General features: G+C 47.3%; 2 protein-coding genes across 2 annotated transcripts; both read right to left on the bottom strand.

The window, feature by feature from the left end:
• Nucleotides 1–33369: 33369 nt before the first annotated feature.
• LOC140410293 (leupaxin-like) lies at nucleotides 33370–89573 on the bottom strand. The gene is made up of 9 exons (XM_072498271.1): nucleotides 89165–89573; nucleotides 74519–74718; nucleotides 64674–64762; nucleotides 59714–59810; nucleotides 57917–58099; nucleotides 50064–50237; nucleotides 45826–45907; nucleotides 40153–40301; nucleotides 33370–34672 (listed from the first exon to the last, which is right to left on the bottom strand). Exons 1-9 carry the CDS (start codon nucleotides 89175–89177, stop codon nucleotides 34400–34402), a joined length of 1260 nt encoding a protein of 419 aa, XP_072354372.1. The 5' UTR covers nucleotides 89178–89573; the 3' UTR covers nucleotides 33370–34399.
• A 29065-nt stretch (nucleotides 89574–118638) lies between these two features.
• On the bottom strand, nucleotides 118639–124635 carry LOC140410294 (beta-1,3-galactosyl-O-glycosyl-glycoprotein beta-1,6-N-acetylglucosaminyltransferase 3-like). Its single transcript, XM_072498272.1, has 2 exons — nucleotides 123614–124635; nucleotides 118639–120599 (listed from the first exon to the last, which is right to left on the bottom strand). Exons 1-2 carry the CDS (start codon nucleotides 124373–124375, stop codon nucleotides 120078–120080), a joined length of 1284 nt encoding a protein of 427 aa, XP_072354373.1. The 5' UTR covers nucleotides 124376–124635; the 3' UTR covers nucleotides 118639–120077.
• Between the last annotated feature and the right edge of the window lie 19544 nt (nucleotides 124636–144179).

A 144179-nucleotide genomic window follows, 5' to 3' on the forward strand; every position in this document is an offset into this window, starting at 1 on the left:
AATATATTCAACAGGCGGATGGATATAGCACTTGGAAGAATGGGATCAAAGGCTATGGGGAGAAAGCAGGATTAGAATATTGAGTTGGATGATCAGCCATGATCGCGATGAATGGCGGAGCAGGCTCAAAGGGCAAAAAGGCCTCCGCCTGCTCCTATCTTCTATGTATCTCTGTATCTATGTGGACAGCTAACATCGAACATCAGGCGATTGCTCAACATGGTCATGACCCCATCTGGGGAGGGAACACCGGAGGTGATCGTCTCCCTGTCACAAAAAAGGCTTTTGACAGAGTCGAGTGGAAGTGCCTCATAGAGGTACTGGAGCAGTTCGGGCTCAAGCAAGATTCACCTCCTGGTGTAGCTCCTCTACAACCCTCCCATGGCGAGCGTACGGACAAAGAGCACCAGCTCCTAGTACTTCAAGTGGCACAGGGGCACAAGGAAGGTATGCCTTAATCCCTGCAGCTGTTCACCCTTGCGATTGAACTACTAGAGATCGCACACAGAACAGCAAAGAACTGGAAGGGGATCTGAAGAAGAGGCAGAGAGCATAAAGTCTCGCTCTATGTTGATGAGCTTTTCCTCTACATCTCGACCCACAAAGCAGCATGGAAGGAATCATCGCGCTCCTGAAAGGGGTTGGTGCCTTCTTGGGTTACAAACAAAAACGAGAGCTTCCCTGTGAACCCGCAAGGGGGAGGGGCAGCGCTGGTGGGACTGCATTTAAACAAACCCAACACAATTTCCACTACCTGTGGTTCCAAACCTCTCACGGCTGGGTAGGGGTCGGCAAATGCAACTTGACCAGCCTGTGGGAGGAGTTAAAAAAGACGTGCAGAGATGGACTACACTCCCACTCTCAGGTGGTCAAAATGAACGTACTGACCAGGTACCTCTTCCTACTTATGTCTATCCTAATCTATATCCCCAAGGCCTTTTTCTACTCACCGAACAAACTAATTGTGGCGTTCTTATGGGGGCGGGGGAGGGGGAGAGTATGCTAGGATTCCAAAGAATGTCCTCCCGAAAACAAGATCCAGGGGGCATCCCAAACCTTCAATACTAGCACTGAGCAGCAACGGCAGACAGAGTAATGTGATGGATAAAGGAGCCAGAAACCAAGTGGGTGCGTGCAGAGGAGGCCTCTTGCAAGGGGAGCTCCCTCCGGGCCAGCTGCGGAATGGCTGTCCGACCTCTCGGAAATTGTGCAAATTGAAAGAATGAAATTCGCCATTTGTGGGTTCGGAAGAGGGCTTCCACGAAACAAGGGAGCCATTCACCCGATTGTTCCAGGGTCTGCTTGCGGCCAGCAACTAAGTAGCCAGATGCTAGGATAAGGTAGCTAAGACGCAATGGGAGAGAGTGGGAGGGGGGGGGGTGAAGACTCGGGGAAACAAGAATGCGTAGCCATTGAGATAGAATGGGGCTGTAGGGACGGAGGGGGGAAGGGAGGGGAAGGGGGAACAATGGAGGAGACCAGAATGGAGAAAAGAGAGGGGACTAAGTGGGGTAGGAAACACATGAGAAGCCAACGGCCAGAAAGTATCCACCAAGACGAAAGGAGGACACAAGAACGAGAAGGATGAACGGTCCAAAGTCGAATCTCATGCAAATAAATAACAAAAACCGACCGAAATGTAAATACCATCAGGGGCACCACGCACGTGCACCCCCCCCCCCCCCACACACACACACACATACCCACACACACACACCCCCACGCCCCCCCCCCCCCCACCAATCCCCCATTCCCCTGTAAAAAAAAAAAATAATTCTGTATGTGTTTATACTATGTACAACAAAACCCAATAAAACATTGTTTTTAAAACTATGCTTCCTACTCTCCATGTCTGGTTCAACACGTGAAAGCCCGCTGGCCAGTTACTATTTGCTAGCACTTATCCTAAATCTGCACCCTCGCATTAATGAAAGACTCAGCAGATGGACAACGTATATTGAGGGCAATGTCGGCCTTCGTATTCAACAGAAGACCATAAGACAGACACGCCTTCATCGCGAACCTGGCCGAAAGCTGTAAATTGTTCCCTCAATTCACAATATGCTCCGTTCTGACATTGGAAAGACCTGAATGCATCCCACATAAGGTTGGGGGTTTCAGAGGTGAGCTGAGGCTCCTGGAGGAATGTCCGGAGGTAAGTCGCAGCATTTTCTGTCCTCCAAACCAATGATTTACAAATTAACTTCCAAAGAAATGAGGTGGAAATGCCTGTAGCCCAAGTAAGTGTGCACATTGCGCACAGTCTTTAGAGTCAGCGTCGGAAACATAATAAATAATATCGAGTGAGCAACCCACTGGACAAAGAGGGAGAAAATTCCGCACTCGCGAAAGAAATTTGATGCTCCCATTGTTTGTGATTTATGGACCTGGGTGGCTTCTGCCCTGTTACACGCACTATTCCAGTACTGCTGGCATGCATAAGTTCATTCCAGCTCAATGAGATCTCAAAAGTGGTGCAATATTCAACAGGTAGCAAAGCAGGTAGGTAGTCTCACAGTTATGGACTTACCAGGAACACCAAAGGCAGCAAGGAGAGGGTAGTAAATGTCTTTTATCTGCAGGATTGCCGGTTGTACCATTTCATCAGAAGCAGGCGTACTCTGTCAGGAATTTAATGTTCCAAATGAAGTGCGTCTCAGACGAATCAAGGGACACCCTTTTTATGGAGCATTCGAGTCCCCTCTGGGCAAATCGGGTGACCTAATGTTGCACAATTGTCACTTTCAGTGATTGAAGAGATAATGTCAGAATTTCTGCTGCAACGCACACGGCGGCTGTCATTGGGCAATGGTGCACCTCAGCAACAAGCTTTGAAGTCACTGAACGGAATGCACACTAATCTCACAGGGAATGCGCTCCCGGCACAGCCCCAATCCCTCATACTAAAGTCTCTCCTGGGTACTTGATAGGTATTTTGAGGATTGGTTGTAGCACAGTCAGAATAGTTTTAAAGTGTATGTATTGATTTCACAATGAAAATTATATTCTACCGTTATTGGTGCTAAACCTGCCCTGCTGTTCGAACCCAACTCCAACTTGACTGACGGCAACGCTGCTCTAATATTATTGTTGTGACGTTATCCTGATAGTGGTGTCATCTGTTTTTTACAGCACGGAAAGAGGCCCTTCGGCCCATCGTGTCCGTGACGGTCATCAAGCTGAATTTACTCTAATCCCATTTCCAGCACTTGGTCTGTAGTTTTCATCCTATGACATTTCAAGCGCTCATCTAAATATTTAAATGTTGTGTGGGCTCCCGCCCGTACCACCCTTTCAGGTAGTGAGTTCCAGATACCCGCCATACTGTTGGAGAATTCCATCTAAATTTCCTGTCCCTTTCCTTAAATCTATGCCCCCTGTTGTGGACCCCTCCCCTCAGGGGAAAATGCCGTTCCTATACACCGTCATAATTTTGAACACCTCAATCAGGTGCCATCCCAGCCTTCTCTGTTCCAAGGAACACAACCACAGCCTATCCAACCTCTCTTTATGAGCTGAAACGTTCACCCCAGGCAACATCCTGGTGAATCATCTCTGCAACCTTTTTAGAGCAATCAGATATTTTCTATTGTGTGGCAATCAGAATTGCACAGGGTACTCTAGCTGTGACCTGACCGACGTTTTCTACAGCTTCATCACAACCTGCCTGCTCTTATAGTCTATGGCCCGGCTAATGCAAGCATCATACACCATCTGAACCATGTTTACCTGTCCTGCTGCTTTCACAGATCTATGGGCGTGCACTCCAAGATCCCTCTGGTCCTCTGTACTTCCTAGCATCCAACCATTCTTTGTATATTCCTTTCCAGTTAGTGCTCCCAAAATGTATCACCTCACACTTTTCAGGGTTAAGTTCCATTTGTCACTGTTCTGCCCATCTGACCAACCCGTCTATATCGCCCTGTAACTTAAGGCTTTCTTCCTTACTATTAACCACAGCACCCAATTTTGTGTAATCTGCAAATTTACTGATCATACCTCCTCCATTCACATCCAGTTCATTAATGGACACTACAAACAAAAAAGACCCACATGTCTCAACATCCGTAGGCCTTGACGTCTTTCATCATGAAGTGCTTCGAGAGGTTGGCCATGAGACACATCGACTCCAGACTCCCAGAATACCTTGATCCACTGCAATTCGCATACTGCCACAACCAGTCCACAGCAGTAACCATCTCTCTAGCCCTACATTTATCTTTGGAGCGTCTCGACAACGTGGACTCCGATGTCAGACTCCGATTAATTTTTTAAAAATATTTTCATTGAGGCATTTATATGTGTCAATTAAATACAACTGAAACCAAAAAGAGAACGGGCAGGAAAGCTCAAAACAAATATATTTCACCCCACCGGCCCACTGTCCCGGCCGTTACCCACCACCCATCCTGCCTTTGTCATTTTTACCCCCTCCATTCCCTTCCCTTCCGCCAACCCCCACCCCTCCCCACTGCTGACGTCTTAACTATCCTTGAAGAAGTCGATAAATGGCGTCCATCTCCAGGCATCACCCTCCCCCATCCCCCCCCCACCCCCTCCTCCACTGACCCTCTCAAGGCGAACTTGATATTTTCCAGCCTCCTAAATTCCATGAGGTTGCTTATCCTAGCCTAATAAATTCCATGAGGTTGCTTATCGACACCCGGCTTCGGCGACCCCGAAACCCTCCATTCCAACAAAATCCATCTCCGGACAACCAGGGAGGCAAAGGCAATAACGTCGGCATCTCGCGTGCCCTGGACTCACGAGTCTTCCGACACTTCGAAAATCACCACTTCTGTACTTGGGACAACCTGCACCTTCAGAACCACGGACATTACGTCAGCGAAGCCCTGTGCGAACCCCTTCAGCTTCGGGCGAGCCCAAAACATGTTGACATGGTTCCTGGGCCTCCCCGTGCACCACCCACACCTATACTCCACCCGCTTGAGGGGCCTGCTCATTCTGGCCATTATCATATGCCCCCTATGAACTATTTTGAATTTGATAAGGCTAAGCTAAGCCTAGTACATCAACAGGGTGCATTTACTCTCCTCAAAGCCACGTCCCATAACCCAGCCCCCAGTTCCCTCCCCAGTTCATCCTCCCATTTACGTTTATCTTCTCCAATCGGGGCTCCCTCCCAATCCTTTAATCCCTTATAAATACCCTGTTTTGACACCATCTTGTCCTGCAGCCCCGGAGGCGGCAGGCCGGGATAAGGACGGCACATACTTCCTAACATAATCCCGTACATATAAGTACCGGGACACATTTTCTCTGGGCACCTCATCCCCCTCTTCCGATTCCTCTCGGCTAGAAAAGCTGCCCCCCACAAATAGGTCCCCAAACCATTCTATCGCCGTCCGCTGCCACCTCCGGAACCCTGCATCCAGCACCACCCCACCCCTCACTATGATTTGCACAAATCGGTGCCCAGACCGAGGCACCCTCGAGCCTTGGATGCTGCAGCCACTGTCCCATGGCAGCCACCACCACCACCGAGCTCGTGGAGTACCTGCCCAGCGAGAATGTCAGAGGCGTCGTCAACAGTGCCACTAAGCTTGTTCCCTGACACGAGACTGCCTCCATCCACTCCAATACTGAACCCAACCTGACTACGCACTACGTGTCCATGGCTATATTCGGGACAGAGTAATAGTTCATTATGTTTGGCAAAGCCAGCTCCCCTCCCACCACCACCACCCTCTCCCCTCCCGCATCTGCGTCCCAACAGCACCTTCTTTGCCCAAAGGGATTTCTCTGCCCACTTGACCTCCGCGGTCAAAGCATAAATTTACTGAAAAAAGGCCTTTGGAATAACGATCGGAAGGTTCTGAAAATAAATAGGAACCTCGGGAGTTGCATCATTTCCACAGTCTGCATCCGCCCTGCCAACGACTGCGGGAGCATGTATCATCTCTTCAACCCACCACCCCCACCCCCACCCCCACCTGCACCTGCTCTACCAACCATGCCAGATACAATTTATGGAGCTGTTCCCATCCCCGCGCCGCCTGGATGCCCAAGTACCTGAATTTCTTCCCCACCACTATAAACGGCAGCTCGCCCAACCTCCTCTAATGCCCTTAACCGGATCGGAACAACCTCACTCTTCCCCATGTTTAACTTATATCCGGAAAACCAGCCTAATTCCTCTAAAATGTTCAGAACCACCCCCCCCCCTCATACATCCCAGAGGGCCCGATATGGAAAGAAGAAGATTGTCTACATATAGCGAAACCCTGAACTCCGCCCCTTCCCCTTTACCCATGCAGTATCCCTTTCTAACTCCTGTACAGTCTAAGAGCCATTGCCAATGGCTCTTCCGCCAAAACAAAGAGCAACCCCTGCTCTTATTGGCACCCCTGCCTTGTCCCACTATGTCATGCAAATACCCCAAATTCATCACATTCGTCCTTACACTCACTATCGGTGCCCTATACAACAACTGGAATCAACCCACAAACCCCAGCCCAAACCCGAGCCATCCCAGTACTTGCACAGATATTCACATTCTACCTGATCAAAGGCCTTTTCAGCGTCCATAGTGACCGCCACCTCCACATTTTGTCTCCCTGAGAGCATCATTATCACATTCAATAAACGTTTAATATTCACCAACGGATGCCTCCCATGTACAAACCCCGCCTGGTCTTCCCCTATCACCACAAAACACTGGCCTCAATCCACGAGTCCAAGACATTTCGCAACAGCTTGGCATCCACATTTAGCAACGATATCGGCGGTAGGACCTAAACTGCTCCGGATCCCTATCCTTCTTCAAAATAAAGGCTATTGACTCTTGCGATTATGTGACGGGATGCTCCCCCTTCTCCCTAACCTCATTGTATGTCCTTTCCAGCAGGGGCCACAGACCCCCCGAAAACCTTGTATAAAATTCTACGAGGAACCCATCTGGCCTCGGGACTTTCCCTAACTGCATCGCCAGCATACCCTCCAAAACCTCCACCAGTCCAATGGACTCCCCAGCCCCTGGACCTGGTCCTCCTACACCTTGGGGTACTCCAGCCCGTCCAGAAATCGCCGCATTCCCTTTCCCCAGCCAACGGCTCCTATTCATATAACCTCTTATAAATTCCTCAGAAACTCCATTCACCCGGACCGGGTTCAAGACTACTCTTCCCCTCTCATCCTTCACATCTCCGATCTCCCTTGTCGTCTCATGCTACCTGATTTGGTGACCGAGCATTCTACTTACTATCTCCCGATATTCATTCACTGCCCCACCCCCCGGCCCTCCGTAACTGCCGGAACTCCCCACTGCCGTCCCCGTAGACATCAACCTGAACTCCATCTGGTGTATCTGACGTTCCTTCAAACACCAGCCTCAGGAACCTCCGAGTGCCTCCTTTCCAGCCGCGGGATCACATGCACCAACCTAGCCATCCCTGCCCATTTCATCCTATCCCTCTGCACCGAAATCGATATAAACTCCCCCCCTGCCCACTGTCTTAAGCACCTCCCATAACACGGCGATCGAAACCTCAACCATGTCACCAGCTCCATATACCCTGAATAGCGCCCCTCAACCACTCGCAAACCTCCTAATTTGCGAGGCAACAGACGTCTAATCTCCGTTGCGGGTGCTGTCCCCATCTGCCCCGCCCGCCCATTTGCAAGTCAACCCAATGTGGCGTGTGGTCTGAGACCATACTCGCCGAATACCTCGACTCGTCCACCCCGCCAGCAGTCTTATCTATCATTAAATAATCGATCTGTGAGCACACCCTGTGCACATGGGAGAAGTATGAAAATTCCTTCACCCTCAGCCTCCCAAACCTCCATGTGTCAAACCCCAGCCCCCCCCCCCCCCCCACCCCATCCCCTTCCGCCATGAACTTAATGAACCGCTTCAGCTCCTTCGCCAACTTTCACACCCTCCCAGACCCGTGACTGGACCGTTCCAGTCTCGGCTCGATAATCATAAGTCCCCCCGAGCCCGCATAATCAGTCGGTGCGAGTCTAGGTCCGGAATCTTACACAACACCGCTTCATGAATTCGACACCGTCCCAGATTGCGGCATAAACATTGAACAGGACTCCTGGCAACTTCTCCAATTTCCCACTCAGCATTACGAACCTTCCTCCCGAGTCTGCTGATATATTACCCAACTCAAATATTTCCCGCTTATTTATCAGCAACACCCCACCCCCGTCTTCATATCCAATCCTTCGTGAAAAACATGCCCTACCCACCCATTCCTTTGCCGAGTCTGGGCCCGATATTGAAATGCCTTTCCTGTACAAATGCTACACCCACCTTTAAGCCCATCAGGTGCACAAACATGCATGACCACTTGACTGGCCAATTCAGCCCTCTCACGTTCCATGTAACCAGCTTGGTAGATGGCTGCCCTACTCCCCTCCGCTGCCGATCAACTATAACCCTTCTTGGCCCAGTCCCGCCCGCGTCACGCGACCCTCCTGGCCCGCCCGCATTCACCAACTGCCTCTTTATTGCACATCAACAGCCTCACCCTCGTCAGCAATCCCGCTCCCACAAACTAAACAACAACCCCATCCCCCTAAAACATCTGCTCATCCCCCAACGCGCTCCCGTGAACTACCTCACCCAGCTAGCCCGGTAGCACCTGCCCATGGTGCCAAGATTTCTATCCCTCCAGCACCGCCCCCCACCTCCGCCCCGCCCACCCCATTGATTCCGGGCTGGGTTCAGCATCCGAACCTTCACTCCCTTCTTAAAGAGGACAGCCTTGACACAGTTGAACCCAACTCACCTCCTCGCCAGCTCCGCACACAGGTGCTGGTATACCCGGAGTTCTATACCCTCCCAGATACCTCTGCACGTCTTCCCGGCCCTCCATAACATCTCTTTATCTAAAAACCGGTGTAACCTCGCCACCATCGCTCTCGGCGATGCGTTCGCCTGCAGCCTCCTCATCAGCGCCCTATGGGCCCAATGGACCTCCAGGGGCCGATCGAAGGCCCCTCCCCCATTTGCTGCTCCAACATTTTGGCTACGAAAGAGCCTGCGGCCACTCTGTCGATGCCCTCTGGCCTCACAAATATTCTCAAAGTTTGACTCCGGAAGCGGTTCTCGAAATCCTCCACTTTCTCCTTGAGCCACTTCTGTGTCTCCATCAGCATCCCAATTTCAACCGCCAAGGAGATAGGCCGCTCCTCATGCTCCCCGCTGCCTCCTCCACCTTCTGGAATGCCAGCCTCAGATCCACACGGTAGATCCCCGCCTTCAGCGGGTCCGCCATCTTTGCCAGGTCCTCCTGAGCCTCCCTCTTCTGCTGACTGACGTTTTCGTTCGGGAAGTCCACCAAATGCTCTGTCAACCATTGGGCTAGGGGGGCTGATCCCTCGCTGTCCACCCTCATTCCGTGAGTTCATGAAGAGATTCTTGTTCTTGCAGCTCCTTTCTTCTGAATCTACTTCTGGTCCACGGGTCCATTCACCGACCTCCTCAGTGGAGTGTAACCTTCCTCTACTACCTCTACACCTGTTCTCCTCCAAAGCATCCAACCGGCAACCAAGGAAAAGGATCAAAAATACTACCTTGAGCGGGATGTGTGAACCCTCACTCCATGGCCGCCAGCGGATTTTCCACACTCCGATTAATTGACGACAGACCCGCGTTTAACACCATATTAACGTTCCAAACCAAGGATTTGGCTCCTCACTCTGCAAATGGAGCTTCTACTGATTGACCCATAGGCCACAATCGGTAACGTAAACAACAACACATCTTCTAGGTTGGTCCTCTGTACCGGGGCCCCGTGAGGCTGCATACTTAGCCTCCTACTATACTTCCTATACACACACGACTGTGTGACAAAGTTTTGCTCCAATTCCAGCAACAACATTTCTGATGACACGATTGGAATGGGTCGGATCTCGAACAATGGTGAGTCAGAGCGCAGGAGGTAAATAGAGAACCTAGTGGAGTGGTTCAACGACAACAATCTCTGCCTTAATGTCAGCAAAACTAAGGAGATAGTCATTGACTTAATGAAACAAAGTATCATACACACACATTTCTGCATCAATGGTGCCGAGGTGGAGATGGCTGACAGCTTCAAATTCCTTGGTGAGCACAACACCAACAATCTGGTTTGGTCCACCCATGTTGACGCGACAACCACAAAAGCACAACAGCGCCTATACTTCCTCGGGATTCTAAGGGAGTTCAGCAGGTCCACATTGACTCTTACCAATTTTTACAGATACCCCATAGAAAGCGTCCGATCTGGCCGCATCAAAGCCTAGTATGGCAACTGCTCGGCCCAAGACGGTGCGGAACTACAGAGAGTCGTGAACACAGCCCAGTCCATCATGCGAAACTGACTGCTATCCATTGACTCTGTCTCCACCTCCCACTGCCTTAGGAAAGCGGGAAGCCCAATCAAAGACACCTCTCAATCGGCTTATTCTCTATTCCAACCTCTTCCACAGACAGGCGATACAAAAGTCTGAGAACGCACACTAACGGGATCCAAAACAACTTCATTCCCATTGTTGCCAGACTCCTAAATGACCCTCATATAGACTGAACTGATCTCTCCACGCAGCTTCTCTGCTGAGTAGTACTACACTACTGTCTTCTTCACCCGATGTCTGTGTCAATGCATTTACATTGAGCATTTATCGTATGTCCTTGTGTTGACATGTATTGAATGTTCTGTCTGGACTGTGCGCAGAACAATCCTTTTCACTGTAGTTCAGTACACGGGATAATAAATCAGATCCAATCCAAATCAACAGGAAAGGACACAGCACCAATCCGTGGGGAACACCAATGGACTCAGGCTTCCAGTCACAAAAACAACATTAGACCATCACCCTCTGCCTCCTGTCAAGAAGTTAGTTTTTCGTCCATGTTACCAAATTTTCCTGGATTCCTTGTGCTCTAGATCAGCATACTGTAATATCGCTGGGAGTGGCCAGACTCTCCCATTATTCCATGTGAAGTTACACAAACATTACTAGCCACCATCCTGCATTATTGAACGAAAATGGTTAGTCTCATAGATGGAAAAGATTCACGGTCGTGGTCATACAGTGAGTTTGCAATTAGATAGGTTCAAGATATGATGCAAGAAATGCCTGTGCGTTAAAGCATGGGAATAGATCGCCAGCGATTATTTAATAATTAACCAATGATTATTGAATGTCAGGTATATCTGCGGTCTCTTACTCATTGGGAACATTAATTTTAAATGCAATGGAGAGAATACATTGTGGAGGAGAGCTGCAGTGATGCTGAGGGTCATGTCCTTGGCTCGACATATATTAAAGCAGGAACATTTGGATATTTTATCAATCATAATAAAAGTGATAATTTAACATGGCTTTTCAACTTCGGGAATAGGGTCACATTATTGTATTTTGTTTGTTAGTCAGTGACACTGGCGATCGACAGAGAAACCTTACACGTAGATGTGCAGAAATGTTAGCAGAAACCTCTTTGTGCTAAGAGTTGCTTTGAGCATGGAATATTTTGTCTCACAGTATGGTCAAGGGAAGAATAGGAGAGCTTTTGAAGCCGGCATATGAAATGTGTATGGAGAATGAGGAACGCAAGTTTGGAATATTTTGATTGATTTCTCAAAAATTCGAGAACTGATCTAGTGGATGAAATGGCCTGCAGTGATTCAATACACTTCTATTCGTTTCGTATGGCCCTTCAATTCCGACATTATTTCTCTTTATAACTTTCCAGATTAGCAACATGCCGACGGGACATCTACTAAACAGTGTATGAAAGACAAGCGTGCAGCAATTTAGATCGCCAGGGATGCAACAGTCACCCATGCCGTACAAGTTAACCCTGTCTGCATGGCCTCTTCCATCGCATAATTATTCACCGTTGTTTGATGTGGAACGTTGCCCACGACCATAAGTCTGGAACACGTGGAAGAATAAGTAGGCTATTTGGCACGTCGTGGTGCTCCTCCATTCAGAGGGATCGTGGACATTTGCTGGCACGGAATTCTCTTGTCCCATCGGACGAGACCCCTCCACCCCTTCATCACCCTCATATCCGCGGCTTTCGCGACGGTGTGGTATGTCTTCAATGGGAAAACCCATTCCTCGCGGGAGGAGCAGCGAATGCCTCTGGCAACAAACAGATGCTGCCACCCGCCACCCAGAAACGGCGGGAGGCTGGAAGATCCCATCCAATGACTGACCTCAAAAAGGACTGGATTCTCTGATCACCCAGCCGCGTAGTTCTCTGCATCACTGAATGTTTTTCCGAATGAAATAGAGAGGTTTCCAGACTCTCAATATGTCAAGGGGAATGGACAGAGCGTGGGAATATGACGTTAAAATAGGGAATCAGCCATGGTCACATTAAATAGCGAAATAGGCTCCAAGGGCCAAGTGGCCTATTCCTGCTTCTATTTTCGGTGTCTCTATTTTGAAAATTTTGCATTGGTTGTAAACTTCATATTCTCATGACTATTTTGGGAAAAAGGATACTTTTAATTAGATCCTCGCTAACAATCTTATATTGATACTCTCTAATAGTGTTCTGCTGGAGGAAGAATCCTTCCCAAAAATCGACTGAAATGAAAGGCTGGTACTAGTTTCTACAATTGGTAAATATTTATAAGGTGTTGGCACTGGTAATGTATGAGTACCTAGAAAATTTAGGACCAAAGGGCACAATGTCAGAGTAAGGGCCACACATCTGAGACAGAGATGAGATGGCATTTCTTCCAGCAGAGGCCAATGAGTCTGTGGAATCGTTTACCGCAGAGAGCTGTGGAGGATGAGTTATTTATTAACTTTGTTCAAGGCAGAGATACATTTATTTTGAATCAGTAACGGAATCAAAGGATAGGGGATAAGGCAGGAAAGTGGAATTTAGGATTATGGTTGGGATTCTCTGTTCCGCCCGGCAGCCCGCCCCTTCCCGTGGGTGTCCAGGCAGCATGGGATAGCTTAATTGGGAATTTCCACTGACGACGACGGCCTTCATTGGTAGGAAGTTCCATGGGTGAGATTCTCTGTCCCAACAGCACCATTTTCCGGCGCGGCATGCCCCGCCATCAGCAGGATGTTCTGTTCCCACAGCCGGCCAATGGGGTTTCTCTGAAGTGGAGGATCCCGCCGACGGAGAATTACACAGGTTTACAACTCTCTGAGTCAAAGGCGACACGGTAGCACAATGGTTAGCACAGTTGCTTCACAGCTCCATGGTTCCAGTTTCGATTCCTGGCCTGGGTCACTGTCTGTGTGCAGTCTGCACGTTCTCCCTGTGTCTGCGTGGGATTCATCCGGGTGCTCTGGTTTCCTCCCACAGTCTAAAGTTGTGCAGTTTACGTAGATTGGCCATGATAAATTGGCCTCAGTGTCCAAAAATGTTAGGTAGGTTTCTTGGGTTCCGGGGATAGGGTGGAGGTGTGAGCTTGAGTAGGGTGCTCTTTTTAAGGGCCGGTGCAGATCCGATGGACCGAATGGCCTCCTGCACTGTAAATTATATGATTCTAAATGTATCCAGCTCGGTCCTAAATGGTCCACGCCCAATTCTGAGACTCTGACCCCTTATCTGGAACCCTGCCCCGTCCCCTAGCCATAGGAAACAACATCTCTGCATTTACTCTGTCCAGTCCTCTGAAAATGTATATGATTCAATGACATCACCTCCCATTCTTCCAAATTTCAGTGAATACATGCCCAGTCGACCCAAACTCTCCTCAGATGGAAATCCTTCCATCCCAAAAATCATTCTGATGAAGCTTTGCTGTGCTCCGGCTGTGTCAAGTATGTCGTTCCTTTGTTCAGGGTCTAAAACTGCAGACAGTACTCCAGGTTTGATCTCACCAAAGCCCCGAAAATCTGCATTGACATATTCCGTACTCAAGCCCTCTTGCAATGAAGGTCAACCTATCATTTCCCTTATTAACTGCTTGCTCTAGCTTCTCGCTTGCTTTGAATGACTGGTGTACTCGGACACCCAGGTCCATTTTACCTCAACATATCCCAATCTATTACCATTTAAATAACGCTCTACCATTCTGCTTTCCGTCCAAGTGGATAATTTCACCTTTCTCCACACGGTACTGCATCCGTAATGTATTTGCCACTCACACAACTTGTCTCAATCACCTTGAAGCCTCTTAACATCCTCCACAGCTCTCACATTCCCACAAATGTTCGTGTTGACAACAAACTTGGAAATCTAGTTTTTCCTTCCCACATCCAATTCATTGATGCATCTTGTGAATAGTTGGGATCCAAGTACATATCCCTGTTGGACTCCATTGATCACTGCCAGTTACTTCAAAAAATTCCAGTTTATTCCTGCACTTTGTTTCATATCTGTTAAACAATTTGCACCCCATGCCAAGTTAAAGTGAATAATATAGAGGCATGGAAGGGGGAACGAGAGAAGCATGTGAGGGAGAAGCAAAATAAGTAACACGGTAATAAATTCAGGTAAGGAAAGCTGGGAGAAAGCTCGATTGACTTATAATTAGGTGAGACTGATGCGTCCACAAGATGATAGCATATGGTGGAGGAATGATACAGAATCGTATATTTTGCCCTTAACAAATGTATTCGTCAAACAGCTCAGTGGACACAAATATTGGTTATCTCTGCACCGAATACTCTATGTGATGCCACAAAGTGTTAGGAAATCGCCACTTATGTCAGTTCTCATTTGTTTGCCGCCTGGAATCTATGACCCTGAATTACTGTTCCCAATTTTATGTGGTTTAACACTACAACTACATTTAAACACACTTGGTCGCCGCCGTACGCGTGAGCACGCACTCCATAAGTCTCTCTTTTCTACTCAGAGTATTTAGTGAACTGCCTTTCACTAGTTTTTGCTACCGCCCTGCTGGAAAGTCAAACACTTGATATTGACCCTTAGCATCGAACCCAGATAATATTTTGAATCTATCGTGTTTCCTATTTTCATTCAAATGCACGAACACACTTTTCTTCCACAGTACCAAAACGTTATAAACGCCTTTTGTTTGTCAACGCCAGCACTGCGATTTTTCAGAGTTGATCTTTCTAGCGGCATACTGGTGGTTACTGGAACATTATGAAGGCACTTGCATAGGAACACAAAATGCACAATGCTTTGACCCTGCGTGGCTGATCGGATTGTGATAACAAATACAGTTTCCTCCAATTAAACTGGTACTGGGGAGATATACGTATTATGTTACATTTATAGAATAACTGGGTTCGGTACAGAATAAAAATATAGATAATCATTGAGTTACAATCCAGATGTGAAACCTAATTAGTTCAACACAAAAATAATTAAGATGACAGGGCATGTGATGCATTGAGGATGTAGCATGTTGGAATTGATGGATACAGTGTGATCAATGGAAACATAAATGTAGTGATGTTGAGTTCGATTATAGTACATGGTGGAGGAATGAGACAGCAGCGTACAGTTTTCCTTTTACAAGTTTGTTCTTCAAACATGTCAGTGCAGTTACAACCTAGCCTGGACGAGGGAAGTGGATGTATCATTGCCAGGTTTGCGATAACAATAATATTGGAAGCAAGTGGTGAGGATGACAGTCTACAGAGCGTGAGTGGGCAAAACTTGGCAGATCGAATGTAACATAGGAAAATGGGAGCTATGCACTTTTGTCGGAATATTAAAGTAGTTGAATATTATTTAAATAGAGAAATGCTGCAGAAAGCTGCAGTACAGAGACATTTGGGGATTCACATGCATAAGTCACACAAAGCTGGCATAGACATTCAGCAGGCAACTGGGAAGGAAAGTTGTATGTTTGTATTTATTTCAAAGGGATTGGAGCATAGAAATAGTTAATTCTTGCTATAAGGAAACAAGGCACTAATTAGACCGTAACTGGAATATTGTGTATAATTTTGCTTCCCTCATCTAAGGAAAGATACCCTGGCATTGGAGGCCGTCCAGAGAAATGTCACTGGGTTGATCCCGCATACAGAGGGATTTTCTTATGAGGAGACGTTCAGTAGATAGGGCCTTTACGCATTGGTGTTTAGAAGAATGAGAGGCAACCTTATTGAGACAAATGGGATTCTCAGTGGGCTTGACAGGATAGATGTTAAAAGGATGTTTCTTATTGAGAGAGAGTCTAGGACCAGAGGTAATGATCGCAGAGCAAGGGGTCTTCCCTTCAAGAGAAAAAATGAGGACAACTTTCTTCTGTAAGAGGGTTGAGAATCTGCATAATTCTTTCCCGCATAGAGCTGCAGAGGCTGGGTTGTTAAGTATATTAAAGGCTGAGCTAGACCAATGTTTAATCAGTAATGCGATAAGGTGGTACAGCGGGTTTGAGGGTTATCCCATCATATCATTAATGATCTCATTGAATCGTGGAGCTAACTCAATGGGCCGAATGGTCTATGTCTGCTCTCATGCTATATGGCTACCATCAGTTCAGCAATGACATTTCAGTTCAGCAAACAATTGCAGCGAAGCATGATTAATGGTTTAGTTTGGATCCACATTCCTGGATAATTAGTTTTCAAAAACGTTGGCTGTTTGGGGGGCGAACGTTTTTGGCTGGGAGATGCACGAGTTGGAGAAGCTTGATCGGTTACATTTATTGTAAAAGGAAGACTTTGTTATAGCAAGCGTTGCTGTAACGCTTGTCCTTGTTCTGCTTGAATACACCGTGAGTGAGCAGCTTTAGGCAGAAGACGCAGACAAAGTGCTCCAAGTGGAATCTCATCCCATGGCTGTAATGCAGGGTCCATTGATGGGCTTTTGACATCCATTGCACAACGACCCCTGCCGCTGGTGATAGTTCAACTCGCAGTAGGGCATTCCACCGACCTGAAATAAACTGCCGCTCAAAAACGGGGTGAGGCAATCCTAGGTTGGCAACAAAACAAGGGAAACGTTATCATTTGTCCTTGAAAGGCATTACCATCACTAAATTCGACATCCTACGGGTTGGGTAGGGGTACCATTTAGCAGCAACTGAACCAGTCTAGTCATATGAAGACCATGTCTGCCAGAGTATATCATGGGGTAGGAAACCTGCGGAGAGTAACTCACCTCCTGACTCTGCAAGACCTATCATCTATAAGACACAAGTCAAGAGTGCGATGGAATACTCTCCACTTGCCTGGATGTGTGCAGCTCCAAGAATACCAGAGAAGGTCAACACCATCCAGGACAACACAGCCCCGCTTGGTTTCACCCCTTCCAGAAATATTCTGCCACCACCGTCCTACAGTACCAGCCGTGTGTACCATCTACATAATCTACAAGAGTCCTCAACAGTGCTTTCAGGTAGCACTTCCACAGCAATAACCTGCTCACAGTAGCTCAGTTTGGGTTCCGGCAGGATCACTCACCTCCGGACCTCGTCATAGTCTTTCTTCAAACATGGAGAAAGAGCTGAATGTCAGAGGTATAGTGAGGCTGACTGACCTTGACATCAAGGCAGCATTTGACCGAGGTTGGCATCAAGGAGCCCTTTCTAAACTGGAGTCATTGGCGATCAGGTGGAAAGCTCTCCATTGGTGAGAGTCATACCTGGCACAAAGGAAGCTGGTTGTACAGTTGGAGGTCAATCATCTCAGCTGCAGGACATCACTGCAGGAGTTTCTCAGGGTAGTGTCCTGGACCCAACCATCTTCAGCTGCTTCAATAATGACCTCCCTTCCATCATAGGGTCTGAAGTGGGAGTGTTTGCGGATGACTGCACAATGTTCAACACCATTGGGGCGTGGACGTCGCTGATTAGGCCAGGATTTATTGCCCGTCTCTTGTTACCCTTTAGAAGGTGGTGCTGAGTTGCCGTCTTGAATCGCTGCAGTCCTTAAGTTGTAGATCCATCCACCATACTAGGAGTGCGGGAGTCACATGTAGGCCAGACCAGCTAACGACGGCAGATTTCCTTCATTAAAAGACGTCAGCGAACAAGATGGTTCTTATGACAATGAGCAATGGTTTCGTGGTCTTCGTTAGACTTTTAATTACCGATTTTTTAATGGAATTCCAATATCACCATCTGCTGTGACAGGATTGTTCTAATGCTCTCGGGTCTGGGGACAATTCCCATCACGACAGATGGTGGGATTGGATTTCAATACATCTGTAGAATTAATGATGATCATAAAACAATTTAAAATAACCATCTGGTTCACTATTGTTCTTTCGGGAAGGGAATCTCCTCTCCTTGTCTGTGAGTCCAACTCCACAGCAATGTAGTCGACTCTTAAACGGCCCAGCAAGCCATTCCATTCAAGCGCAACGCAGGTATGGGAAATAAAGATTGTATCAGCCAGTGGTGCTCATCCCATGAAGGAATACATAGAAACGTAGAAAACAGGAGATGGGGATGCCATTCGGCCCTTCGAGAGTTCTTCGATTTTCATTACGATCATAGTTGATCATCCAACTCACGAGGCTAATCCCGCGTTCCCCCACATTCTTTGATCCCCTTCGCCCAAAGGGCTATATCCAACTGCTGCTTGAAAATATACTATTGGCCTGTGGTAACGAATTCCACAGGTCGACCACTCCCTGGCTAAATAGGTTTCTCCTCATCTCTGTCCCAAATGGGCTACCCCGTATCCTCAGACTGTGACCCCTCGTTCTGGACATACGCACCATCGGGGACATCCTTCCTGCACCGACCGCATCTAGACCTGTTGGAATTCAATAGGTTTCTAAGATCCCACCCCTCATTCTGCTCAACTCCATCGAATACAATCCTAACTGATTCAAGCTCTCCTCGTGTCAGTCCCACCATCCCAGGAATCAGTCTGGTAAACATTCGCAGCACTCCCTATATGTCAAGAACATCCATCCTCAGATAAGGAAACAAAAACTTCACACAATATTCCAGGTGTGGCCTTCCCAAGGTCCCCTATAAACGCAGCAAGATATCCCTGCTCCTGTACTCGATTCCTCCTGCTATTAACGTCAACATACAATTCGCCTTCTTTGCCGCCTGTTGTGCTTACCTTCAGTGACTGGGATGCAAAAGTAATCAATCTTTCTGGAAAAAAACTCAAATTAACATCCGTATCCAGAGCATTCAATCCATTTTGGAACGCTGTCCATGTCAAATTTCACATTACAAGTTACGTGGGCCGACTACCCGCACTGATTCTAATAGCTTCTCTTTAACTACTCAGTGGTTAGCACGTCTTTTCTTTAGAAAGCCCGGATCCAATTCCGGCCTTGGGAGACTTTGTGGAATTTTCACTTGCTCTGGGCATTCTGCATAATTTCCTCCAATTGCTCCGGTTTCCTCTCATAGTCCAACAATGGGGTTAGGTGGATTGGCCACTCTAAATTGCCCCTAGTGTCTAAATATGTGCCTGTTTGGATTAAAGAGTGGGTCAGGGTAGTGTGCCCTTTCGGATATTCGTTACAGACCTGATGGGCCGAATGGCCTCCTTCTACGTTGTTGGGATTCTGTGATCTATAATTATATTCTGTATCTATCAATTTCATCACATATTTTATTAGGCGCAAAATGTAACATCTCGGCGAATTCATGTCTGGACAGAAATTTGAGAAAACGAAATTCAAATTTTTAATCACGAGCTAATCCTTCATCAGGTGAGTGAAGAGGTACGTTACACAACATACATAGACAAAGCCAATGATGCAAGATGATACTTTGAAAGCAAATATTTGCAGGTAACTAACTCTTTAGAGGTCCAGCCGGTGCAACTGGAGAGGGGGCTTATCACCGGTTAAAGATGTGTGAATTATCTCAAGCCAGGACAGTTGATAGGATTTCGCAAGCCAGATGGGTGAAAGGTAGTGAGGCATGAATCACACTCGTGGGACGCGGCCAACGTTTTCTACCTCATATGCAGCAGGAAAGGATGTCCCGAGGCGTGGTACATTGGCGAAACCATGCAGATGCTCCGACAATGAATGGACGGACATGAATCATAGAATTTACAGTGCAGAAGGAGGCCATTCGGCCCATCTAGTCTGCACCGGCTCATGGAAAGAGCACCCTACCCAAGCCCACCCCCAACCTATCCCCAGAGCCCAGTAACCCCACCCAACACTAAGGGCAATTTTGGACACTAAGGGCAATTTAGCATGGCCAATCCACCTAACCTGCACATCTTTGGACTGTGGGAGGAAACCGGAGCACCCGGAGGAAACCCACGCAGACACAGGGAGAACATGCAGACTCTGCACAGACAGTGACCCAAGTCGGGAATCGAACCTGGGACCCTGGAGCTGTGAAGCAATTGTGCTAACCACTATGCTAACGAGCGACAATTACCAGGCAAGAATGTTCCCTTCCAGTCGGAGAACATTTCACCAGTCAAGGGCATTCAGCCTCTGTTCTTTAGTTAAGCGTTCTCCCAGGAGGCCATCAGGGCGCATGATAACGCAGAATCGCCGAGCAGAAACTGATAAGCAAGTTCTGCACTCAAGAGTACATCCTCAACCGGAATCTTGGATTCATGTCTCACTATTCTTGTCTCAGGTGGTAGTCGGGGGGGGGGGGGGGGGGGGTTAAATGTAGTGAGACATGAATCCACGATGCAGGTTGAGGCCGTACTCAGCAACCAAGCAAGAGTCCTCCAGCAACACGTCACAAAAAAGCTATTTTTAACACCAAGAAAAACAGGGTAACATGCTTGGTAAATGCCATTGCATGCAATTTCTCCTCTAAGGTGCACTCTATCCAGATTCGCTGGCTCGAACATCTAGATGTCCCTACCTGACTTTATGTTTACTTCAACCATTATAACCTTTCAAAAATAAATATCGAAAATGCGAGATAAACTCAGCAGGTCCAGCAGCATCTGTGGAGAGAGAAATAGAGTGACGGTTTCGAGTATGCGTCACCCTCTGAGAAGACCAGCTTAACAATGACTACTCGAGATCATCAATAAATGTCACTCTACCATTCCATAAAAACATTTAAAAAGGGAAATCGCATGGATTGATTTCAACAAATCTCGTTGCATTCACAGAGAGAATGGAATGGGTGGATTTCTGATTTTTTGATGGGGGGGGGGGGGGGGGCGGGGAGGAGGCTTACGTTCAACCTAAACATTAGTATGGACTAAATAGCAGCTTCTGCGCTGTAGGCTCTATCTAGTACTGAGCTGAGAGCAGTTTTCATCGCCAGTTCGTGCAAATAAACCTGTACAATGTGGTTCAGAATAGGAACATCTGCCCCTGGAGCATCCTAATATGCTACGCTAATGCCACCAACAATGATATCTATGCTACAAAGGACAGCGACATATATAATAGCGCAAATTCTGATCAGGCACATTACAGCCTCAACATCAGGCCCAACATTGAGTTCAACAACTTTAGACGATGACCTTTTTTCTTCATCTTGACCACTTTTTATTTATTTATTTTGATTTTCCTTTCGTAATTTACCCACTCCTCCCCCAGAAGACGGTCTGTCACTTATTTCTTTGTTTTGCTTCCACGTACCACTGATCTTTCTTCTCCCATTAACACATTTTGCAATCATTTCTTCCTTCCACTATCAGCACCTCCTTTAGTCTTTAACGCTGCCATTAACACTCCCGTTATCTTGTGTCCGTGACATCTTTGCCAATCTCTCCTTAGCTCCGTCGTATCCCTGACCCCCTCACCGCCCCATCCCACCTCTCCCACTATACAATCTATCACATTTCTATCCCTCTTCTGCTCTGAGGAAGTCCCATGGATTCAAATCGTTAACTCTGATTCCATCTCCACAGGTGCTGTCAGACGTACTGAGTATATCGAGAATTTTCTGTGTTAAGTCGCCATTCCTGATCGATTTTCGACACAGGTCAAAAATATGAAATAGAGATTTGAAGCTAAACACTTTTGCAGACACAGCAGTACCACCTTGGTGACTTGCTGAATACGCCATGCGGTATTCACGTCCATTGACTTCAGCAGTTGTATAACAGCCAATTACAAGAAATCCTTCTATTTTGTGCTCCTCCCTAAATACAATTTCACTTTAATTCGGAATCCGATGTGTATTTCCATCTGGCGTGCATTCCGCACTCGTTAAATATTTAATAGGCCCGTGCTGATGATACACAAAAGGTATTGCCCTGGCGCACGTGCCACCCTTAGGGTCGCATATCAACCTGAAACCCAATCTGCCCTCCCGGGTGGATGCAAGGAATAGGGCACAGATCAGGTCAGAGGAGAACGCAGTCCCTCAGCTCACCGTCAGTGATGCAAACAATAAAGTGGCGATCGGATTGCTGCTTGTGATATCTCTCAATGCGATATGTGGCACGTATTCACCTGTCTGCACCCCCCAATCTCCCTCCCCCCAAAACCATCATCGATCATAACATCAAAAGCATTCTTCATAAAGCGGACTGGGGCGTGATAAGATTGTGCTTGCAACATAATTGCAAATCAATTTTTCTTCTTTGGGAACGCAGCAAGATATGCAAAATCTAAACGTGTTTCTTTTGATCAACGAGAACTTAACCTGCAGACAAAGCATTCTGGGTGCCAGACGTTATTAAGCGCCGAAAGGTAGTTGTCCAAACCTGGGCGATCACACCTGCCACACTTGGGAGAAAACTTGTTGGAAGTTGTCTTTCCGGCAATTGGCCTTCACGTTTTTCTCTTGGTATCCTAAGGGAAAGAGAAAAAAGCGCGTGATGCACGTTCTGAATAGCATAGATAACGAGGGAGAAAGTGGGCATGATAGAGATAAAGGCGGGAAATTCCGAAATACCAGATCGTTAACCAGTTACGAATTATAGCCAGCATTCAGCTCCATGAGCATGAAGAGAATTCTGTATCAGTTATGTTTTGTATGGCTGGTCCAATGAGAGCTTACTTCCGTGGCGTGCCTGTCCCAGGTTCAAATTTAACCCAGAAACGTGAACTGCCGCAATCCACATCAACATTTCGGGTTAACCTCGGCAACCATCAAGTGAAAAGCATACATAATATCGGAGGTACTTACAATTAATCTATTTCATATCCAACACAACATGCATTACTCAAAATATTTCGGCCAACTGAGGAAAAGCTAGTCAGCCAAATATAGAATTACAACTTTTGTTCCGTAACCTGTGAGTCACGAACAGACCAGTTAGGAGCAGGAATAGACCATTTGGCACATTCAATAAGATCATTCATGGTCTGATTGGAACCTCAACCCCACGTTCCAGCTGAGCCCGATAACCTTTCGCCCCCTTGTTAATCAAGACTCTATCCATCTCTACCTTAAAATTATGAAAATATTCTGCTTCCACTGAGTTGAGGAAGAGAGTTCCAGAGACTCACGAACGTCTGAGAGAAAAACGTTCTCCTCATCGCTGCCTTAAATGGGCTACACGTTATTTTGACCCCTAGTTCTCGATTCTCTGTCAAGAGGAAACATCCTCTCCACATCCACCAATACCCAAGATCTTAAAGGTTTCAGGCACATCTGGAGCATATCCAAGTTTTTTTTTTCCCCCTGTTCGGTACACTTCCAATTCCTCCACAAGACATTTTAAATTTGTGCATTATTGGTGTTGCTGCTCAGGGAAATACGTATTTCTTATACATGCCGTAAGGTGGCTTGTGCAGCCCTCGGTGGCCCTTCTACCTTCCAGCTCGGGTTAGAACTCAACTAAAGAACTTGATAGCCAAGGAAGGTGCACTGCTCTGGAAACGAAACATGTGGATTATCAAACTGTCTGTTTGATCGATGATAGATGGCAGATCCTTCTGTCATGTGCGAATAGCAGGCAGTGAGAATGGGACAGATAACTGCCAGCCAAGTGCTTTAAACAATCATTTTGCCTGAAGGAAATTACATCCGCGCCCAGTCCACGACCAGCACGGTTGGTGACTGTGAACTACAATAACTCATGCAAAAGTTGCATGTCGCCTCAGCAAGTCAGACTCCACAAGGGTCCACTTGCCTCAGTGGTTTGGTGGGTCAGTGTGGATTAGATTGGTGCACAAAATTCCATTCTAGTACTGGAATTCATACATTCTAGATGCATTTGGAATCCTTGCGCCTTGACATTCAATGGCACGATCATCGCTGAATCGCCCACCATCAACATCTCAGGGACAACAATTGACCTGAAACTCGATTGGAGAATCCATATAAACAGAATGGCTACAAGAGCAATTTAGAGGCTGATACCTTGCAACGATAACTCTCCTCCTGACGCCCAATAGTGACGGTGACTAGGGCCCGCGTTGGGTCCTGTCTGATCGGCGGGGGCCTGGGAGGATGGTCATGGCGGTTAGGAGGGGCATGGGCGTGAATGACACCCGCTCAGAGTGGAACGTGCTAGGGTTGAGGGGACGGGTGAAGGTAGCGCGAGTTTACTCGCATTTAATGAGCCTCAAAGCAGACGTGGTGCTGTTACAGGAGACCCAGCTGAGGGTAAAGGATCAGATGAGGCTAAGGAAGGGCTGGATGAGCCAGGTGTTTGATTCAGCCTTGGAGAGTAGTGCACGGGGGTGACGACACTGGTGGGTAAACGAGTGAGGTTCCAGATGGAGATGGTTGTGGCGGACCAGGGGGGCAGTACCCGATAGTGACTGGTGCATTGGAAGGGTTAGTCAGTGGTGTTGGTTTCCATATTATTCCCCAAACTTGAATGACACTGGTTTTGTGAGGAAGATATTAGCGGCCATACCGGGCGTGGATACTCATCAATTGATATTGGGGGGGCGGGTTTGGAATATGAAGTTTGGCCCGAAGGTGGACAGGTCCCATCCATAATTTCTGGTCCCTTCGGGGGGGTGGGGAGGGTGCCGAAGGTGTAAGCTGTGTTCATAAAGGGGATGTGAGGGATGGACCCATGGAGGCATCTGTACCCGCAATGTAGGGAGTATTCCTTTTTTGTCACTGGTCCATGAGGTGTACTCGAGGATGAACTATTTTGTGGTAGTGAAGGCGTTGCTAACTGGGATGAAGAAGAAAGAGTATTCGGCGACCGTGATATCGGGCCATGCTACAGTCTGGATGTGGCCTTGAAGTTGGGGCCGGCCCAGAGGTTGGCGTGAAGACTGGATGTGGGCTTGGTGAAGACCCAGATTTGTGATCAAGATGCGGAAGGTGATTGAGGAGTATGTCGAGTTTAGCCAAAATGGGGAGCTCTCGTCGTCGGTGGTTTGGGAGGCGTTGGAGGCGGTAGTGAGGGGTGAGGTCACCTCATTCAAGGCGAAGATGGGTAGGGAGGCGCTGGAGGAGCGGTAGAGCTAGTAGAGGAGATTTTGGAGGTTGGTGGAAGATTTGCGGAGGGTCCAGATTCGGGGCTACTGGGTTAAAGGAAGGAGTTGTAGGTGAAGTTTGTTCTCCTGTCCAAGGGGAGGTTGGTTAGGCAGCTGAGGCGAGCACCGAGAGTTCTGTATGAGTCTGGTGAAAAGGCCAGTCGATTGCTGGAGGGCCAGGTCGGTCGGCATGCAGCAGCGAAGGAGATGGTGTGGATTAGGGAAGGAACGGGTGGGGTGGTGGTGATGTCGGTACAGATGAATAATGTGCTTGTTTTTTTTTATAGGGGCTTGCATACGTCGGAACTACTGGAGGAAGAGTCGGAGATGTGATGGTTTCTAGAGTGAACGGAGTGTCTTCGGGTCGGAGAGGCAGAGAGGGACGGGTTGGAGGAACGATTGGGATGGAGGAAGTGCAGGCAACAATAGGGAAGATGCAATCTGGAAATGTACCGGGGCCGGATGGGTTCCAGGTGCAGTTTTATCAGAAGTTTAAGGATACCTTGGTGCCGCTGATGGTGGAAATGTTTGAGGATGCGATGGGAAAAGAGGGGTTGCTGGAGACAATGAGGCAGGCATCCATTTCATTATTACTCCAAAAGGAGAACGATCCGGTGGAGTGTGGGTCGGAAAGCCCAATTTCTCTACTGAACGTGGATGCCAAGATACTGGTGAAGGTGTTGGCGGTGAGGCAGGAGTGTCTTCCGAAGACAGTGGGAAGACTGAGTGTTTTGCTGTGCCTTCCCCAGGTGCAGGGGCGGGAGAAGAAAAGTTGTCATTTCGGATTGTGGCAGCTCACTTGAGGTATTTTGGGGTGCAGGTGGCGCGGGACTGGGCATGACTCCGTAAGCTATACTTCTTGAGCCCGGTTGAAAGGGGTAAGCAGGATGTGGGGCGATGTGGCAGTCTTCCTTTGTCCTTAGCTGACCGGGAGCAGGCAGTCAAAATGAATATTTTTTCAGGTTTTTTTCCAGTGCCAAATTCACTCATCCGAGGGGTGGACAGGCTGGCGTCGTGTGGGCAGGGAAGATAGAGAGGACACGGAAGGCCGTGCTCTAAAGATGGCGGCAGTCGTGGGGCTTGGCCCTTCCAAGCCTGTTGCACTAATACAATTACACTCACTCTTCCCTAAGTTCAATTTACACCCGAAAACGCCACAAACTTCCTCAGCAACCCCATTATAGCTCTCCCCGGTTAGCCCGGGTCTGAAATGTACAGCAGCAGGTTATCTGCGCACAGAGGCACGTTGTGCACCATACCCCTCACTATCCTGCTCCATTAGTCCCAACCGCTCAGCGCAATAGCCAAGGGCTCAATTGCCAATTCGTACAAAGGGGGAGATGGGGAATGCTTGCTTCATTCCCCACAATATTGCGAAGTAACAGGAATTCAAGTAATTTCCCCCGCACACGTGCTTTCAGATCCTTGTAAAACAATTCCCTTGGGCAGCCGGTGTCGAGAAGGTGCGGGGTTAGAGTAAGGAGACGGAGGCTCTTTGTGTGCGGATGGAGCCAGGTCATTTTCGGGCGCCGGTAACGGCACCTCTGCCATCCGGCACGGGGATCTATTTGGATAATCCTGTCGTGGTAGCCACGCCGGAGGTTTTGGGGCAATTTTGGCAGCACTTCAAATTGAGGGTTTGGTCGAGGTGATGTCAATAAGAGGTAATCATGTGTTTGAGCCTGCGAGGATGGATGAGAGGTTCCGGGGATGGGAGGAGAAAAGGGTACAAGAGATGAAGGATTTGTTTCTGCTGGGATGATTTGCAAGTTTGAACAAGTTGGGGTGGATTATGCGCTCCAGCGTGAGGAAGCCGTCAACTATATTCAGGTGCAGAATTTTGCAAGAACGGTTCTCCTGAGCTTCTTCCTCGTTGTTGGAGGAGGTGCTGTCAGTAAGGGGGCGGTTGGAGAGTGGGGTTGTTTCAGCGAACTGCAGCTGGATTATGGAGGAGGATAAGGAGTCCATGGAGGAGATTAAGGCCAAGTGGGCGAAAGAGTTGGAGGTGGGACTGGAGGAAGAATTATGGTACGAAGTGCTGTGAAGGCTCAATACCTTGGTCTCGTGTGGGACGCTGGGGTTGATTCTGTTCAAAGTGGCACAAAAGACACACTTAACGAAAGCAAGAATGAGCCGACTATCTGAGGGGTGGGGGGTAGTGCTGTATCGTTAAGATAGGTGTGGGAGGTGCCCCACCAAGCATGCCCATATGTTCTGGTCCTGCCCGAAGTTGAATAAATATTTGGGGTCGTTTTTCAGCATCATATCCGAGGTTGTGCAGGTGGAACTGGAGCCAGGGCCACTGAAGGCCATTTTCGGGCTGTCATACCTGTCTGTTCGACAGACGGGAGCGGGAGCAGACATTTTAGCCTTCGCTTAATTGATTGCTCACAGGCAGGTTCTGTTGGGGTGGAGGTGAACTTCTCCCCCCTGAGCCTCGGCCTGGCTGGGGGAACTACTGGAGTTCCTGTATTTTGGAAAAGGTAACATTTGCTCTGAGAGGGGCGGATGAGGGGTTCCACTAGAGATGTGGATTGTTTGTTTTACATTTTGGTGACCTGGTTTCTGTCAAGGAGCAATTGGGGGGGGGGGGGGGGCTTGAGGGGGACGGTTGAGCGGTGGAGTATTGTTGTAAAAATGTCAAAATGTTGAAAGTATTGTGAAAAAAATAAACCTGTTAAAACTGTGCAAGTGTACATTTCTAGGCTGTGTGAAAGGTTGGAGATTGATATTGTCCACGAAATGAATCCACATTTGGACGGAGCACGCCCAACGGTTTGGGGGTAACCCATGAGGTAGCTCTGAGAAACCTACCCTCGTTTTCAAACACGTCATCGCATTGCACACAGAAGAAATGTTCCGGATGCCAGGTTTTATCCGGGCTGTGATCACTTTCTGCAAAGTGAACGAAAACAGTATTTGATCCTTTGACATATGAAGTAAGGTCAGAGAGTCATTGAGTCATACAGCACAGAAACGTCCCTTTGGCCCATCGCGTCTTTACTGCTTAAAAACAAATACCTAAGCATTCTAATCCCATTTTACAGCACTTGGCCTATAGTCGTGTATGACAGATCACCAGTGCACATCTAAATCCTTCGTAAATGTTATGAGGGTCGCTGCTTCAACCACTCTTTGAGGCAGCGAATTGCAAACTCCCACCATCATCTGGATAAAGAGTTTTTCCTCTGATCCTTTCTAAACATCCTGCCCCTTACCTTCAATCTATGTCCCCCTGCTCATTGACCCTTCCACCATCCTCTCTACTCCATCTCTGCCACTCACAACTGTATGCATCTCAATCATGTCACCCTCAGTCTCCTCTGTTCCAAAGAAAACAATCTAAATCTATCCAATCTCTTCATAACTAATACTCTCTAGTCAATAGCCTGCTAAATCGCTGTACCCTAACCAGCGCGACCACATCCATCCTATAATGTGGATTCCAGAACTGAACACAATACTCTAGATGTGGCCTAACCAACGTTTTATAGAGTTCCAACATGACCTCCATGCTCTTAAACTCCATGCCTCGGCTAACAAAGACAAGCATACCATATGCCTTATTTACCACTGTATCCACCTGCTCTGCTATCTTAACAGGCCGGTGTACATGCACACAGAATTCCCCTGATCCTCGGTGCATCCCAGGATCCTGATGTTTAATATATATTCCCTTTGTCTGCTTTGTCCTGTCGAAATTCATCACCTCGCACTTATCCGGATTGAATTACATTTGTCACTGATCAGCCCATCTGACATGCTCGTCTCTATCCTCCTGTAATCGAAGAATATCCTCCTCACTATTTACCACCCCACCAATTTTCTTATCATCGCAAACTTATTAATCAATCCTCTTAAATTCATATCTAAACTATTTAATTAAACCACAAACAGCTTCATCCCCAACTGATATCCGTGGCACCCCACAAGACACAGTCTTCCAGACAGAAACATGAACCTCAACCATCACTCTCTGCTTCCTGCCACTCGCCAATATTGGGTCCAATTTGCCAAACCTCCTTGAATCCCATGGGTTCTTGCCTTCACTATGAGTCTCTCATGTCGGCCTTATCAAAGTCCTTGCTGACGTTCAAGTAGACTTTGTCAAATGCATTTCCCTCAACTACACACCTGGTCACCTCTTCGAAAATTTCAATTAAGGGAAGCACGGCTGCACGGTGGTTAGCACAGTTGCGTCACAGCTCTCGGGTCCCAGGTTCGATTCCTAACTTGGGTCACTGTCTGTACGGAGTCTGCACATTCTCCCCGTATCTGAGTGGGTTTCCTCCGGGTACTCCGGTTTCCTCCCGAAGTGCAAAGATGTGCAGGTTAGGTGCATTCGCTATGCTAAATTGCCCTTAGTGTCCAAAAAAGGTTAGTTGGCGATACGGGGGTAGGGTGGAAGTGTGGGGATGCGGTGGAGGTGTGGGCTTGGGTAGGGTGCTCTGTCCAAGGGCCGTTACAGACTCGATGGGCCGAATGGTCTCCTTCTGCACTGTAAATTCTCTGATCAAATTGGTCATACATGATCTCCCCTGAACGAAACCATGGTGACTGTTCTTGATTAGTACCTGCCGCTCCAAATGCAGATTATTTATGACTCCAAAGTTCTTGTATAATGATACCACACTAGCTATCACCCAGTCCTCTGGCCCCTCTCCTATGGCCAGAGAGGATTTAAAATAATTGCCAGCGCCCCTACTATTTCTTCCCTGTCCTCAATCATCAGCGGGGGATACATTTCATCTGGTCCTGGAAATGTGTCTATTTCTAACCCTGCCAGACCACTCAGACTCGCCTCCCTGACTATGTAAATTTTTTTGATATCATTACAGTCCTTCTCCCTCATTTCTAAAACCATACTGTCTTTCTCATGATTGAACACTGACACGAAGTATTCATTCAGAACCCGACCTAGATCCTCCATCTCCAGACACAAGTTACTATTGTGGTCTTTAATGGGCTCTATTATTTCCCTCATTATCATTTTATCCCTAAGATACTTTTAAAACAACTCAAGATTTTCCTCTATGTTACCTACAAGTATTCTTTCAAGTCGACTTTTTACTCTCCTAATTTCCATTTTACACATCCTCTTGCACATTCTGTATGCCACTATCTGCTGTTTTGAGCCCTCAATATTTACCATAAGCCTCCATTTTTCTCCTTATCCAATGCAACATATCCCTCAATATCAGCGTCAGTGGTCTCACCCGTTTTCTTGCTTGGAACATATTGGCCCTACACTCTCCGGATTACCTTCTTGAATGCATCCCACTGTTCTGTCACAGATTTACCTGAAAGTGTCTGCTCCAAGCCTGCTCTGGTGAAATCATATGTGATCTTATTGAAATCGGCCTCAGACCAGTTTACAACTTAGGTGAGGCAACTGCTTCATAATTAACAGTGTCAAGTCGTTAATTGCTGTTGCTACTGGCAGAACAATTCGTTCATTTCATTCTCTTTGTGGTGCACTGGAGCAGATTGTCATCTGTCTCTTGCTAGTTCATCATGGAATGTCATGCCAACCTGTCGCCAGAGGGAGACACTCCGCATTAAACATGGCTGAACAGGAATCTTTCCCGCTCTTTGAATATCGTATTACTACAGCCCGTCGTGTCTGCACTGATCCTCTGAAAGAGCACACTATGTAGACTCAGTCCCCTGTCCCATCACCGTAATGCCACCCAGCAGCATACACATCTTTGGACACTCGCGGACAATTTAGCATGGCAAATCCACCTAACCTGCACACCTTTGGACTATGGGAGGAGACCGGAGCTTCACGTCTACCTGTGCAGATACGGAAAGAAAGTGTAAGCTCCACACAGACAGACACGGAAGACCGAAATTGAACACGGATGTCTTTTAATTAATTTTGCTAGCTAGGCCAGCATTTATTGCCCATCCCCAGTTACCCATCGGAGGGTGGTGGTGAATTGGTCCTTGAATCGCTGTAGTTCCTGAGGCGCACATACACCTGCTGTTAGGGCCCAGTTCAATATTTTGCACCAGCGTCAGTGAATGAATGGCGGTAATATATAACCAAGTCAGGGTGGTGGATGACTTGGAGGGGAACCTCCAGGTGGTGGGGTTCCAAGATATTTTCCTCCGGGTTCTCCCCACAGTCCAAAGATGTGCAGGTTAGGTAGATTGGACATGATAAATTCTTCTTAGTGTCCAAAAATGTTAGGTGGGGTTACTGGGTTACGGGGATAGTGTGGAGGTGTGTGCCTGGTAGGGTGCTCTTTCCAAGGGCTGGTGCAGACGCGATGGGTCGAATGGTCACCTTCTGCACTGTGAATTCCATGATTGTAAATTTCTCCAGCTCGGTCCTAAATGGTCCACTCCCTATCCTGAGACTCTGACTCCTTGTTTGGAACCCTACCCCGTCCGCCAGCCAGAGGAAACAACATCTCTGCATCCAGTCTGTCCAGCCCTCTCACAATGTTATATCTTTCAATGAATTCACCTCTCGTTCTTCCAAAGTTCAGTAAATCCAGGCGCAGTCGACCCAAACTGTCCTCTGACGGAAATCCTGCCATCCCCAAAATCAGTCTGATGAACCTTTGCTCTGCTCCGGCTGTGTGAAGTATATATTTTCTGAGGTAAAGAGTCTAAAGCTGCACACAGTACTCAAGCTCTCGTCTCACCAAATCCCCGTAAAGCTGCATTAATATATTCTGTACTCAAATTCTGTTGCAATGTAGGTCAACATTACATTCCCCTTATTAACTGCTTGCTCCAGCTGCTCGCTTGTTTGGAGCGACTGGTGTACTCGGACACCCAGGTCCATTTTACCTCAACACATCCCAATCTATCACCATTGAAATCACCATTGTTCTCCGTCCAAAGTGGATAACTTCACATTTCGCCACACTATACTGCATCTGCAAAGTATTTCCCATCCACTCAACTTGTTTAATTTACTTCTAAGCTTCTTAACATCCTCCACAGCACTCAAATTCCCACAAATATTCGTGTTGACAATAAACTTGGAAATCTAGATTTTGGTTCCCTCATCCAATTCATTGATGCATATTGTGAATAGTTGGGACCCCACTGATCATTGCCAGTATCTTATAAAAAGGCCAGTTTATTCCTATTCTGTTCCCTATCTGCTAAACAATTCGTAGACTATGCTAAGTTAACGTGCACAGTACAGAGGCATGTAAAGGGGAAGTAGTGAAGCATATGAGGGAGAAGGAAAATGAGGAACACGGTAATAAATTTAGGTAACGAAGGCTGGGAGAACGCTCGGTTGACTAAAAATCAGTTGGGTCTGCTGCGTCCACAAGATGATGGCATATGGTGGAGGAATCATACAGAAGCGTACCGTTTACCCTTAGCAATTTTATTCGCGAAACAGCTTAGTGGACACAAAGAATAGATATTTCTGCGCCAAATAGCCTATGTGATACCACATAGTGTTAGGACACCGTCACTTATGTCAGTTCACATTTGTTTGCCGCCTGGGATCTATGATCCTGAATTGCTGCTACCGATATTATGTTTAACACTACAACTACGTGAAAACACGCCTTGGTCGCCGCCATTTGTGTAATCATGCACTCCATAATTCTCTCTTTTATACTTAGAATATTTACTAAACTGCCTTTCACTAGTTTTTGCTACCGCCCTGCTAGACATGCTGGAAAGTCAAACACTTGATATTAACCCTTAGCATCGCACCCATATAATTTTTGAATCTATCTTGTTTCCTATTTTCTTTCAAATGTACGAGCACACTTTTCTTCCACATTCCCAAAACGTTATCAACATCCTTCCGTTTGTCAACGCCAGCAATGTTTTATTTCAGAGTTGATATCTCTGGCGACATACTGGGTGGTTCTTGGAATATGATAAAGGCAATTACATGGGAACAAAAGATGAAGAATCCTCTGACCCTGCGTGGTTGATATTATTGTGATCTCAATTCCAATTTCCTTGATACTATATTTATAGAATAACTGGGTACGGTCCAGAATACAAATATAGATAATCATTGAGTTACAATCCAGATGTGAAACCTAATTAGTTAAACACAAAAATAATTATGATAACAGGGTATGTGATGTATTGAGGCAGTGACATGTTGGAATTGCTGGATACCAGTTTGATCAATTGGAAACATAAGTGTAGTAATGTTCAGTTCAATTATCGCACATTGTGGAGGAATGATACAGAAATATGTATTTATCGTTTCGCAAGTTTATTCTTCAAACAGCTCAGTGGACTTACAACCTGATGTGGACGAGGGAAGTGGATGTACCATTGCCAAGTTTGCGATGACAAAAATATTGGAAGGCAAGTGGTGAGGATGACAGTCGACAGAGGTTAGGTGACTGGGCAAACATGTGGCAGATCGAATGTAACGTAGGAAAATGGAAGGTAAGCACGTTTGTAGGAATAATAAAGGAGCTGAATATTATTTAAATAGAGAAATGCTGCAGAAAACTGCAGAGCAGATGTATTTGGGAGTTCTCATGCATAAATCGCACAAAGCTGGCATGCACATTCAGCAGGAAACTGGGGAGGAAAATGGTGTGTTTGTCTTTATTTCAAAGGGAATGGAGCATAGAAATAGGGAAGTCGTGCTATAAGGAATATTGTGAATAGGTGTGTTCCCCTTATCTAACGAAAGGTATACTGGCATTGGAGGCAGTCCAGAGAAGGTCCACTAGGTTGATCCTGCATACGGAGGGATTTTCTTATGAGGAGACGTTCAGTAGATTGAGAGCTTTAGAGGGAATGATCTCAGAGCAAAGAGTCTTTCATGCAAGACTCAAAATGAGGAGTACTTTCTTCTCTTTGAGCATCGTGAATCAGTCTAAGTCTTTATCGCAGAGAGCTGGAGAGGCTGGGTCGTTAAGTACCTTAAAGGCTGCGATAGACAGATTTTTAATCAGTAATGGAATCAAGGGTTATGGGATAAGTTGGGACAGCGGATTTGAGGGTTATCATATCAAATCATTCATGATCTCATTGAATCGTTCAGCTAACTCAATGGGCCGAATGGTGCACGTCGGCTCTCATGTTCCATGGCGACCATCAGTTCAGCAAAAACATTTCAGTTAAGCAAGCAATTGCAGCGAAGCATGATTAATTGTTTAGTTTGGATCCATATTCCTTGATAATTAGTTTTCAAAACCTTTGGCAGTTTGAGCGGGGGCGAACGTTTTTGGCTGGGAGATGCATGAGTTGGAGAAGCTTGATCGGTTACATTTATTGCAAAAGGAAGAGTTTGTTATAGCAAGCGTTGCAGTAAGGCTTGTCCTTGTTCTCCTTGAAGACACCTTGACTGAGCTGCTTTAGGCAGAAGGCGCAGACAAAGTGCTCTGGGTGGAACCTCGTCCCCATGGCTGCAATGCAACGTCCATTGATGGGTTTTTGACATCCATTGCACAACGAGCCCTGCCGCTGGTGATAGTGCAACTCGCAGTAGGGCATTCCACCGACTTCAAAGAAACTGCCGCTCAAAAACGGAGTGAGGCAATCCTATATTGGAAACGAAACAAGGGAAACTTTATCATTTGACCTTCAAAGGCATTACCATCTCTGAGTTCAACATCCTAAGGCTGGGGGCGGGAACGTACCAGAAACTTAACCAGGTTAGTCTTGTGAATATCATGTCTACAAGAGCGCATCAGGGGGCAGGAATCCTGCGGAGAGTAACTCACCTCCTGACTCTCCAAGACCTACCATCTAAGACACAAGTCACGAGTGTGATGGAATACTTACCACTTGCCTGGATGAGTGCAGCTCCAAGAACACCAGTGAAGCTCAACACCATCCAGGACAACGCAGCCCCGCGTGATTTCACCCCTTCCATAAACATTCTGTCACCACAGTCATACGGTACCTGCCGTGTGTACCATCTACATTATCTACAAGAGTCCTCAACAGTGCTATAAAGTAGCACTTACACAGCAATAACCTGCTCACGGATGCTCAGTTTGGGTTCCGCCAGGATCACTCAGCTCCTGACCTCATTACAGCCTTGCTTCAAACATGGAAAAATTAGCTGAATGCCAGAGGTGTAGTGTGAGTGACTGCCCTTAACATCAAGGCAGTATTTGACCGAGGGTGGAATCAAGGAGCCCTTTCTAAACTGGAGTGGATGGCAATCAGGGGGAAAGCTCTCCATTGCTGAGAGTCATAACTGGCACAAAGGAAGATGGTTTTCGGGTTGGAGGTCAATCATCTCAGCTGCAGGACATCACTGCAGGGCTTCCTCAGGGTAGTGTCCTCGGCCTAACCATCTTCAGCTGCTTCAAAAATGACCTTCCTTCAATCATAAGGTCAGAAGTGGGAATGTTTTGGATGACTGCACAATGTTCAGCACCATTGGGATGTGGGTGTCGCTGATTAGGTCAGCATTTATTGCCGATCACTTGTTACTCTTCAGAAGGTGGTACTGAGTTGCCCACTTGAACCGTTGCAGCCCTTAAGTTGTAGGTCAATCCACTGTGCTGTTAGGGTGGGAGTCACATGTCGGCCAGACCAGGTACGGACGGCGGAGTTCATTCACTAAAAGACATCAGCGAACCAGATGGTTTTTCTGACAATGAACAATGGTTTCGTGGTCATCTTTAGACTTTTAATTGCCGATTTTTTATGGAATTCAAATGTCACCATCTGTTGTGGCAGGATGGCCTTGGTCTATGGATTGCTGATCCAATGACAATACCACTACACCATCGCCTCCCCCAAGATGAAACTTCATAGCCTGTTGCATTGCCTATCACTGATGTTTACGTATCTGCTTCTTGGAGAAAAGGATGGTACAATAATATTTTCACTGGGCTGGGTAATGCTCTCGGGTCTGGGGTCAATTCCCACCACTACAGATGGTGGAATTGGAATTCAATACAAATGTGGAATTATGATGACCATAAAACAATTCTAAATTGCCCATGTGGTTCACTATTGTTCTTTAGGGCAGGAAATCTGCTCTCCTTCTGTGTGAGTCCAACTCCACAGCAATGTGACCCAGCTAGCCATTCCGTTCCAGCGCAACACAGGTTTGGGCAATAAAGGCTGGACCCAGCCAGTGGTGCTCGTCCCATGAAGGAATACTTAGAAACATAGAAAACAGGAGCAGGGGAGGCCATTCGGCCCTTCGAGCCTGCTTCGACTTTCATTACGATCATAGCTGATCATTCAACTCACGAGCCTAATCCCTCTTTCCCCCACTTCCTTTGATCCCCGTCGCCCTGTGTGCTATATTTAACTGCTACTTGAAAATAGACAATGTTTTGGCCTCAACTGTTTCCTGTGGTAACGAATTCCACAGGTCCACCATTCCCTGGGAAAATAGATTCTTCCTCATCTGTGTCCTAAATGGTCTACCCCGCATCCTCAGACTGTGACCCCTGGTTCTGGACACACTCACCATCGGGAACATCCTTCCTGCACCTCCAACGTCTAGTCCTGGTGGAATTCTGCAGGTTTCGAAGAGATTCCCACCCCCCTCATTCTTCACAACTCCATTGAAAACAATCCTAACTGATTCAAGCTCTCCTCATGTCAGTCGTACCATCCCAAGAATCCGTCTCGTAAACATTCGCTCCACTGCCTGTAGAGCAAGCACATCCATCCTCAGAGAAGGAAACCAAAACTGCACACAATGTTCCAGGTGTGGCCTTCCCAAGGTCCCCTATAATCCCTGCAAGATATCCCTGCTCCTGTACTCGAATCCTCCTGCTATGAACGTCAACACACCATTTGCCTTCTTTGCCACTTTTTGTACCTGCATGCTTACCTTCAGCGACTGGTATGCAAAAATGATTTTTTTTTTAATGCAAAAAACCTCAACTCAACATCCGTATCCAGAGCACTCAATCTATTTTATAACGCTGTCCACGTCAAGATTCACATTACAAGTTCCATGTCCTGACTACCCGCACTGATTCTAATAGCTTCTCCTTCACTACCCACTGCTTAGCATGGATGTCTTACACAGGCCCGGGTTCAATTCCAGCCTTGGGAAACTTTGTGGATTTGTGACTTTCTCTGGGAAATCTGTATTTCCTCCGTCTGCTCCGGTTTCCTCCCATAGTCCAACAATTTGGTTAGATGGATTAGCCCCTAGTGTCTCAATATGTGCATGTTTAGGGTGGGGAGTGGCGTAGCCCTGGGTAGTGTGCCCTTTCGGATAGTCGTTACAGAACTAATGGGCCGAATGGCCTCCTTCCACACTGTAGGGATTCTGTGAGCTGTGATTATATTCTGTAATTCTGGGATCTATCATTTCCAACACATTTTATTTAGATGCAAAATCTAACATCTTGTAGTATTCATCTTTGAACAGAAATTTCAGAAAACGAAATTCACATTTTCAACCACGAGGTTTCGGAGCGTAGCTCCTTCGTCAGGTGAGTGAAGAGGTAGGTTACACATACACATCATATATAGACAAAGCCTATGATGCAAGATGATACTTGAATCCAAATCTTTTCGGGTAATTAACTCTTTAGAAGTCCAGACGGTGCGACTGGAGAGAGGGTTCATCACTAGTTGAAGAGGTGTGAATTGTCTCAAGCCAGGACAGTTGGTAGGATTTCGCCAGCTCTGGCCAAATGGGTTAAATGTAGTGAGACATGCATCATACTCGTGCGACTCGGCCAACGTTTTCTACCTCATACGAGGCACAAAAGGATGTCACGAAGCATGGTACATTGGTGACACCATGCAGACGCTGCAACAAGGAATGGACGGGCATCACGTGACAATCACCAGGCAAGAATGCTCCCTTCCAGTCGGGGAACATTTCAGCAGTCAAGAGCATTCAGCCTCTGTTCTTTGGTTAAGCGTTCTCCTCGGCAGCCATCAGGACGCTCGCCAATGCAGAATCGCCAAGCAGATAGGCAAGTTCTGCACGCATGAGTACAGCCTCACCCGGAATCCTGGATTCACGTTTCACTACATTTTACACCCCGCACCCCACCACGACCATCTGATTTATGCCTCAGATGGTCGTGGTGGGGTGGGGTGGGGGGGGGGGGGGGTAAAATGCAGTGAAACATGAATCCAGGATCTAGGGTTGAGGCTGTACTCAGCAACCAAACAAGAGTCCTCCAGCAGCACCTCACAAACCAGGCACTTTTAACACCACGAAAACAGGGTAACATGCATGGTAAATTCTATTGCATGCAATTTCTCCTCTAAGGTGCACTCTATCCAGGTTTGCTGGCACGAACACCGATAAATCCGTTCCTGACTTTATGTTTACTTAAACCAATATAGCCTTTCAAAAATAAGAATCGAAAATGCAAGATAAACTCAGCAGTTCTAGCAGAATCTGTGGAGAGAGAAATAGAGTGAGGTTTCGAGTACGCGTCACCCTCTGAGAAGACCAGCTTTCCAATGACTATTCGAGATCATCAATAAATGTAACTCTCCCATTCCATAAAAATATTTAAAAAGGGAAATAGCATGGATTGATTTTTCACAAATCTCGTTGAATTCACAGAGAGAATGGAATGGATGGATTTCTGATTGTTTTGGTGGGTGGGAAGGAGGCTTGTGTTCAACCTAAATGTTCGTATGGACTAAATGGCAGTTTCTGGGCTGTCGGCTTTATCTAGTTCTGAGTAAATTACTGATCTTCGAGCAGTTTACATCGTCAGTTCGCGCCAATAGATCTGTACAATGTGGTGCAGAATAGGATCATCTGCCCCTGGAGCATCCTAAAGTTCTACTCTAATGTCACCAACAATGATATCTATGCTACAAAAGACAGCGACATACATAAAAGCACAGATTCTGATTCGGCACATTACAGCCTAAACATCACAGCCTAAACATCGGGCTCAACATTGAGTTCAGCAACTTTAGACCATGACCTTTCTCACTCATCTTGATCACTTTTTATTTATGTTTTTTGTTCTCCTTTCGTAATTCACCCCCTCCTCCCCCAAAAGACGGATTGTCGCTTGTTCTTTAGTTTTTCTTCCACTTACCACTGATCTTTCTTCTCAAATTTAACACATTCTGCAATCGTTCCTTCATGCCATTGTCAGCACCTCTTTTAGTCTTTAATGCTACCGTTAACACCCCCGTTATCTTGTGTCCTTGACATCTTTGCCAATCTCTCCTTAGCTCCTGACTCCCTCACCTCCCCACCCCACCTCTCCCACTATAAAACCTATCACATTTCTGCCCCGCTTCTGCTCTGGAGATGTTCCACAGATTCGAATCGTTAAATCTGTTTCTCTTTCCACAGATACTGTCAGACCTGCTGAGTACATGGAGAAATTTCTGTGTATAGTAGCCATTTCTAATCGATTTTGACACATGTAGAATAATATGAAATAGAGATTAGAAGATAAACACTGTTGCAGCCACAGCAGGACCATCTTGGTCACCTGCTGAATACACCATGCGGTATTCGCGTCCATTGACTTCAGCAGTTGTGATCCACCGTGTTGTATAACGGCCAATAATAAGAAATTCGTCTATTTTGTGCTTCCCCCCCTAAATACAATTTCCGTTAATTCAGAATCTGGTGTGTTTTTCCAGCTGGCGTGCATTCCGCACTCGTCAACTATTTAATATACTTCGTGCTGATGATACTGTCATACACAAAGAGCACTGCCCTGGCGCAGCTGCCACCCTTAGGATCGCATATCAACCTGATACCCAATCAAGGAATAGGGCCCAAAGTAGGTCAGAGAAAACGTAATCCCTCAGCTCACCGCCAGTGATGCAAACAATAAAGTGGCGATCGGATTGCTGCTTGTGGTATCTCTCAATGTGATAAGTGGCTCATTTTACCCTATGCTCCCTCCAACCCCCTCCCCCAAAACCATCAGCGATCATCACATCAAAAGCATTCCTTATAAAGCGGACTGGGGCATGATAAGATTGTGCATGCAATATAATTGCAATATAATTGCAAATCAGTTTCTCTCCTTTGGGAACGCAGCAAGACATGCAAAATCTAAACGTGTTTATTTTGATCAATGACTACTTACCCTGCAGACAAAGCATTCTGGGTGCCAGACGTTATTAAGCGCCGAAAGGTAGTTGTCCAAAACGGGGCGATCACAGCTGCCACACTTGGGAGCAAACATGTTGAAGTAGTCTTTGCGGCAATAGGCCTTCCCGTTTTTCTCGTGGTACCCTAAAGAGGAAGGGAGAAAGGCGCGTGACACACGTTCTTAATGGCATAGAGAACTAGGAAGAGAGTGGGCATGATAGCGATCAAGGCTGAAAGTTCCACAATACCAGATCGATGACCAGCTACGAATTCTACCCAGTATTCAGTTCCAATAGCATGAATATAATTCTGTATCAGTTATGTTTTGTAAGGCTGGTCCAATGAGAGCTTACTTCCGTGGCGTGGCTGTGCCAGGTTCAAAGTCAAGCCAGAAACGTAAAGTGCCGCATCCCACATCAACATTTCGGATTAACCGCGGCAAACATCAAGTGAAATGCATACATAATATCGGAGGTATTTAAAATTAATCTAGTTCATATCCAATATATTTTACATTACTCAAAATATTTTGGCCAACTAAGGAAAAGCAATGCTGCCAAATATAAATTTGCAACTTTTGTTTCGTGCCTTGTGGGTCACAAACATATCATTTAGTAGCAGGAGTAGACCATTCGACTCATTCAAAAAGATCATCTCTGATCTGATTGTAACCTCAATACCACATTCCAGCTGACCCAATAACCTTTCACCCCCTTGTTAATCAAGACTCTATCCACCTCTGCCTTAAAAATATGAAAATATTCTGCTTCCACTGACTGTTGAGGAAGAGAGTTCCAGAGTCTCACGAACGTCTGAGAGAAAAATGTTCTCCTCGTCGCTGTGTTAAATGACCGACCCCTTATTTTTAAACAAGGACCCCTAGTTCTATATTCTCTGTCAAGAGAGAACATCCTCTCCACATCCACCAATACCCAAGATATTAAAAGTTTCAGGCATATCTACAGCATATCCAAGTTTGTTTTTCCTCTCCTCTGTACACCTCCAATTCCTCCGCACGAGATTTCTAATCTGTCTGTTATTGGTGTTGCTGCTCAGCGAAATACATATTTCTTATATATGCCATAAGATGGCTTGTGCATCCCTCGACGGCTTCTGTACCCCATCTCGGGTCAGAACTCCACTATAGAGCTTGATAGCCAAGGCTGCTCAGGCAGCCAAACATGTGGATTATCAAACTGTCTGTTTGATAGATGATAGATGGCAGATCCTTCTGTCATGTGCCAATGGCAGGCGGTGAGAACGAGAGAGATGACTGGCCAACCACGTGCTTTAAAGAATCACCTGGTGCTTTAAGAAAATTGCTTCCGCACAGTTCGTGGCTATGAACTACAATAACTCATGCAAAAGTTGCATGTAGCCGCAGCAAGTCAGACTCCACAAGGGGCTACTTGCCTCAATGGGCTGGTGGATCGGATTGGTGCACAACATTTCATTCCCGTGCTGGCTGGGATGCATTTGGAATCGGCGTCCTTGACCCTTCACATTCAATGGCATTATCACCGCGGAATCACCAACGATCAACACCTCAGGGTCAACGATTGACCGCAAACCCAACTGGATAATCCATACACATAGAATGGCTACAACGGCAAGTCAGAGGCTGGGAATCTTGCAAAGAATAACTCTCCTCCTGACGCTGCACTGGTGACGATGACTAAGGCCAGGGCTGGGTCCTGTCTGGTAGGCTGGGATCTGCGAGGATGTTCATGGCGGGTAGGCGGGGCATGGGCGTGAATGACATCCGCTCACTGTGGAACGTGCATAGGTTGACGGGACAGATGAAGGAAGCAGGAGTTTTCTCGCATTTAAAGGGCCTGAAAGAAGACGTGGTGCTGTTACAGGAGACCCATCTGAGGATAAAGGATCAGATAAGGCTAAGGAAGGGCTGGGTGAGCCAGATTTTCGATTGAGGCTTCGACAGTAGGGCCCGTGGGCGATGATACTGATGGGTAAACGGGTGAGGTTCCAGATGGAGAAGGTGGTGGCTGACCCGGGGAGCAGATACATGATAGTGACTGGTGCATTGGGCGGGTTGGTCAGTCGTGTTGGTTAAGCGTATATTTCCCAAACTGGAATGACACTGGCTGGGTTAGGAAGATGTTAACGGCCAGACCGGACCTGGATACTCAGACGTTGATATTGGGTGGGGAGGGGATGGATTGGAATATGAAGTTGGGCCCAAAGGTGGACAGCACCTAGCCGCGATCGTTGGTCCCTTCAATGGATGGCGGGGGGCGGGTGGTCAAGCTGTCAGCTGGGTACCTAAAGGAGATGGGAGCGTTGGATCCCTATAGGATTCTGTATCCTCAGGGTAGGGAGTACTCCTTCCTGTCACTGGTGCATAAGATGTACGCGAGGATGAACACTTTTGTGGTAGTGAAGGTGCTGCTAGTTGGGGTGAAGATGCAAGAGTATTCGGCGACCGTGATATCGGGCCATGCTACAGACTACGTGGATGTGGGCTTGGAGAAGGCTCCGGCCCCGAGGTTGGCGTGGAGACCAGAAGTGGGCTTGATGAAATTTGTGGTCAAAATGAGGATGGTGATTGTGGAGTATGTGGACTTTAACCAAAATGGGGAGCTCTCGTCGGCGGTGGTTTGGGAGGTATTGAAAGCGGTAGTAAGGGGTGAGATCATCTCATTCAAGGTGAAGGTGGGTAGGGAGGCGCTGGAGGAGCGGTAGCGCAAGTAGAGGAGATTTTGGAGGTTGATGGAAGATATGCGGAGGATCCAGATTCGGTGCTATTGGGGAAAAGGAAGGCGTTGCAGGCGAGGTTTGTTCTCCTGTCCAAGGGGAGGTTGGTTATGCAGTTGTGGCGAGCACGGAGAGTTGTGTATGAGTCTGGTGAAAAGGCCAGTCGATTGCTGGAGGGCCAGGTCGGTCGGCAGGCAGCAGCGAAGGAGATGGTGCGAATTAAGGATGGAATGTGGGGGTTGGTAGTGAAGTAGGTTTGATGAATAAGGTGTTTAAGGACTTTTATAGGGGCTTGTATGCGTAGGAACAACTGGAGGAGGAGTCAGTGATGAGGGAGTTTCTAGAGCGACAGAGATGGCGAGAGGCGGAGAGGGCCGGGTTGCAGGAACGATTGGGGGTGGAGGAAGTGCAGGCAACGATAGGGAAGACGCAATCGGGCAAGTTACCGGGGCCGGATGGTTTCCAGGAGGGGTTTTATCAGATGTTTAAGGATACTTTGGTGCGATTGATGGTGGAAATGTTTAAGGATGCGATGGGAAAAGGGGGGTTGCTGGAGACAAGGAGGCAGGCATCCATTTCATTATTCCTTCAAAAGGAGAAGGATCCGATAGTGTGTGCGTCATATGTACTAATTTCTCGACTGAAATTGGATGCCAAGACACTGGTGAAGGTGTTGGCGGTGAGGCTGGAGGGGTGTATTCCGAAGGTGGTGGGATGCGCAAAGGATTTCTGGTGCCTCCCCCAGGTGCGTGGGCGGAAATGGAAGGGTTGTCATTTCGGGTTGTGGCAGCTCACTTTAGGTATTTGAAGGTGTAGGTAGCAAGGGACTGGGCACGACTCCTTAAGCTAAACTTCACGAGCGCGGTTGAAAGGTTGGACAACTATTTGGCATCGTTTTTCAGCACCATTCCCGAGGTTGTGCATGTGGAACTGGAGCCGGGACCCCTGAAGACCATTTTCGGGTGTTAGACCTGTCGGAGCTACAGACGGGAGCGGGAGCAGACATATTAGCCTTCGCTTCATTGATTGCTCGCAGAATTTGGGGAGATGTGGCAGTCTTCCTTTGTCCTTGGTCGACCCGGTGCAGGCAGTAAAAATGAATCTTTTTCCACAGTTACTGTATTTTTTTCCAGTTTCTGCTGGTATTCTTGCCAAAGTCACTCTTTCGAGGGATGGACAGGTTCGTCTCTTGTGGGCAGGGAAGGTAGAGAGGATAAGGAACGTCGTGTTCTAAAGAGGGTGGCAGTCTTGGGGCTTGGTCCTTCGAAACCTGTTGCACTATTACTATTACACTCACTATTCCCTAATTTCAGTGCATACCCGAAACACCCCAAATTTCCTTTGCAAACACGTTATATCCCTCCCCGATTATCCAGGGGCCGAAATGTACAGGACCAAATCATCTGCGTACAGAGACACGCTATGCACCAACCCCCTCACTATCCTCCTCTATTTGGCCGAACCCATCAGCACAATGGCCAAGGGTTCAATTGCCAATGCAAAGGGAAGGGGGGAGATGGGGCATCCCTGCCTCCTTCCCGGAATAGTGGGAAGTAACCAGAATTTATGTCATTCCTCTGCACTCATGCTATCAGCTCCTTGTACAACAATTCCCTTGGGCACCGAATGTGGGGTAAGGAGACGGAGACTCTTTGGGTGCATATGGAGGCTGATCATTTTCGGGCGCTAGTGACGGCACCTCTGCGATTCACCCTGGGGATGTATTTGGATAATCCTGTAGTGGTGGTCACGCTGAAGATTTTGGGGCAATTCTGGCAGCATTTCAAGTTGCGGGATAGTTCGAGGTGATGTCGATAAGATGGAATCATGTGCTCGAGCCTGCGACGATGGATCCGGGGATTGGGAAGAAAGCGGTAAAAGAGATGGAGGAATTGTTTCTGGAGGGGTGATTTGCAAGTTTGCAGGAGCTGGGGTGGACTATGGGCTCCAGCGTAAGGTGGGATTCAGGTATATGCAGGTGCAGAATTTTGCAAGAATGGTTCTCCTGAGCTTCCCGGTGGTACCGTCCTCCTCGTTGTTGGAGGAGGCGCTGTCAGTGAGATTGGAGAGTGGGGTTATTTCAGCGAAATACAGCAGGATTATGGAGGGTAAAGGGTCCACGGAAGGGTTTAAGGCCAAGTGGGAGGATGAATTGGAGATGGGGCTGGAGGAATGATTATCGTGTGAAGTGCTTGACCTCGTGTGCGAGGCTGGGGTAGATTCTGTTAAAAATGGTACAAAAGACGCACTTAACGAAGGCAAGAAGTAGCCGGTTATTTGAGGGGAAGGGGTGCATCGTTAAGAGCGCTGAGGGAAGGGACCCGCCAGTCATGTCCATATGTTCTGGTCCTGCCCGCGGTTGGAGAAATATTTGGGGTCGTTTTTCAGCACCATTCCTGAGGTTGTGCACGTGGAACTTGAGCCGGGACCCCTGAAGGCCATTTTCTTGGTGTCAGACCTGTCGGAGCTACAGACGGGAGCGGGAGCAGACATATTAGCCTTCGCTTCATTGATTGCTCGCAGGCAGATTCTGCTGGAGTGGAGATCAACTTCTCCACCCCTGTCCCTCGGCCTGGCTGGGGGATCTGCTGGAGTTCCTGTATTTTGGGAAAGGTGTAATTTGCTCTGAGAGGGGCGGGTGAGGGGTTCCACCAGAGATGTGGATGTTTTTGTTTTACATTTTGGTGACCATATTTCTGTCAAGGAGAAATTGTGGTGTGGGGGGGGGGGGGGGGGGGCTTGAGGGGGGCGGTTTAGCGGGGGAGCCTTGTAGTAAAAAGGTCGATATGTTTAAAATTTGAATAAAAGTATTTCGAAAAAAAGCAAATAATGTGTTATAATTGTCCAAGTGTACATGTCTAGGCTGTGTGAAAGGTTGGAGTTGAATCCACATTTGAACGGAACACGCCCAACGGTTTGGAGGTAACCCCTGAGGTAGCTCAGAAAAACCTACCCTCGTTTCCAAACACGTCACCGCATTGCACACAGAAGAAATGTTCCGGATGCCAGGTTTTATCCAGGGCTGTGAGCACTTTCTGCAAACACACAAAATGAAGCCAGGTGAACGAAAACAGTATTTGATCATTTGACGTATGAAGAAAGTTCAAAGAGTCATACTGCACAGAAAAGTGCATTTGGCCCATCGCTCCTGTGCCGTTAAAAAACAACCACCTAACCATTCTAATCCCATTTCACGGCACTTGGCCCATAGCCGTGTATGATCTGAGATCGCAAGTGCACATCTAAATACTTTGTAAATGTTTCGAGGGTCTCTGCTTCAACCACCATTACAGACAGCGAATTCCAAATTCCCACCACCACCCCGACAAAAGGTTTTTCCTCACATCCTTTTTGAACCTCCTGCCCCTTACATTAAATCTTTGACAGCACCCCCCCCCCCGCACCCCCGCCCCCCGCTCATTGACTCCTCTACCATCCTCTCTACTCTATCTCTGCCCCTCACAACTGTATGCATCTCAATCATGTCACCCTCAGTCTCCTCTCTTCCAAAGAAAACAATCTAAATCTATCCAATCTGTCTTCATGACTAACACTCTCCAGACCAGGCAATATGCTGATAAATCGCTGTACTCTCTCCAGCGCGATCACATCCATCCCTATAATGTGGATTACAGAACTGAACACAATACTCTAGATGTGGCTTATCCAATGTTTTATAGAGTTCCAACATGACCTCCATGCTCTTAAACTCTGTGCCTCGGCGAACAAAGGCAACCATACCATATGCCTTCTTTACCATTGTATCCACCTGCTCTGTTATCTTAACGGACCGGTGTTCATGCACACCAAGGTCCCTCTTATCCTTCGTGCTTCCCAGGGCCCTGACGTTTATAATGTATTCCCTTGCCTTGTTTGTCCTGCCCAAGAGCATTGCCATACACTTGTCCGGATTGAATTCCATTTGCACTGATCAACCCATCTGACCATCCCGTCTCTCTCCTCCTGTAATCTAAAGCTATCCTCCTTATTATTTATCCCACCAATTTTCTTATCATCGCAAACGTATCGATCAACCCTCCTGCATTCATATCTAAATCATTTATACAAACCACAAAGAGCAAGGGCCCAAACATTGATCCCCACGGGACCCCAGTCGACACAGGCTTCCAGTCAGAAAAACAAACCTTAACCATCAGCCTCTGCTTCCTGCCACTCGGCTAATTTTGGATTCAAAATGCCAAATTTCCTTGCATACCTTGGGCTCTTGCCTTCGCCATCAACGTTTGCAGATGATACCAAATTAGGTGGGAGGGTGAATTGTGGCGAGGATGCAGAGATCCTACAGCAAGATCTAGACAGATTGGGCGAATGGGCAAACCAATGGCAAATGCAGTATAATTTGGATAAGTGGGAGGTTATTCATTTTGTAAGCAAAAACAGAAAGGCAGATTACTACCTGAATGGATGTAAATTGGGAGAGGGGAGTGTGCAGCGGGACCTGGGTGTCCTTGTGCACCATTCGCTGAAGGTAAGCATGCAGGTGCAGCAGGCGGTAAAGAAGGCTAATGGTACGTTGGCCTCCTTTGCAAGAGGTTTAAAGTACAGAAGCCGGGATGCGTTGCTGCAATTGTACAGGGCCTTGGTGAGGCCACTCTTGGAGTATTGTGTGCAGTTTTTGTCTCCTTCGCTGAGGAAGGATGTTCTTGCTCTCGAGGGAGTGCAGCGAAGGTTACCAGACAGATTCGAGGGATGGCGGGACTGTCATATGAGGTGAGATTGATTAGGTTGGGATTGTTCTCGCTGGAGTCCAGAAGAATGAGGGGGGATCTCATAGAGACTTATAAAATTCTAACAGGACTACACAGGGTAGATGCAGGGAAGATGTTACCAATGATGAGCGTGCCAGAACCAGGGATCACAGCCTGAAGAATCAGGCTAAACTATTTCGGACAGAGATAAGGAGACATTTCGTCACACAGAGTGGTGAGCCTGTGGAATTCATTACCACAGGAAGTAGTTGATGTTAAAACGTTGAATATATCCATGAGGCGGCTGGATATAGCATTTGGGGGAAATGGGATCAAAGGCTATGGGGAGAAAGCAGGAGTAGGCTATTGCGTTGGATGATCAGCCATGATCGTGATGAATGGCGGAGCAGGCTGGAAGGGCCAAAAGGCCTCCTCCTGCTCCTATCTTCTATGTGTCTATGTATAGGAGAGATTCAGGCCTCTATTCTCTAGAGTTCAGAGGAATGAGGGGAGATCTAATTGAGGTATACAAGATGCTAAAAGGTATGGATAAAGTAGACGTGAGCTAGTGGTTCCTCTTGTGGGGAATTCTTAAACGAAAGGTCATAATCTTAGAGGAAGACGTCGCAAATTTAAACAGATTTGAGGAGAAATTACTTCTCGCAATGGATTATGAATCTGTGGAATTCGCTACCCCAGATTACGGTGGACGCAGTGGCAGTGAGAAAATCTAAGGAGGAGTTAGACATAATTTTAATTCTATTAATTTTAATTAAACTTTTAACCCAGAAAGGTTATGGAGAACAGGCAGGACGTTGGAGTTGAGGCCAACATGGGACAGCCATGATCGCATTGATGGTGTTAGTCTGGGGAGACTCAATTGGCTGTTCCCGCTCCCAGGCCGTGCGTTCCAGGGAGGAATTGCTCTGGCTAATTTCGCAATCCAGCTCTTGGGTTGGAACGTTATAGGTAGCAGCTAAGGAACATATCAGCCATGAGAGAATGGCGGAGCAGACTCGATGGGGTAAATGGCCTAACTCTGCTCCCATACCTTCTGAACTTGTAGATGGTACACATGGCTGCAACTGTTTTGTCGGTGGTGGACAGTGTGAATGTTTGTGGAAGCGGTAGTAATCAAGCGGGCTGCTTTGTCCTGGATGGTGTCCAACTTCTTGAGTGTTGTTGGAGCTGCACTCATCCACGCAAGTGGAGAGTATTCCATTACACTCATGACTTATGCCTTGTGGATCGTGGACAAGCCTTGGGAGGGAGGGGGGTCTGGAAGTGAGTCACTCACCATAGGATTGCTAGCCTTTGAATTGCTCTGGTCGCCATGGTATTAAAATGGCTAGTGTAGTTCAGTTTCTGATCAATGGTAAGCCCCAGGATTTGTTTGTGGGGGGTTCAGTGGTGGTAATGCCAATGAATGTCAAGGGCGATGGTTAGATCCTCTCTTGTAGGAGATGGTCATTACGTTGTACTTGTGTGGCGCAAATGTAACATGCTACTTGCCAGCCCAAGCCTTAATATTGTCCAGGCCTTGCGGCATTTGGACATGGATTGTTTCATTATCTGAGGAGTCGGAAATAGTGGTAAAGATTTTGCAGTCGTCCGCAGACATCCACACGTCTGACCTTCGGATGGGAGGGAGGTCTTTGATGAAGCAGCTGAAGGTGGTTGGGCCCAGAACACTAATCTGAGGAACTCGTGCAGTGATGTCCTGCAGCTGCGATAATTGACGTCCAACCACCACAACACCTTCCTTTTGCCAGGTATGTCTCTGTCCAGCGTAGACTTTTACCCCTGATTCCCATTGACTCCAGTTTAGCGGTATGAGGCAGCAGTGTTAACCACTGTAGCACTATAATGCCACGTGCCATGGAAGGATTTTTCAGGTTGATAAGAGGCCTATTTGGCCGTATTATGAACGCTCCCTCCATGGCCACCACGTTCCTGGGGCGTGACGCAAACCCGGTGCTTCTGTCGCAGAGGCAGGAGCGCTGGCCACTGCAACACACGACCTCCTTTGGTGGAAGGGTTAATGAGGTAGAATCGTTGTCAATGACAGAAAGTGGCCACTGGTGCATTGGCCACCCTATTGATATTCAGTGGTATCAACTTGAATTTATCTCTTGTGCGTGGAGTGACATAATTTCGCGCAAACCCACAACACCCCACTCAACCTCCTCCACAGCGCCTCTCTTTTCCTCTGTATGTTGCGTGGTTCCAAGTAAACATTGTTTCAATCAATCATGGAGCTATTAATAGGTTGGGACGGATTCTCCAGCTATTCGCTGCTGGAAGGAATCCCAGGTGCCACCAGCAATGTACCCGTTTCTGCGGGTTTCCCGGCGGCACTGTCACTCCTAACGGATGCAAAGTCCCGCCCGTGCTGTAGACTGTACCAGCCTTAACAATAAAAAAGCCTGTGATCATTAATATGCAATTAGATAGCAATTCCAGTTATTCTTCAAGGGCTTACATCACGAATAGGACCTCTGCAGTAGGCGCAGCGTGGCGAAAAGAGATTGTGGTAATCCTCGTGGCAATATGCTCGGCCATCACGCTCGCAAAACCCTTTGGATCCGATTTCTTCTTTGCAGTGAGCACAGATGAAGTGTTCCGGATGCCAGGTCAAACCCATCGCCGTGACAATCTGTAAATCCCAATATAGCCAACACTGTTACTTCGAATCACCTGAAGAGGCGTGGACCTTTGTACAAACCGAAAAGTTGGACTCTAACTGAGGGTTTGTGAGGGTGGGGGGATATTTTGGGGTTTGATGTGTGATGGTTGTTGTATATAGGGGGTCAATCACACGCAGGAAATGTTACATGGGCTGGGGGAGAGAGACAAGGCCGCGACAGGAGCTGTGCCAGAGGGGGCGGAGCAGGCTTTGGAAAGGCGGGAAGGGGAAAAAAGGAATGCATATGGATTGGGAGACTCACACGCAGGGAGGTCAATGGGACGGCGGGGGAAGCCGGGGTCAGCAGGCGTCAGCTGACTTACGGGAGTGTCATGGGGGGAGCAAAAAAGCTAGACAGGGGTGTAGCGGGGGGGGGGGGAGGGGGGGAAAGGGTTGCTGCTGCACTGGCTGAAAGGGAAGGGGACACAGAAGAGGTGGTCGGGACGGGGGTCCCCCCTCTGGGGGACTGGAGGGTGAGGGAGGCGCTGACACGGGACTGGCCCAGAAAAGGAGATGGCTAGTCGGCGGGGTGTGGGGGGGGGGGGGGGGGGCGGGGGTGAGAGCCCCTCCAATCCAGCTGACAACGTGGAATGTGAGGGGCATGAATGGGTCGGTGAAGATGGCTCGAGTGTTCGCGCACTTAAAGGGACTGAAGGCGGACGTGGCCATTCTCCAAGAGACACACCTGAAGGTGGCGGACCAGGTCAGGCTAAGAAAGGGATGGGTAGGACAGGTATTCCACTCGGGACTGGACGCGAAGAATAGAGGGGTGGCAATATTGGTAGGAAAGCGGGTGTCATTTGAGGCCAAGACTATTGTAGCGGACAATGGAGGGCGATATGTAATGGTGAGCAGTAGGCTGCAAGGGACGTGGGTGGTGTTGGTAAACGTATACGCACTGAACTGGGATGATGCAGGATTCATGAGGCGCATGTTGGGGCGCATTCCGGACCTGGAGATAGGAGGCCTGATAATGGAAGGGGACTTCAATACAGTGTTGGATCCAGCACTGGACCGCTCCAAATCAAGGACTGGAAAGAGGCCGGCGGCGGCCAAGGTACTTAGGGGGTTTATGGATCAAATGGGGGGAGTGGACCCATGGCGGTTTGCAAGGCCGCAGGCCAGGGAATTTTCTTTCTTCTCCCATGTACACAGAGCCTACTCCCAGATAGATTTCTTTGTTCTGGGTAGGGCACTCATCCCGAGGGTGGAGGGGACGGAGTATTAGGCTATAGCCGTTTCGGACCATGCCCCGCACTGGGTGGAACTGGAGCTGGGAGAGGAGAGGGACCAACGCCCGTTGTGGCGGCTGGATGTGGGACTGCTGGCGGTCGAGGTGGTGTGCGGGAAGGTGAGGGGGTGTATCGAAAGGTACTTGGAGGCCAACGACAACGGGGAGGTGCGGGTAGGGGTGGTACGGGAGGCGTTGAAGGCGGTGATCAGGGGAGAGCTCATTTCCATTAGGGTTCATAGGGAGAAGACAGAGGGTATGGAAAGGGAGAGGTTAGTGGGGCAGATTTTGAGAGTGGACAGGAGATACGCAGAGGCGCCGGAGGAAAGATTACTTGGAGAAAGACGACGGCTCCACACGGAGTTTGACCTGTTGACCACAGGGAAGGCGGAGGCACAGTGGAGGAAAGCACAGGGGGCGACCTATGAGTATGGGGAAAAGGCTAGTCGGATGCTGGCACACCAGCTCCGTAAGAGGATGGCAGCGAGGGAAATAGGGGGAGTCAAAGATGAAAGGGGAGCCACGGTTTGGAGTGCGACGAAAATAAACGAGGTATTCAAGGCCTTTTATGAAGAGCTGTACAGATCCCAGCCCCCAGCGGGGGAAGAGGGGATGAGACGATTCCTAGATCAGCTGAGATTCCCGAGGGTAGAGGAGCAAGAGGTGGCTGGTTTGGGGGCACCAATTGGGTTGGAGGAGCTGAGCAAGGATTTGGGGAGCATGCAGGCGGGGAAGGCACCGGGACCGGACGGATTCCCGGTGGAGTCCTACAGGAAGTACGTAGACCTGTTGGCCCCGCTACTGGTGAGGACCTTTAATGAGGCAAGAGAGGAGGGCACCCTGCCCCCGACAATGTCGGAAGCGACAATTTCTTTGATCCTAAAGCGGGACAAGGACCCACTGCAATGTGGATCGTACAGGCCGATCTCGCTCCTCAATGTAGATGCAAAGTTGCTGGCAAAAGTGCTGGCCACGAGGATCGAGGACTGTGTCCCGGGGGTAATCCACGAGGACCAGATGGGATTTGCAAAGGGCAGGCAACTAAACACCAATGTGCGGCGGCTCTTAAACGTGATAATGATTCCATCGGAGGAGGGAGAGGCGGAGGTAGTGGCAGCTATGGACGCGGAGAAGGCCTTTGACCGAGTAGAGTGGGAGTACCTCTGGGAGGTGCTGTGTAGGTTTGGGTTCGGGGTAGGGTTTATCAATTGGGTTAAGCTCCTTTACAGAGCCCCGATGGCGAGTGTAGTGCTGAACCAGCGGAGGTCGGAGTACTTTCGACTGTACCGAGGGATGAGGCAGGGGTGCATTGGCGATCGAACCATTGGCCATGTCATTGAGGGAGTCTAGTAAATGGAGGGGGGTGGTCCGAGGGGGAGAAGAGCATCAGGTGTCGCTATATGCGGATGACCTGTTGCTGTACGTGGCGGATCCAATGGAGGGGATGGTGGAGGTCATGCAGACTCTAAGGGAGTTTGGGGAGTTTTCGGGCTATAGCTCAATGTAGGGAAGAGTGAGCTCTTTGTATTACAGGCGGGGGACCAAGAAAGAGGGATAGGGGACCTACCGCTGAGGAGGGTGGAGGGGAGCTTTCGGGATCTGGGGATCCAGATAGCCAGGAGTTGGGGGACCCTACATAAACTGAATCTGACGAGGTTGGTGGAGCAAATAGAGGAGGATTTCAAAAGATGGGACATGTTACCGCTCTCGCTGGCGGGTAGAGTGCAGTCGGTCAAAATGTTGGTCCTTCCGAGGTTTCTGTTTGTGTTTCAGTGCCTTCCCATCGTGATCACTAAGGCCTTTTTTAAGAGAGTAGGCAGGAGTATTATGGGGTTTGTGTGGGCGAATAAGACCCCGAGAGTAAGGAGAGGGTTCCTGGAAAGCAGTAGGGACCGAGGAGGGTTGGCGCTGCCAAACCTGGGGAGCTACTACTGGGCAGCAAATGTGGCGATGATCCGCAAGTGGGTAATGGAGGGAGAGGGGGTGGCATGGAAGAGGATGGAGATGGCGTCCTGTAAAGGAACGAGCCTGGGGGCGTTGGTGATGGCACCGCTGCCGCTCTCGCCGACAAAGTATACCACGAGCCTGGTGGTGGCGGCAACGCTAAGGTTCTGGGGCCAGTGGAGGCGGCCCCGGGGTGCAATGGGAGCATCGGTGTGGTCCCTGATCAGGGGTAACCACCTGTTTGTCCCGGGGAAGATGGACGGGGGGTTCCAGAGCTGGCATCGGGCGGGGATTGGAAGAATGGGGGACCTGTTCATCGACGGGACGTTTGCGAGCCTAGGGGCACTGGAGGAGAAGTTCGAGTTACCCCCGGGAAATGCCTTTAGATATATGCAGGTGAGGGCTTTTGTGAGGCGACAGATGAGGGAATTCCCATTGCTCCCGTACAAGAAGTTCAAGATAGGGTGATCTCGGGTGTATGGGTCGGGGAGGGCAAGGTGTCGGAAATACACCAGGAGTTGAAAGAAGAGGGGGAAGCGCTGGTAGAAGAGCTGAAGGGTAAATGGGAGGAGGAGCTGGGGGAGGAGATCGAGGAAGGTCTGTGAGCTGATGCCCTAGGTAGGCTTAATTCCTCCTCCTCGTGTGCCAGGCTCAGCCTGATACAATTTAAGGTGGCCCACAGAGCGCACTTGACGGGGGCGAGGTTGAGTAGGTTCTTTGGGGTAGAGGACAGATGTGGAAGGTGCTCAGGGAGCCCGGCGAACCATGTCCATATGTTTTGGTCATGCCCGGCACTGGAGGGGTTCTGGAGAGGAGTGGCGGGAGCAATATCTCAGGTGGTGAAAGTCCGGGTCAAGCCAAGCTGGGGGCTAGCAATATTTGGAGTAGTGGACGAACCGGGAGTGCAGGAGGTGAAAGAGGCCGGCATTCTGGCCTTTGCGTCCCTAGTAGCCTGGCGAAGGATCTTGCTAATGTGAAAGGAGGCGAAGCCCCCCAGCCTGGAGGCCTGGATAAATGATATGGCTGGGTTCATAAAGTTGGAGAGGATTAAGTTTGCCTTGAGAAGGTCTGCGCAGGGGTTCTACAGGTGGTGGCAACCGTTCCTAGACTATTTTGCAGAGCGTTAGAGGAAGGTTGGTCAGCAGCAGCAGCAACCTGGGGGGGGGGGGGGCGGGGGCGGGTGGAGGGGACGTCCTGGGGGGGGGGGGGGGGCGGACTGCCTGGGAGGGTGGATGAGCAAGAGATAACATGAAGGGTTGGGGAAACTGGCACGTACGGGTGAGGGCCAGTGTACAAAGCTGTGTAAATATATCATTTTGCCATGCATATATCTTGCTCTGCGCGATTTCTCGTTTTTTTTTGTTATGGGGGGGGGGGGGGTTATTGTTTGTAAGGGAGAAAAATTGTGTTAAAAAACTTTAATAAATATATATATTTTTTAAAAAGTAAATCCCAACATATATTAAATCAGCAGACAATACATACATACAAACATATCAATCATGAACAGGAATAGGCCACTCGCCCCCCCCCCCGCCCTCCCTCTACCCCCTCCCCCCCCACCCCACCCCGTCGAGCATGCTCCCCATTCACTAGACCACGACTGATCTGATCTCGACCTCGAATCCACGTTCCCACTGACCCCGGTTAACATCCCCCCCCCCCCCCACCTCCTTAATAATCTAAAATCTATTGAACAATGCCTCAATAATATTCAAACACTCTGCTTCCGCTGCCTTTTGACGAAGAGAGTTCCAGAGACGCACGACCCTCTGAAGAAAAATATTTCTCCTCAACCCTGTCTGAAGTGGTCAACCCCTTATTTTTAAACAGTGACCCCGGACTTCTGGATTCTCCCACAAGAGGAAGCATCTTTTCCACACCCCACACCCCCTACCAATAACCCTCCGAATGTTAAATATTTTAAATCAATCGCCTCTTAAACTTCTAAACTCCAGCGGATACAAACCTAACACCTCCACATTTTGATCATAAGACAACCCTCCCATACCTGGTATCAGTCTAGTCAACCGTGTCTGTTAGCCAGCGCCCATCCACTACACACGTATTTGGAAAGGTTTCCTAAGATATCATCTCGATTGTATACCTGATTTAATTTCCATTTAAATGAAGTTGAGGGACTGATTTAGCACAGTGGGCTAAACAGCTGGCGTGTCATGCTTGAAATGCAGAACAATGCCAGCAGCGCGGGTTCAATTCCCGTACCGGCCTCCCCTAACAGGCGCAGGAATTTTCAATGTAACTTCATTGAAGTCTACTTGTGACAATAAGTGATGATTATTATTATTATTATTATTAAGTTAACGGAAATATCATCCGTTCTGTATTGTGACCCTCAACTTCCTCAGAGATGGGTGATTTGTAAGAGGCTATCAGAACAATCTCTAGTCCAGAAGGGCATTCCCAGGTTCAAATATTGGGATGCAATTATCTTGAAATTAGTGACTCAAGATGGATTTGTTAGAGGTCCTGACTAATAATAGAATGCCTTAGAAGTGCTGATTCAAATAACTTTGAACTGATCTACTTAAACAAATGGAGTGTTCACAGCATAAATAAATGTTCTTAGAAATGTAAAACAGGTTCTGACTTAATATTGCCTATTTTAAACCATCAGTGACGAGCAGGATTGTTATCAGCTGCTTTGCATTGTTAATATCAGCCATATCACTCTCTCGCTATCATTTATCTTCCACCACCATTGCAATTAACCATTATCGCAATCAACCATTTCATCCTGTGGCTATCAACCATGTTTCTCAACTACACAAAGTCTAAATATACCCACCCTCGACTATTTCAATGCTGCTCTCAGGCTAACAAATTGAATCCTCCATAAGATTCAATTCATCCATAACTCTGCAAGGTTGAGGTGATCAAGTATCTGCTGCCCGTGCTTCAATCAGACCCAGTCTTCTTCACTCGCCATTCCTGTGCCAATTGTTCGACACTGGCTAAGTAACGGCTAAGTATCATCTGATTAAAAAATACACATGCTTGTTCCCAAACCCTCCCTTCCCAGAAAGAAATAAAAACAGTAAAACGGCAAAATAAGAATACCAGTCCAAACTTTAGAATTAAACACGAGTAAAAACCAAATTTCCATTTGGTTTTGCTTCTGAAGCATCTTGGAAGAATGTTCTGAGATTAGGAGATGATATAAAATAAACTATTGGTCTGAACTTTCATTCTGGGATGCGTTCAACGTCTTCCAGAAATATTTGCTCTCCCAACACTGGCCTTCCATCCAACTGTGGCGACTCCACCTTTAGTGATCCATCTCTCGTGCTTTACAATCCTAGGAATTGCTGTTATCTTGCCTTCAAACGATTCACCCACCCACCCCAGCTGTTAATTCCCCTTTCTCATAAATCTTGCTCTGATGTAGTAGATTCATAGAGTTTTATAGCAGAGAAAGAAGCCCTTCGGTCTATCGTGTCTCTGCCAGTCCTGAAACACCTTATCTATTCTAATCCAATTTTTCAGCACTTGGTCCGTAGCCTGGTGGGCTGTGGCGTTTCAAGTGCTCCTCTATGTGTTTCTTAAATGTTGTGATGGTTCCTGCCTCCACCACCCTTTCAGACATTGAGTTCTACATTCCCATCACCCTCTAGGTGAAAAAGGTTTTCCTCAAATCCCCTCCAAATCTCTCGCCCTCGCCTTAAATCTGTGCCCCCTCATTATTGACCCATTAACAAAGAGGAAAGGGTTATTCCCATCTACGCTATCTTTCCCTAATAATGTCGTAGACTTCAATGAGGTCCCCGTCAGCCTTCTGTGCTCTAAGGAAATCAACCCCAGTGTAACCACCTTCTCTTTATGGCTGAAACACTCCAAATCAGGAAACAGCCTGGTAAAACCCCTCTGCACCCTTTCGAGTGCAATCACATTCTTCCTATAGTGAACTAGCTGTGGCCTCAACAGATTTTACATAGCCCCATCATAATCTCAATTCTCTTATATTGTATGCCTTGGCAATTAAGGCAAGTAACTCATATGCCTTCGTAACCACCTTATCTACCTGTCATGCTGTCTTCAATGATCTGTGTACATTGCACACCAAGATCCGCCTGATCTCCTGTACTTCCTAGCGCCGTACCATTCATTGTCTATTCCCTTGCCTTGTTAGTCCTCCCAATATGTATCACCTCACGCTATTCAGAGTAAAATTCCATTTTCCACTGTTCTGTCCGTTGGACAATTTCCATTTGGTTTTGCTTCTGAAGCATCTTGGAAGAATGTTCTGAGATTAGGAGGTGATATTTTTCAGTGTTCTAACATCGCATTTTGCAATTCTCTAGGCTATGCTGTCATCTTATTATTTACAAATAGGAACGTTCCCCAGAAGATGAACAGTTAAATGTCATTTTCTGTAAGAACCGACGTTAAAATGATTGCAAAATCTTAAGACTCCTCACATTCCGAAACCACTGTTCTCAGTAGGAGGACTTACTGTCCCAACGATGCATTTATTGCAGGAACTGCAGACTCCCTTAGCATCGGTGCTGACTCCAAGTCGCTGTAGGTCAGACTCCAAGGTCCCCAGCATGCCATCCAGCGAGCTCTCTGTTCCCTTTGATGCTTTTTCTGGGACCGGATCGAGCGAGGTCTTTGTAGATTCAGTGGGGCTGAGGAGCTGCAGGATAAAAGAGTGATGCTGAAGTATTTGTGCGTCCCAAAGTACTAGATACATGTGAACATCTCGATTCAACCAGGACGATGTAATATTTATCGTGAGTGCAGGACTTGATTTACAAACATCTGGGAATTCATGAAATGCTGGAATTAAAGGTAGTGTCAGCTGTATAATCGCCCCGAGCAGTGATACAAAGAAAGCATTTGAAAGGTTCAATAAACTAGAAATTAAAGGTCTATCGCTGCATATAATGGACGATAAACCTGATAGGCCTATTTTACGACACCTTCTTTATGGGCATAGAACAAAGAACAAATAAAAATTACAGCACAGGAACAGGCCCTTGGGCCCTCCAAGCCTGCGCCCATCCAGATCCTCTATCTAAAACTGTCGCCTATTTTCTAAGGATCTGTATCCCTCTGCTCCCTGCCCATTCATGTATCTGTCTAGATACATCTTAAATGACGCTATCGTGCCCGCCTCTACCACCTCCGCCGGCAATGCATTCCAGGCACCCACCACCCTCTGCGTAAAGAACTTTCCACGCATATCTCCCTTAAACTTTTCCCATCTCACCTTGAACTCGTGACCCCTAGTAATTGAGTCCCCCACTCTGGGAAAAAGCTTCTTACCATCCACCCTGTCTATACCTCTCATGATTTTGGAGACCTCAATGAGGTCCCCCCTTAACCTCCGTCTTTCTAATGAAAATAATCCTAATTTACTCAACCTCTCTTCATAGCTTGCACCCGTCTTACCAGGCAACATCCTGGTGAACCTCCTCTGCACCTTCTCCAAAGCATCCACATCCTTTTGGTAATGTGGCGACCAGAATAGTACGCAGTATTCCAAATGTGGCCGAACCAAAGTCTTATACAACTGTAACATGACTTGCCAACTCTTGTACTCAATACCCCTTCCAATGAAGGAAAGCATGCCGTATACCTTCTTGACCACTCTATCGACCTGCACAGCCACCTTCAGGGTACAATGGACCTGAACACCCAGATCTCTCTTTCCATCAATTTTCCCCAGGGCTTTTTCATTTACCGTATAGTTCGCTCTTTAATTGGATCTTCCAAAATGCATCACCTCGTATTTGCCCGGATTGAACTCCATCTGCCATTTATCCGCCCAACTCTTCAATCTATCTATATTCTGCTGTATTCTCTGACAGTCCCCTTCGCTATCTGCTACTACACCAACCTTCGTGTAATCTGCAAACTTGCTAATCAGATCACCTATACCTTCCTCCAGACCATTTATGTATATCACAAACAACAGTGGTCCCAGCACGGATCCCCGTGGAACACCACTGGTCACAGTTCTCCATTTTGAGACTCCATTTAGAGTTTGGAAACATTTGAATCTGGAAGGGTTAGCCCTCAACGTACACATTCACCCAGATCATAAGAATAAAAAGCATGACATTTTGTCCTGTGATACCTCCAATGTGCTCCACTTGATTTCTTGTTCGGGTGATGCATTGAAACACACCGAATGTCCAATTACACCTGGTCCACACTGTAGCCAAATGTAAAATTGGCCCCACAATATCCTCGAACATTACCAATCACTTGCTGTTTAACATCCCTTGTCCGGTCAGACACTTACGCCAGCCAGGTTGGTCATAATATCCTCCAGCTGCTTGGCTGCTGACGTTGGACTCAACATGGTGCCCATGGTATCCCGAGAAATCTCCTGAATCATACTGAAATAACGGGAAATGAAATGAGTTAGAATATCAGGCAGACCTAAGGCTGGAGCAGTAAACAAATCTGGCATTGCAAATGCTGATGCACAGTGAAAGTACTATATCAATGTCCTCATTGCTCTCCTCAATCGCAGGATGGGCATATCACTAGCAAGGTCAACTTATTTATTGGCCTCTTGGTTCCCCTTCAGGAGATGGTAGGCCACCTTTGAAGGGGAATTGGGAGTCCCGTGGTGAGGTTTGACCTATCCTGCTTTAAGTTCCATGATTTTGATCCAGTAGCGTGAAATATGCCCATGGTTGCACTGTCTGTGCGGAGTCTACACGTTCTCCCCGTGTGTGCGTGGGTTTCCTCCGAGTGCTCCGGTTTCCTCGCACAGCCCAAAGATGTGCAGGTTAGGTGGATTTGCCATGCTAAATTACCCTTAGTGTCCACAAAGGTTGGGGTGGGTTATGGGGATAGGGTGGAGGTGTGGGCTTGGGTCCGGGGCCCTTTCCAAGCGCCGGTGCAGTCTCCATGGGCCGAATACCCTCCATCTGCGCTGTAAATTTTATGTTTCTATGTAAACTGAGCTCCCTCTAATACCAATATATTCTTCCAAAATTATGGTATCCCTAGCAGCTCATGGAATAGAGTTACTATAGTGCAGACATGGAGTCTGCATTTATTTAACAATCTTTACTGTCACAAGTAGGCTTACATTAACACTGCAGTGAACTAACTGTGAAAATCCCCTAGTACCACATTCTGGCGCCTGCCCGTGTACACAAAGGGAGAATTCTGAATGTCCAAATTACGGAACGGCACGTTTTTCGGGACCTGTAGGAGGAAACCGGAGCACCCGTAGGAAACAAACGCAGACACGGGGAAAACATGCAGACTCCACACAGACAGTGACCCAAGACTGGAATCGAACCTGGGATCCTAGATCTGTGAAGCAACAGTGCTACCCACTGTGCTACCATGCTGTCCACCCTCTGAAAGAGCATCCTACCCAGGCACATTCCCCCACCCCATCCTGGTACCCCCACTCGACTTACACATGATTGGATACTAAGGGACAATTTTAGCATAGTCAGTACACCTAACCGGTACATTTGTGGATGGTGGGAGGAAACCAGCGCACCTGGAGGTAACCCACGCAGACACGGCGGCAGTATGCAAACACCACACACAGTAATCCTTGGTCGAAATTGAATCTGAGTCCGTGGCTCTGTGCCACCGTGCTGCCCCATATTAGCTCCAAGTGTGGTCATATCGGGGTTATGAAGCCCAGGTTACACCCGCCCCAGCCCCCGTTTTCTATTCCTCCAGATATGCCATGAAACGTTCAGCTAATTTTCTGCACTCGTACCTGGTGCTGTAATTGTATGTGTGCCTGGCCCCAATCTATCTTTGGATTTCCACCGTTTGTGGTTATACAGCACAGTAAGTGGGGTAGAAAGTATTGATTTGTGGCCCGACTCTCCTTTCCTAGATTCCGCGCAGTATATCGAAGAAGCCTTGACGAATTTTCTTTTAATATGGTACACACCCCATTCGCAATGTACTTGTAGTGCAGAGCATGGATGCTGAAGATCATAGGTGCATTTGGGTTGGGTGATGTCGAGATTATTGAGTGTTCTTGCAGCTGAAAAAATCCAAGTAATTGAAGAGTAGTCTACCATATCTTACGGCACCCTGGGCGAGTGCATAGTCAAGTCCAACCCCACAGACCCCGGAGTCCCAACATAAGTGAATTTACAAATAATTTGCGTTTTTCGAAGATCTCTAACCTTTGACTGATCAAATGGGTTACAGCCACCAGATTTATAATTAAAATTTTTACAGATTCCCTATTAATAAAAAGAGGAAACGGTGAATATACATAAAGTGATAACAGAACAATGGTCTATCAGTCTACCTCATCTTAAAACCCTGTCCCGCCCTCTATCCAGACACACAGAAGACAGACAGCAGGTAAGGGTTGGTGGGGATAAGAAAAACGGGGATTAAAGTGTAGGTTTGAGCTGAGTCTTCACTGCTGTGATTGCAGCCTCTGGGAAATACAGTTACTCAAGAGGTTCAGGTCGGCGCCATTCCTTCCTTCGAACACCCGATGGCATTTCACCTAAGAATTCCAGGTCGGTGCGATTCCGCTCTTCGGCCACCAGTTGGAGCTAGGTCCATGGTGTTCAGATGGGGTTGCACACAGGGCGTTCAGATGAGTAGACCTCGGTGCTTCTACCACCAATTGGCGATTTCGCCTCCCTGTGTGATCCTTTCAGTCTGCCTGAGTAAACTCAGGTTTTATATCATTTATCTGAACTCTGCCCGGAATTCTGGCAGTAGGTTAAGGAATATTCTCAGTTTAAGTTTCAGCTTTGAGCTCTTCCAGGCCCCTGACATCAACAGTTCGTAGGTTACTGGCCTTGAGGGAACGGCTTGCACTTTCACATGCCAGATCTCTTTTGCAGTTCTGGTGGCTGTCTGTGCTTCCTTTAAACAAGAAAGTCTTCACAGTTTCAGCCAGACAGCCTCTTCGAATCGTCTGGCAGAGAGAGCGAGTGAAGGTGCGAGAGATTCTTCACTCTCCTAACCCGCTGGCTTCTTTCACAGAACCGAACAAAAGATGGAACTCTCCAGAAGACCCACCTTCTTTCCTGAACGCATCTGACTGGCGTCACCAACCATAGGCCACGATAGGAGAAGGCTGAAAATTCCACATCCACCTACTGGCTGCTTGCCAAGTATTTCAATTGACATCACAGATTCTGCCATAGAACCTAAACGTCTTAGCGCAGCCCAACTGGACAGGGGAGTTCTAGCTGTGCCGAAAATCTGTACTTTAATAGAAATCACAAATGATACGGGAACATCGGAGCAGCTAACCAGAAGACTTTCGATCAAAGCAAGCAGCAGGACGGGGATAATAAGGGAGACTCAGAGCAGACTGAAGGTTTTACAACAATATCCTAACACGAACTTGAAGACTTCTGTAGCGCAGTTAATAGACATATTTGGAGGAGTCAGGGGCCGAGCTGCACATTGCAGTGTACTCAGATGAATAGTGATTTTATTTATGTAGTTCGTCCAGTCGAATCTCTCGTCAAACTCAAACAGGTGGGATTTTAGGAAAGAAAATCTGACGGAGGAAATGACTTGAACTCCCCATTGGTGCAGCTGGATGTTTCGTGACGACGGGGCGGCTGACGTGGTACTTCCCACTGTGAACTGATGATGGGATGCCTATCCTCTCACTTCTCAAGTAGACCTGGCAATATGACCCCAAACCATTAATGGGCGAGTTTTCCCGTCCTGCCTGCCGCGGGAAATACAGTGGACAGGGCGGAAAATGCGACAGACCATTTAACGTTTAATTGACCTCGGGCGCGACCTTTCAGTCTCAGGGTAGATGTGACCTGAAAACCGTCCCGTTGTCTTTCTTGCTCCTAGAATTAACTCATTCTTGATATCTCGTTATTCTACATAATTTATCCACTACCAGTACCATTTACTTTTTTCAAAACTTTTTCTAGCAGTGTTCCTACATTTGCAAACATCGATCTTCTTTTTATTTCGACTATATTCTATTGCATTGCCTGAGAGTCTTCTATATTAATAATGCTATGTCTGCCGAATACTTACTCTCATTTTCCTTTTGTTACGATTATATGTCCAAAAAAACTAGGATTTGCCTATCTCCCTTGCTAATATTCGAGGTGGTTCAGATGAGGATTACTACATTGCTACCTGGAATGAACGGATTGTTTTATGAGGAATGTGTGGATGGACTGGGCTTGTTTCTACTGAAATTCAGAAGAGTGAGGGATGACTATTGAATTGAAAAATATGCTGAACGGTATTGACAAGGTGGATTTGAAAATTATGTTTCCTCTTGTAGATCAATCCAGAACAAGGGGGCACTGTTTGAAAATTAGGGGACGCCTTTATATGATAATGATGACGATTTTTTTCTTTCAGAGAGCTGTGTGACTTTGGGACTCTGTGCATCATAAGGTGGTGAACGCGGGATCACTGAATATCTCTGAGGTAGAGTCAGAAGGATTCTTGTTGGGGAGAGGAATCAAAGGTTATCGGAGTTAGACATGGAATATGAAACTCAACATAAACAGATCGGACATGTTGTTATTGAATGGCGGGTCAGGATCGAAGGGCCGAATGGCCCCTTCTGCCCATTTTGTATGTCCATATAGAACCAATTTATTTAAATTGCCATATATTATATTCTGTGAATTCCTTTTAGAACATTTCCCCAGAATATAGTCACTTACACCCTCTCTGAAAATATGTATTTTTTGATTCAACCCAATTATGAATTTTTCTCTGTATATTTGTCATCAGAATCTTCCATTGTATTTCTGCTCCATTCCAGTCACGAAAAGCGAGCCATTGTTTTAACGTAAATTCTACACCACCAAAGCAAGCCGTTTTCCACCTTCAATTTGGACACTCCAGACCAGCATTAGTTATTAACCAGGAAAACAAACAACTCGCGTGCCATTTTGCCACTATGACAAACAGGTTGCTAACCAGCCTTGGGATCTTTCTACTCAAGTCGTAAAATGGTGTAACATAGAAAGAGTCACTTCCGCTGTCCCTTGAACTTACTTCCATTACCCTTTCAGGAAGTACATACAAAAGAAATCCTTATATCTTCTCAAGTTGTCTGTCAAAGTATCTTCAGTTTATAATGACGGTATTTTGCGCTCGCGCCCGCCCCAATTCTGGAAATTCTCGCCCAAGGTCAACGGAATTTTAAATGGTCCATCATATCTTCCATCCCACCCACCCCGCAGCGGTGGTGCTTTAAAATTTACCCCAAATTGTTGCAATCATTCCAGATGATTATTGCTCACCTGTAACCATGATCATTTGAATTGAGTTCATCGTCTGTAAAATCTTTGGACTTCGCTCCACCGACACATGTCTTGTCGACCGGTTGTATCTGGAACAACACAATTAATGATAATGGTGTACGTATAACTGAATCAGGCAAACAGTACAGCGAACATGAGGAGAGATATTTGCTATAAATGCAGCCTTCGTCATATCGTCAGCGAGCCAACAACATTTGGCTGATATTGTGGGGTAGATTTTCCACCAAAATAACTTTTCACGGGTAAAAGTCCTCCTTGGGACATTCAATACTCTGTGTGGTGATGGTTTAGCCTTAATTGGCAGGGAGTGGCCATCCTTATCTGAAAGTAACAAAAGAGGGATAACGTGCACGAATCTGTGATGGTTTTGCATTGTACTACAGGAGGAGTACAATGGGGGAAGCGGTGGCATAGGCGTGGTTGTATGGTCGCTGGACTCGAAGTCCAGAAACTTAGGGCAACACTCTGGGTGCCCAGGTTCGATTGCCACCATGGTGTGTGGCGAAACTTTACTTCAAAAATAAAGAAATCCTGGAATTAGAAGTCTAATGATGACCAGGAAACCATTGTCGATTGTTTATGAAAGGAAATCTACCATTCTTAGCTGTTCTGGTCTACATGTGACGCCAGATATCCTGCGATGTGGTTGACTCGTCAATCAAACCAACCCCCCTCCCCCTCCACCACTCTCCCTCCGCCCATGCCCCACCCATTAAATGGACTATTACGCCTTTCAGCTCAATAGACAGCTCTGCCCGCGACACCCACATCCAATTAAGGAAATAAACATCCGACGGGGCTTTCAGTCCTGACTATTGCTGGGATCATCGGGTCGGGGTGGAAAATATGACGGACCAGCGAATGGTCCGTTCATCTAATCTGTCTGGCCCTGTCAGAATTTTATATGTTTCAATGAGACCCCCTCTCATTCTTCTAAATTCCAGTCATTACAGACGCAGTCGACCCACCCTTTCCTCAAACGACAAGGCTGCTGTCCCAGGTATCCGGCTGGTTACCTTCACTGCACTCCCTCTATGGCAAGTATATCCTTTCTTTGGGAAGCAGACAAAAATGGCACAGCATATTCCAGATGTGATCGCACCAAGGCCCTGTACAGCTCCAGTAAGACATCCTTGCTCCTGTACTTAAGTCGCCTCTGGTAATGAAGACCAACATACCATTTGCCTTATTAATTGCTTGCTGTAGCTGCATATTTGCTTCAAGTGACTGTTGTACACGGACGCCCAGGTCCCCCTGTGCGTCAACATTTACTAGCCTATCACCATGTAAATAATACTCTGTCATTCTGTTTCTCTGTCCGAAGTGGATAGCTTCACATTTCTCCACGGCTATACTGCATCTGTCACATATAGGCCCACTCACTCAACATATCTAAATCACCTTAAAGCTTCTTAACAGTCTTCTCACTATTTACATTTCCATCAAGTTTCGTCTCATCAGCAATCTGGGAAATATTACTTTTGGTTTCCTGATCCAAATTATTGATGTATATTTTGCATAGCTGGGTCCTGAGCACTGATTACTGTGCGACCCAACGAGTTACTGTCTTCCACTTCGAAAGCGATCCATTTATTCCTACTCTCTCCATCCTGCCTGAAAACCAATTCTAAATCCATAACAATCCACTATCACCAGCCCATGCGCTTTAATTTTGCACACTAACCTCTTATGCGTCCAATATTTCCATGGCCACCTCCTTTCGGGATGTGGATTATCAGGCTCTGGGGATTTATGAGCTTTCACTCCCATTAATTTCAACAGCACTATTTTTCTAAAGATACTAATTACCTTCAATTGCACCCTCGCACTAGAACCTTCATTTCTTAGCATTTCTGGGAAGTTATTTGTGTCTTCCTCCGTGAAGACAGAACTGAAGTAATCGTTTAATTGCCCTGTGATTTCCTTGGTCTCTCGGAAATTAAGGGAATAAAAGACCTACATTTGTCGGCATTAATCTTTTTTGATATTAATATACTGATAGAAGATTTTACAGTCCATTTTTATGTTACTTGCAAATTAACTCATACTTTATTTTTCCCCTGCCAATTAATCTCTTGGCCCTTCTTTGCTAAATACTGGACTTCTCTCAATCCTTCGGCTAGTTTATTTTTCTAACAACTTAGGTTTTGGGTCATTGTTTCAGATGAGACCGTCACTTTCCATCCTAATGAATAATTGTCTCATGTTATGGTCACTGTTTTCGAAAGGACCCCGCACAACATACTCATTTATTAACCCCTTCTCATTGCCTAACACCAAATCAATGATATCATGTTCTATACTTGCTTCCTCAATATGCTGGTCTAAAAATAAATCTTGTACACACTCCACGAATTCATCCAACACAGTATTGTTGCTAACTTGATTGGCCCAACCTACATGTAGATTAAAGTCATCCATGATTACTGTGCACCCTTGTTACATGCATCTTGAATTTCCTTTTTAATGTCATTCCGTACCTTACCACAAGGAGGCCTATAGAGAACTCTTACTAGCTGTTTCCGCCCCTTGTTGTTTCTTTGCTCCATCCTGATTCATTCCAGATCACGCAATATCCTCCCACACTACTGCATTGATTGTAACCTTTACTAACAACAACACTTCACCTCCTGTATATTTGCATACCCTCAGATATTCAGTGTTCAGCTTTGGTCACCCTGCAGCCATGTCTCTATAATCACAATCACGTCTATATCAGTCGATAACAATTTGTGCTGTTAATTCATCTACCTTAATACGAATACTCCATGGATACAGACACGGTGCTTTTAGACAGATTTTTTTCCCATTTGTGCACATGATATTTCGGGCTATGGCGCCATTTGCTACTAGCCCTTGTTTCCTTTGCCTTACACTTTTGCTTTATTATTTTTTATGCTTCATTTCTATCAGTGTTCCATCCTCCTGGTATTCTAGTTTAAACCATTCCCAACAGCACTATCAAGTATTCCTGTGAGGATCTCGCTCCTAGACCTGCAGGAATGCAAACTGTTCAGCTTGCACAGGCCCCAACTTCCTTGGAATTGCTCCCAGAGTCTCAGGAATCCAAATGACTCTCTCCTGCAACATCCCTGCAGTCACGCAATCATAGGGTGATAGAACATTTAGAGTGCAGAAGGGGGCACTTGGCCCATCGCATCTGCACTAACCCGCTGAAATAGCACCCTACCCAGGCCCACATCCTGCCTACCCCTGTAACCCCACCTAACCTTCATAACCTTGGACACTAAGTGGCAACTTAGTGTTGTCAATCGGCCAAACCTGCATATATTTAATAAATCAAGAAGGAAATAATCTTTATTATTGTCACAAAAGCTTAAATTAACACGGCAATGACTTTACTGTGAAAATCCCCCAGCCGCCACATTCTGGCGCCAGTTTGGGTATACAGAGGGAGAATTCAGAATTTCAAAGCACATCTTTCGGGACTTGTGCGAGGAAACCGGAGGAACTGTGGGAGGAAACTGGAACACCCGAAAGAAACCCACGCAGACACGGAGAGTATGTGCAAACGGCACATAAACAGTCACTCAAGGCCGGAATTCAAACTAGGCCCCTGGCCTTGTGAGGCAGCAGTGCTAACCATTGTGCCACCATGCCGCCCTCCCATCTGGTTTATCATTCTATTCTGGCTCTCGCTAGTACGAAACATTGGGAGTAATCCTGAGATTTCGAGCTTTGGGGTCCTGCTTTTCAATTTGTTGCCCAGCTCCATATATTTGTCTTTCTCTAGTCCCTCTTATTACCTATGCCGTTGGTGGCACGATGGACCATAACCCCTTCAGAATGTCCTGCAGGTGCTCAGTGACGTAAATGCGGGTGAGAAATAAAGCTCCAAAGTAAACATTGATAACTTCTTCATACAAGGGCAAATTTCCTCAATGAGGACTTAAAGCTATTTATTGGCCAAATTGGTAGAGGCACCACTGTCATTAAACATGTGTAAATTGTCAGAACAAAGAACAAAGAAAAGTACAGCACAGGAACAGACCCTTTGGCCCACCAAGCCTGTGCCGACCATGCTGCTCGTCTAAACTAAAACCTTCTACACTTCCTGGGTCCGTATCCCTCTATTCCCATCCTATTCATGTATTTGTCAAGATGCCCCTTAAACGTCACTATCGTCCCTGCCTCCACCACATCCTCCGACAACGCGTTCCAGGCACCCACTACCCTCTGTGTAAAAAACGTTCCTCGTACATCTCCTCTAAATCTTTCCCCTCACACCTTAAACCTATTCCCCCTAGTAATTGGCCCCTCTACCCTGGGAAAAAGCCTCTGACTCTCCACTCTATCTATGCCCCTCATAATTTTGTACACCTCTGTCAGGTCGCCCCTCAACCTCCCTCGTTCCAGTGAGAACAAATCGAGTTTATTCAACCGCTCTTCATAGCTAATGCCCTCCATAACATTGTCAGAACATGTTATGGGCAGCACGGTAGCAAAGCGGTTAGCGCAATTGCTTCACAGCTCCAGGGTCCCAGGTTCGATTCCCGGCTGGGTCACTGTCTCTGCGGAGTCTGCACGTTCTCCCCGTGTGTGCGTGGGTTTCCTCCGGGTGCTCCGGTTTCCTCCCACAGTCCAAAGATGTGCAGTTTAGGTGGATTGGCCATGCTAAATTGCCCTTAGTGTCCAAAATTGCCCTTAGTTGAGTGGGGTTACTGGGTTATGGGGATAGGGTAGTGTGGGCTTGGGTAGGGTGCTCTTTCCAAGAGCCGGTGCAGACTCGATGGGCCGAATGGCCTCCTTCTGCACTGTAAATTCTATGAAATAACAGGCAACACCCTGGTAAATCTCTTCTGCGCCCTCTCTAAAGCCTCCACATCCTTCTGGTAGTGTGGCGACCAGAATTGAACACAATACTCCAAGTGTGGCCTAACTAAGGTTCTATACAGCCACAGCATGACTTGCCAATTTTTATACTCAATGAGCGGCCAATGAATGAAATTAAAATCACTTATTGTCACAGGTAGGCTTTCAATGAAGTTACTGTGAAAAGCCCGTAGTCGCCACATTCCGGCGTCTGTTCGGGGAGGCTGTCTCGAAGAATTCTCTCCAGAAATTTGCCTACCGCTGATGGAAGGCTCACTGGCCTGTAGTTCCCTGTATTATCCTTGCTACCCTTCTTAAACAAAGGAACAACATTGGCTATTCTCCAGTCCTCCGGGACATCACCTGAAGACAGTGGGGATCCAAAGATTTTTGTCAAGGCCTCAGCAATTTCCTCTCCAGCCTCCTTCGGTATTCTGGGGTAGATCCCATCAGGCCCTGGGGACGTACCTACCTTAATTTTTCCAAGACGCCCAACAGCTCATCTTTTTGGATCTCAATGTGACCCAGGCTACCGACACACCCTTCTCCAGACTCAACATCCACCAATTCCTTCTCTTTGGTGAATACCGATGCAAGGGTTGCTTCCTAAATTCTACTTGAATTCTACCACAGATGCAGATGCTAGATTCTACTTGAATGCTACCACAGATGCAGATGCTAGATGCTATTGTCAGAACATGTTATGGGCAGCACGGTAGCATAGCGGTTAGCGCAATTGCTTCACAGCTCCAGGGTCCCAGGTTCGATTCCCGGCTTGGGTCACTGTCTGTGTGGAGTCTGCACATCCTCCCCGTGTGTGCGTGGGTTTCCTCCGGGTGCTCCGGTTTCCTCCCACAGTCCAAAGATGTGCAGGTTAGGTGGGTTGGCCATGATAAATTGCCCTTAGTGTCCAAAATTGCCCTTGGCGTTGGGTAGGGTTACTGGGTTATGGGGATAGGGTAGAGGTGTTGACCTTGGGTAGGGTGCTCTTTCCAAGAGCCGGTGCAGACTCGATGGGCCGAATGGCCTCCTTCTGCACTGTAAATTCTATGTTGTCTATGACCTTATAAAGTGGTCAACCTGCAAATCTTTCTGAACGCGCAAGTGGCGGGCAGTAACAGCGTGAGAAACTCCTGGTCAGCCACACTTTATACCCCCTTGGCAACAAACTAGCGACCTGAAAGTCTGTCATAGTCCACCACTGAGTGTGGGAAAGGAATTTAAAAACTTAGTTCCCGAAAACCTGAATAGGTCCCCCCCCCCCCCCCCCTTTGAATCACAAAAGACTAATCTAAAGGTACAGAAAGTAATTAGGAAAGCTAATAGAATGTAGAGCGAGGGGATTTCATTCCAAAAGTGGGGAGGTTGTGTTTCAGGTGTAGAGGGCATGAGTGTATTGTGCTCAGTATAAATCCCCTTATTTAAGGAAAGTTGTAAATGTGTTAGAAGCAGTTGAGAGAAGGTTTATTAGACTAATACGATGAATAGTCGGGTTGTCTTATGCAGAAATGTTGATATCCACTCGAGTTTAGAAAAGTAAGGGAAGACTTGATGGAAGACTTTATGGTCCTGAGGGTTATTGGCAGGGGGTATATGGGGGGATATTTCCTCTTCTGGGAGAACCTAGATCTACGTATCATTGTTCAAAACTAAAAGGTCGCTCATTTAAGACAGAGATGAGGAGAAACGTTTTCTCTGAGGGTCATAAGTCTTTGGAACTCTTTTCCTCAAAAGACAATGGAAGCAGAATGTTTGAATATTTAAGGTGGAGGTGGATAGATTCGTTATTAACATGTGGGTGAATAGGTGCCAGGGTTCAGCAGCATTATAATCAGATCAGCCAAGATCTCATTGAATCGCGGAACTGACTCGCTGGGCCAAGTGGCCTACTCCTGCTGCTGGTTCATATGTCCATATTTTTGACCGACACCTTATAAGAGGCATTGCTGATATGTGCTCAGGAGACACGCCTTATCCAGTACATTCTCTGTCCAGCTAGGAGAGTTGTGTTACCTGATCTGGTGACAGTGAATGAGCTTGGGTAAGTGAACCAAGTGTCCGTGGGAAAACATTGGTGCAAGAGTGATCATAACATCAGAAGACACAGATTAGGAAGAGCGAGGATCTTAGTACAATCTTCAAACTTAATGGAGGGTATAAAGATCCAGGAGGTCTAAGAAGGAAAGTTAACTGGAGTTTGTTTGAGGTCAAGGAAAGGGCCGCGACGATGGCATACAGCACAATCGGTCCCGGGTGGGACTATGAAGATGTAAGTCGCAGTCCCGGCCGGTTTTTACGGTGCAAGGTAACGAGACCCAGCTGGGTGGGACTAGCGAGGAAAATCGTATTCGATGCGTTCCACGGGGAGATCGGGTAGTGTATCCCAGTGGGCCACATAAGGGTTAGTAAAGAGGCATAACTTTAATAAGAGGAGAAGTGGTGTAGCCAGGCTGAAATGGAGCCAAGATTCAGGGGGGGAACGATAACCGGAACAGGGTCTTATCTTGAAGTAGGAGGTCTATCGTGTACAGTCCAGATACATTCTAACAAAGGTAAAAGTAAGGGATCCAAATCTAAAGGCAGTGGCACAGTGGTATTATCACTGGAAGAGTAAATGACAGGCCGGATGTAATGCGCTGGTTCAAATCCCAACACAGCAGATGCTGAAAGATGAATCCATTAAAATTTGGAATTAAAGTCTACTAATGATCATCGTCAATTGTTGTAAAAACCCATAAGGTTCACTGAGGTCCTTTCGGGAGGATGATCTCCCTGTGTTCCCAGACCCAGGGCAATGTAGTTCACTCTTCACTGCCCTCAATGCTGGCAAAGGCATTCGGGATGGGCAGTAAATACTGGCCCAGCCAGCAGTGCCAAGATTCCGTGAATGAATGAAAAAAGGTCCTTGAATTACTAGCGGACAATCTGGAAGAGAAAGAGGGTGAGTTTATGCATGACATGGGAATTCTCCAAATCTGAATTTGAAGGAAAGTGATGAGGAAAATACAGCGTTCAAATATAGAACGATTGACACAAAAGGATTACTTTAAAATATTTTCCTTTGGAAATGTCAAAGGAGATTTACCAGCATGATGTTAGTGACGAGGGTTGGTGAAGCAGAGATTCGTGTCTTGAAACATAGGAGATTGTGGGGAGATTTGGGAGATTTCGGTTTCAGTTTCGGCCAGATCGACAAACAGAGGCTTTCCTGGCTCGTTGATAATGCAAGGACCTGGGGAAAACATATTCAGGAAATTGGGGAACAACTTTTTCTTTTCACAGAGAGTGGAATTCACCGGGTGTTTGATGCGCACGTCAATGGTATAAACTTCGGTAACCTATTATTTCAATGACAAATTGGATGGACACTGAAGAGAAATTCTCGTGCAGGGCCTATAAGGAAGGAAGAGGCTAACAGGTTGATTGAACTGCTCTGCAGAGATCTGGCATGGAGTTGTTAGGGCGTTCAGTGTCGCACTATCTGCAACACTCGATGGGCGAGATCTTCCGGCTGTTCACGCTCGCAGGATTTTCGGCCCCGCCAACGGTGTCTCCCAGCGGCGTGGGGTAGATCCAGTGGGAAATTCGTTTGACAGTGGCGGGAACAGGAAATCCTCCTGCCGACCAAGGCTGAGAAACACATAGTGGGGAGGCCAGAGAATGTCAATCAACAACTCCAGTAATCTAAAAGACGGCCCGGACTGGGAATTACATCTTCATAGTCCCACCCGGGATCTATTGTGCTGAATGTCTATGGATGGAGCATGCTGAAGTGAACACTAATGGCGGGATTTTCCAACCCCCCTCCACCCCCCACTCCCCCCTCCCCCCGCGCGGGCCTGGATACCGGAAGTTCAAACCAGATATCAACAGGCCTTTAAATAGCCCATCGCACTTTCTGTCGCTTCCACGATGATTCCTTTGGTGGTCTGAAACGGAACATCTGCCACTGTTAGCGTGCAGGGAAATGCACAAACTAATGTGACCCTGAAATACGTATCTGAAATATTTCCTCCTTAAACAATGTCGGTTAATTCACTAGACTACCCTTGGAAAATTCATTTTCAAGAATGAACTATGCAAGCATTGAGCTAAACTGTTGTTTTTTTGGTTGGGGGGACGAACCAGAAACCAATATTGACATGGCAATGGCTGCAAACGTTCAACGGCATCATTGGCCATTTGTTCTGTTTCAGTGATTTCAGATGGGGAAATGGTGCTGTTGAGGAAACCAGGAGGTTTTCCTGGTCCGCTGAGTGACTTAACTTTCTTTAAGGAATCATGGTTAAGTACAGCCTTGGACACTGTGCAACGTGCTCTCTTCTTTCTCGAATAGCAATTATGTAGAGTAATTCATTTGGATTTTCTCCTTGTGGCGGCAGGCCCGAAGTCAACGGAACTCTCAATGATCCACCTAGTTTTGCGTACTACCTGCGACGAATCCCGTGGCAGACGGGACTGGGAAATTCAACCCACAGAGTCACTACGTCTTACAACACAAAAGGAGGCCCTTCGACCCACCGTGGCTGTGCCGGGCATGAAGCACTTACCTTTTCTAATCCCATTTACCAGCGCTTCATTAGCCTTGGATGCTTTCAAGTGCTCATCGAACTGCTTCTTAAATGTTGTGAGAGTTCCTGCCTCTAACCATCCTCTCAGACACTGAGTCATAACACCCTCTAATAGCCCACTAATATCTGCACAATTGCCAAAAAAAAAATTGGGGTACATTTTCCAGCTCCGACAACCGAGGAATTTGTTGTGGGCCGTCGGAAACATTAACAAACCAATGAGACTTGCAGTTGGGTGAGAATGTCCGAACTCGGGGTGGGTAGCACTGGAAAGGACCACCCATGATGCAGGGGACATGCACACCACGAAACGTATTATGCTCCCGGCAGGTACAAAGTGAGCACATACCCAACGATCATTCCTCACGATTGCCATTTCATGTATTCAAGTTGCCCTAGGGAAATTGAGATGTTTCTTACCTGTACTGATTTTGTGGCGGATGCTTCACTTCCACCACCGGGGACCTGCGGAGGTAACGCTTTGCCATTCACCGAAGACGGCAAAGGACTATTCCGAGATGCAAATTCTGGCAGAAGGTCATACTCAGATGGAGCTGGGTGATCCGGGTTACCTCCACGGTCAGTCGCTGATGTTTGCTCAAGTTCAGCCAGCAATATATCTGAAATGATAACAGAGCGTTTAATAATAATAACGTAGTGTCACAAGTCGGCTTCAATGAAGTTACTGTGAAAAGCCCCTAGTCGCCATATTACGGCGCCTGTTCGGGAGGCCGGTACGGGAATTGAACCCGCGCTGCTGGACTTGTTCTGCATTACAAGCCAGCTGCTTAGCCCACTGTGCTAAACCAGCCCCTATGCTAAAGCAGCCCCTTGACCATTACTATAGTGTTGCAGTGTGCAGTGGTATACAGATCAGCAATCCAGATGACCAGGGGTTATGCCCTGGATAGTTGAGTTCAAATCCCACCAGGGAAGATGGTGAAATTTGAATTCAATAAAAATCTGGAATTTAAAGTCAAGAATTAAGAGATGACCCTGAGATCATTGCCGTTTTTGCGATCGCCTACCATGTGACTCAAGATCCACACTAATGTGGTTTACTCTTAAATTGTCCAAGAAACTGCTCATTTCCAGAGCAATGGCTGACACAGATGTGCACATCCAAATAATAAATAAATTACGACTTAATTTGTACAGGGCATTGCACCGCATCTGCACAGTATTGGTTTACTTATTAAAAGAAAGCAAATGCATTAGAAGAAGTTGAGAGAAGCCTTTTGAGGAAAGGCTGGCGAACTGTGGTTTGTATCACTTCAGTTTAAAAGAGTAAGAGGCGAATTGATTGAAACCTTGAAGATCCTGAGGGGTACTGACGCAGTGAATCTTTCGACATGGAGAGCCTCGAGGTAGTGTATCACTGCTTAAAAACAAGGGGTCGGTCATTTCGCTTCTCTCAGAGGGTCTTGCGTCTATAAAAGGCGCTTCTATAAAAGGCAGTGGAAGTTGAAACTTCAAATATTTCGAAGGCTCAGCTCGATAGATGCGTGATTATGTGGTAGGCAGGAATGTGGGGTTGAAATTACCTCGGATCTTATTGAATAGAGGAGCGGGCTCATGGGGCCGAGTGGCCTACTTCTGCTCCTAATTCGAATGTTACTTCCATTTCCTCTGGAAGACCTAATTGGTTTATACACTGTGATTCCCAGTGAATTTCAATTCTCTTCCCACACCTAGTGAGGCACTAAGTCAGACCACCGTCTGTTTTCTTGGACAGTAATTCCCGCAACAGATTGCTAGACTGGCGCCAGGGGCTTATATGTTAATGGACACCACTCCACATCAAGTGTGGCTGACCAGAGTCTCTCCCGCTCCTACCGCCAGCCATTGCCGCCCAGGAAGCATATTTGCAGGCAGACAATCACCCTGCTTTGTTTGCGTTATGAAAGCACCTTCTCTGGCCATCAAGTCCTGAATCAAAGAACTCTCCTTATCCTTATCACAATCCTTCCACTGGTCAGGGAAATAAGGATCACGAATAGCGAAGGGGTTTGACCTTTAGTGAAAAGTATTCCTTTTCCACTGCTATAAGTTTTCCGCAAGGCACGTTATGTTAAAATTGAATCTGGAATGCACCTTCTGCGCTGCCAAAGTGCACTGTTTCATGAATACAGTGATCATAGGATAGACAAAACTACACAAATATTTGCTCCGTATTCACTGTTCAGTGGGTCCTTGTGGAATAGGATTGGCTTAGGGACAACCTACATTTCAGATAAGAGCAATGGGAAACGCAATCGACTGCTCAAACTTTCTTTTTGACAATAGCCCCTAGTGCGAGGGTGTCGGGAGGGGCACTAACATAGTTCCGTGAATTACTAGCCATGGAAACAGATGGTGGAGTAGTAATCCCTAGGGGAATGCTCTGACGTAAGGTCACCATAGGAAATGGGGTAACTTGAATTCAGTAAAAATCTAATGAACCATGTTGATAGTTGTAAAACCCGTCTGCTTCACCCGCATATCAGTGCAGATCGGCAGTAAAGTGGTTGACTCATAATTGCCCTTTGACATGGTCGAGCAACTCATTCAGGTGAAGGCAAAGTAAGGCTGTGCAATAAATTTTAGCACAACCAACGACTCCCCAATCCCCTCAATTATTTTTTGAAAAATCTTGGTCTCTAAGCGGGTTTAGTCTTATGTGTGAGAGTCAAAGGCGGAGTACGTGTTGCCATGCCAATGAGTCACAGTGCCTATGTTGCTGTCTCTGTGGAGGAGAGCTACTGAAACCATAATGGTGGTAAATAGAATGTTTCAAAATCCAAATGCACTACATCCACTGATCCCATGTTACACAATAGAATCAAAACGTTTTACAGCAGAAAAAGGGGCCCTTCGGCCCATCATGTCTATGCCGGCCATCAAGCATCCATGTATGTTATGGCTTTACAAGTGCTCATCTAAATGCTTCTTAGATGTTGGGAGGATTCCCGCCTCTACCACCCTTTCAGGGAGAGAATTCCAGATCCCCACCACCCTCTTAGAGAAAAAGATCTTTCCTCAAATCCCCTCTAAATCTCTTGTCCCTTCCCTTTAGTCTATTCCCCCGTGTTATTGATCCCTCGACAAATGGTAAAGGTTTCTTCCTATGTACCCACTGTCCCTCATAATTAACACACCTTAATCAGGTCCCCCTTCAGCCTTCACTGCTCTAAGGAATTCAACCACAGCCTATCCAGCCTCTCTTCATAGCTGAGACTTTCCAGCCTAGTCAACACCCTGGCGAATCTCCTCTCATCCCTCACTAGTGCAATAACATGCTTATTATAGTGTGGTGACCAGAACTGCGCACAGTACTCCAGCTAGGGCCTAACCAGACTTTTTACACAACTTCATCTTAACCTCTCTGCTCTTATATTCTATGCCTCGTCTAATAAAGGCAAGTAACACAAGTTCCTTCTTAACCACCTGTCTTGTCGCCTTCAGGGATCTTTGGAAGTGCATCTCAAGTTCCTCTGGTGCACCATACTTCCTATTATCCTGCTGTTCATTGTACATTCCCTTGCCTTGTTAGTCCTCCAAAAACACATCACCTCACACTTTTCACGGTTGAATTCCATTTGCCCCTGTTCTGCCGATCTGACCAGCCTATCCATATCATCCTGTAATCTAAGGCTTTCCTCATCACTATTTACCACACTACTCGTTTTCGTGAGATAATGGTCAACAAAATGGCTAATTGATTTGGCAAACACAACTGTTATATTAGTGAACAGGTGACTATTGTACAACAATGAGCATCATAGCGTCATCGAGGTCTACAGCACAGAAAAGGCCGCACGGGCCATCGCATCTCCGCCGATCAAAAACAGCCGCTGAATTGTCCTAATCGCATTTCCCAGCACTTGTCCCATAGCCTTGTATGCCTTGTGATCGCAAGTGCAAATCTAAATGCTTCCAAAATGTTGTGAGGATCTCTGCCTCCACCACTCTTTGAGGCACTGATTTCCAAACTCCACCACTTTCCGGATGAAAAATGATTTCAACAAATACTTTAAACCTTCTGGCACTTACCTTAAATCCAAGCCTCCTGGTCATTGATCCCTCCACCAAGGGGAGACGTTTATTCCTGTCTACTCTATCTGTGCCCTTCATAACTTTATACATTTCAATCATGACCCCTCCCCCCTCAATCTACTCTGCTCCAAGGAAAACAACCGCTTATCCAATCTCTCTTCATAGCCAAAACTCTCCAGCTCGGGAAACATCCTTGCAAATCCCCTCCATCATTAGACTTTTAATTTCAGATTTTTATTGAAATATTTTTATTCAGAGATCGCCACTCGCCGTGGTAGGATGTGAAACTGGATCGTCTGAACATTATTCTGGATTTATCTTGCTGTCACAACACCACTAGACCACATCCTCCCCCGAATTAGGATTGCCCAAGTCAGCTGTTACCCACGCTAATAATAGTTACCCATCCTCCTGGTGACTGAAAGCAGGAAAACTGCTTCTCTTCTTAGTTTCGTTGTATTCCAACAAGAGGTGCATGTACAATGAAACATACAGTAAGGTCTATCAATAGGGGGGAGGGCGGGGGTGCAGCCGGTGCAGTGGGCATCCAAACAGGACCAGATTACTCTGCATTTACTGATAGACTCAACAAATACAAATGAGCCGATCAGCAAGCAATGGAGTGTACAAATCTTATTTCGGCCACATTTGGAATATTGGGTACAATTCTGGTCGCCACACTACCAGAAGGCGGTAGAGGCTTTGGAGAGGGTACAGAAGAGGTTTACAAGGATATTGCCTGTTCTGTAGGGTATCAGCTATGAGGAGAAGTTGGATAAACTCGCATTGTTTTCACTGAAACGATAGAGGTTGAGGGGCGATTTGATAGACAATTACAAAATTATGAGTGGCATAGACAGAGTGACTGGTCAGAAGCTTTTTCCCAGGGTGGAAGACTCAATTATTAGGAGACACAATTTTAGGGTGCGAGGTGTAAAGTTTAGAGGAGATGTGCAAGGGAAGTCTTTTACACAGAGGGTGGTGGGTGCCTGGAACTCACTGCCGGAGGAGGTGGTGGAACGACTACAATAGTAACGTTGAAGGGGCATCTTGAAGAGGATGGAAATAGAGGGATACGGAACTCGGAAGTACAGAAGGTTTAGTTTTGACGGACATGATGATCGGCGCAGGCGTAGAGGGCCGAAGAGCCTGCTGCTGTGCTGCACGTTTCTTTGTTCTTTGAAATCAGACTCTAATTGGTGAGTCAGAAAGAGCAGGAAAACACAGATCCAAACTAATGAATGGTTGACTTGAGGTACGCGCACAAGGAACACATATATATGACGAGGCAAGGAAGGGGAGGCAGAGGCTCCTGAGGTTTTACTGTTTTTGGAAAGGCAACCAAGTTTGAGACTCGACTTACAGCAGGCCAGAAACAGCGGGACGTGATTCACCATGAGATGAGGTCAGCCACAGAGCGGAGCAGGTCAGCTGAGGAGGTTTGCAAGGCACAGGGCGCCGAAATTAAGAGACCAAGGGGTGAGGTCATTTACAGAGCAGTCGTGGTGAGTAAGATTGCTGCTCGATCAGGGCAGGCCTGCGACAGCAAGGCGCAATGGGCGATATCCCAAAGCAACCCTTAGCCATGAGGAGACACCGAGTGAGGCAGAAGGTTGCCTTGAAGACCCCAGGCAAACGATGTGAGAGAGATTGTGAGAATGGGAGAGTGTGAGGGGTGAAGTTAAACAGTCAGGGGGTGGGAGGAAGAGTGTGAGGGAGGAAAGTGTGCGAGGAGGTCAGCCAGGGTTGCTGATGGGATAATGTGTGAGGGCCGGGTTACATTTTGGAGGGAGGGAGAGTTTGCGATGGGGTTGCGGGTCCATGGGGAGGGTCAGCCTGTGTGTGTGAGGGTATGAATGGGCAGGAGAAAATTAGAGTCAGTGTTGTTTGAAATCCAGAAGCACAACTTCATAATTAAACGATAGATCCACTTTTTGCAGAGCTTGAATTGAAGCTGATAGAAACATGGGATTGACTGTGCACATGTCTGCTATTTGAGACACTTCATTAATATCAAGATCAGTTTCTTGAGGAATATGAAGCGATGCTATCAATCGTGACAGACAAAAGCGCAGAAAATTGAAGGTGAGGTAAGAGGACGAAACGATTAAAAAGACAGTGTGTCCTTTTACATCAAAAGGTTTGAAGTATTGAACGATGCACAAAGCTTTACGCAGGTGAAGGAGAACAGACGAAGCCTGTGTGGAATATAAGGAAAGTAGGAAGGAACTTAAGCAATGAGTCAGGAGGACTGAAAGGGGTCACGAAAAGTCATTGGCAGATAGGGTTAAGGAAAATCCACAGGTCACTGAAAGGGGCAACACAGCTGGAGAAGGTAGTCAAGAAGGCATACGGCATGCCTGCCTTCATTGGCCGTGGCATTGAGTATAAAAATTGGCAAGTCATGTTGCAGCTGTATAGAATCTTGGTTAGCCCACACTTGGAGTATTGTGTTCAATTCTGGTCGCCACACTACCAGAAGGATGTGGAGGCTTTAGAGAGGGTGCAGAAGAGATTTACCAGGATGTTGCCTGGTATGGAGGGCATTAGCTATGAGGAGAGGTTGAATGAACTCGGTTCGTTCTCACTTGAACGACGGAGGTTGAGGGGCGACCTGATAGAGGTCTAGAAAATTATGAGGGGCATAGACAGAGTGGATTGTCAGAGGCTTTTTCCCAGGGTAGAGAGGTCAATTACTGGGGGGCATTGGTTTAAGGTGCGAGGGGCAAGGTTTAGAGTAGATGTACGAGGCAAGTTTTTTACACAGAGGATGGTGGGAGCTTGGAACTCGCTGCCAGAGGAGGTGGTCGAAGCAGGGACGATAGTGATGTTTAAGAGACATCTTGACAAATACATGAATAGGATGGGAATAAAGGGATATGGACCCCGGAAGTGCTGAAGATTTTAGTTTGGACGGGCAGCATGGTCGGCACAGGCTTGGAGGGCCGAAGGGCCTGTTCCTGTGCTGTACCTTTCTTTGTTCTTTGTTCTTTGACACATTCATCCTCATTCAAAAGTATGGGTCAATAATCCCATGATTCAAACTTGCCGATTTCCGGAGATATCACACCTCCTGAAACAGTTGAACAAAATTTGAACTCTGATCATAGAATGTACAGTCCAGAAAGAGGCCATTCGGCCCATCGAGTCTGCACCGGCTCTTGGAAAGAGCACCCTACCCAAGCCCCCACGCCCACCCAATACTCGGGGCAATGTTGGACACTAAGGGCAATTTAGCATGGCTAATCCACCTAACCTGCACATCTTTGGACTGTGGGAGAAAACCGGAGCACCCGGAGGAAACCCACGCACAGACAGGCAGAATGTGCAGACTCCGCACAGACAGTGGCACAGGCAGTGACCGAAGCCGGGGATCAAACCTGTGACCCTGGAGCTGTGCAGCAATTGTGCTAACCACTATGCTATCGTACTGCCCGTGATGTGACAACGGAATTACAATATGCTGTTGAGTCTTTTGTTGAGGTGATGGAAGAAACATAACCTGAATACATTGCTTTATGGCCAAAATCTGTTCCACTGGGTGTGAATCAGTATTTTGCAGTAAATAAACTAGGAAGCTTGGATAACATGGAAAATTTGAGAAAAGCGTTTGAAGTTGGAGACCTAAAGCAGGTTAGATATTTTCATAAGTCCCATTTTCTAAAGGTGAAGTAAATGGGATGATGGATATTAGAAATTGATTGCTTTGCTTTTTCAGAAACCGCCAGGGCAATCTGCCGATATGTTTCCAAATTATTATCTGACACCCATGAAGGGAAACACGTATTCGTCTATGGGTACTCTAACTGGAGAAATGTCAGAAGAGATATTGCTGCCTTTCTGCTCTGTGGGGCGAGGGTGGGTGGGGTCAGCAGTGGCGCGAGTTTGGGGGGAACGCAGAAATGAAGGCGAGCACAGGACCACACAAAACGTTAATCGCCTCTGTTTCAACGCTATCGATGATTTCGAGCAGGCAGTGGGAATGTCACTGGATGGGCAGTCAGTGGCCCAGACTAAAGCTCAAGGAGCAAATCTTAAAATCCTACCACGGCAGGTCTGTGTAATTTCAATTCAATTTATAATTTCAGAATTAAAAGCTAGCCTCATGGTGACCACGAAATCATTGCCATAAAAAAGTGAGGCGATGCATTTTGGGAGGACGAACAAGACAAGGGACTATAAATGAATAGTAGGGCACTAGGAAGTGCAGACAACCAGAGGGACCTTGTGGTGCATGTTCAAAGATCCCTGAAAACACTCGGACAGATATATAAGGTGGTTAAGAAGGCATGTGGTATACTTGCCTTCAATAGCTGAGGCATAGCATATAAGCGCAGCGAGGTGACAATGGAGATATATAAAATGCTTGTTAGGTTATAGCTAGAGTATTGTGTGCAGTACTGATCACCACATTATGGGAAGGGTGCGACTGCACTAGAAAGAATGCAGAGGAGATTCACCATGATGTGCCTGGGCTGGAGCGTTTCAGCTATGAAGAGTTAGGCTGGGGTTGTTTTCCTTGGAGCTGAGAAGGCTGAGGGCGGACCTGATTGAAGTGCACAGATTTATGCAGGGCATGGATAGGTCAGGTACAAAGTTTATTGGCTCCCCTTTGTAGAAAGGCCAAAATGAGCGAGCACAGATTTAAAGTAAGGCGCAGGAGAACAAAGAAAAAAGAACAAAGAAAAGTCCAGCACAGGAACAGGCCCTTCGGCCCTCCAAGCCAGTGCCGACCATGCTTCCCGTCTAAACTAAAATCGTCTACACTTCCTGGGTCCGTATCCCTCTATTCTCATCCTATTCATGTATTTGTCAAGTTGCCCCTTAAATGTCATTATCGCCCCTGCTTCCACCACCTCTTCCGGCAGCGAGTTCCAGGCACCCACTACCCTCTGTGTAAAAAACTTGTCTGGTATATCTCTTCTAAACCTTGCCCCTCGCACCATAAACCTATGCCCCCTAGTAATTGACCCCTCTACCCTGGGGAAAAGCCAATGACTATCCACTCTGTCTATGCCCCTCATAGATTTTGTGGACCTCTATCAGGTCGCCCTTCAACCCCCGTCGTTCCAGTGAGAAACCTCCGTTGTTCCAGTGAGATTTAGGTGAAAACGCTTTTCACCCAAAGGGTGATGGGAATCTGTAACTCACTGCTTGAAACGGTGGCAGAGGCAGGATGCCTCACAGTATTTAAGGAGCATTTAGAGCACTTCAAATACCATAGCATACAAGGCTACAGGTCAATTGCTGGAAAATGGGATTAGAATCGATTGGTACGTGATGGCTGGGTCGAAGTCCTCTTGCTATGCTGTAAAATGCTATGATCTGGTTCACTAACATACCAATGTCCCTGAAGGAAGGATATCTGTTGTATTTACGATTTCAAACCCACGGCAAAGTGGTTGAACCTTAAGTGTCCTCTGAAATGACCTAAAAAGCCAATCAGTTGTATGTAATCGCAAGGAAGTGCAAAAACAGTGTTCCACGTGGCGCTGGCCTAACAGTACCGTGGGTGTTCCTTCAACACAGGCAGTGGTTCAAGAAGGCAGCTGCCCACCAGCTTCACAAGCGCTACTAGGGAATGGCCATGAACTGCTATTGACGCCCATATCCAGTGAAGGAATGAATCGAATCCAATCATTGAGTGAGAAAGTATGCAATGCAAATCTCAGTGAGCGATACCAATATGTATGTGAGGAGGGAAGGGAGAAGCCACGCCCCACCCTCACCCTCCACACACACACGTGAATACAAGTGGTACATGCCTAGGAATAGGAGCAATCTATTCAACAGATCGATCATGCCCTGCTAATCAATACCATCATGGCTGATCGCACCCGTCAATACCTTTTCTCATCCACTATCCCCATATGCCTTTACGCTATTGTCAATCAGAAATCCATCAATCTCTGACTTAAACTTACTCAATGACTGAGCTTTCACAGCCCCCTACGATAGGGAATTCCGAAGATTCACAATCCTCTGAGTAATTAAATTGCTCTCATCTCAGTCCTATTTGCGATTTCCCTTATTTTGAATTTGTGCCCCTTGGTTTTGGACTCCCAACCATAGGAAACATCTTACCTTCATTGACTATGTCTATTCCTTTGGGTATTTTGTTGGTTTCAATGAGATCACCTCTCATTCTTCGAAACTCTAGAGAATGCAGGGCCAATTTGCACAATCTCCTTCTTAAGACAGACCCCCCCCCCCCCCCATCCACGGAATAAGTCTGGTGAACATTCGTTAAACTCCCTCGATGAAAGTAATATCCTTTTTGAGGTAAGGGGACAAAAATCACACATAATACCCCAGTTGTGGTCTCAACAAGTTTCAATACAATTGAAACAGCATCTCACTGGTCCTATAGGATTAGAATAGAATATAACCGCACAATTGCTGCTGTTCACAAGGCGGCCATTCGGCCCATCGAGTCTGCACCGACCCCATAAAAGAGCACCCCACCTATGCTCACTCTCCCAGCCTATCCGGCAATTAGGACTGAGATGAGAGCAATTTAATTGCTCAGAGGATTGTGAATCTTCGGAATTCCCTATCGCAGGGGGCTGTGAAAGCTCAGTAATTGAGTAAGTTTGAGTCAGAGACAAATAGATTTCTGATTGACAATAACCCTACCTACCCTGCATATTCCTGGACATTAAGGAGCAATTTAGCAAGACCAATCCACCTAGCCTGAACATCTGTGGACATGAATCACTGACCTGTACTCAAATGGTCTTGCAATATTTATGTTCAACAAGTACAGAGTGCTGTGTCCCAGAAGAAACAAATGGAACAGTAAAACGGGTAAATAGGAACACTGCTACTAAATGTTTTTTTTCCTTTGATAGACATAGATGAAGGTTGATGTCCATATCAGTGAGGGATAGGGCCTCTGTCTCTGTATGTATGTATGGAGAGTGAGTGAAAACGAATGCCTATGTGTATCAGTGAAGAAGACAGAAGCTTGAATAAAGGTGAAAAATTAGCCTGTATATGAGTGAGATATTCTGATTGATGTGTGTGTTTTGTTTTTGGTGAGGTGTGCGTTCTGTGACGTTCAATCCGACCTTTGACATGTTCACCTCTTGCAATCCAGTCCAAACCGGCACTTCACGAGTTAACTTGCCCAAGATTGGTGGTCATGTCAAACAGTGCACACAGCTGCCTACGCAGAGTGCAGGAACATCTTACTCATCGCGACCCAAGATTGGAGGAAGTGAAACCGCCGCAAACGGAAACCCTTCACTGCTGCAGTTTGAAGCATTTTGCTCATGCACGCAGAGGCTGACACACATGCAGCTTTATTTGACCAGAGCGTCCAAAACCTACCAGCTCCGGCACCGACTTGCGCTGGCATGTTATGTTGTTGTTGAAAAATTATCTTTAATTCACTCCCCACGTTAAGGTTTCTTTGTTAACCTTGCTCCCTGTCTTTTCGCCACGGATGTATGTGCCTCGGAGGGAAAGCTGAGAGCTCAGCAAGCAGACTGGTCTCCAGGTTCAAAACCGCACTTAGCAGAACTTGTAAATGAATAGTTTCCTTTCTCAGAGTTTTGAAGGCGAATCAGAACAACCGTACGTGAAGCATGTGTCTGGGGAATGTAGATTATATCTTTATTTCATTATTTCTCAAAGAATCCTTCAAGAATCAGTTCAAAGAAGTGCAGGTTAGGTGGTTTGGCCATGCTTAAATATCCTTTAGTGTCCAGGGATGTGCAGGTTAGGTGGACTGGCTATGCTGAAATATCCTTTAGTGTCCAGGGATGTGCAGGTTAGGTGTATTGACCATGCTGAAGTATCCTTTAGTGTCCAGGGATGTGCAGGTTAGGTGGATTGGCTATGCTGAAATATCCTTCAGTGTCCAGGGATATGCAGGTTAGGTGGACTGGCTATGCTAAAATATCCTTCAGTGTCCAGGGATGTGCAGGTTTGATGGACTGGTTATGCTGAAATATCCTTCAGTGTCCAGGGATGTGCAGGTTAGGTGGACTGGCTATGCTGAGATATCCTTTAGTATCCAGGGATGTGCAGGTTAGGTGGATTGACCATGCTGAAATATCCTTTAGTGTCCAGGGATGTGCAGGTTTGGTGGACTGGTTATGCTGAAATATCCTTCAGTGTCCAGGGATGTGCAGGTTAGGTGGACTGGTTATGCTGAAATATCCTTCAGTGTCCAGGGATGTGCAGGTTAGGTGGATTGACCATGCTGAAATATTCATCAGTCTCCAGGGATGTGCAAGTTAGGTTATGGGTCTAGGCCAGTGTGGACGGGGGAGTTGGCCTAGGTAAGGTGTTCCTTCCGAAGGTGGGTGCAAACTGGATAGGCAGAATAGCATCCTTCTGTTCAATAGGATTCTATGATTTTAAGCCCTCTATTTATTAACACCAACATACGAATGAGGAGCAGAGCGAGGCCATTCAGCCCCTCGAGACTGATCCGCCATTCAATTAGCTGATCTGATTGCGGACTCGACTCCATGTTGCCGCCTACCCTTATACGCATTTTGATTGTTGCCAAAGATGTCTCTACGTCTGCCTTAAAAAAAGAAATATTCAATGACCCTGCTACTACCACTATTTGGGGAACAATTTCAAAGTCTCACTCCCGCCTGAAAGAGAGAACGACCAATACCCCTCATCTGGGTCTAAATGGGACGTCCATTGCTCAATTGTGTCCCCTCGGTGTCGAGTTGATGATAACATTAGAAAGGATATGCTTCAGTTGCACAGGAAATTGGTGAGACTACATCTGGAGTTATTGTGTACAGTTATGGTCTCCTTGTCTAAGGAATTTTGTAAATGTATTATAAGCCATTAAGAGAAGGTTCACTGGACCAATTCCAGAAATAGACACGCTGTCTTATGAGGAAAGTTTGGAGAGGTCAGGTTTGTAACCACTGGAGTTTAGAAGAGTAACTTGATTGAAATATTTAAGATCCTGAGGGGTATTGACAGGGGGTATTTGAAAAGCATGTTCCCTCTTGTGGGAAAATCTAGATCTAGGGGTCTCTGTTTACAAATAAGGGGTTGATCATTTGAGAAAGATATGAGGAGAAATGTTTTCTCTCAGAGGGTCGTGAATCTCTGGATCTCTCTTCAACAGGCAGTGAAGGCAGAATGTTCGAATATTTTTAAGGCTGAGGTGGATAGATAGATTATTGCTTAACAAGGGGGCGAATTTATCCAGGCTCAGGGAACGTGGAGTTGAGGTTACAATCAGATCAGCCATGATCATATTGAGAGATGGAAGAGGCTCGAGGGGCCCAGAGGCCTACTCCTACTCCTGCTCCAAATTGGTGTGTTCGTATGTCCTATGTACTCTCTCCCACAAGGGGGAAACGTACTTTCAACATCCAATCTGTGAAGGTCTGCTCAAGTTCGCAAATCATTCAATAATATCACCTCTCATTTATCTGAACTCCATTGAATACAAGCCCAAACTCTCCCACCCTTTCTCATGTAGTGAGACTTGTGTTCACTGAATAGATCGCTTTGCAACAGGAAAGCACCCTGGCTTGCTACACATCCAAATTACAGGTTCTGCGACTCGCTGGATATTTGAAAGCATGTATTAAAATTACACCTGTTAAATGGTATTAGTCCATGCATGGATAGTTAATAAATAAACCATTTCAACATAGAAACACAGAAACAAATAAGCAAGCCTACTTCGCCCTTCATTATGATCATGGCTGATCTACAATTTCAATACTCTGATCCCGCTTTCCCCCTGAATCATTGATCCCTTTAGCCCTAAGAGCTATATCTAACTCCTTCTTGAGTTCATGAACAAATTTAAATAAAATGCTGTGAATTTTACATGTGTTGGCGAACTCTGGAGGTAATGCCAGAGATTGTCTGATGAGGAAATGTTGCAGAGAACAGGTTTCTTCCCAAGATACCAATTGGAGACAATGTAAGATTACATTAACACAGCAGGTTAATTGGTATGTCATAGTCATATATTTTGACAGCAAGATTTAACGCGCCATTCGGCCTATCGTCTTTGTGCCGGCCTTCAAGCACCTATCTATTCTAATCCCATTTTGCAGCACTTAGTCTTTCGCCATGTGTAGTATGGCTTTCAAGGGCTCATCTAAATAATTTTAAAATATTGTGAGGGTTTCCGCCTCTACAATCCTTTCAGGCAGTGTTCCAGATTCCCACTACCCGCTGGGTGAAAAGGCTTTTCCTCAAATCCCTTTAAATCTCCCGACCCTTACCTTAAATCAATGTCTCGTGGTTATTGACCGCTCCATTAAGAAGAAACATTCCTTCCTATCTACACTATCGATGCCGCTCATGTTTTTGTACATCTTGATCAGGTTCCCTCTTCGCCATCTTTGCCCTAGAGTACATTTCCTGAAATGGTACTGAAAGCAGGTTCATTATTGACTTCCAACGGATATGTAGAGTAAAATGGAAAAATAATATTCCTGAAGTATAGGGAAAGAGCAGGCATTAAGTGGGGAGTATTCCATCACATTCCTGACTCTACAAGATGCACTGCAGCTATTCACCAAGGTTCCTTAGTGAGCACCTTCCAAACTCACGACTACTACTATCTACAAGGACCAAAACAGCTGCAGGTTCCCCTCCAAGTCACTGACCACCCTGACTTGGAAATATAACGCCGTTCCTTCACTGTCGCTGGGTCAAAGTCCCGGAACGTCCTCCCCAACAGCACCGTGGGTGCAACTACACCTCGGTGACTGCAGCGACCTTCACCTTCCACCTTCTCGAGGCACTTAGGAATGGGCAATAATTGCTGGCCTAACCAGCGATGTCCACATCCCTTAAAAATGAATTTTAAAAATAATAATCCGTCAGTACAATTAAAATGTTGGCACAAACACGCTGATTCTGTCATAACAGTTCTGAATTTAATACAGCTATTTATAAATTGGACTCCACGTCCATAGAATTGAGGAGCCCCTTTGAACTCCATATCTCTTCGACTTCGCCATCACTTTTACTCTCCACCTCGACACTTTTCACATCCGCAATCAGACCTTATCAATCACTCACCCAGTTCATCCATGAGAAAATTGAAGGAACACTGATCACGTCTAGTTGGCTCCTGCCATCAGTCGCAGCTCTGGTGCTGAGGTGGGAGAGGGGAGGTATATTGAACCGATCGCTGCCTCCCCCTTGTTTCCTGTTGAAGACAATTTGCTCGGCCCTGCAGGAAGTATCAGCACGCATGTGCATCTGGCTCGCAGTTGTTTAACTCGATTCTTGCAGTAATGCACTCACAGACCGAGGGGCTCCCTTTCAGAGACCTAGTTTCGGGCTCCATCTGCCGTTTAGATGCGTGTTCCGCTTTTCTTCTTAATTCCCAAACCAATTAAATGCTTACATTTGCTAAATTATTTTCCTGCCCGCTCCAGCGCAACCCTCTTCCTCCCATGTTGTGAATCATGCAGTGTAGAAGGAAGGCATTCGCCCAATGTATCTGGGTCACGAACTTTGACCCGGCTATTTAATTAGGCTCACTTGGAAGTTAATCACCGCCCAGCACCCATCCAAAACATCGTCCCCACCCCAGCTTCTCCAGTTTCTGCATATCTGTAAAGTAAGCAAATGGGATACTTGCATTTATTAGCCAAGGCGTAGAATATAAGAGCAGGGAAACATTGAAGATGCATTTAGATGAACACTTCAAACGCCATAGTTCACAAGGGTATAGACCAAGTGCTGGAAAGTGGGAGAGAATAGATAGATGCTTGATTGCCGGCGGAGACATGACAGGCCTCGGGTCTCTTTCTGTACTGCAAAATGCTATGACTCTAACTGGAGCTCCTCAACTCTGTTCCCAAGTTGGCGAATCTCCTTTGGAGGCCAAAAGCTCTTCTTAAAGAATTAGCACCATGCATGTATTGCTATATTTTATTCGTGTAACTTATAAAGCTGAGGATTCTCTACTTTTTTTAAAACCCTCATCGGTTTGTCACGTCAAAGCTGTGTGAGTTTGTCACGTCAAAGCTGTGTGAGTACGTGAAACACTGCTACAATCTATCCATCTACTGAAGACCTGTGATGCAGTGCGTAATAAGGGTGGAGATCTAGTTCATCATTTTCAACCGTCTCCTCACCCTCCCCTTCACACATTATATTTTCTATTCATTTATGGGATGTGAGTGTCGCTGGCTAGGTCAGAATTTATTTCTCATCCCTAGTTGCTTTCAGAATATGGTGGTGAGCTGCCTTTTTGAACCGCTGCAGTCCCCGAGGCGTAGGTACATTCACAGGGCTGTTCGGGAGGGAATTGCAGGATTTTGAACCAACGATAGCGAAGGAACAGTGATATATTTCCAAGTCAGGATGGTGAATGACTTGGAGGACTAATTCTAGGTGGTGGTGTTCCCATGTGTCACCTGCCCTTCTCCTTATATAACAGTCGTGGGTTTGGAAGGTGCTGCCTAAGGAACCTTGGGGTGTTCCTGCAGTGCATCTAATAGATGGTGCACACAACTGCCACTGCTCGTCGGAGGTGGAGGGAGGGAATATTTGTAGAAGAGGTGCCAGGCAAGCGGGGCTGCTTTGTCCTGGATGGAGTTGACCCTATTGAGTGTTGTTGGAGCTGCACTCATCCAGGCAAGTGGAGAGTATTCTATCACAATTCTGACTTGTGCCTTGTTGATAGGCTTGCTGGGTCAGGAGGTGAGTTACTCGCCGTAGTATTCCCGGCCTCTGACCTGATTATGTAACACGTTATTTATATGGCGGACCCAGTTGAATTTCTTGGTCCATGGCAAGCCCGCAGGATGTTGATAGTGGAGGATTCAGTGATGGTAATGTTTAGGGTATCCTGCAGAAGAAACACTGTGAGGCCGGCTGATTGATTCTGGTGACCCTGCTGCTGAGGAAATGAGGAAATGATCCGTTGGATCTGAAAACCTTTAAAGAGCCAATGGGATTTACGCTGCCAGACCACTAACAAGGCACCGGAAGTGCATCACCAAAATCGTCACAATGCCTATTGCCCTGTGGTTCACACAGGAGGCGCATCCATCTAATACCTGCCTTGTAAGCGAGGGACTAATGAATAGCATGTATTTAAAATGTAATAGTACAGACAATAATTCAAGTCTATTCAGTGGGTCCTCAGGGAGTTTGTGAACTTATATAATGTATTATACAATATATTAGAACACTAGGGGGGAATTACACAGTCAGGATAAAGACACCAACCAGCAACATGCTGATGTGGCAGAAGACACAAACGCTGCTAAGGAAAGTCTTACCTTGTGATAAACGCCACCTGTAAGGTCTTCAATCACATGTTTTTTTAGTCTAACTTGGTTTTCTAAGACCTAAAGATGCAGTCACAACCAACAGTGTTGGCAACAGGGGAGGAGATTAGGGAAAGAGCCCAAGGAAGATACGTGTAGAAAATACCCACTCAGCTTGGGTGAACACCTGTAACTTAAAGTTTAAAAGTGTGAAGCAGGTAATGTTCAAATGTAAATAATGCCTTGCCTAAATGATCTACAATGTATAAATATCGCAGGTTTTCTCAGTTAGGTAGTGTCAGCTCCAGAGACCCTTCACTGACGTTGTGCTCTCCTAACGCATTAGTTAATAAACGATCATTTTGTACCTGAGTCGCCACAGCTATGTTTGTATAATAGTTCAGCACCTTCTCCTTCAACATGTGCACGTCAGAAAGACGGAAAGCGTCATACTTGGCGGCCCAACACACCGGCTCCAGCACTTAATTAGATCCGGTTGAGCATCGCCACAATTCCACTTTTACACCCCACCACCAGAGACCCCTTGATTTATTTGGATCCAACAGTGTTTCAATCTTAGGTTCGAATATATTTCACAACTACCTACGCACAGCCTGACAGATAGAGACTTTACTGTGACTTCAGTGAAGATAGTTGTAAGTACAAACTTTGTACCTCAGACATTACTTTTACAAGCCGTTTGTTTTGTTGATCCCTAATTGGGAAATCCCTGTGTTTTAGGGTCGTATTCGTATGCTTATATCAGACATTTGTGCTCCCACTAATCCTTCCATATTTACTCATTTTCCATCTTTGCTTCCCTTACAAGATTGTCTCTACTTTTATTTCGTTATTCTGATTTATTTCGTATGACGTCCAATGATGGAAAGTGATTTTTTTAAGGACTTAAGACATGGGAGCAGAAAGTAACTCGTAAGATCCATCGAACCTGCTCCTCTATTAACGACCCTTGGTGACCATCTGTCATAGAATAGTTATGGCGCAGAAGGAGGTCATTTCGGGAACAGTGACCATAATTCATTAAGTTTTAAGGTACTGTTGGATAAATATAAGAGTAGTCCTCAGGTAAAGGTGCTAAAATGGGGAAGGCTAATAATAACAACATTCGGCAGGAATGGAAGAATTTAGATTGGGGGCGGATGTTTGAGGGTAAATCAACATCTGGCATGTGGAAGGCTTTCAAATGTCAGTTGATGGGAATTCAGCACCGGCATGTTCCTGTGAAGAAGAAATATAAGTATGGCAAGTTTGGGGAACCTTGGATAGCGCGGATAACGAGGAATATTGTGAACCTAGTCCAAAAGAAAAAGGAAACATTTGAAAAGGCTGGGAGCAGATAATGACCGTCAGGAAGATAAGTAAAATAGGAAGGAACTTAAACAACCAATAAGGAGGGCTAAAAGTGGTCACTAAAAGCCATTGGCAAACAGGGTTATGGAAAATTCAAGGTTTTACACGTGTTTAAAGAGGTACTGAATGAGTACTTTGCATCAGTCTTCACCAAAGAGAATAAGTAGCTTGGTGGATGATGAGTCTGGGGAAGGATGGGTAGATAGTCAGGGTCACATTGAGATCAAAAACGAGGAGGTGTTCGGTGCTTTGAAAAACATTAAGGTACATAAGTCCCCACTGCCCGATTGAAACTACCGCAGAATACTGAGGGAGGAAATTGCTGGGGCCTTGACAGAAATCTTTGTATCTCACTGGTTATAAGTGGGGTCCCAAAGGACTGGGGAACAGCTAATGTTGTTCCTTTGTTTAAGAAGAGTAGCAAGGATAATCCAGGAAATTACAGGCCGGTGAGCATTACATCAGTGCTGGGGAAATTAGAGAGGATTCTTCGAGACAGGATTTACCCCCATTTGGAAGCAAATGGAAGTATTAGCGAGAGGGTGCATAGTTTAGTGAAGGGGAGATCCAGTCTCACTAACGTGATCGAGGTTTTTGAGGATGTAATGAAGATGATTGATGAAGGTAGGGCAGTGGATGTTGTCTATGTGGACTTCAGTAAGATCTTTGACAAGGTCCCTCATGGCAGACTGGTACAGAAGGTAAAGTCACACGGCATCAGAGGTGAACTGACAAGATGGATACATAAGAACATAAGAACTAGGAGCAGGAGTAGGCCATCTGGCCCCTCGAGTTTGCTCCACCATTCAATGAGATCATGGCTGATCTTTTGTGGACTCAGCTCCACTTTCCGGCCCGAACACCATAACCCTTAATCCCTTTATTCTTCAAAAAACTATCTATCTTTATCTTAAAAACATTTAATGAAGGAGCCTCTACTGCTTCACTGGGCAAGGAATTCCATAGATTCACAACCCTTTGGGGGAAGAGGTTCCTCCTAAACTCAGTCCTAAATCTACTTCCCCTTCTTTTTAGGCTATGCCCCCTAGTTCTGCTTTCACCCGCCAGTGGAAACAATCTACCCGCATCTATCCTATCTATTCCCTTCATAATTTTATACGTTTCTATAAGATCCCCCCTCATCCTTCTAAATTGCAACGAGTACAGTCCCAGTCTACTCAACCTCTCCTCGTGATCCAACCCCTTCAGCTCTGGGATTAACCTAGTGAATCTCCTCTGCACACCCTCCAGTGCCAGTACGTCCTTTCTCAGGTAAGGAGACCAAAACTGAACACAATACTCCAGGTGTGGCCTCACTAACACCTTATACAATTGCAGCAGAACCTCCCTAGTCTTAAACTCCATCCCTCTAGCAATGAAGGACAAAATTCCATTTGCCTTCTTAATCACCTGTTGCACCTGAAAACCAACTTTTTGGGACTCATGCACTAGCACACCCAGGTCTCTCTGCACAGCAGCATGTTTTAATATTTTATCATTTAAATAATAATCCCTTCTGCTGTTATTCCTACCAAAATGGATAACCTCACATTTGTCAACGTTGTATTCCATCTGCCAGACGCTAGCCCATTCACTTAGCCTATCTAAATCCCTCTGCAGACTTCCAGTATCCTCTGCACTTTTTGCTTTACCACTTATCTTAGTGTCGTCTGCAAACTTGGACACATTGCCCTTGGTCCCCAACTCCAAATCATCTATGTAAATTGTGAACAGTTGTGGGCCCAACATTGATCCCTGAGGGACACCACTAGCTACTGATTGCCAACCAGAGAAACACCCATTAATCCCCACTCTTTGCTTTCTATTAATTAACCAATCCTCTATCCATGCTACTACTTTCCCCTTAATGCCATGCATCTTTATCTTATGCAACAACCTTTTGTGTGGCACCTTGTCAAAGGCTTTCTGGAAATCCAGATATACCACATCCATTGGCTCCCCGTTATCTACCGCACTGTTAATGTCCTCAAAAAATTCCACTAAATTAGTTAGGCACGACCTGGCCTTTATGAACCCATGCTGCGTCTTCCCAATGGGACAATTTCCATCCAGATGCCTAGCTATTTCTTCCTTGATGATAGATTCCAGCATCTTCCCTACTACCGAAGTTAAGCTCACTGGCCTATAATTACCCACTTTCTGCCTACCTCCTTTTTTAAACAGTGGTGTCACGTTTGCTAATTTCCAATCCGCCGGGACCACCCCAGAGTCCAGTGAATTTTGGTAAATTATCACTAGTGCATTTGCAATTTCCCTAGCCATCTCTTTTAGCACTCTGGGATGCATTCCATCAGGTCCAGGAGACTTGTCTGCCTTTAGCCCCATTAGCTTGCCCATCACTACCTCCTTGGTGATAACAATCCTCTCAAGGTCCTCACCTGTCATAGCCTCATTTCCATCAGTCACTGGCATGTTATTTGTGTCTTCCACTGTGAAGACCGAACCAAAAAACCTGTTCAGTTCCTCAGCCATTTCCTCATCTCCCATTATTAAATCTCCCTTCTCATCCTCTAAAGTACCAATATTTACCTTAGCCACTCTTTTTTGTTTTATGTGTTTGTAGAAACGTTTACTATCTGTTTTTATATTCTGAGCAAATTTACTCTCATAATCTATCTTACTCTTCTTTATAGCTTTTTTAGTAGCTTTCTGTTGCCCCCTAAAGATTTCTCAGTCCTCTAGTCTTTGCTACTTTGTATGTTTTTTCCTTCAATTTGACACTCTCCCTTATTTCCTGAGATATCCACGGTCGATTTTCCCTCTTTTTACCGTTCTTCCTTTTTGTTGATATAAACCTTTGCTGAGCACTGTGAAAAATCACTTGGAAGGTTCTCCACTGTTCCTCAACTGTTTCACTATAAAGTCTTTGCTCCCAGTCTACCTTAGCTTGTTCTTCTCTCATCCCATTGTAATCTCCTTTGTTTAAGCACAAAACTCTAGTGCTTGATTTTACCTTCTCACCCTCCATCTGTATTTTAAATTCCACCATATTGTGATCGCTCCTTCCGAGAGGATCCCTAACTATGAGATCCTGAATCAATCCTGTCTCATTACACAGGACCAGATCTAGGCCCGCTTGGTCCCTCGTAGGTTCCATTACATACTGTTCTCGGAAACTATCGCGGATACATTCTATAAACTCCTCCTCAAGGCTGCCTTGACCGACCTGGTTAAACCAATCAACATGTAGATTAAAATCCCCCATGGTAACTGCTGTACCATTTCTACATGCATCTGTTATTTCTTTGTTTATTGCCTGCCCCACCATAATGTTACTATTTGGTGGCCTATAGATTACTCCTATCAGTGACCTTTTTCGCCTTACTATTCTGGATTTCCACCCAAATGGATTCAACCTTATCCTCCATAGCACCGATGTCATCCCTTACTGTTGCCCGGATGTCATCCTTAAATAACAGAGCTACACAACCTCCCTTACCATCCACTCTGTCCTTCCGAAAAGTTTGATACCCTCGGATATGTAACTCCCAGTCGTGACCATCCTTTAACCATGTTTCAGTAATGGCCACCAAATCACAGTCATTCACGATGATTTGCGCCATCAACTCATTTACCTTATTCCGAATACTACGAGCATTCAGGTAAAGTACACTTATGTTGGCTTTTTACCTCTGTTCTGAATCTTAACACGTCGATCAGTAACCTCTCCTAAGTTATATTTCCTCTTAACTTTTCTCCTAATTTTCTTTGTCGTTCAACCCATATCTTCATGTAAAAACCTGCCGCGTCGCTTACCATTAATGTTTTCACTTCCCGTTTTATTTCTTTTAGTATTCCTGGTCCTATTCACTGAGCTCCCCTCAGTCACTGTACCTTGTACTGTCGCCCTTTTTGATTTTTGACTATGGCTTCTCTGCCTTACACATTCCCCTTTACTGCCTTTTATTTCTGTCCCTGTTTTACTACCTTCCAACTTCCTGCAGCGGTTCCCATCCCCCTGCCACATTAGTTTAAACTCTCCCCAACAGCTCAAGCAAACACCCCCCCTAGGACATCGGTTCCAGTCCTGCCCAGGTGCAGACCGTCCGGTTTGTACTGGTCCCACCTCCCCCAGAACTGGTTCCAATGTCCCAGGAATTTGAGCCCTCCCCTCTTGCATCATCTCTCGAGCCACGTATTCATCCTCTCTATCCTGACATTCCTACTCTGACTAGCTCGTGGCACTGGTAGCAATCCTGAGATTACTACCTTTGAGGTCCTACTTTTTAGTTTAACTCCTAGCTCCCTAAATTCAGCTTGTAGGACCTCGTCCCGTTTTTTATCGTTGGTGCCTATGTGCACCACGACAGCTGGCTGTTCACCCTCCCCCCCCCCCCCCCCCCAGAATGTCCTGCAGCCGCTCCGAGACATCCTTGAACCTTGCACCAGGGAGGCAACATACCATCCTGGAGTCTCGATTGCGTCCGCAGAACCGCCTGTCTATTCCCCTTACAATTAAGTCCCCTATCACTATAGCCCTGCCATTCTTCTTCCTGCCCAGCTGCGCAGCAGAGCCAGCCACGGTGCCATGAACCTGGCTACTGCTGCCTTCCCCTGGTGAGCCATCTCCCTCAACAGTATCCAAAGCGGTATATCAGTTTTGCATGGAGATGACCGCAGAGGACACCTGCACTGCCTTCCTACTCTTGCTCTGTCTTTTGGTCACACATTCCCTATCTCCCTCAGTACCTTTCACCTGCGGTGTGACCAACTCGCTAAACGTGCTGTCCACGACGTCCTCTGCATCGCGGATGCTCCAAAGTGAGTCCATCCGCAGCTCCAGAGCCATCAAGTGGTCTAACAGGAGCTGCAGCTGGACACACTTCTTGCACGTGAAGGAGCCAGGGACAGTGGACGTGTCCCTGAGCTCCCACATCGCACACGAGGAGCATGACACGGGTCTGAGATCTCCTGCCGTGTCTTAAACCTTCGGTTAACTTCAACAACTACAATTTCAACAACAAAAAACAAAGAAAAAATAAATAAATATACCAATGAAAAGAAACAGAAAAACAGAAACACTACTTACCAGTCACTTACCAGGGATATAAAGCACTTCCTCCCCACCCAGCTTCGAATTCCCACCTAGATTCAAATGCCCAAACTCACTCTTTGCTGCCTCACTCTGGCTGTGTCTTCTCTGGCTCACTGGGAGAACTCACAGAATACAGAACTGGCTCGGTCATAGAAGACAGAGGGTAGCAGTGGAAGGGTGCTTTTCTGAATGGAGGGTTGTGACTAGTGGTGTTCCGCAGGGATCAATGATGGGACCTTTGCTGGTTGTAGAATATATAAATGATTTGGAGGAATATATTACTGGTCTCATTAGTAACTTTGCGGACAACACAAAGGTTGGTAGAATTACGGACAGTGATGAGGACTGTAAGAGGATACAGCAGGCTATAGATCGGTTGAAGACTTGGGAAGAGAGGTTGTAGATGGAGATTAATCCAGGCAAATGTGTTCATGCATTATGGAAGGTCCAATACATGTAGGAAATATCCAGTAAATGGCAGAACCCTTAAGAGTATTGACAGGCAATAGGGATCTAAGTGTACAGCTCCACACTTTACTGAAAGTAAAGGTGGAGAAGGTAGTCAAGAGAGCGTATGGCATTCTTGCCTTCATTGCCCTGGGCATTGAGTATAAAAATTGGCAAGTAATGCTGCAGCTGTATAGGACATTAGTTAGGTCACACTTGCAATGTAGTCGCCACACTACCAGAGGATGTGAAGACTTTGGAGAGGGCACAGAAAGGGTTTAACCAGGATGTTTCCTGGTATGGAGGGTATTAGCTATGAGGAGGTTTTGTTCTCGCTGGAACGATGGAGGATGAGGGGCGACCTGATAGGCGTACAAAATTATGAGTGGTGTGGACAGTATGGATAATCAGAAGCTTTTTCCCTGGGTGGAATAGTCAATTAGAACTTACAGTGCAGAAGCAGGCCACCCGGTCCATCGACTCAGTAAAGAGCACCCTACTTAAGCCCACAGCTCCACCCTGTCCCAGTAACCCGACCTTACCATTTTGGACATTAACGGCAATTTAGAATGGCCAATGCACTTACCCTGCACATCTTTGGACTATGGGAGGAAACCGGAGCACCTGGAGGAAATCCACGCAGACACGGTGAGAACATGCAGAGTCCGCACAGATAGTGTCCCAAGCTGGGAATCGAACCTGGAACCCTAGCGCTGTGAAGCAACAGTGTTAACCACTGTGCTACCGTGCCTCCCCCTAGGAGACATTGGTTTAAGGTGCAAGGGGCAAAGTTTAGAGGAGATGTGCAAGGGAAGCTTTTTACACAGAAGGTAGTGGGTGCCTGGAACACGCTGCCGGAGGAGGTGGTGGAAACAGGTACGATAGTGACGTTAAAGGGGCATCTTGACAAATACATGAATAGGATGGGAATAGAGGGATATGGACCTCGAAAGTGTAGACGAGTTAGGTTAGATGGGCAGCATGATCAGCGCAGCCTTGGAGGGCCAAAGGGCCTGTTACAGTGCTATACTTTTCTTTGTTCTTATTTGACGCAATGTGTCTGCACCAGCACCCCAACTGAGCATCATGACTTAGTGCCAATCCCCTGCCTTTTCCCCGTACCTCTGCACATTGTTTCAATCCAATTAATCGTCGAATGCCCTCTTGAAACCTTCGATTGAACCTCCCTCCACCACACTTCCAGGCAGTGAATTGCAGATCCCAACCACTCGTTGTGTGGAAACAAAGACAAAGAACAAAGAAAGATTACAGCACAGGAACAGGCCCTTCGGCCCTCCAAGGCTGCGCCCATCCAGATCCTCTATCTAAAACTGTCGCCTATTTTCTAAGGATCTGTATCCCTCTGCTCCCTGCCCATTCATGTATCTGTCTAGATACATCTTAAATGACACTATCGTACCCGCCTCTACCACCTCAGCCGGCAATGCGTTCCAGGCACCACCACCCTCTGCGTAAAGAACTTTCCCCGCATATCTCCCTTAAACTTTTCCCCTCTCACCTTGAACTCGTGACCCCTAGTAATTGAGTCCCCCACTCTGGGAAAAAGCTCCTTGCTATCCGCCCTGTCTATACCTCTCATGATTTTGTAGACATCAATGAGGTCCCCCCCTCAACCTCCGTCATTCTAATGAAAAGAATCCTAATCTACTCAACCTCTCTTCATAGCTAGCGCCCTCCATACCAGGCAACAGCCTGGTGAACCTCCTCTGCACCTTCTCCAAAGCATCCACACCCTTTTGGTAATGTGGCGATCAGAACTGCATGCAGTATTCCAAATGTGGCCGAACCAAAGTCTTACATCTGTAACATGACCTGCCAACTCTTGTACTCAATGCCCCTTCCGATGAAGGAAAGCATGCCGTATGCCTTCTTGACCACTCTATCGGCCTGCACAGCCGCCTTCAGGGTACAATGGACCTGAACACCCAGATCTCTCTGTACATCAATTTTCCCCAGGGCTTTTTCATTTACCGTATAGTTCGCTCTTGAGTTTGGTCTTCCAAAATGCATCACCTCGCATTTGCCTGGATTGAACTCCATCTGCCATTTCTCCGCCAAACTCTCCAATCTAGCTATATTCTGTTGTATTCTATGACAGTCCCCTTCATTATCTACTACTCGACCAATCTTAGTGTCATCTGCAAACGTGCTAATCAGACCACCTATACCTTCCTCCCGATCATTTATGTATATCACAAACAACAGTGGTCCCAGCACGTATCCCTGTGGAATACCACTGGTCACAGTTATCCATTTTGAGAAACTCCCTTCCATACTACTCTCTGTCTCTTGTTGCCCAGCCACTTCTTTATCCATCTAGCTAGTGCACCCTGGACCCCATGAGACTTCACTTTCTCCATCAGCCTACCATGGGGAACCTTATCAAATGCCTTACTGAAGTCCATGTCTATGACATCGACAGCCCTTCCCTCGTTTTGTCACATCACATTTGCTTCTTTTGAAAATCACTTTATAATTTTGCCCTCTCTCATTTTCAATCGTTTTACGAACAGGAACTATTCTTCTCTATCTACCCCCCCCCCCCCCCCCGCCATGATTTTGAACATCTCTATCAAAGGGTCATCTGGATTCGAAACGTTCGCTCTTTACTCTCCCGGCAGCTGCTGCCAGACCTGCTGAGATTTTCCAGCATTTTCTCTTTGGTGTCAGATTCCAGCATCCGCAGTAATTTGCTTTTATCTCTATCAAATCATCTCTTAGCCTTCTCCTCTCCAGTGAGAACAGTCCCAATCTCTCCAATCCACCCTCATAACTGAAGCCATTATTCCTGGAACCATTATTGTAAGCCTCGAATGAACTCTCTCCAATGCGTTCGCATCCTTCCCATAGTGAGGTGTCCAGATCTGCACATAATCCTTCGGACCGGTTTAGCTCTGTTGACTGGACAGCTGTCCGTGATGCAGAATAAGGCCATCAGTGCGTGTTCAGCTTATTCATCAGGACCTTGCCTTCTCGCCCTTGCCTGAGACGTTCTGTTGCTTAGATTAAATAACCACCAGTCCAGCAAAAACCACCAGTCCAGCTCTCCCCTCAAAGGGGAAAGCAGTAGATGGTCATCTGGGACTATGGTGACTTACTTTATACAATAGTCCACACGAAGTCGAACTCGTGTCTTCTGTACGTTCATCATAACCTCATTGCTCTTGTTCTGTACAAACTCCATTTTCCGATCCTATGCCAAAATCACCTGATTTGCTTTTAACCCGTAAATCTAGCAATCACTTGTAAAAACTCTTAGAATCGCAGTTTATGGACTTCCGGTGGCGGGGGTGTGCTGAGAAGTTGCACATTAGGTGGCTCTACTCCCACGAACCTCAAAAATAGGCTATTTTCACCCTAATTAGACCGCTAACACCAATGAAAAACATCCCCGCACCTCTACCAACAACACAACGAGAGGAAAATGCCAAACAGCAGCCAGTCCAGAGGCCGCGTGGAAACCAAGAGCAAATAAAGCCGAGATAGACCAACGACTGAGCCCATCAATACGCGAGGCATTGAAGCTCTGGCCTCGCGAGAGCGGGAAGGACCGGTCCCCCGCGCAAGGAGAGGACCCCCCCACCCCCCCCCCCCCCCCCGCCCGTCCCACCACACACAGACACACACCAGGGGCTGAGTGAAGGATGTTCCTCTCAAGATAATTGAGAGAATATCAGGAAGAGACAAAATCAGATATTCAAGCTGCGGTCAAGGGTGTGGTTTCGGAAGCTCTGGCAACTATGCAGGCGGTCCTAGACAAGGCAGAGAGACGACTGGAAGCTCAGGAATATTCTGTTAAGGAGCGGGGAAAAGCCGTAACTGAGCAAGGCAAACGGATCGTCGCCCGAGAGAAAGAGATGGTCGGGCCACAGGGAGTCTGAAGGGGGAAATCGAAGGCCAAGAGAACTGGATGAGGTCCCAAAACCTACAGATCATGGGCCTGCCGAAGTGCAGCGAAGGTAGGAACTTCACTGACTATGTGGCCCAAATGCTCGGCAACCTGATGGGAACATTTAGCTTCCCCAGCCCACCAGCAATGGACACGCACATTGGTCGCTTCGCCCAAAGCCCAGAGCCGATGAACAGCCAAGGGCGATAATCGCCAAAATGCACCAGTACCAAGGCCGAGAATGAATCCTCCACTGGGCGAGACAAACTAAGAACTGTAACTGTTCTGGTCTTGCCCCAAACTTGCTGGGTACTGGACAGTCTTTTTCGAGGGGACGAGGGTAGAGCCATGCCCAAGGGTGGAACTTCGGGGTCTCAGAGCAGCCAGATATATTTATATGGAGTAGGGCCGAAGCTCTTGCCTGTACCTCTCTAATCGCCCACCGGAGAATCCTGCTCCATTGGTTTTCATTTGAGTGTTCGTTCCTCAATTGATTTTTTTCTCTTCTAGAATAGTTTGTTCAAAGGGTTTGCTGTTGCTTGTGGTGGTAATGTCACTGGACTAGCAATCCAGCCGCCTAGTCTAATGTTCTTGGGACATGTGTTCAAATGCACGCACGGGAGCTGGTGGAATTTAAGTTCAATTAAGAAAATCTGGAATATTATGTTCTTCTCAATAATGGTGAGGATGAAACTAGCATCGATTGTTACAAAATCCCATCTGGTTCACTGATGTCCTTCAGGGAAGGAAATCTGCCATCTTTACCCGGTCTGACCTACAGGAGACACCAGTCTACATGTGACTCATTTTCCCTCTGAAATTATAGATTATAGATTATAGAATTTACAGTGCAGAAGGAGGCCATTCGGCCCATCGAGTCTGCACCGGCTCTTGGAAAGAGCACCCCACCCAAGGTCAACACCTCCACCCTATCCCCATAACCCAGTAACCCCACCCAACACTAAGGGCAATTTTGAACACTAAGGGCAATTTAGCATGGCCAATCCACCTAACCTGCACATCTTTGGACTGTGGGAGGAAACCGGATCACCCGGAGGAAACCCACGCACACACGGGGAGGACGTGCAGACTCCGCACAGACAGCGACCCAAGCTGGAATCGAACCTGGGACCCTGGAGCTGTGAAGCAATTGTGCTATCCACAAGGCTACCGTGCTGCCCCAATGGCTGAGGAAGGCACTCAGTTTAAAGGCAATAAGGGATGGGTAATGAATGCTAGCCCAGCCAGCGACGCACACATCCTGTGGAATAAGAAAAACGTTCTGTCAGGCTTTTACCTACCTCTGCATTTGACATTGCTGAAGATTAGGAACATGATTCAGAAACTGCACATCGTTCATTTCACTCATATGCCGAGAGGATCCTTCACTAAATAATGCTGCTCCATTGTCGAACATTAGATCTAAAAGAGACATTCCCTCCCTAGCTCAACATACTTTTCAACAAAACTGTCTCAAATGAAGTTCGCTTTATGGTTTCAGCTACTCTTCAGGGGGTAGAGGGTATCCATAGATATAAATGATATATAATAGATAATAGATATAAATGGGGATGATATAATTGGGATTGCGGAGGCATGACTGCAGGGTGAACAGGGATGGGAACTGAATGTCCCAGGGTTTTCAGTATTTAGGAAGGACAGGCAGAAAAGAAAAGGTGGTGGTGTGGCACTGCTGGTTAAAGAGGAAATTAGCAGAGTAGTGAGAAAGGGTATTACCTCTGACAATGATGAATCTGTATGGGTAGAATTGAGAAATACCAAGGGACAAAAAACATCAGTGGGTGTCATATATAGACCCTCAAACTGCAGTGGTGAGTTTGGAAATGGCATTAAACGAGAAATTAGAGATGCATATAATAAGGGAATATCGGTGATCATGAGTGATTTTAATCTTCACATAGATTGGACACATCAAATTTGCCACAATGCCATAGAGGAGGAATTCCTGGAGTGTATACGGGATGCTTTCCTTGACCAATATATGGAGGAACCAACCAGAGAGCAGGCCATCTTAGACTGGATACTGTGTAATTAGAAGGGAGTCATTGCCAATCTGGCTGCATGAGACCCATTGGGGATGAGCGACCATAACATGATAGAATGTTTTATCAAGATGAAGAGTGAAGTAGTTGATTCGGACACGAGGGTGCTGAACCTTAATAAAGGGAACTATGAAGATATGAGGCGTAAGTTGGCCTTGATAGATTGGGGAGAGTTACTTAAAGGAATGACAGTGGATAGACAATGGCAAACATTCAAGGAACGCATGGGGGAACTTCAGCAACTGTTCATTCCTGTCTGGCACAAAAGCAAAGGGGGTAAGAGGGCCAATCCATGGCTTACGAAGGAATTTAGAAATAGTATCCGATACAAGGAAGAAGCATACATATTGGCCAAGAAAAATAATAGGTCTGAGAATTGGGAGCATTTTAGAATTCAGCAAAGAAGGACGAAGGGGTTGATTAAGAAGGGGAAAGTAAAGTACGAAAGGAAGCTTGTAGGGAACATAAAGACTGACACTAAGAGTTTCTACAGATATGTGAAGAGAAAGAGATTGATAAAGAGAACTGCAGGGCCCCTACAGACAGAAACAGGGGAATACATAATGGGACAAAGAAATGGCTGAGCAATTGAATACATACTTTGGTTCTGTCCTCACAGAAGAGGACACAAATCAGATACCAGAAGTTTTGGTGAATGAAAGGTTTAGTGAGACGGAAGAACTGAGGCAGATCGACATTAGTAGAGAAATGGTGCTGGGAAAATTGATGGGATTCAAGGCGGATAAATCCCCAGGGCCTGGGAATCTGCACCTAGAGTGCTTAAGGAGGTGGTTCTGGAAATATTGAATGCATTGGAGGTCATCTTCCGGGATTCTATTGACTCTGGAACTGTCCCTCCAGATTGGAGGGTCGCTCACGTCACTCCGATATTCAAAAAGGGAGGCAGAGAGAAAGTAGGGAATTATAGACCAGTAAGCCTCACATCGGTAGTGGGGAAAATGCTTGAGTCCATTATCACGGACTTCATCGCGGAACATTTAGAAAACAGTGGCAGGATCAGTCAGTCGTCATGGATTTATGAAGAGAAAATCATGCTTGACAAATCTGTTGGAATTTGAAGATGTAACCAGTACAGTTGACAAGGGGGAGCCAGTCGATGTGGTATAATTGGACTTTCAGAAGGCATTAGACAAAGACCTGAAAAAGAGATTATTGTGCAAAATTAAAGCACATGAGATTGGGGGAAATGGATTGAGATGGATAGAAAACTCGTTGACAGAGAGGAAACAAAGAGTAGGGATTAATGGGTCCTTTCCAAATTGTTAGGCAGTAACTAATGGGGTACCGCAGGGATCAGTGCTGGGACCTCAGCTATTCACAATATATGTTAATGATTTGGATGAGGGAACAAAATGTAACATCTCAAAGTTTGCAGATGATACCAAGTTAGGTGGGGGGTGAATTGTGACGAGGATGCAGGGATCCTACAGCATGATCTGGACAGGTTGGGCGAGTGGGCAATTCAATGGCAGATGCAGTACAATTTGGATAAGTGTGAGGTTATTCACTTTGGAAGCAAAACCAGGAAGGCAGATTACTACCTGAATAGTTGAAAATGAGGAGAGGGGAGTGTGCAGCGGGACCTGGGTGTCCTTGTGCACCATTCGCTGAAGGTAAGCATGCAGGAGCAGCGGGCGGTAAAGAAGGCTAAGGGTATGTTGGCCTTCATTGCGAGAGGTTTTGAGTATAGAAGCAGGGATGTGTTGCTGCAATTGTACAGGGCCTTGGTGAGGACACACCTAGAGTATTCTGTGCAGTTTTGGTCTCCTTCTCTGAGGAAGGATGTTCTTGCTCTCGAGGGAGTGCAGCGAAGGTTTACCACACTGATTCCAGGGATGGCGTGACTGTCATATGAGGAGAGAATGATTAGGTTGGGATTGTTCTCGCTGGAGTCCAGAAGAATGAGGGGGGATCACACAGAGACTTACCAAATTCTAACAGGACTAGGCAGGGTGGATGCCGGGAAGATGTCAGCAATGATGGTGTGTCTATAACGAGGGGTCACAGTCTGAGGATTCAGGATAAACCATTTCGGACAGAGATAAGGAGACATTTCTTCACACAAAGAGTGGTGAGCCTATGGAATTCATTGCCACAGGAAGTAGTTGATGCTAAAACTTTGAATATATTCAAGAGGCGGCTGGATGTAACACTTGGGGAGAATGGGATCAAAGGTAAGGGGAGAAATCAGGATCCGGCTATTGAGTTGGATGATCAGCCATGATTGTAATGAATGGCGGTGCAGGCTCGAAGGGCCAAAAGACCTGCTCCTGCCTTCTATGTACCTATGCATCTATGTCACAAGGTTGTGAGTTCGGTTCCTATCTCAGGCACTCGAACCTGGAACCTTTACTAAATGGTACTGTTGCAGGTGGTTCACCGGCAGCTATTCAACTATAGTGTACTTCACTCTGCAGCTGACCAGACTACACTTGGAATTGAGTTTCAGTTCAGAACTCTTATTACATGGCCATGTTCATTGCCAGACCTCCCGTCCAAACTGGCGCTACATTTCCGTGCCATGCACTTGTGTACTTAATGTTCCCAATTCCTGTCCCTACTCTCCTTCCCATTATCTTGTACATTCAACCAGTTTTCATATTTTCCCCGTGGGCCTGCCTGCTCTAACAATGTTTGTTACTAAATGGGCTTTCTGCAGCTGTATTCATCACTGTTATGTTCATGTTCTCTCACATATTCCTAAATTCATCGTTAGCAAATCCCCCCCCCCCCAACCCCCATCATGAGTGAGGGACATTCTTTGATGGTGGTCCCAGTCCAGTCCCTATTCTTTTCTCCACTATCGGTTCCACAATTATAGTCTTTTCTTTATTACGTATCATTGTTGAGGTACTAAACCTAGTTGCCATGTCTACAACGTGTAAAATCAAAATGTTCTTTTCTTGGGCTTGGTCAGGGGGCTGAAGCATTCTAGACCGGGGTTCACCCGGGAAGGCGGGTGACGGGGGGGGGGGGGGCGGGGGGGGGGGGCTGCATCTGTGAGGCCTTGAAGCTATATTTAAATATTATTGGAGACTCATGATACTCATAACAGGTGTAACCACAGCTGCAGATTGTCTGTCCTACCAACACTTCCAGGGCAGAGCCCAACTACCTCATCTATTCTGAAACACCATTTCACTCCCTTCGACTGTGGGGCTTCTATGATTCTCTGATTCTATGAGCAGCCGCGAGCTTCACTGCTGAATGATATTTAAACAGAAGAATTAGCCTTGTTGGTTGTGAGAGTGTTTCACCGCTATAGGATGTGTTTGCTGCTTGCTTGCTCCTGCTGATGCCCGCAGATGCCTGGAGGCTGATGTTGCTGTTTCCTTTCTTCTCTGTAGATGGAAAGAAGGACAATTCTTTCTGGGTCCTGGAACACCGAGCTCAGGGGGACGTATGAGTCCAGAAAGAAATCTGGTTTGAACCAAGAAGATGCTGTGGGACCTGATACATGACATTGTTCCAAATGGGCCACCTGCTAACGCTGCTGAAAAAATGCTTATTCCGATTGCTGATGTGTTCTGTTGCTGGTGTGGCGAGTGCTGCATGTAACTGGCAAGTCACCGCAGGTAAACACACTGAAGGTCAAGAATGTTCAACTGCACCTTGAGCACCAGTGGAATATAATGATGCCAGGATTTGGTTCTGGTAAGATTCTGTGTGTTCTGTGTGGTTCTGTGTGTGCGTGTGTGTGTGTGTGTGTGGAGGGGGGGGGGGGGGCATGCACAGCTGTGGCTCCTGGACAGAGAATGGCACTGATATGTGGAACAAGCAACACCTTGATGGACAGATCATTTCTACGCCAAAGTTCTGGACATTCTCAGACATATCCTCCACTTCTGTTGAGGACACTGCCAGTGGTGATACCTTGTGTTTGTTATTCTTTGAATAATCAAATATAGCTTTGTATTGGAACCAATATAGAACGGTGACTTTTCCTTGTTGTTTAAAATGGTTGCTGGTGTTGATTCTGCAGAGGCTCTCCTCGTGTTGCTGGTGGCAGCCGAGACCGCCAGACCCCGGTGAAGGCAGCAGCGACAATGCACCCTGAATATGTCACCCCATGTGCAGGGGCCATCGCATACGTGGGAGACCCGGCTGCCCATCAGGTTGAGGAGAGGGCTAGAAAGGGAGGCTAGTGACGTGCCAAGATGTACAGGCATCATTGGTCATTCAATGAGATAATGGACAGCATGTGATGCATAAGACTCCGTCTCAGGAGAGAGGCAGTGCGGCACATCTGCCAAATCCTCGTTGTCGTGGCACCCATGGAGGAGGAGGAACACACCTGCTCCAGGTGGCTGTGAAGGTCAACATGGCCCTCAATCTTTATTCCACTGGTTCATTCTACGGCTCGATGCGTCATTTCATAAATTACAGCACACAGGTGTTGGATGATCCGCATGCCTGGGTATCAGACATTATCACCTTTGAGCTGGACCAGGCCCACCAAGATGCCCAGACTGAATGATTTGCTGACTTCGCTGGGATGCTGCAGGTCCAGAGGGTGATCAATGGCACGCATGTCGCCCTGCATGCACTGTTGCACCAGGGAGTGCCCAATATTAGTAGGAAGGGGTTTCACTCCCTAAATGTTCAGATTGTGTTTCACCACTGCCCCCATATCATGCATGTGTGTTCCTGCTACCATTAAGCGTGCATGACAGCCACATGCTGGGGCTCTCGGAATTCCCCGCTCCAGGATGACGGTGTGTCTCTTTGGGGATAAGGGAGAGCCGCTGTCATGACTGATAATACCAGTGCAGAGGCTGAGACTAAGGCAGAATCACGTTTTAATGAGGCCCGCGTTGCCACCCGTGATGTCGCTGTGTGGTGCATCGGGCTGTTGAAAATGCAGTTCTGATGCCAGGGCCTTTCTGCTGGTGCCCTGCAGGACATTCCCCAGATGATGTCCTACTTTGTGGTGGTTTGCTGTGCTCCCACCTATATTCTAGCAGAGCAGCAGCGCGACATGCTGAAGGAGGAGGGACATGTGGCCTACTCCTCTCTTGAATGTCACGTTTGTGTCCTATCATCTGCATCAGCTCTGGGGAAACGTTTTCTGACTGGGACCCTGCTGATTCCTGGAATCCAGTCGACCTCTGGCTACTGTCATCCTTGGATATTCCTGCCTCCACCTGATGTGCCTCAGCAGCTGTGTGGGGCTCGCCAGATTGTGCCCCAGAAGCCTGTCCAGTACTGTCGCCCAATGAGGAGTGGATCTCTGTGCTTGTGGAAGGTGCGGGTGACAGCTGTGCCACTCGCCGGTGGTCTCCCCACAGCTCTTCTCTGAGATAGTCTCTTGAGTGGCGGTAGAAAGGGGTCCTCGGGGACGACTGGATGGTCTGGCCTCGTCAGATGGAGATCCTGCATGACAATGGGCATGTGGTCAGTGAGAGGGAAGCTTCATTTTGTCTGACATGAACAAGTCACTTGAGACAGGTCATCTGGGCGACGGGGCAGTGCATCCTCACATCTCTGGCACAGGCCAACTTCGCTGTCAGTGACTGTTCGCTCCTCGGGAATCCCGCCATCCCCAGGGCTATTACGTCACCGACGGGCGGACTCGATTTTCTGGCATTATGCCCCCAATCATGATAGTTTTCCACTTATTAAGGGTTATCTTCTCCTGTGTTCCACAGTCGGACATTGTGATCCACACGCTTGATGGGTCAGGGGGGCGCACAGCAGGTGACAAGTGTGGACACCGCACCTGGGCATGAAGGTGTTGTATTAGTTGGTGCCGGGGAGTTCTGAGAACAAGAACGAAGATCGGATATGGGGAATGTGCAAGGTTCCAGCCTGCGATTTGTTGGGGGGGGGGGGTTAGGAAATTTGTGGGCTGGCAGCAGAACTGAGGCCAGGAGAGATGTTGTCACTTACCTTGCAGCTAGGTGAACGTCCTTGATCTTCTTCCAACATTGGACGGCGAACCTCCTGATCATGCATCCCACACTGACAGCTGCTGCCATTGCCTCCCAGGTGGCATTGCTGACCCTGCTGCTGGTCCTCCGACCCTTTTGGGGGAACAGGGTGGCCCGCATCTAATTCGCAGCATTGAGAAACCTTGTGAGATCGGCATTGCCAAAGGAAGGAGCACGTTTGCGCGCTGCCATGCATGTTGACTGGGGGTGAGTGGTGATGGAGTGATTCTCGCAGCGAGAACCTGAGGCACGAGTCTAGTGAATCAAATGGCGGCCATACAGTCAGTAATGGCGGGAATCTCACGGGGACACACTTTTGGCACTAAGTGCCATTGAATGTGGTCTGCAATTCTGGAAACACAGCCGTACAGAAACACGCCACCAACCGTCTCCAAACCGACATTTCGAAACCTTTCCATTGCGCCCACAATCAACTATGTGTCTTCTGCTGGTTCTCTGATGCTAAAGGTACTTGCTTAATTTCTTGACAAGAAAAATTTGGATCCATTAATAGAATACAATAGCGTCCAGACACTGAATTGTAAATCCATAGTTTTCCCAAATACGATGACATTGTTGTTTTCCATGTCAAGTTTCATATGTGCTTTGTCATCAATGGTCAGCTCAAAGCAAAGACATTTCAATGGATCTGACATCTGTGCTAATAAAATGATTCCTTCTGGAGATTTTTCAACGAATCTCTACTCTTTCCAGCGATGTAAGGGTATTAAGAACCCCAAATCTGAAACTTGTGGAACTTACAAATTCTTTAACCTTGTTCCAATCTTTGTCACTTAAAGACTCCGGGTAATATCTCAGCCAGTCTATTCCATCCACTGTCTAATACGGCACAATTGAAGAAAGAACTCTGCAACGAGCACCTTCAACACTGGACTGAAACTTTGCATCACTAAGACAACACTTTCTCTTTGGTCAATACCTTTCTCTTCTTCTTTACAGTCTTCTGACTCGTGTTTGGTTTCGAAAGCTGATTATATAACTGATCACAGTTTATTGCTAAATGGAACTTTGAATCACGCCGAAAACACCGAGTGACCACACCCTGGGCATTCCTGGGCTTCATTTTCCTGTTGCCATTTCCGAATTACCTTCTCCTGACATAATATTTAAAGATGTTCCTGTCCTCGTTATTTTGAGTCATATATCTTTCGTATTGACATATGCAGCCTGTTTCTGGACCACTTCACCGCCCAATTAATTTAGTGTTTTCCATGGCTTGTCTTATTGCCGATCAGCCTATTGGTGCTGCCGGGGCGGGAGGGGGGGGGGTGGTATTTGCCCAGGAACCTTTTTAGTGCTTCTGATTTTTGTTATAAAAGGGTGTGTCTTTCTGCAAATTTAGCTCGCATTAAAACCAGAAGCCTGTCCATATTTGTAACTTCAGCACAGTCTAATAATTTTAACATCGGCACTGATTGAGGAATGTATAGCAGAATCTTTGCAGCCTCGCAAACAGTCCACTGAGTTCCATTATATGCTCTTCTATGGCGGTATCCGCTGACTTTTCAAGTCTGACCAAGCCTCAGAAATGATAAAAACGGGTTAAAGGGATATGGGGAACGGGTAGAGAGATGAATTTGAGAGCAGGAAGAGATCAGCCAAGATCTGGTTGAATGGCAGAGCGGGCCTGAAGGGCTGAATTGTCTACTTCTGCTGTATAGAACTTTAGTTAGGCCACACTTGGAGTATAGTGTTCAATTCTGGTCGCCACAAGACCAGAAGGATGTGGGGGCTTCAGAGAGGGTGCAGAAGAGATTTACCAGGATATTGCCTGGTATGGAGGGAATTAGCTATGAGGAGCGGTTCAATAAACTCGGTTTGTTCTCACTGGAACGACGGAGGTTGAGGGGCGACCTGATAGAGATCCACACAATTATGAGGGGCATAGACAGAGTGGACAGTCAGAGGCTTTTTCCCAGGGTAGAGGGGTCAATTACTAGGAGGCATATGTTTAAGGTACAAGGGGCAAGGTTTAGAGGAGATGTACGAGGCAAGTGTTTTACACAGAGGGTAGTGGGTGCCTGGAACTCGCAGGGTGGGGGTGTTCCAGCTCTGCCTAAAATCTGTAATTTAACAGAAATCCGAAATGGCGCAGTAATGTTGTAGCTGCTAAGTAGAAGAATGTAGATCAAAGCAGGCAGCAGGATAGGGATTAAAAGTGAGACACAGGAAAAACAAAATGTTTTCCAACAAGATTCCAATACTGTCTGTGGTGCCAGTCTGTAATGAGGGTAAGATTAGAAATTATCAGTTTGTGAGGTGGGTTGAAGGCCCAATGACAATTGGTAAGGGGGTCTCGGAAAAATCTTGGCGGGGGGGGGGGGGGGGGGCACTATCCATTGTGAACTGACCACCAAGCCTCATGTTGCCTTGTAACCAGTAATTATTATGCTTGGATTGTTTCCAAACGAGGTGGGGTGGGTAACTGTTCAAATTGTGTTAAGAATAGATGATTTCCTATGTTTAGCAAGGAGGCACATGGTCTATCCAGCATCCTACTCCCCCACTAACGTAATAAACTAATGTTTGGAACAGAGTGATTCTTTTTGATTCATTCCTGCTAACAGTGTGGCATTGTGAGCAGGGATCAATCAGTTGCTTAACATCAATGGAATAATGAGTGCATTTCCTCATATTAAGTTTTTTTTTCCAATTAAGGGGCAACTTAGTGCGCCCAATCTACCTACCCTGCACATTTTTGGGTTGTGAGGTGAGACCCACTCGGACATACTCATAATAAGTGTTATCTTATCCCAGGCCTGGTGGTGTCCAGCAACCGACAAATCCCGAATCTGCGGAAGGGTCTGACCAACAGTCAAATGGTGAAATGTAGTTTGTTATATTATGGGCCAGGGTTTAGAGAACCCCAAAGTGTATCATGAAGTTCACCTGACCCACAACCTTTAATAGATTGTGATATGGGGAGCACACGGCCCACTAACAGGTGTGTTACAGCAGAAATGGAAAAGTATTTTTTAAAGCAACACAATGTTTATTCTATGAACTCAAGTTAACATTTTTAAAACATACAGTGAACATCTTAGCAACGAACAATGCAAATACAACTAAGTAATCCTTCATAACTTCCCAAACAACAGCCAGAAGACAAAAGAAACACCTTTTGACAGAAGCACATTAGGTTTACATTCTCTACGGAGAACATTTATAATTCTAAATTCACCAAATGATCAAGAGATAGTATTTTCATGGCAGAGAGAACAGCAGTACATCTGTTTGTCTGGCTTCAGCTCCAACACTGAAAACGAAACCAAAACACACCCTGCAGCAAACAGCCTAAAACGAAAGTTAAAAAGTTGACAGACAGCCCAGCTCCACCCCCTCTCTGACATCACTGCAGTAATAAACACCCATTTCGTTAAGGTACTCTCACTACAGATATTTATATACACACCCATTTATAAACACCCATTTCTTAAAGGTACATTTCTTAAACACCCATTTCTTAAAGGTACTCTCACATGACAGTTAAGAGACGTAGACATTGTCGGGCATTACTTAATCTATTTAAGGCATAGGTCTGTGCAAAAAGTGACAAGCTTGTGACCAGACAGTCGTCCGGGAGATGATCTCCTACAATGTGTTTAAATTACATAATGGGACTCAGTGGCCTAGCATGTTTCTCCGCCCACTGCCCGCCCCTTTTGGTTCTGTAGGATAATTAACCATTTTAGCAGACAGTTGATTTGTCCGAACTCGCCCGAACATTGCCTATCTAAGATTATGTATTGGTCTATGCTAATGTTTATCAGGTTCAATTGTGAATTTGTGGGAATTCAACAAGACCAGTTAAATATGAAATTTTAAGCGTAATCTAGAGGAATTTGGGACAAATGGCCGCATTTTATTGTATTTGGATGAGAATTGATTTAAGATTTTAAATCCACGAAGAATAGCTAATGCCTATAAAATCAGCCATTGGAAATTGACTTCAATTGAATGGAATAAATAACACAAATATTGTTTAGTATCTTTCTGGGGAATTAACCTTGAGTTTTTAATTAAGCCCTTTGGAAATTTAGAACAGAAACCACAAGGATGCCTACGTCAAACTAATCTTGGTTAAAGCACTGAAGTGCAGGTTCCTCTGTTTTTGTGTGTGGTGATATGTGTGCATCTGGTTCCTGTCTGATAGCGTGGTATTGAGACCATAGATTAAGTGGTTTGAGCTAACAGAGGGGAGTGCAATTAACAAACGTTTCTTCTCAAAAGGCGTCACTCGAGATCCATTATTGACTGATGATTCCAGAGCGTTGAATAAACATGTGGAGTCATAATCCTGATACAAATTCACGCCTGTGCGAATAAGATAGATTTAATTGGAAAAGAAAGGTGTAAAGAAGGGATGAGTTAATAAAGTAAGTCGTCGATCATGTTTCTTGTTAAATAAAGAAGGGTGGTGACTTAATGAAGTCTGTGTGAGAAATTTTATTCCACCGCTTTTCCAAACTAGCAGAGAGTTAATCCTTTCCTATTAACAGCTGAAGATGTGTATATATATATATATATTCTTACATGAATTGGGAATTACAAACGTCTAACTTTGACATCTAGTGAGAAGTTACAAAATGCAAAATAGATGGGGGAGTACGAAGTCACATTCACCAGTGTTAAACAAGTCCAAGCAACAGCGCCACCACTATGCCTGCCAGATTTGACATGTTCCCTTCCTCACACATGGCCATAATAATGGGAATTACTACATTGCTGGACTGGCCCAACATTATGGAGATTATAAGCGACCTATTTCTCCACAAGCAATCAAGTTGCTACTGCCTGAAATCAAATAGAAATGTTTGTTTCTGTTTTAAAGATGTTGCAAAGGTATTTCATTGGACTGCAAAGGTTCTCCAGGGTTCCTACTTGGGATAGGGTTAAGTAACTGAGGGTAGATAATAAAGACGAGATACTGAGAGAACATGCAGGCTCCACACAGACAGTGAGCCAAACCCGTAATCGAACCTGGGACCCTGGAGCTGTGAAGCAACAGTGCTATGCACACTGCTACCCATAGTGCCACCGTGCATGAGAACACAGTCCGGGAACTAGTGGAAGCAGACAAACATCCAGCAGTGGCAGCCGTAATGAAAATCAAAGCATATCAAAATGCTGAGAGTCAGGAACAACAGGGATATGAGTTAGCTGACCGAGCAGCTCGGAATGTCGTTTTCTCATTTAGAAAGAAGTCTAAGAACACCAGGTTAAAGTCCAACACGTTTGTTTGGAATCACTAGCTTTCGGAGCGTAGCTCCTTCATCAGGACGCTCCGAAAGCTAGTGATTCCAAACAAACCTGTTGGACTTCAACCTGGTGTTGTAAGACTTCTTACTGTGCTCATCCCAATCCAACGCCGGCATCTCCACATCATGTCCCATTCAGAGAAATTGCATATCAAAAGGATGCAGGACGAGGTCAGCACAGAGGAACGGTCCAAATGGAAACCTCAAGGGGCTTTAATCGGGAGAGATGGAGTATGGAGGAAGGGGATGCAGGTTGTTGTCCCTAACTCCATACGGACTGAATTACTTGAACTATACCAAGAACCAGACCAAACCGGACGAGACGGCATGTTAAACCGCCTGCTTAAAGATTGGTGGTGGGCCGAAGTGGGCAAAGAAAAACCCAGCCATTACCATCGTTGTATCTTATGGTTTTCCATGTTTAGCACACACATAGACAAAAACACACAAGGGGAAAATAGATAAATAAATTACTAAAAGGATAAAGGATCTTTGAAGCACTAGGGTAACTTCTATTTCAGTGTCTTTCTGAGGGTCATTTTTTGTACTTCTTCCATCTCAGCTGGAAATGGTTTTCCCTGGCAAGGCTGTCTACTCTCTGAAGATTCGGGATTATTTCAAGTTTAAAGCAAGGAAGGCAGTGACCAGACTATGATAGAATTTACCCTGCAGTTTGAGAGGGAGATGCTGCAATCAGATGTAACGGTATTACAGTTGAATTAAGGGAACTGCAAAGAAATGCGGGAGGAGCTGGCCAGAGTTGATTGGAAAAGTAGCCTAACAGGAAAGACAGTGGAACAGCAATAGCAGGAGATTTTGGGGGTTATTCGGGAGGCACAACAGAAATTCATCCCAAGGAGGAAGAAACATGCTAAGGGGTGGACAAGGCATCCGTGGCTGACAAGGGGAGTCAGGGACCCAATGAAAGCAAAAGAAAAATAATACAAAGTGGCGAGGTTTAGTGGGAAGCCAGAGGATTGGGGAGCTTTTAAAAGCGAGCAGAGGACAACTAAAAAAAGTAATAAGGTGGGGAGAAGATAAAATAAAAGTTTAAGCTAGCTGGTATAATAAAGGAAGATAGCAAGAGCGTTTTTCAATACATAAAGGGTAAGAGAGAGGTAAGGATGGACATTTGACTACTGGAAAATGAGGCTGGAAAAGCAGTAATAGGAAACAAAGAAATGGCAGCAGAACTGAATAGTTACTTTTCAGCAGTCTTCCCGGTGGAAGACATCAGTGTTCTAAAGGAGATAGTTGAGGAGATTATGGAGGCATTGGTAGTGATCTTTCAGGAACCACTGGAGGCATGAAAGGACCAAGAGGACGGGAAAATGGCGAATATAACACCCCTGTTTAAGAAAGAAGGGAGTCAGGACAGGAAGGTAATAATAATAATCACTTATTGTCACAAATAGGCTTCAATGAAGTTACTGTGAAAAGCCCCTAGTCGCCACATTCCGGCGCCTGTTTGGGGAGGCTAGTATGGGAATTGAACCTGCGCTGCTGGCGTTGTCCTGCATTACAAGCCAGCTTTTAACCCACTTTGCTAAACCAGGTATAGGCCGGTTAGTCTGAATTTGGTCATTGGTACGATTTTAAAGTCCGTTATTAGAGATGAGATCAAGGAGTACTTGGAAGCGCATGATAAAATAGGACTGAGTCGGCACGGCTATGCCAACGGGACGTCATGTCTGAAAAATCCGTTAGACTTCTTTGAGAGGTAACAAGAAAGTTAGTCAAAGGAGAACTAGTGGGTGTGATCTATTTAGATTTCCAGCAAGCCTTTGACAAGGTGCAGTACAGGAGGCTGTTAAATAAGTTCAGAGCCAATAATGTTAAGGATAAGATCCTGGCATGGAATTATAATTGTCTATGTGGTAGAAGGCACAGAGTGGGGATAAAGGTTTTTTTTTCAGGATGGCAGCTAGTGACTAGTGGTGTACCTCAGGGTCGGTATTGGGACCACAACCTTTCACAATATACATCAACGATCTGTAAGAAAGAACTGAAGACACTGTTGCTAAGTTTGCAGATCTACATAGATATGCAGGGGACAGTTGCATTGAGGAAGCATGGGGCTGCGGAAGGACTTGGGCAGACTAGAAAATTGGCAAAGAACTGGCAGATTGAATACAATGTGGAAAAGTGTGAGGTTATGCACTTTGTTAGGATGAATGGAGACATAGACAATTTTCTAAATGGGAAAGGGCTTAGAAAATCGGAAGCTCAAAGGCATTTGGGAGTCCAGTTCATTATTTCCTCAAGGTTAACGTACAGGTTCAGTCAGCAGTTAGGAAGGCAAAGGTAATGTTAGCATTCATGACGAGAGGGCTAGAATACAAGACCGGGGGTGTATTTCTGAGGCTGTATGAGGCTCTAGCCAGTCCCCATTGGGAATATTGTGAGCAATTTTGTTCCCCGTATCCAAGGAAGGATGTGCTGGCCTTGGAAACGGGCCAGAGGAGGTTCACAAGAATGATCCATGGAAGGAAGAGCTTGTCATAAGAGGAGCGGTTGAGGACTCTGGGTCTGTACTCGTTAGAGTTTAGAAAGATGAATGGTGATCGTATTGAAACTTACAGGATACTGAGCGGCCTGGATGGAATGAAGGTGGAGAATGTGTTTCTACTAGTAGGAAAAACTCGAAGCTGAAGACACAGCCTCAGAATTTCTTCAGCCAGAGGGTGTGAATCTGTGGAACTCTTTGCCGCAGAAGGCTGCGGAGGCCAAATCACTGAGTGTCTTTAAGACAGAGATAGATAGGTTCTTGATTAATAAGGGGATCGGGGGTTATGGGGAGAAGGCAGGAGAATGAGGGTGAGAAAATATCAGACATGATTGAATTGCGGAGCAGACGCGATGGGCCGAGTGGCGTAATTCTGCTCCTATGTCTTATGGTCTGATGGTCTTATGGAAAAGCTGTAACTGCGGTTATTCTGGCGGCAAAAAAGCATCTGAAACAAAGACTATTTTTCCTTTTGCTTATTATTTTACCTCGTTGCACTCCTCAGGGGGCTGGTTTAGCACAGTGGGCTAAAGGCTCGATTGTAATGCAGAACAAGGCCAGCAGCGTGGGTTCAATTCCCGTACCAGATTCCCTGAGCAGGCGCCGGAATGTGGCGGCTAGGGGCTTTTCACAGTAACTTCATTGAAGCCTACTTGTGACAATAAATGAATATTATTATTATTGTCTATGTGTGTGCAGAGGCTGGGTGGAAAGTTAAAGTGGGGAGTTAGGAATTAATTAATAGTTAACCAGTTGTATTTGATGCATAGTTCATCATAGCTCTTGCTCTAAATAAACAGTAATTGTATTTAAACAAGAGAGTCATACCGTTTTGCAGCACAAAAAGATACCCTTCGGCCCATTGTGTCTGATTCAACAATCAAACACCTATCTATTACAATCCCATTCTCCAGCTCTTGGTCCGTGGCCTTGTATGCTGTGGCATTTCAAGCGCTCATCTAATCACTTCTTAAATGTAGTGAGGGATTCCGCCTCTACCTCTCTTCAGGCAGTGAGTTCCAGATTCTCACCACCCCCTGCATGGAAATGTTTTTCCTCCAATGCCCTCAAAATCGCCCGCTGCTGACCTTCAATCTACACCCCTTAAATCTATTCCTCTGATAAGGGGGAACGTTTATTACTGTCTGTCCTATATTAATCCTTTATAATTTTGTGCAGCTGAATCATGTCTCCTCTGCTCTAAGTAAAACTTCCCAAGCCTAACAAGCCTCTCTACCCCAACAACATCCTGGCGAATCTCTTCTGTACCCCAGTCACATCCATTCCTAAAAGCCCGTGAACTGAGTGCCCATTTTAGAGGACAGTTAAGAGTCAACCACATTGCTGTGGGGGGTCTGCAGGTACTCTACTCCAGACCAGGTAAAGATGTCAGATTTCCTTCGACAGGGACATTAGTGAATGCAGATTTTGAGTGAATGCAAGTTTCACCATCTGCTATGCTGGGATTCTAACGTGGTGACCAGCATTACCCTGGGTCTCTGGATTACTAGTTGAGTGACAATACCACGACGCCATCGAATAGTTTCAACGATTACTGAATGCAGCATGGCAGTGCTATTTATAATAATAATCTTTACTGTCACAAGTAGCCTTACATTAACACTGCAATGACGTTACTGTGAAAAGTCCCTAGTCGCCACATTCCGGCGCCTGTTCGGGTACAAAGAGGGAGAATTCAGAATGTCCAAACTACCTAACAGCACGTCTTTTGGGACTTGTGGGAGGAAACCGGAGCACCCGGAGGAAACCCATTCAGGGGAGAACGTGCTGACCCTGCACAGGCAGTGACTTAAGCCGGGAATCGAACCTGGGACCCTGGCGCTGTTAAGCAATAGTGTGCTACTGTGCCACCCATATTTGTGCTTTTTGTTGCAAATTTCCAGTAGGGTACATCATACAGTCGCAATTGTTTGTTTTGTGCCAGGTTAATTTCTGCTTTGGACAATGCTTATTTCTTCATGTTTTCTGTCTACAATTTGCTAAGTACCCAGACAATGCCCGGTGGTACAGATAATTATTCAGCACCTTGCTTCAAACTGGAATCTGAATCACCTTTGTCTCCTGGCTGTTTCCTTCGTCCCCCACTCCCTTCCCCAGCCCATTTAAGCTCTGCGACATGCTCCACGGATTGCTCGGTGTCTAAGATGTTCCTCCATGCATTGCACGGCTATATTGTCCACTCCAGGGTCAAACTTGTTGGCGAACCAAGGTTCCCTTTGGACAATCCAGTGGAGATCTCCAGTCCCATAGGTGCAGATCAGGTGATGGTACTTCCCTGTGCAAGGGGGATATAGGGCACCTTTCGCCATGTCGCCAGCCTCAAAACTCCACTTCACCACTCGGGCAATAATGCGCGGGCGCCCAGGGACGTGAGGAATAGAACCGGGCACCCCTGGCATTCTCTGCAGGGTGGCCCAGATGTGTTCGTCTGGGCTGTAGGTGTCTTGGGACCACTTAAAAAACGCCTGGATTTCCGCCGTCACAAACAAGTGACGCACAAATTCTCTGGTGACCAGAACGTAGGCACTGCCCACAAACATGGAGCTTCTTATGGGAGGGCGTTCCTTCTGTTGGTTAGTTAAGGCCACATACTCATGGACGTCATAATGAAATTTCCATCGTTTCTGAAAGCCAAACGAAATAAAAATGGTTTCTCGCAGCAAACATCACCTTTGTTTTCCCAACACCCATCACCAGCGGCAATAACAATGATCCTGAATTGCCTCAATCAGACCCTTTCTTGTTTTTTAGTCTGACATGGGGAGCCAAGGCCACACATAAACGTGGAGCTGAGGCCACACCCAGATCCGCCATTATCTGATTCAATACTGGAGCAAATTGGAAGGGCCAAATGGCTGGGAGCCTCCCGCTTCTATATCACTAATGGACATCGAGAAATGGTGCAGCACAGGAGGAAGTCCTTCTGTCCATCGAGTCAGCACTGGCTTCTCTGAAAGAACATTTTAACATGCCCCACGGCCCTGCCTCATCCCCATAACCTTCCACATTCTCTCATGTAACAACAGTCCAGAGATGTGCAGGTTAGGTGGATTGGCTATGCTAAATTGTACTTTAGTACTCAAAGGTTAAGTGGGGCTGCGGGGATAGTGTGATGGAGTGGGCATAGGTGCTCTTTCGGAGGGTGGGTGCAGACTCGATGGCCCCTTTTGGCCATCTGCTGCACTGTAGGGATTCCATGAAATCAATTGCCCTCTTGAACACCTCGATCAAACCTACCTCTGCCGCCTGTCATGAAGTTCGTTCCAGACTCCAATCACTCTCTGGGTGAAACTAACTTTCCACGAATACTCCTTTTTCCCATTAATCTGAATCTGTGCCTGCTAGTTCTTGATGTTGTCTTGAGTGGAAACAGCTTCTCACTATCATACACATCAACATCTCGAATACATCTGTCAAGTTTCCTCTCTGATTTATGTTCTCTAAGGAAAACATTACTGGTCTCTCCAATCTATCCTCATAGCTTCAGTTCTTTATCCCTGGAATAATTCTTGTGACTCTTCTCTGTACTCTCTCCAATGCCTTCACATCCCTCCTCAAGTAGGTACCCAGAACTGGACGGAGTACTCTAGTTGAGGCCCAACTAGTATCTTATACAAGTGCAACATGACCTCCTTGTACTCAAAGCCCCCATTGTCAAAGACGAAGATACGATATGCTTTAATAACTGCTCTCTCAGCCTGCCTTCAAAACGTCTGTAGATATACACCGGAGTCCCTGCACCTCCTTTAGAATTTCTCCCTTTATTTTATACTGTCTTTACACATTCTTCCTGCTAAAATATTTCACCACACACTTCACTGCATTGAATTATTTCTGCCACTTGTGTGCCCAATCCTCCAATTTATCTAAGTTCTCTTGAAGTTCAATATTATCCTTATCATAGTTCACAAAGATTCCAAACTTCATAACATCTGCAAATTGTGAAATCAGGTCCTGCACGCCACAGTCTAGGTCATTAATATATATCAGAAAGAGTGCTGAGCCCTGGGGAACGCCACTGCAAAACTTCTTCCAATATGAAAATAAACTATTACTCACTACTCTGCTTCCTGTCACTCAGCCAATTGCTTACCCAAGTGTTTACATTCCCTCTCAGTCCATGAGCTAGAAATGTGCCCACAAGATTGTTGTTTAGTACTGTATCAAATGTATTTTGAAACCCACATACACCACATCAACAGCGTTGCCCTCATCAACCTTCTCTGTTACCGCCACAAAAACCTCCAGCAAGTTAGTTGAACATGATTTTACCCTAATGAATCCATGCTGGTTTTCCTTAATTATCCTGCACTTGTCCAAATGATTATTGATGTTGTCCCGACCTATAGTTTCTAGAAGATTCTCTACCAATAACTGGTCTGAAGTTGATGGCTTTATCCTTGCACCCTTTTTTGATCAGGGATGTAACATTCTCAATTCTCCAGTCCTCTGGCACCGGCCGTGTGTCTAAGAAAGACTGAATAATCATCACCAGTGCCTCTGCAATTTCCACTCTCACTTCCCTCAGTAGCCCTGCATACATCCCACCCGGTCCTGCTAATGTATGTGGTATCATTCTAGCAAAGATAACCTTTCCAACTCCTTCTCTATCTCAATTGTACCTCCTTCCAGTCCACTAGTCTAAATTCTATGGTAATTATTTTATCCTCCCTCACTGGGTGATCAGAATCTCATCTTCAGATTTGGCATGTCACAGCCCTCTGGACTCTACATTGAGTTCAACAACTTTAGACTGAGACTTTTCTCCTCCACCCCTTTTCTAAAAAATAAATCCCATATTTTTCTTGCATCAATGCAAAATCTTCCTGCCCTCTTTTTGACCCCTTCTTGTTTTTCGTTGCCTTGATTTGCCGCAATACAAACATCTTATCAGGGTCATCTGCCACTTGTTCTTTAGTAGTGCTTTCACAGAGAGCCGAATATTGTTCTCCTCTTAACACATTCTGCTATTTTACCTTGATGCCACTATCAGCATCTTCTTAAGTCTTTAACGCTACCATTAACAGTCCTTTCCCTTGCGTCTATGACACCTTTGTCAATCTCTCCTTAGCTCCAACCTTTGCCTGACCTCTGCCTCGCCTGCTCCAAACTCTCCCCGACTACATAATCCATTACACTTCTACCCCTCTTCCGCTCTGAAGAAGTCACATGGACTCAAATCGTTAACTCGATTTCTCCACACATGGTGCCACACTTGCTGAACTAAGCCAGCATTTTCGATTTTTACCATCCATTTTCCTGTTTACTTCTCCTCGCAAGAAATGGTCACCATCCACTCGCTTTCCTAATTACTTGCTGGACCTGAATATGAGCCTTCTGCCATCAGTATTGTCGCCTTCTCTCTCTACCGCTACTGCCAGAAGTGTAGAGCATTTCCAGCATTCTCAGTATTTCCTCTTCAATAGCAAGCAAACAAATAGAGTGGGACGATGGAATACTTGGGTGGACAGATGGACACCCATCTCCGAGGAGGAATTAAAACAGAAAATGTTTGAAGTTGGCGGGGGGGTGGGATGGGGAGAACCCCAGGAGTTTTGCCAGAATCTGTGGCGAGAGAATGAGCGGCACGTTTCAATACCAATTAGCCTTATTCAGAACACTAAGGTGGCTTCTTTACCTTTTTGTATGTTGGTGGAATATCTGACTCAATAACATTCGTGCCATTCTGAGCCATGAGACTCTTGACTATCTCCCTGTTGGTTCTCGTTGGAAGGTCCTGTCCGCAGACATTGATTAGGTATCTCCAGGGAACAGGGCTCTGTAGCAGCTCTTCCATGCAGTTCAGATCAGCCTGAACCCGGGACCACGAGGCATATATCACCGACTCTGATTTGCAGGCAATGAAGACATTATTGAAACAGGAAGCGATGGCCTCGACCGCAGAGCGAAATGGCTTTGGAGACTTCCTGTCCACGTGGACACAGTACACATTCTGTGGAGCATAAATGCTTCTCAGGAGCCTTTCGAACATCTCGATGTTCCCATGGATCACCATAGAATAAGCCAGGGGAAAATTCCGTTCCTCGGCGCTTAAGGGGAAAGTGATGTATTTGCGGTTTTTAACAAAAATGCCACAGTCTCGGGCCTTCATTAAATAATCGATTTCGGTGAAGACTTTATACTTGTTCGCGATTTCAATGGACTTTAAGAGGGATTTTCCAATGGCTTCGTAATCACCGCGAATTATCTCCCAACAACTGGAGTTCTCTGATGACAGACCAAGTGACTCATACCGTGCACAGTCACCAGACTTTCCTTTACCAGCTATCCAATAGTTCACCGGCAGATCTTGTTTCCGGAAGAAATATCCACCCAGAATGGCCATGGAGAATACAAGCAGGAGTAGCCACCCGGCCAGACACCGAGTCAACTTCCTCATTGTTCTGCTGCATGTGTTCTATCTATCCAGTCACATTTCCGGACATAATTCTTAAGCAGGTGTACAATAAGGCCTCGCAAAGGAGCCAATGGAGGATTTATTTGAAGTGTCAAGTTTCCAAACACTGAAGATTTGAAGTCTGATATTTGGTGCTGAGAGACAGCAATTGTGGATTCATTGGCTAGGGTAGCCTGCTCCAGGTGCCTTGTTGTCCCTTCTTCGGAGATTCTATGCTGGTTCAGATTTTACAGCACCTCTCCCCCCCTACACCCAATCCTTCCGTCCCTGGAGCTGTTGTGGCGCTCAGTGCCTCGCCACCTGGCGCGGGAACTGGTTGTCCCTTGACAAAGCTTTTGGCAATCACGTTTTCTGCCATGTAACTGGTGTCACTTGGTGTTCAGTCCCCACCTTCTCCATTTCCCTGTCTCGAAACTTCGAACATTCTGTCCAACGAAAGGTTTGGGGTAGATCTTTAAAAAGAGTCACATGTGAGAATCAGAAAAGTAATCAAATATTTTGACAGTATCACAATTCGGGATAACGAATAAAGTATTGCATGTCTAATAACATCCATAAGTAGAACTTGAAACACAAGCAGCCATGGTCTTATCAAATGACTCCAGGGGCCGAATGGCCTACTTCTGCTATTGTTCCGTACCTTTTATTTCACTTCATTCATGGGCGGTGGGTTTCGCCCTCTGGAACAGCATTTATTATCCATCACTAATTGCCCTTCAACTGAACGGTTTGCTCGGCCATTTCAGAGGGTCAGTTCAGAGTCAACCATATTGCTGTGGGCCTGGAATCACATGTAGGCCAGGCCAAGTCAGAGTGGCCAATCCCTCTCCCGAAATGAAATCCGTGAACTAGATGTTTTTTTTAAATGAAAATTGACAATGGTTTCCTGGTGATCATTGGGCTTTCCATTCCAGATTGGTATTGAATTCAGATTTCACCATCTGCCATAGTTGGATTCTAACCAGAGGTCATCGACCTTGAACATAAGAACAAGAAGCAGGAGTAGGTCATTCCGCCCCTCAGGCCTGCCCCGCCATTTAATAAGATCCTGGCTGATCTGATGGTAAACTCAAAACTGCATCCCGCATACCACCAATAACCTATCACCCCCTTGAGAATCTATCCGCCTCTGACTTAAAAGATATTGAAAGACTGATTCCACCAGCCCTTGAGAAATGGATTTCAAAGACTCACAATCCTCTGGCGCCCAGTGTCCAGTGCCAATACTACGATGCCGTTACCACCACCACGAGATACAGCCTCAATCACTTCACAGTCATCTAACTGCTGGTGAGGTGCGGTGATCAATAAAAAGCAGTAAACTCTGCAGCCAATGTGTGCGCAGCGAGTTCCCCGCCCACGGCACTGTGAATATGGCCAGGCTATTTATTCTGGAGATGGTCGTTGATGGTTACGTTCGGCACGTTTGCAATGATTGTGTCAAAAAAAAAGTGTTGGTTATAGGTCTAACATAGAATAGGTCAGAGAAACGAGGTACGCTTCATTAAGTACCACCCCGTTTACTGCAACAGTGCCGGGATTCCCCAGCAATCTGGGAGGATATTTCCCCGCTGTTAATGCAGTGGGTTTTCCGGCGGCTTGGGGTTGCTTTAATGGGAAATCCCAGTAACAAGCGGCGAGAAGGGAGGATCTCGCCGAAAAACACATGGTTGGTGGATCGGAGTATTCCACCCCAGATAGGTAAGTTAACATTTCAGGGCGTGCTGTGAGAATTGTGATCGGTTCGTTTTGAAGCAGGTTTGGAGGGGCTGGGGCCCGGGGGGGGGGGCAACTGGCGAGGATGACGCAGAGTCTACAGAAGGATGATATAAACAGGTTTGGTGAGTGGGGGGGAAACTTGGCAGATGGAATATAATGTAGTCAATGTTGAAGTTATTCGGTAGGAAGAATAAAGGAGCTGAATGTTAGTTAAATGGAGAAAGACTTCAGAAAACTGCAGCAACAGAAGCAGTTGTGGGTCCTCGTGCATAAAACATGAAAATTCGAGAATTGGAAGAGCCCGCCAACAATCCAGCAGGCACTTTAGCCCGTTGAGGGGCCAATTCAATGCCATTTTATGTGGCCTTTCTGCTTTTATAGTTGCGGGGCCCATTGGTCGGGCGGACTTTACGATTTAGCTGCACCCTCGATCCAGGGCGTGAACTGCCGGGACTGAAATGAAATTAGCAAAGCTGGGTGAGGACTGGGGTTTGTGGCTTATTGTGCTGCCTACACACTCTGCATAGTTTTTCCCGTCGCTATTTATTTTTTGCGGGTCAGCAGCTCCTTCAGACAACACTGCAGTGCCTGTCCCCCTGAGGGAGCACAACATAAATATCAGCCCCCAACTCTCCCTTTTCCCGGCTCCCTCTACCCGCCAGCCTTTCACAGAGCGCATGTTTCACGCTTGGGTGGCTGTTAATTGGCCAGACAGAGTGAAATTGCGCTCCAGGGAGGCTGGCCGCGGCGAGGAATGTGTTACCCTCCCACTTCCCAGCCCGCCTAGCCCGCAGGTCCAACGGGCAAAATATCCAGGCTAATGATACCTTTGCAAACCGTTAGTTAGGCCTCAGCTACGCGTTTGCGTCCAGTTCTAGGAACAACATTTGATGGATGTAGAGATTTTAGAGAGAGTGCATAGGCGATTTATTAGCACGCTCCCAGCCAAGTGGAGAGATTAGGCCAACTCCGATTGTTCTGCTTACACCAGAGAGACTTAACGAGGAACATTAACGGAGGTGTCGAAAGTGTGAACGGTTTTGATCAAACATAGAGAGAGAAACAGCTTACTTGGGCAAGAGGGTCAGTAGCTCGAGGAAAGGCCTGCAGAGACTGGATGCACGGATGGCGTTTCCTCGGCTTAGAAGTCCAGAACCAGGAGACAGTCTCAGGATACGGGGTAGGCCATTTAGGAGAAACCCTCTTCGCTCAGAGGGTGGTAACCCTGTGGAATTCTCTACCACAGAAGTCTATGGAGATGAAATGACTGAACAAGTTTAAGAAGGAATAGATAGACTTCTAAACTCTCAAGGTTTCAAGGGGCATAGGGAGAGCACAGGTGGATGGTGTTGAGAGAGAAGATAAGCCATGGTCATATTAATAATGGAACAAGCCCAAAGGGCTGAATAACCTACTGCAGATCTTATTTTCTCCGTGGCTTAGTAATATCGATATATATATAGCACTTGGGGGGAATGGGTTCAAAGGTTATGGGGAGAAAGTGATCGCGATGAATGGCGGAGCAGGCTCGAAGCGCCAAAAGGCCTCCTCCTGCTCCTATCTTCTATGTAACTATGTATAGCCCAGCCACAATGGGTCCAAAGGTCATTTCTGTCTATTTGTTACCAAGCAACAGCTGCAGAAACCTAATTCAAGGGAAACCTCCACCTTCGATAAACATTGCTAGATGTAAAGTATGTCTTCATAAAGATTTTTTATTCTTTTATGGGAGTTGTTGGTTGGTGAATGGAAGGTGAATGGTAATAAAACATTAAAGCATTGATGCAGAGTAGGTCTGACTAGCAACATAAAGGTACCGAAGCAAAATCAGGGCTTTGATTTCACAATGCTCGTGCGGTCAAAATCCCCGACTAGGAGGTGCCTAGGGAAGCGCTGTATTGTCGCTGGACAGTAATCCAGAGAGCCGGGGGAGCCAGGTTCGAATCCCACTACCGGAGATGGTGAAATTGGAATTCAGTAAAATATCTGGAACGAAACCCTTACCTGGTCCCGCCAAATGTGACGCCAGATCACAGCAAGGTGGCTGACTCTTAAAAATGCCCCCTGAAATGGCAATTGAGGGATTGGGGGAAAAAAACATAATTGAATAAAACAAAAACAAATCGTACGAGAGGATGACAGCCGCCAATCCAAATGTCATGTGCACTCGCACGATATTTCGGTCGGTGGGCGCGCACGAGAGTTGTAAAAGCGCCCAGCAATAGACAAGTTAACCCATTGACTTACCCGACCCGTCTCCCTTTATCGTTAGCGGCAGGGTCGATTGGCTTGGCGGCCTTTGCGTTACAGTCCAATAGAAACTGTCCCCGCACCCTCCTCTGTCTCAGCCCCGACCCCACCCGCCTTTCCCAGCGCCTTCCGCGCCCACTACCTGTTCATTGGCCAGCCAGCGAGTGAAAACACCTTCCGGGCCAGTTGCCTGCCGAGTCTGTGCGCCCGATGGATAGAGCAAAAAAACTCAGGCTAATGAAGGCAAAATTCAAACTTCCCGATGCGGAGGAAAGAAACTAATCCAAATGTAGGACAGAGTTCATGGCCTGAAGTTGTCCAACACACTGCTGACTCCAGAACGCTAGTCAGAAGATAATGTTCTGTTCCTGTAGTTCATGTTGGGACCTCACTGGGACATTGTAGCAGGCTAAGGGGGTGGGGCGGAAATCTGGGCGTGAGGACCAGTTGGCTAATCGAAATGGCAAGCGACTGGAAGGGCAGAGTCCGACTTGCAGGCTGAGTGGAAATGTTTCTCCAAGGGGCAGCGGAAGATATGTGAGGGGCGATAGAGGAGTGGGCCAGGGTGTTGTGATGGGGAAGCCGCCGCTCCTACTTTTAGGGGAGTGGAGGGGAGGACGCGATTGACAGGGTGCAGGTGGGGGGGGGGGGGGGGGGGGGGGCATCTCCTGCAGTTAGCGGGAATGACAGAGAGTAATCCCTTGATTCTCGCGGCGGGTGGGGTGGAAAGTGAGGACAATTGGTCGTTATGGGAGGGTGGAGACGGGGTGAAGAAAGTGTGAAATGATTGAAGAGCCTGTCAACCGTATTAGCCGGGAGGTGGAAATCCTTGGCGGAGGGAGAATGGATGCATGTTGCAGGCAGTAAGCGGCGCAAGAGGAGACAGCAAAATGAGATGTAGACACATTGTGGTCTTCAGAATTTGCTGTTTGCTTCACGTGAGTAGTTTTGGTAAGTTTTTCCAAAGCTCAAATATACAACAAAAAACAAAGAATGAAGAATAAAGAACAAAGAACAATACAGCACAGGAACGGGCACTTCAGCCCTCCAAGCCTGTACTGGTCATGCTACCAACCTTTGCCAAACCCTCAGCACTTCCCTGTGCCGTATCACTCTATGCCCATTCTAGCCACGTGTTTGTCAAGATGCTTTTTGAACGCCGTTAATGTATCTGCTTCCACAATCTCCCCTGGCAACACGTTCCAAGCACTCACCACTCTCTGCGTGAAAAACCTGCCTCGCACATCTCCTCTAAACACTGGAAGCTCTATATAAGTGACTGGCTCTTCATACTGCAAGGGTAACAAGTGATGTATGAGGAGACAGGAGACTACACCTGTGCGAGACATATGTGGAGTACGCAGTTAGAAATATGTTTCACATGTGAACTCAATGGAAGGCATGAAAGAGATACTCCAACTGATCCCGGTGTCATTAGTCTCGAAAAATTGGAACCTGAGAAGGAGCTGATGGGTGATTATGTGTACTTTGTGCACCTTAGAGTAAACAGTAGAAAAGTACGCTTAAGCTGTGGCAGGCCAGCCCTTCCTGTGACACGTGGGAATTCATGGATACTTCACATGACTGAAACATGGGCTGGTGGTGTCACTTAGGAGGTGTCACTTCGCACTAAGAGTGCTGCTTTGGCTGAGTGAGAGTCCATTTTGGAGCTGGGTGAAAACGGAATTCGAGTCGTGAGTTACAAAAGTACTAATTGAACTTGCTTTCAGGGTAGCTAAATTAGGTATTTAATTGTGTAATTTAGCTATTCAGTTGAGTAATTAAAAGCTGCACTCCATTTAGGAGCATTCCTGAAACATTAGTCAACTGCGTTTCATTCAACTGTAACTTTTCGTTGGTTAATTGTTCAACTGGTCCAAGCCAATTTTCACGGCATTGTCATTTCATCCGAGAAAGGCTGAGGCTTCCCAGTGCTGCTGCTTGTCTGCACTGGGAGTGCTGCTTTGACTGAGTGAGAGGGCATTTTGGAGTTGGGTGAAAGCAGGGAGTTAGGTGGAACTGGGAGAAGGGGAAACTGACAGCTGAGGCTACAAGGGAGAGAACTGATTGGTAAGTCTCCAGGGAGCAGAGTCGGAGAGAGGAGTTCCAGACACGGTGAGTAAACAAAGTAACTGACCTGAGGTTAAAAATAAATTCAGTGCACGTGGCGTCACCGGGAATTGGCTGGTAAGGAATCTGCATTCAACTTGAAACTAAAACATTTTCCGCAGCGGAGAGGAGGGACAGCTGACCGGTAAGCAAGCAGACTGCAGCTGGGGAAGGTAAGGAAACACTTTCTCTCACTGAAACTGACAAGAGTTCCGATCTGGGGAAAACCAGTTACAACGCAGGAAGGCTGTGATTTGATTGGCTAATAGGGAAACTGTTACATTTGTAACCCCACTTTATTAAAGTTTATAAATTGCTTTCAGACGAGGTAATAAGGAGGGACTGCAGCCCTCCAGTCAAGTGGGATATAGAAGTGCAACAATACAGGCAGATCACTGAGAAGCACACCAACAGTAGGGCGGTAAGAGTAGGGCGAATTTAACTATCCCAGCATCTATGAAGAGATACACTTTTTTTCTGTTATTCAGTTCTCCTGCCTTGGCCCAGCACATTGCCAATCCTCCCCACATCACCAATGTCCCTTGTTGTTCAGTATTGCTCCCACTGAGCACTGATCATTGCTTTCCTATTAACACATTCAGTTATCTTATCTTTGCTATTATTAACACTATTCAGTCCCTAATGGCCGCTTTGTCTCATGCCCATGACACCTTTGTCAAACTTTGCTTAGCTTTGACCTATCACTAACGTCCATCCCCCCCCCCCCCCCCCCCTAATATATAATTCATCACATTTTCATCCCTCTTCCATTCTGTAGAAGGGTCACGAAAGAGAAAATGCTGGAAAATCTCAGCAGGTCTGGCAGCATCTGTAGGGAGAGAAAAGAGCTAACGCTTTGAGTCCGATGACTCTTTGTCAAAGCTAACAGACAAAGTGGGAAATAGTTATACTGTGGAGTGAGAATGAAAGATGAATCATAGCTACAGAAACCCAGGGAAACCGGTTCCAATGGCCACAGAAGCCAAGGGGAAAGAGTGCTAATGGCAGTCCCGAGAGAACAAAAGATGTGAAAGGGTCATATCGACTCGGAACATTAACTCTGTTTCACTTTTCATAGATGCTGCAAGACCTGCTGAGTTTATCCAGCACTTTCTGTTTTCATTTAAGTAAATGGAGACATTGTTCAATGGGCAGCACTGTGGCACAATGGGTATCACAAATGCCTCACAGCACCAGGCACCCAGGTTCGCATCTGGCCTTGGACGACTGTCCGTGTGGAGTGTTACTATTCTCCCAGTGTTCATGTGATTTCCTCTGGTTAACTCCCACAGTCCAAAGATATGAATGTTAGGTGGATTGGTCATGCTAAATTTGCCCTTAGTGTCCAAAGGATCTGTCCAAAGGTTAGGTGGGGTTACAGGGATTGGGTGGGGGAATTAGCCTGTGTGAGGTGACCTTTCGGAGGGTTGGTACAGACCTGATAGGCCGAATGGCCATGCATCCTGATGCAGTGCAAGAGTGCTGGTGGATGGGGACTGTCTGGGTCTCCATTCGAGGGAGAAGAGGAAATCCATTAGGACATCTTGCCTGGGAGGGAAGGGATATTTGGGAAAGAAAAGGAGGCGGTTAGGTCAAGGAAGCAGGAAAATGTTGAAATGAAGGGACTGGACTGTTTTGTTACCTGTGTGGTAGGTAACATGTGCTACTCAATCCTTGGTTAGTGATGAGGTATTCTGAATCCCGATGAAGAAGATTCGAACTCTTCCAGTAGTACCAAAAGGTTTATTGAGTAACTACAACAATATTTACATGAGTTCTTTAGTTTAACTTTGATACTAGTGATAAGGTTAACAAGATCTAACTATGGTAACTATACGTAACTCCACTGGCCATCTAAACTAGTCTGCTGTTGCTTTGATCACAGTGCACCCAAGAGAGGGAGAGAGAGCCAATGTGGCTGCCTTTATACCCCTGTTGGTCCGGCCCTCTAATGATCATGCGGTGCTACTGATTAGACATTAACCCCTTGTGTACATGCACACATAGTGATCACTACATCCCCTTTTTTTCGTGTTACATATTTTTTGTATGTTGTATAGAAAATTGAACAAACATAATGGATGCAGTTTGCAAAGGCGTTACATAAAATCAATGAGTTAGTCCGTCAAATGTTAATACATTTACTCTCTTAAGTCTTGTTTTGCTTGCGTGAATTACGTAGACAAATGATGCTTTGTACAAGCTGTGATAATCTTGACGATTATACAAAGCCAATTAATATTTGAGTCCAGTTTTAATTTAAAAAACATATTTTCTGAGTCCATACTTTATGAGTTTGTGCGGTCGAGTTGCTTTCTTCTTCTGTTGTTGAAGTGGTGATGTTGATGTTGTCATTTCTGTGTGAACGTCGTCAGTGTTCCTGTATTTAAGTAGCCAAGAAGTCATCAATGAGGTATTTGAATGGTCGAATCACTTTGTTGTCTGATTTATGCTTATTTTTTCTATGCTTGTGGTATTGATACGGTGTTACATCTTTGTTGTCTGACCTGGACTTTTTCCTGTGTTTGTGGTGTTGATTCTGCATGTCATCCTTCTTGACAGCTGGTTTGCTGGTTTGTTGTGGAGCAAATGTGAATTTGTGAGATGTATTGCCATGCCATGGCATGTTTGTACCCTTGCCATTGTTTTGCAGTGTGCTGTGGCATTGTCCTTCATTACCAGAGTTGTACCATGTTGTACAGGTCATTGTTTCATTGTTGTCGTTTCTGTCTTGGTCGTTTTCGTTGTCGTTCTTGTTGCTATCGTTCTTGTTGTTGTTTTTGTCGTGCTTGTTGTTTCTGGTTTTGTTGTTTTCGCTGTTGCTCCTGTTGTTTTTCTTGTCGTGCTTGTTGTTTTTGTTGTTGTTCTTGTAGTTCTTGTAACTTTTGATGTTGCAGTCGTTGTTCTTGTTTCTGCACGCTTCGTGTTGTTGTTGTTGCTCATGTTGCACTGCATGTTGTTTTCGGTGTTGCTGTTGTGCTCAATGAGTGTTCCGTTTGGTTGATGTGAGTCACAGTTATTGGTGTCAGTGTCCTTTACTGTATCTGTTACATTGAGCGTTTCTTCTTGAGTATTGTGAGAATGATCTGATGTTGCATTAATGTTGGTGACATCAGTCATTTGCGGTGGATTTGATTCCTTTGCTTTGCTTCCTTGGTACTCCTCTTATAGAGTCATTTCTGGTTCACTTGAATCATCTGTGATCTCTTTGTGCTCCTCTTCTGGAGTTATTTCTGGTTCATTTGAATCACCTTTGGTTTCTTGGTGCTCCTCTTTTGGAGCCAAAACCTTCACAATTTCATTTGATGTGGTCTCTCTGGATTGCTGAGTGCTTCTTTGCTGAGATATGTCAATCTCGCTATGATCCTGCACATCCTGGAAGGGAATTGCGATTTCTTTGTCACTTGTCTCACATACAGTGGGTAGACATTCAGTGTCTTCTTGTTGGTTAAATGAGCTGGGTAGACTGTCATAGTCTTCTTCTGGTGGCTCAAATAAGCTTGATAGATCTTCATGGTCTTGGTCATGCATGGCGTTCGCTATGGAGTGTTTGATTGCTTCCATTTTTGAGTCTGTCACCGAGCTGTCTGTGGAGGCTCGCATCACTCTCTTTGTGGAGGCATGTGTCGTTCTCTTTGTGGAGTCTTTCATCGCTCTCTCTGTGGAGTCTTTCATCACTTTCTCTGTGGAGTTTTTCATCGCTCGCTCTGTGGAGTCCTTCATCGCTCTCTCTGTGGAGTCTGTCATCGCTCTCTCTGTGGAGTCTGTCATCGCTCTCTTTGTGGAGTCGTGCAGTGTTCTCACTGTAGAGTCGATCTGTACTCTATCAACGGAGTTGTTCTGTGCTCTCTGTGTGGCATTGTCTTATTCTTGGGTATTGCTGTCATCCAATGAATCGACGATCTGCCATGGTACCATGGTATTTGATTCAACTACCATGAGAAGAGTAGTGGTGAGCTTTTCAACCTTGTTGCTGATGCTGTGATCAGCATATCCGAATAACTCAGCCATGTCTGAGCAGTATTGTGTGCATTGTTCGATAGACAAATCATCCCTTTTTGTTTCGGAGTTGTTCTCGTTCTCTTCACGTTCAATGAACAAATCATCTTCTTTGGTTTCAGATTTTTCATTGTGCTCTTCACTTTGGGTGGTGCAGACTGCTTGTTCCAGGGTGTTCTGAAAGTTATTTTCAACTGCTGGTGTACGGTCGGGCATTGTTCTGTCTTTTGAGGTAAGACAATTGGGATGGCAGCTTTAAATTTCTTTTTGTTCATTTTCGTGCATTCCCCTTTTAAGTGGGCGTGGTGCGGGTCCTCTGACGTCATGACGCTCGTGGCGCCATGTGTAGGACTCGATCGCACATGCGCAATTCGCGTTTCCTTTACTGTGCGCTCTTTGCACAACTGCGCGTGTGCGGCTCCTTTCCGAAGATGGCTGCCGCTCAGAACTTCCGTGCTCTTCTGTTTCAACCCTGCCTCTTCCTCGTGGTAAGTTTTGGCGCCGATTTTATCGATTTTGTTTTCTGGATAATGTTTCTGCGTTTGTAGAGTCTCATAGTATTGATTTTGTTTTTGTTCATAAGCAAGGCATTTTTATACAGCAGTTTCTAGAGTTAGATGCTTATTTTGTGATAGTTCTTCATAGATTACATAGAATTCACAGTGCAGAAGGAGGCCATTCAGCCCATCGAGCCTGCACCGGTCCTTGGAAAGAGCACCCCCATTTTAAGCCCAGACCTCCGCCCCATATCCTTAACCCAGCAACCCCACCCAACCCCTTTGGACACGAAGGGCAATTTAGCATGGCCAATCCACCTAACCTGCACGTCTTTGGACTGTGGGAGGAAACCGGAGCACCCGGAGAAAACCCACGCAGACACGGGGAGAACGTGCAGACTCCGCACAGACAGTGACCCAAGCCGAGAATCGAACCTGGGACCCAGGAGCTGTGAAGCGACAATGCTAACCACTGTGCTACCGTGCCGCCCGCTCTTTCCTCAAATCTTTATCAGATAGTCCAGAAATTAATTGACACTGTCTCCGAAATCAGCATAATCCCAGCCTTGTGGCATTAACTTGAGATTTGTAATAAAATCAAGGATGGGCCGTCCGTTTCTCTGGCATTTATGGCAATTGTTAAATCTTTCCAGCATCTCACCAGAGTGATTCTTAGTGTTCATCAAATTTTTTGAGTATTGCTTCTATTTTGATGTCGTCTTCACCTTCTAAGTAATTAAAGCAATTCTAGATTTCTCTAGCTTCATGCCCTCCTATTGAGAGTAGTAGTGCTATTTTCGTTGCATTAGAGACGGTGCTTAAACCATTAGCTGCGATAAATATTTGGAATATCTGTTCAAATCTTTTCCAGCCATAACTTAAATTACTGGTTGTTTCCAGCTGCCCTTGAGGCCCAAAGAGTCCCATAGTTAGTCATCGAGGATCCATTTGCTGCAAAGTCTTCCACCGTCGAATATCCAGTATTCTCTTTTTCTCCTCTTTTTATCTAACCTAATTTAACTAGTTCTGTGTAAGCCACTCGGCTGGTACCATGTTTTGTTACCTGTGTGGTAGTTAACATGTGCTACTCAATCCTTGGTTAGTGGTGGGGTATTCTGAATCCCGATGAAGAAGATTCAAACTCTTCCAGTAGTAAGAAAAGCTTTATTGAGTAACTACAACAATATTTACATGAGTTCTTTAGTTTAACTTTGATACTAGTGATAAGGTTAACAAGATCTAACTATGGTAACTATATTTAACTTCACTGGCCATCTAAACTAGTCTGCTGTTGCTTTGATCACAGTGCACCCAAGAGAGGGAGAGAGAGCCAATGTGTCTGCCCTTTATACCCCTGTTGGTCCAGCCCTCTAGTGATCATGTGATGCTACTGATTACACATTAACCCCTTGTGTACATGCACATGTAGTGATCACTACATGGACAAGAGAAGGAAAATATCGAATCAAGATAATAAGAAATTTGGTTGGGGACTGCAGGAACAAGCTGATACAATGGGTCTATCAGGGAAGACCAGTTTGTGGATGACGAGAATGAGGTAGAAACAGATTGTACGGGGTTAGAAACATAGGATATGAGCAGGAGTAAGCCATTCGGCAATTTGAACCTGCTTTGCCATTCAATTTGATAATGGCAGGTCCTCTCTCTCAATATCATAATTCAGTGCTCTCCCATACATCCCTTTTAACCTATCGAGTCTAAAAATCTGTTTCCTTTATAAATATATTCAGTGACTTGATCTCCACTGCCTTCGGTGGTTGGAAACTCCACAGGTTCACCACCCTTAGAGTGAAGAAATCTCTCCTCATCTCAGTCCTAAATGGCCAATCCTGAGATTTCGACCCTCTGCTCTAGACTCCGCCCCCCCTCCCCCCATCTACCTCAGCCAGAGGAAACATATTCCTGCACCAGTCTGCCCAGCTCTGTCAGAAGTTTGAGGGTTGAGGGAACTGAGGACTGGAGGCTGGGGAGGGAAGATCTCCAGGTGAGAAGAAGTGAACGATAATCCTGGAACCAATGATTGGCAGTGGGGTTGATGATTGGGGGGGGGAGGGAGTATGTAGAGAAAGAGAAAAGTATCTTACAGAAGCAATGCGGTCCTCCAAGGTAGGTGTTGGTATTCCAGACAGCTCCTGTCCAAATAAGTGAGCACAACGGCCAAGGCGATGATAGTAGACTCCAAGGCCTGAAATTCACTGAGGTGCCACCGCGAAGGGAGAAACCCGAATCATTTGCTCAGCACAGATTGGCCAACATCAGAAGAGGGCAACGAAAGAGAAAATGCTGGAGTCATAGCCATAGAAACCCAGGGAAATGTTTAACACAGAAGAGGACAAGGTCACTCCAAGTCCAAACAGGCATATTCAAATTACACTTCATTAATGCTTCATTTTTTTGAACCAACTTTGTATTGTCACTTACAGGAAAATCCCATCTGTACTTAGTTACTTGTAGACTCAGTTCCACTGGACCCATGGGGGCAAATGGGCAACGCAACACTTCACAGAACCGTGTTCGACACAATCCTTTCCTCCCTCGGCCCAGTTACAGAATCACAATCCCATTCAGCCCATCCAGTGTGCAGCGACCCTCTGAAAGAGCACTACCCCCAACCCCCCAGTATTTCCCAACCTCCTCCAGTCCTAAAATTCCACTCCGCACTCTGCCAATTCAAAACTCGACTGCCCGATTTCCTTCACGCCATTGTCCTGTCATCTCTGCACTTACGCCTCCGCTCTTTAAAAAAACATCTTTTAACACTTACCTCTGTTGAGCGAGCGATCTGTTTTGTTTGCTGCCTGTCCTTTAGCTCGGCATTCACTCGAAATTGGTTAAATTCCCATCTTGGGGTGTTTTTTGCAATCTTAACAGCCCGATATAAATAGGAGCCGTGGCAGTGTCAAAGGTATAAACAGGAATGATTTGTGACAAATGATTTGCTGCTGTAAAATTGCAGAACTGGGAGAGGGACTTGCTTTTGTCGTGTTACCCATTGGCGGTTGAGTCAGGACTGTAATCAAATTTGTCAAATTCCTTTTTGCATCGGGAGCCTGAGGACAGACCTCAGGTAGTATCAGGAAGTGATGGGACTGCATCGTGCAAGCAGTTCAGTGTCATTTGTAAGGAAATTTCAAACGGGAGGTCAAAAACAAGCGCGAGTTCAATTTGCACATGAGCCTGAATTTTCCGCACGCCAGGCGCAGGGAGTCAGGGGATCCAGAAGAGGACGTGAAACACGTCCCTCCCCACGGTTCCTCTGCACTCTGCCAATTCCAGATTGGAATGCCGATTTCGTTCACGCCATTGCCCTGTCATCTCTGGACTTGCGCCACCTCTCTAAAAAAAAAATTCCCAACCGCTGGAGCAAGTCCCCCCCCACCCCCCCCCCCCCCCCCCTCTCAAGGACGTCAGACTCGATCCTGCCCAGATGGGACTGCCTCTATATACGTGCTATCCAGGATACTCTCCACCGCATGGATGCTCCACGGTGTCCGCAGCCGCTGTAGCTGGAGACAGTTCCTGCACATATGCTGGTCCCAGGCACGGGAAATGTTTCTGGCCTCCCACGTGTAGCAAGAGGAGCAAACTAAGGCTTGGAGTTCGCCTGCCAGAACTCACTGCGCAGAACGAGGCCATTCAGCCTATCATGTGGACGCCATTCAAAAAAAAAAGAAAGAAGCTGCTCCTTTTAATCCCATTTTCCAGTGCCTGGTCCATAGCCTTTCAGGGTACAGCATTCTGGCTGCAGATCCTGGTACATTAAAAAATAGTTGAGCTAATCGGTCTCGACCACTAATTTAAGCAGTGAATTCCAAACGCCCACCACACCCTGGGTGAAATCATTGCCTCATATCCTCTGTAATCCTTCTACCAATTACCTTAAATCTATGACCCCTAGTATTTAACCCCCCTCAGCTAGGGGGAAAGAAGCATCTCCTGTCGAACACCCATTGGAGGCCCTTCGTAATTTTGCACATGTCAATTAGGCCAATCCCTCAGCCTCCTGTTCTGAGGAACATAACCCTAGCCTATCCAGTCTCTAGCTATGGCAAGAGGGAGGGGGGGGGGGGGGAAAGAGAGGGAAGGGGGGGGGGGAAAAGAGAGGGAAGCGGGGGGGGGGAAAGAGAGGGAAGCGGGGGGGGGGGAAGAGAGGGAAGCGGGGGGGGAAGAGAGGGAAGGGGGGGGAAGAGAGGGGAGGGGGGGGGAAAGAGAGGGAAGCGGGGTGGGGGGGCGGAGGGGGAAGCGGGGTCGGGGGGGCGGAGGGGGAAGCGGGGTCGGGGGGGGCGGAGGGGGAAGCGGGGTCGGGGGGGGCGGAGGGGAAGCGGGGTCGGGGGGGGCGTAGGGGGAAGCGGGGTCGGGGGGGGCGGAGGGGGAAGCGGGGTCGGGGGGGGCGGAGGGGGAAGCGGGGTCGGGGGGGCGGAGGGGGAAGCGGGGTCGGGGGCGGAGGGGGAAGCGGGGTCGGGGGCGGAGGGGGAAGCGGGGTCGGGGAGGGAAGCGGGGTTGGTGGGGCGGAGGGGGAAGCGGGGTGGAGGGGGAAGCGGGGTGGAGGGGGAAGCGGGGTGGAGGGGGAAGCGGGGTCGGGGGGTGGAGGGGGAAGCGGGGTCGGGGGGGCGGAGGGGAAGCGGGGTCGGGGGGGAAGCGGGGTCGGGGGGCGGAGAGGGAAGCGGGGTTGAGAGATCTAGGAGTACTGGTTCATAGCTCCTTGAAGGTGGAGTCGCAGGTGGACAGGGTGGTGAAGAAGGCATTCGGCATGCTTGGTTTCATTGGTCAGAACATTGAATATAGGAGTTGGGACGTCTTGTTGAAGTTGTACAAGACATTGGTACGGCCACACTTGGAATACTGTGTGCAGTTCTGGTCACCCTATTATAGAAAGGACATTATTAAACTAGAAAGAGTGCAGAAAAGATTTACTAGGATGTTGCCGGGACTTGATGGTTTCAGTTATAAGGAGAGGCTGGATAGACTGGGACTTTTTTCCCTGGAGCGTAGGAGGCGTAGGGGGGATCTTATAGAGGTCTATAAAATAATGAGGGGCATAGATAAGGTAGATAGTCAACATCTTTTCCCAAAGGTAGGGGAGTCTAAAACTAGAGGGCATAGGTTTAAGGTGAGAGGGGAGAGATTCAGAAGGGCCCAGAGGGGCAATTTCTTCACTCAGAGGGTAGTGAGTGTCTGGAATGGGCTGCCAGAGGTAGTAGTAGAAGCGGGTACAATTGTGTCTTTCAAAAAGCATTTAGATGGTTACATGGGTAAGATGGGTATAGAGGGTTATGGGCCAAGTGCGGGCAACTGGGACTAGCTTAATGGTAAAAAACTGGGCGGCATGGACTGGTTGGGCCGAAGGGCCTGTTTCCATGCTGTAAACTTCTATGATTCTATGGTGGGGCGGAGGGGGAAGCCGGGTCGGGGGGCGGAGAGGGAAGCGGGCTTGGTGGGGCGGAGGGGGAAGCCGGGTCCGGGCAGAGAGGGAAGCGGGGTCGGGGGGGAAACGGGGGGGGGGGGGGGAGGGAAACGGGGTCGGGGGGAGGGAAACGGGGTCGGGGGGGGAGGGAAACGGGGTCCGGGGGGGGAGGGGGAGGGAAACGGGGTCAAGGGGGGGGGGAGAAGGGAAACGGGGTCGGGTGGGGGGGGGGAGAAGGGAAACGGGGGTCGGGGGAGGGAAACGGGGTCCGGGGGGGGGGGGGAGGGAAACGGGGTCGGGGGGGGGGAGGGAAACGGGGTCAGGGGGGGGAGAAGGGAAACGGGGTCGGGTGGGGGGGGAGAAGGGAAACGGGGTCGGGGGGGGAGGGAAGAAGGGAAACGGGGTCGGGGGGAGGGAAACGGGGTCGGGGGGGAGGGAAACGGGGTCGGGGGGGAGGGAAACGGGGTCGGGGGGGAGGGAAACGGGGTCGGGGGGGGAGGGAAACGGGGTCGGGGGGGAGGGAAACGGGGTCGGGGGGGGGGGGGGAGGGAAACGGGGTCGGGGGGGGGGGGAGGGAAACGGGGTCGGGGGGGGGGGGGAGGGAAACGGGGTCGGGGGGGGGAGGGAAACGGGGTCGGGGGGGGGGAGGGAAACGGGGTCGGGGGGGGGGAGGGAAACGGGGTGGGGGGGGGAGGGAAACGGGGTCGGGGGGGGGAGGGAAACGGGGTCGGGGGGAGGGAAACGGGGTCGGGAAACGGGGTCGGGGGGGGGAAACGGGGTCGGGGGGGGGGAGGGAAACGGGGTCGGGGGGGGGGAGGAAAACGGGGTCGGGGGGGGAGGGAAACGGGGTCGGGGGGGGAGGGAAACGGGGTCGGGGGGGGGGGAGGGAAACGGGGTCGGGGGGGGGGTGGGAGGGAAACGGGGTCGGGGGGGGGGGGAGGGAAACGGGGTCGGGGGGGGAGGGAAACGGGGTCGGGGGGGGGGAGGGGAACGGGGTCGGGGGCGAGAAGGGCAACGGGGTCGGGGGCGAGAAGGGGAACGGGGTCGGGGGCGAGAAGGGGAACGGGGTCGGGGGCGAGAAGGGGAACGGGGTCGGGGGCGAGAAGGGGAACGGGGTCGGGGGCGAGAAGGGGAACGGGGTCGGGGGCGAGAAGGGGAACGGGGTCGGGGGCGAGAAGGGGAACGGGGTCGGGAGGGGAGAAGGGAAACGGGGTCGGGGGGGGGGGGGGGGGAGTAGGGAAACGGTGTCGGGGGGGAGAAGGGAAACGGTGTCGGGGGGGGAGAAGAGGGAAGCGGGGTCGGGAGGGGGACGGAAGCGGGGTCGGGAGGGGGAGGGAAGCGGGGTCGGGAGGCGAGAAGGAAGCGGGGCGGGGGGGGGGCGAGAGTGAAGCGGGGTCGGGAGGGGGAGGCAAGCGGGGTCGGGGGGGGAGGCAAGCGGGGCCGGGGGGGGAGGCAAGCGGGGTCGGGGGGGGGGGAGGCAAGCGGGGTCGGGGGAGGCAAGCGGGGTCGGGGGGGGGGGAGGCAAGCGGGGTCGGGGGGGGAGGCAAGCGGGGTCGGGGGGGGGGAGGCAAGCGGGGTCGGGGGGGGGAGGCAAGCGGGGTCGGGGGGGGAGGCAAGCGGGGTCGGGGGGGGGGGGAGGCAAGCGGGGTGGGGGGGGGGGAGGCAAGCGGGGTCGGGGTGGAGGCAAGCGGGGTCGGGGTGGAGGCAAGCGGGGTCGGGGTGGAGGCAAGCGGGGTCGGGGGGGAGCCAAGCGGAGTCGGGGGGGGGGGGGAGGGAAACGGAGTCGGGAATGCGGGGGGGGGGGGAGAAGCGGGGTCCAGGGGGGGGGGGGGAGGGAAGCGGGGCACGGGGCGGGGGGGGGGGGGGGAGCGGGGTCAGCAGGGGGGGGGGGGGGGGAGAAAGAGTGGGAAGCGGGGTCCGGGGGGGAGAAGGGAAACGGGGTCGGGGGGGGAGAGAGAAGGGAAACGGGGTCGGGGGGGGGGGGGAAGGGAAACGGGGTCGGGGGGGGGGGGGGAGAAGGGAAACGGGGTCGGGGGGGGGGGGGGAGAAGGGAAACGGTGTGGGGGGGGGGGAGAATAGGGAAGCGGTGTCGGGGGGGGGGAGAATAGGGAAGCGGGGTCGGGAGGGGGAGGGAAGCGGGGTCGGGAGGGGGAGGGAAGCGGGGTCGGGAGGGGGAGGGAAGCGGGGTCGGGAGGGGGAGGGAAGCGGGGCCGGGGGGGGGAGGGAAGCGGGGCCGGGGGGGGGGGGGGAGGGAAGCGGGGCCGGGGGGGGGGGCGAGAGTGAAGCGGGGGGGGGGGGGGGGAGAAGCGGGGTCCGGGGGGGGGGGGGGAGAAGCGGGGTCCGGGAGGGGCGGAGAGGGAAGCGGGGACCGGGAGGGGCGGAGAGGGAAGCGGGGTACGGCAGGGGCGGAGAGGGAAGGAGGGAAGCGGCAGGGGTGAGGGGGGGAGAAAAGAGGGATGCCGTGTTGGAGGTGGGGTGGGGGGGCAAGACGGAGGTGGGGGGGGGGGGAAGAGGGAGGTGGGGGGGGGGGGGAGAAGAGGGAGGTGGGGGGGGGGGAGAAGAGGGAGGTGGGGGGGGAAGAAGAGGGAGGTGGGGGGGGGGGAAGAAGAGGGAGGTGGGGGGGGGAAGAGGGAGGTGGGGGGGGGAAGAGGGAGGTGGGGGGGGAAGAGGGAGGTGGGGGGGGGAAGAGGGAGGTGGGGGGGGAAGAGGGAGGTGGGGGGGAAGAGGGAGGTGGGGGGGAAGAGGGAGGTGGGGGGGGGAAGAGGGAGGTGGGGGGGGGAAGAGGGAGGTGGGGGGGGGGAAGAGGGAGGTGGGGGGGGGAAGAGGGAGGTGGGGGGGGGGAAGAGGGAGGTGGGGGGGGGGAAGAGGGAGGTGGGGGGGGGGGAAGAGGGAGGTGGGGGGGGGAAGAGGGAGGTGGGGGGGGAAGAGGGAGGGGGAAGGGGGGGGAAGAGGGAGGGGGAAGAGGGAGGTGGGGGGGAAGAGGGAGGTGGGGGGGGAAGAGGGAGGTGGGGGGGGAGAAGAGGGAGGTGGGGTCGACGCCATTTGCTGCTGGATAAGGGGTGGAGGAGTGGCATTGGAGGGAGAAAGAGGTGGGATTGTGGTGGGGAAAGTTGGGGTGTTGGGGAGGGTCGTTTTTGTTGCTGTGATGGAAACACTCAGAACCCTCGCTCAAACCCCGCCTCACCCGCTTGAATGCCGCCCTCTCCCTTTGAAACCTGCGATCAGCTGGCCGGCTGCCCTTTGTCGACGGCCAGGCCCCACGTGACGGGAAGTGGAATCTGGATCAGTAGCCAGTCTGTACATGTGCTACGAATGACTGGAGTTTAGGAGATCCTGCCGTCCGCACTCTCGACCCAGTGGTAACAGTGAAGGTGGGGGCACAAAGCCAGCTTCAATGGAAGGTCAATGCTGGCAAAGAGCTTTGGGGATTCAGTGACCCTGAGAGTAAGGGGAGGAGGATGGGGTGGGGAATTGTGCAAGTTCGAGACGCTGGAGGCCAGTGAGTGATTGAACGGAGGAGTGGAAAGACATGGCACACACGCAGTGTGCAGGAGGGATGGCGCAGCGCAAGGAGACAGAACACAGGTTGGTTACACAGTCGGGACACTGATGGGTCGATTAACCATTTACTACAACAAGAGTGGCGCCTGCCACTCATACAGACAATGCAGTGAAATGTGGATTACAGAGCACGGTGTCACCTCCAACAGACAGCCCTGGAAAAACTCTCAGCTGGACAGCACTGCTTCCAGATCCAATGTTCACACCCAGGGAGACTGAAGCATCT

This window comes from Scyliorhinus torazame, chromosome 4 (genome assembly GCF_047496885.1).
Source record: "Scyliorhinus torazame isolate Kashiwa2021f chromosome 4, sScyTor2.1, whole genome shotgun sequence".
NCBI lineage: Eukaryota > Metazoa > Chordata > Chondrichthyes > Carcharhiniformes > Scyliorhinidae > Scyliorhinus > Scyliorhinus torazame.

What these genes read in the sequence shown, in the direction of transcription:
- LOC140410293 (XM_072498271.1), bottom strand. An exon ending in TCAAATGATCATGGTTACAG is followed by an intron (nt 59,811 to 64,673) that starts GTGAGCAATAAT and finishes CCGTTATTTCAG; the next exon opens with TATGATTCAGGAGATTTCTC. An exon ending in ATAAATGCATCGTTGGGACA is followed by an intron (nt 50,238 to 57,916) that starts GTAAGTCCTCCT and finishes TGGGATTTACAG; the next exon opens with ATTGTCACGGCGATGGGTTT.
- LOC140410294 (XM_072498272.1), bottom strand. Translation starts at nt 124,375, where the DNA reads ATGAGGAAGTTGACTCGGTGTCTGGCCGGGTGGCTACTCCTGCTTGTA. An exon ending in TTCCACCAACATACAAAAAG is followed by an intron (nt 120,600 to 123,613) that starts GTAAAGAAGCCA and finishes TTTGGCTTTCAG; the next exon opens with AAACGATGGAAATTTCATTA.